Source organism: Nycticebus coucang, chromosome 20, assembly GCF_027406575.1.
Source record: "Nycticebus coucang isolate mNycCou1 chromosome 20, mNycCou1.pri, whole genome shotgun sequence".
Classification (NCBI taxonomy): Eukaryota; Metazoa; Chordata; class Mammalia; order Primates; family Lorisidae; genus Nycticebus; species Nycticebus coucang.
The window spans coordinates 5848493-5992671 of NC_069799.1; the positions used below are offsets into that span (position 1 = coordinate 5848493).

Genomic DNA, 144179 nt, shown 5'->3' on the forward strand with positions numbered 1-144179 from the left:
ATGGCTTTGTAGTACAGACTAAAATCTGGTATGCTGATGCCCCCAGCTTTATTTTTATTACTAAGAACTGCCTTAGCTATACGGGTTTTTTTTATTCCAATTTTTCTAAAATGATATCAGTTTTACAGACCCAGTTATCTAGAGGAAACAACAGTAGAGAATTTTTAAAGAAAAGGCTTCTTAACTTTGTTAATTAAAGAACAACTTTAACATGCTGGATTAAAGTGCTCCTTTTAGGATCTACTAAGTTCCTGTCATAAGGTGTGTGTCTAAAACTGTAGCGTTTAAAAACTACGTCATTCTTAATTATGTAATATTTAATTCATAATTATTCACAAGTAATAATTATTCACAAGTAATTTGAAATTGCGTCTTGAATAATATACAGCTTGAGCCGAAAGGTGGTGGTTTCCTGGAGTACGTGCTCACATCCGTGTTCACTATGTGGCCAGCGCACCAGGATTCATTACAGCCTTCACCCATTTTGCAGCAATCCTGAAATTTCCGTAGACTGATTCCTTAATTCGTTTAATCTGTAAATCTAATTGGCTTAAACTAGTCAGGTTATGGCAATTTCCTGACCATGGCGATTTTTTTTCTCAAGAAAAAAATATCTGACCTAAGTAGATACAATCATATTTTCATTTGTGGTGGGAATCCAGTGGTGAAGGAGACTTTACCCTCTTTCTTGAATTGTTTTATGAAGTTTTCATCTACTTGACAGCCATAAGAAGTCAGGCTTCTGATAACTGGTAATAAAACTGATAACTTGGAGATAAAATAGAACTAGGGAAAGAAAGCAAGTATTTGGTGCCATCATTGAACTGTGCAAACAAAACTCTGATGTTCCCCTTATTTCTGTTTTTTTTCCCCATCAATTTTAGCTAATAGCTCTTGTTTAAGTCAGTTCACTTTTGAAGAGGTGTATAAAGTTAGGGAGCTGTTCACAGACCACCCTCCCTCTCATGCCAAGACTGGAGGTCCCCAAGACTAACCTCACGTTCTATAATTTGGTATAAGAACTCCAAGAACTGCTGTACACACAGCTGCAGTTTATTACAGCGAGAAGATACCTATTAAACGTCAGCCAGGGCACAGGTGCGTGAAGCCGGTCTAGGAGATGTCCACGTGTGGAGCCTCTATATTCTCCTGCTGGAATCATGTGCATCACTGCTTTTCCCCAACAATGACGTGTGCGAATAAACTTGGAAAATTGTCAACCAGGAACACTACAAGCTTTGGCATCCACAAGTTTTATGGGGCCCTCATCATGAGGCAGAGTTGACTCCATGTGGTTGAACTCCATCTTCAGCCCCTCCCTAGGTCCAGCTGATTCCTTGGAGCTGAAACCCGACCCCACCCTGAGACATGCTGTTAAATGATCTGATATGGCTGAAGTCCACCCTAACTCACTCACGTTGTAGACAGTCCGGTGTAACCCGACATATTCGGGCAAACAAAGACACTTTATCAGCACTGGCATTCCAGGGGCGTGGCTATTACCTACCAGGACCCAAGGGCAGGGGGACAATATCTCTTTAGGCAAGGTTACCCTTTTTACTACATAGTGAACAGAGATGGGGTTCTAGTTCTTGAAAGTTAAGAAATTTTACTTATACCCTTACTGCATCTAAGGGAAGAGATGGATGAGATACATTGTTAGATTTGACTTTTTCCATAGGTAGTTCTATCTAGAACTGAAATATTGAGTTCTGAAATAAAAAAGAAGAAACATTCATAGGTGTCAGATTTTGTTTGAATTTAGAGAATTTCCAGACATACTTTTCTTATAGATTTTTAAAATTTCTTCACAACCCTATATAAAATATATGTCTTTATAGTCATGTTTTTGTGCTGTGTCAATTGCTTTTATAGCATCAGATATTTTCTCTATACCCAGAAGAATCTGATCAGAATATTGGTTGTTATCATATAGACATTAAATAATTGATATTATTGTAACTTTCCAAAATAGGTGAAATTAACAAAATATTTTCGAACAGACATAGCAGATACAAGCCAATATAAAGTCGTCAGTTAATCCACTTGCACAGTTTATCTAATTTTTAAAATATCAGTTCCCTTTGTAATAGAGGAATGATTTCACTTCTAGCAATGGAAGCATGTCTGAGAAATGGAACTGTAAATCACACTGATTATGTGTAAGGTCTGTTCTAGAGAACAGTAGTGAATCCTTGGTGTGAAGATACTAACTGAAGTGCGGTAAAATAACACAATTCTAAGCTATAACTTTTTGTTTTTGTCACTCTCTTGGAAAAAGTAATTTTAGTGGGCATTCACAGCCAATGAATTATGCAGAAACTCCAACGTCAAACAGACACCCTTAGTCAAAGTATTGATGAAAAAGTATGCTGTAATGGTCTCCAGGAAATAAATGAAGAGTTCGGGGAAAGAAAATGGAAATGAGTTACTCGGTTCAGTGAAAAGCTTTCTCCAGGGGTGTGGCAGTGAAGCTTTTGGGGGCTTTCAACAACGCAATTGGTAAACTTAAAATTAGACTCAGTTCTCAGTTGTTGGCAAGCAGCTTCCCCTTCACTGCTGTTAGACTTGGGTGCCCCAGGCATCTGCAAAGCCTGCTCTGATGTGCTTGTGGTGAGATCCATACAGGCTCCTGGAAAAATTCAGTGCTTAGGATAATTGGGCATTTTTGTACAACACATACTTGCAATTTTATGTGGAGTGTTTTTTCCACCAAATTGTACATAAATCCTGGTTTCCAACAAGACACCTTCAGACTTTGAATGGGACCTTTTCTGTTTCCCACTCCTACCATCAAAATACACTCAAATTGTAGACTCCACATGGCAATTTTGCTGTTGAAGTTTACTTTTCAGCATCTCTTGTAGTGATTTTCAAAGTGATGTTGAAAAGAACACTTACTGAAAAAAATATGCTGCATTCCTTAGGTAGTGACATATGCCGAGTTTCTGCAGGCAGTCATCACCCTCTTTCCCTGTACAGGTACAATTAATGCCATTTGTTCTTTTAGTACCAAATGTACTGTAACGGCAGAAACCATCTTTTTCAGACAACAGTACTAAAAAATATGGTTAAAACAAGTTAAGAAAAATGTTTCCTTAGGTGGCATAATGCTTGCAAAAATATCTTTCAAGACATAGGAGATATTTGGGGATATATCCTTTGAGGAATTAACCATTATGTATCTCAAATGTATAATCATTGAACTTAATAATATCTAGTATCCAATACTTGATAGGTACTGACACACTTTATGAGTCATAATTATCCTGTTCCTATTGAAATTAAAGTGGTAATACAATGTACTACTTAAAAAAAAGTTAAAAAGTTAAGTTAATATCTAGCCAGTTCACTGGGCAGGCCAAATAGAAAACAAATGGCCCTGTGCTGAGCTTGTTATACTCTGTGCTTGACCTTTCTAACACTATATTTGAAAGAATGATGTGAAACAGTTTCCAGTTTGACCATTAATTTTTATAGCAAAAGTGACAAAGATTCAGATTAATTTAAACACCCTCAGAAAACTAATTCAATCCGCAGCATTTTCAGGAAACGTTTTTCATTCCAAATCATTTATTTATCATGTATTAGTGACCATCTGGCATATACAAAGAATTCTGCTTGATGCCATGAGGATAAACATGCCCAGACACAGGCCTTCCTTCCCTGGTGATTTGTGTCCGTGAAGAAAGACAGGGTACACAGAGCAAGTGTGACTTCCCAGGAAGTTAATTATTGTCATCGGAGAAATGAAAATGAATGAAATGTCAGGGGCGGAAGTCTTTTTGTTTTTTCCCTCTAGTTTTGGAGATAATTTACAAGTCTACTTAGCAAATGCTAGAGAAAAAAGATTTAGGGAACACTTGATGTAGACTCTCTAGATCAGGTTTTCAACCATTTTTTTCTCACAACTTGAACCTATAAACTTAATTATGTTGATTAAAAAAAGAATATGCTTACTGTGATTTGCACATATTTCGAAAGTAATTTAATTAATGACCTTTACATTTTTTTTGGCACACCTAAGATCCTCGCATGGCATACCAGTTGAAAATCATTGCTCTAGAAAGAGGAAATAGAGTGAACTAAAGTTCAGAAATGTAAACACATGGGATGTGTTTGTGTAACATGAAAATTCAGTCATTTCCCCAGATTGTAAAAGACATCAGGAAGGAAAAATGGGAGATAATACTGAAAAGTTGTGTTGATTAGGACAAGATAATTGGCTAACATACTCATGTAAGATGGTGACCTATAGGTCTCTCACCATCTCTGTCCATTTTCTGCTGCTATTTTGAACTATTTTAAATTGTATGCAAACTTTCTGGACACTCTGTATAACAAACTACCACAGACTGGGTAATTTATAAAGAGAAGAATTGTATTTGACTCACGGTTCTGTTGGCACCAAAGTCCAAGAGCACAGTGCCAGTATCTGGAAAGGATCATTCCGTGGGAGAGGCTGTGGTGAGAGTACATGAAAGACCAAGAGAAAAGACAGGTCAAACTTATCCTTGTAGCAGGTGTACACACTCCAGATAGCCAACCTACCCCACGATAATGGCATTAATTCACTTATAGGGATGCAGCTCATAGGACCTAATAACCTCTTACAGCCCCTACCTTTTTATTAATTTCAAAATACTATGGGAGTACGTGTTTTTGGTTACATGGATTGCTTTTATAATTCTTGAGTCATAGCTACAAATCTGACCATTAGCCAAATAGTGTTCATTGTACACATTAAGTAAGTTTTTACCCATCACCTCTTTCCCTTTTTCTGCTGCTTTCCACTGAGCTCACATGTGCTCTTCAGTTAGTTCCTATTTAATAGTGAGTACATGTGGTGTTTGTTGTTCCATTCTTTAGATATATCACCTAGGAGAATGTCTCCAGTTCCATCCAAATTGTTGCAAAAGCATTCATATATCCTTTTTATGGCTGAGTAATACTCCATGATATACATATACCATATTTTGTTATCTCTCATGAGTTGATGGGCACTTGGGTTGATTCCACATCTTTGCAATTGTGAATGTGTTGCAATAAACATTGAAGTGCAGGTGTCTTTTGGATATAAATGACTTTTTTTCATTTTGGTGGATAGCCATTAATGGAAATGCTGGATTGAATGGTAGGTCTACTTTCAGTTCTTTGAGGCGTTTCCACCATGTTTCCATAAAGGCTGTACACTGTTTGCAGTTCAGCCTACGGTGTATAAGAGTTCCTTTCTCTCTACATTCATGCTAACATCTATTATTTTGAGATTTTTTAAATAAAAGCAATTCTAACAGTGGTAAAGTGATATCTCACTGTGGTTTTAATTTGTATTATAATGATTATTAGTGATGTTGAATCTTTTTTCACATTCTTATTAGACATTTGTCTATCTTCTTTTGAGTATATTCTGTGGATATCTTTGGTTCCACTTTTGAGCAGCATTGTTTGTTTTTATCTTGCTGATGTACTTGAGTTCTTTGTAGATTCTGGTTATTAGCCCATGTACAGTTGTGAATATTTTCTGCAATTATGTAGGTCATATATTTGTTCTCTTGAGTATTGCCTTAGCTGTTAAGAAGCTTTTTAATTTACTCAACTCCCACTTATTTATTTTTCTCATTGCTATATTTCCCATTGGGGTCTTCTAAATTCTTTGAGAAGTCTAATATCTAGAAGAGTATTCTACATTTTCTTCCATAATTCCTATGGCTTTATGCCTTAAATTTTTAGTCTTTTATTCATTTTGAGTTATCTTTGTGAATGGTAAGAGATATGGACCATGTTTCATTCTTCTTCATGTGGCTATCCAATTTTCTCAGCACCATTTATTGAATGGGACTTATTTTCCCCAGTGTATATTATTTGCTTTGTCTGAGATCAGTTGGCTGTATGTAGATGGTTTTACATCTGGGTTCTCTATTCTGTTCCATTGGTCTGTGTCTCCATTTTTGTGCCAACCATGCTGCTTGGATTACTATAGCCTTGTAATATAGTCTAAGATGCTTCTGGATTCTTTTTTTTTTTTTTTTTGCTTAAAATTGCTTTGGCTATTCAGGTGCTTTTCTGGTTCCAAATGAAGAGTAGAAATTTTTTTAGACCTATGAAACATGATGCTGGTATTTTGATATGGATTGCCTTCAATCTGTAAATTACTTTGGGTAGAAGGAAATTTTAACAATGCTGATAAGACCAATCCATGAGCATGATATGTTTTTCCATTTGTTTGTGTCATCTTCTATTTCCTTCTTCAGTGTCTTATAGTTCTCCTTGCAAACATCCTTCCTCTCCGTCTTTGGTTAAGTACTATGTTATTAAGTATGAAATGCCCAGTTTCCTTAACTAGCACATACTAAGTTTAACAGTTGCTCTCTCTGACATTTCACTTTGGCATTTCTCGATTTTTTTATTTTTGTTTTTTCTTCTTATTGTGAAAATATATCCTCATACTTTCAAAAACATTTTGGCTTGTGATTATTTTGCAAAAAATATTTTTAGAGTAATTTTTGTAAAACCGGGTAAATAAAAAGTCTGTATTATTTTTGAATGTGAGTTTCATCATGGAATCAATGCAGCACAAATAGCTTAAAATATCAATGAAGTGTTTGGCTAATGAATACACAAGACATTCATAGTTGTAGAAGTTCTGTTCTGGTGATTTTAATCTTGAAATTGAACATGAGTGATATGACACCAAGGTGGATAATGATGAGCTGAACGTAGTGGGAGTGAATCCATCTCAACCTACACATGAATTAGCAACAAAGTTTGACATTACTATTCCAACAATGGAGGATCATTTGAAATAAGTCTGCAAGGTAAAGAAACTGGATAGATGGATTCCAAATGAATTAAATGAAGATCATCTCAAAATTTCCCTTTCTTTGCTGTCATGACATAGAGACAAATCATTTCCACACCATATTTGTTATGTGTGATGAAAAACAGATTCTTTTCAACAATCATGAAAGCTCAGCACAATTATAGTATTTCATTTCTTTCTCTTGCCTGATTGTTCTGGCTAGGACTTCTATCATTATGCTAAATAGAAGTGGTGACAGTGGGCACCCTTGTGTTATTCCAAAGATAATGTGTGGAAACACATTCCAAAACCAAATATTCATCAAAAAAGGCTACTGGTATTCGTGTTGTAGTCCAGGGCTGTTATTTTCCAATATAGCTTCATAAAACCTGGTCAGTAGATTACAGCAGATGTATACTTCAAACAACTGAATGAAATGACAAGGATGCTTTTGATTAAGCAGCTGAGATTGTTCAATGGAGACAGGCCAATCCTCTTGTAAAACAACACTACACCACATGCTACAGAAACAATGCTGCCCAAACTACAGAAGCCAAACTTGAAAACTCTCTGCCATCAACTGTATTCACCAGACCTGGCACCAACTATCACTTCTTCCCGCCCAGCCTTCAACCACTTCTTTGAAGGAAAAGCATTCAATTCTTGACAAGCTGTCGAAAACATTTTTGTGATTTCATTGCCACTCATTCTCTAGCTTTCTTTGTTGCTGATATAAACAAGCTACCCGTAGGATGGCAAACGTGTGTTGACAGTTTAGGCATGCACTTTGATTACTGGTACTGCCTCTTTTGATTTGAAATCAGCCATTTCATATTTAATGAACTTATGTATTCCTAGGTATCTTATTTTCTTTGTAACTATCATGAATGGTATTTATTTGACTCTCATATTGACTATTATGATAGTCAAGCATACTTGACTGATTTGTGTACATTTTTTGTAATCTGATGCTTTGTTGCATGTATACATCAATTCTAGAAGTCTGTTGAAGGAGTTTTGGGGATTTTCTATTTGTAAGATAACATCATCAGTAAAAAGTCATGATTTGACCTCCTTTTTCCTGATTTGGATATATTTCATTTCTTTCTCTTACCTGACTATTCTGGCTAGGACTTCCATCATTACGCTGAATAGAAGTGGTGACAGTGGGCAACCTTGTCTTATTCCAGTTCTTAGGGGGAATGCTTTCAATATTTCTCCATTCAGTATGATATTGACTATGGTTTTGTCATATGTGGCTCTCATAATTTTGAAATATGTTCCATCCATGCCTAATGTGTTGAGGGTTTTTAATAATATTGTGAAAGGATGCTGGATTTTCTTGAATACTTTCTGTAGCTATTGAGATGATCATATGGGCTTTGTTATTGCTTCTGTTTATGTAGTGAATCACATTTATGGATTTATGTGGGTGAAACCATCTTTGCATCCTTGGAATGAAGCACACTTGACCATGGTAGATTATTTTTTTGTAGTTGTTTGATATTTTATTGAAAGTTTTTCATCTGTATTTGTAAGGAGTGTTGGCATTTTGTTGTTGTTGTTGTGTCCTTCCCTGGCTTAGTAGCAAGATGATTTTGGCTTTGTAGAATGAGCTGAGAAAGTTCCCTCCTTCTTGATGTTATAGAATAATTTAGAATAATTTTTGCATTATGGATATCAGCTTTTCTTTGTAGGTTCTCTTGATCTTTCTCCAGAAGCAATGTAAGACATTGATTCCACTATCAAAATCACATCGGGAGCCTCCACTGAGATTCCCAGAGGTGTCCCTTTTCCACTCCCCCTTCTACCCTTCATGTTATTTGAGAGGCTAGAAACTCACGTCTAATGCAGTAATCTGCCATAACGATACATTTGTAATTCTTGGTCTATCATAATAAATTCTATTCAGCAAGTATTTGTTAAACACCCACTGTTTACTCCTTATGAAATTTGACAAAGAACAGGGTTATGATAAGAATGCACACACTAAAATCAGTGTATTTATTGAGTGCCAGTGAGTAACAAATAGGCAGATATTTTTATATGCTATAACATATATCACTGGATTTTTTTTTTCTCAGTATAGTCATTATTGTAATAGGTTCCTTTAAATAATTGATAAATGCCAAATCCTTTAATACTTACTTTCAAGACATTTTAAGCAATGTTATACTTGTAATGTCAGAGGACAGGAGATGCAAAGACTTGGCAGAATGTTTAAGGGTTTTTTCTATAGTCCAAGTTAGAATACCAGAGATAAACAATTTTTATGATTTCCAAGTTGTATTTTAGAATTTCACTTTTAAGGATAAAATTTGTCTTATTAATTTTCTGAATCCAGAAGTATTTCTATCCCTTATATTTGCAATCAGCAGGGTGCTACAGCACTTGTGTGAGAGCAGAAATGAAAGTATCTTTGAAGGCCTTATTTGGGTATAAATAGTATATATTGGATTATGTTAATGCAAATTTAACTTGTTACATAAAAAATACGTTCAGCTTTTGAAAAATGCTAAATTCCAAGTTTGTTTCCAACTGCAGTTGAGGAAGTCAATTGGAATACATTGAGAAAAAGCAGTATTTTCATCAGGCCATTAGCATTTAAGTTCAAAAAAAAAACTCAGGAACTTCTTTTCCATGCATGAGACATGAGATTATAAAATCTCATATGTTTAGAGAAAAAGACTACTGCAGAAAATTGAATTAAATGACAGAGGTGTTCCTTTAGGAAGAGAGTTTCCAAAGCTGTTTTATCAAAGGTAACTGGCTATTTTGAAAATCATGAAAGGATGGTGACAATAAGTATTAAAGATCTGTTGCTTTTTGCAATGAATATATGATTTGCAATGTATGTGACATTTTTTAAATTCAGACCTTTTACTCTCTAAAGTTGCTTACAGGAGGCTCTATGAAAGGGTAAAGAGAGTGTGTGGGATCCTTGGTTTTTAGAGCAACCTTAAAAATCTCTGAACCCTCTTCACTTTCTAGATGAGGAAGTTATCACAAATTATAACTGTTTTTTATTATTCTTTCTAAACTTTCCCTGGTTTTTATTTTTATATTTAATTCAATTACAATTGATCAACATTCTTTTGTATTTTATATGAAATGCATATAGATCCTGGAAAAAGTATGCGAGAGCAGTGGAATTTATTGAATCTTATATTGTGGTGTTGGCTACATAGGTCTGATAAGCAATACTATTTCACTTGGCAAGGGAAAGGCCAGAGAGAGTGTCACAGAAGAACCATGATGAGACTTTGAGGGCACCTCATGCTGAGACACTTTGGTGATGAAAGCATACCACTATGGAAATAAATCCAGAGCACCCAAATAAGAGCAAGCAATAGCTACTTATTCAGAGCTTGCTATAGCTAGGGAGCCATCCACCATCATTTGCATTTGGCAGAGACTGAAGGGCAGGTAGAGGACTGGGATAGTTTTGTAGTGAACAAAAAGGTAAGGTTTTAGATCTGCCCTGATGGGCGGCTGGCGGCCAGAGGAGGCTGGAGGCAGGCAACTGGAAGTGAGGCATCCTGTGTAGGTTTGGGGTACAGACTTGACATTTCTAGTTGATCTTTTATTGAAAATTGGGGTGAAGATTAGAGAAGCTGTCAATTATTGATCAAGACCGGCTGTCTTCAGTTGATTGCCACAAAAGTTTTCGGTTGGCTACTGGGATTGGCTGTTGCAGACTGTGGGTTAGACGTCTGTATTTATACTGAATCTCGCCATTGTCTATTCTTTTTTTTTTTTTTTTTCTTTTTTTTATAAGAGACAGAGTCTCACTTTATGGCCCTCGGTAGAGTGCCGTGGCCTCACACAGCTCACAGCAACCTCCAACTCCTGGGCCTAACCGATTCTCTTGCCTCAGCCTCCCGAGTAGCTGGGACTACAGGCGCCCACCACAACACCCGGCTATTTTTTGGTTGCAGTTTGGCCGGGGCCGGGTTTGAACCCGCCACCCTCGGTATATGGGGCCGGCGCCCTACCGACTGAGCCACAGGCGCCGCCCGCCATTGTCTATTCTTATATTCAGTCTCTCATGATAGACTCGTGACTCTGATGTGCCTTTGCGCTCATGCAGTCAGCATCTGATCTCCCACGTGTACTAACCCAGAAATACCAGGCTTTCCATTGTACCTACACTTGTGGGTGTAGGAGGGAAAACAAAGCACCTGGCTACCTGGCTGTGACTTTACCATGTTAGATGCACCATGCAGAAGAAAACAGCAGCAGAGGCTGGTATCGGTACAGCTATGAAAGTGGCAGTGATACTAATATCATAACTGTTTTGCTTGTAAAAAAGAAAAATGATATTTCCCCAGTCCAATTTTTCTTGTATATAATATCTCCATTTGTATTTTACATTTCCAAAAATGTATTTAGCATGATGGCATTCTTATAATTGAATTATCTTCTCTATTTAGGCAATATTTAATGTCATATTTGTTTTTCTGGTTTTTTTTTTTGCTTTGAATTCCATGTTCTTTGATTTTATTATGTGCTTCTGCTTTTAGAAATTAGATGAATACCACACTAATTTATCTAAATTTAAATTTCCTGTATAATGAACTTTAGCTGCCTTGAGAACTAACATATTCATCTGAATTTACCAGACCCTCCAGTCTCCGATATTTACTTATAGTTTCTTTTGAGGTTCTTTTCCTTGAGAAAATAAATTGTAAATACGTCAAACATGCTAGTTCTAACATTTAATAAGTTAAAAAATGGCCTTATAAAATAGCACTAAGGGAAAGAAACAGAAAGCTAATCTTGTACGACTCAGAGAGGTTTGGAGATCTGGAGACAAATTCTGGTGTTCTCTCTCCGACAAGTCACAAAGCACTAAGGATGCTGTTTTTAAAAATGGCAATCTGTCTATTTATCTTTAAAAGAAATTCTCACTAATGAATCGATATTACGTAGATTCTCTTCAAAGTAGGTTCTCTTAAAAATCTTGATTTTAGGCCTGGTGCGTTGGCTCACACCAATATTCCCAGCACTCTGGGAGGGCAAGGTGGGTGTATTACCTGAGCTCAGGAGTCAAGACCAGGCTGAGCAAGAGTGAGACCCCATCTCTATTAAAAATAGAAAAACTATCCAGGTGTTGTGGCAAGTGCCTGTAGTCCTAGTTACTTCGGAGGCTGAGGCAAGAGGATTCCTTGAACCCAAGTGTTTGAGGTTGCTGTGAGGTATGACACTGATCCTGGAATTTCTTCTTCAGTAGATTCTTGGTCTTAGGGATTCAAAGAATGAATTCTACCAGGTCAGTGGTAAAACAGGATTTATTTTACAGAAAAGAATACAAGAAAGCACCAGAGCTTCTAGTAGAGGGAAAAACTTAAGTCAGAAAAAATTCTCCTTCAGGTCCTTTGTCTAGGGGTATATATAGAGCCCAACACAAACATAGACACAACCCCTTCCACCCCAGGCCTGGGAAATTACCTAAAATTGACTGGGCCTGGGAAATGGGGCATTCCTTGTTCAGCTGCAAGTGCAAGGGGAGGGAGACAGAGGCCAGGGGTAGAGACACGTCATGGCTCCTGAGCTGGAACCTGGTGGTGTCCCCCCACCCCCTCAGCAATAGTCTGGCCCCTCCAGCCACTGGAGCTTCCTGCATTCACCCCAACCCATTGTTTTTTTCTGCAGGCTGCTGCAGCACCCATGTCCCCAGAGTGCAGATAGCAGGTCCTACCCTCAACTCCACCCAGCTTGCTGAGGCGCCACCCGTCTGTTTCAATGCCACTCTTCCCAGGGAGACAAGAGTGAGACTCTGTCTCAAAAAAACAAACAAACAAACAAACAAACAAAAAAACTTGATTTTACTTTTGTTACCAATCCACTCAATCACTCAATTATCTTTTCAGATAATTTACTATGGAAAATTTATCAGGCTTTATGGAAGACAGGAAAAGACCAAAAATAGAATCACTGCCCAAAGTTACAAAGCATTACTTGGACTGAAAGAAAAAGCACCATTATTAAACATTCAGGTATAGGTCATTGTTTTGTGACACAGTCTCACTTTGTGACCCTCAGTGGAGTGCTGTGGTGAAATAGCTCACAGCAACCTCAAACTCTTAGGCTTAAGTGATCCTCTTGGATGATGCGCTTGCCTCAGCCTCCCAAGTAGTTGGAACTACAGCTGCCCATCACAACACACGGCTAGTTTTTCTGTTTTTAGTAGAGATGAGGTCTCGCTCTTGTTCAGGCTGGTCTCCAACTCCTGAGCTCAAGCAAGCCACCAGCCTCAGCTCCCAGAGTGCTAGGATTACAAGTGTAAGCCACGGCACCAGGCCTATAGTTTATTGTTAAGACATGTAATTGAATTTGTTTTCCAGCCCATGCAAGGTCCTGATGCATGTTATCAAAATATTCCAATTTTAGAACCCAAAACTGCTAAGAATAAAGATTTTCTCTGAATGAAACTAAGAAAAGCAACAGCTTTATCTCTGTCTATTTCAAGTACTTAAAATGACCCAAATGTCCTCTACCTGCTGGCTAAACTAATCAAAATTGTCAGCAAAAGAGTGTCTGGAAGAAAATAGTTTGGGTCAGAAGAGTATGTCCTCAGATCATGTATTTAAATCTGAAAATAAATAACACTCAAAGAAAAGAAAAGAAAACCAAATAGAAGTAGAGTGAGATGTTTCTCCTAAGTAGAAGGGCATGGGAATTCCACAAAGGCATTACAGAACATCCTCACTGTGTTTTACCAGCTATTTAAATTATTTTAATTAAATGTAGTCCCAAGGTACATGCTAAATCTACTAAGTGCAGAATATAAACGTCTTAACACAATAACTAAGAAAATGAGGTGAAGACTATGTTAACCAGTTTCATGAAAGTATTTCAAATTATATATAAAAACAGGACATTGTACCCTATAATTTCATTAATGTACACAGTTATGATTTAATAAAAAAAAAAAATGTAGTTCCAGTATTCACATGTCCTCTGAAAGCTTAGAAAAACATTCCCCTGGAGATCTAATCTAGGGTCAGAATAACACTCAATTGAAATGCACAAATACTCACCGCATTTCCCTCGTAAATAACCCTAAATAAAGCATTCTCAAACTCTTATTTTCCCAGAGCGTGAACAAATTTTTCTTTTAAGCTGAGAGAAATTTCTTTTGCAAGTGAATCGTTAAACCTTAGGAACAAGCAGAGTAATTATAAAATACTTCAGGAGGTCCATCAAACTGTCTGGAGATTCCCTGAGGTGCTAGAAATCTGGCAGAGTTGGCATTTTTTACTAGTCTGAGTAGCAACTGGATAGTCCTCAATAAAGGTACTGTAATTAATGTTTTCTTTAAGTGCCTTCTTTTCCTTATTATTTAACCTGAGGGTTATCAACTGTGAGCTAAATAAATCTGCCTGCATACATTTTACTTTTTCATCTCTCTGACATGATGAATATATTTTATTTTTATATTAGTTTTCTTAAAATGTGTCCATTTATATAGATTACTATGACAGGAGTTGATCTAAATACTTAATTGACCCCTGAGTTTCTTTTGGAAGTTCAGGACCAGCAGTGAATGAGATTATGAACTTGTTATCACTGAACATATAGAACTAAATCACTTTGAATTCTTAGCTTAGAGAAAAAATAATTTTCCTCTATGAGGAAAAACTGCCTTTATTCTATTCTTCATTAAAATATCCTCTCTCTAAGACTCTCTAGAGTTCTTCTGGTCTTTTATGTAATACAATTTGAGGATTAAAATAGCGAATATATGTGAAAAGCTCAGTACCTTGCAAATAATACACTAAAGACTACATAAACATTAGCTATTAAAACGAGAAAGTAGGGCTGTGGGAAAAGGAATTCCCTGCCCTCTATTGTTAGATATAAATATTTAAAAGGCCCTAGAAGATGCAATTTGTAAAGTTCGTTTCTATTCTTATGAATTCTTCAAGGCTATATTTATAATAGTACCTCTGACCCGCTTCCTTTTCTTGGGGCTATTTAACTTATTTTTGGACATAAAAATAAACTTATTATAAATTCTTTGACAGACATAAACCCTGTATTTCTTTACCTTGTTCTCTCTCTTCTCTTCCACTAAGTCCTAGGTGTCCTCAAAACTCTCAATAGAGAATCTTTCCTCAAGCAACCACATGCTCTGCGTTGATCTATACTTGGGTCACCCCAAACCTTTAATGTTATGTGTTTTGATGACTGTAATGTTCGCATTTCACCTGTCCTATTTGGATAGCAGTTTGTGCATGAAGACGTTCCTAGGTGTCAAGGTATGAACGCCAAATGAGTGCTAGACTCTGTCCTTGAAGTCTGGGGTCTGGGAGGAGCTCATAATTTCACTTAACTGTGATGAAACATGTGATGTGCTGAAATGATGAGGGAGCAGAGAAAGGAAAGGAAGGGCATCTCTGCCTCAGGAAGGAAGTGCCACAACCACCTTCTGGATGAGGAGCATTTGCCCCCATGTGTGAACATGAATCAGAGCCTTCTGTAGAAAGACATCCCAGATGAGAAGAGTAATATTGTCAGAGACAGGTGATCAGAAAAGACACTGGCTGACCCCAACAGGAGAGAGGCTGGGAAGGAGGAAGGGGTGGGACCGTGACAGCACAGCACATCAAGCCTGCCAGCCCGCAAAGCCGATTTCATCATTTTGCAGAAGAGGAAAATGAGGGCCGTGTAGTATAAAGGACACAGGAAGTAAACTGCAGAGTCCAAATTCAAGGCCAGATCTCCTCCTGGATCCTACCTTGCACACTTTCTGCTGCAGTCTGTGTCTAGATTTTCCTTCATCAAGGGGACAAGTCCCGTATTTTACAGGCCATCACACTGTAGTGCAGCCATACGCTGAAGGGATCTTTCAGTCAGAGTTCTTTTTACAGGTGAGTTAATCTTCTGTTTACTCATAAAGAAATATTTTCCTGACTGTATCCCAGTGCTTTCCCACCCCAAGGCAATTGGAAGTGGGGAGAAAGGAAAAAGCAAGCAAAACCCCTAAGCCTGTTTGCTGATTGGGTGTGTCAACCACAGACTGTGTACTATTCTTCATATATTTATATTTTATACACAGATATTTTGTACTTGTAATGTTATATTATTTGAATGCTCACAACAGTTCTGTCAGTTAGATGGTATTATCCCCTTTTAAGGAGGAGAACTATGAGATTCACATAAGAAAAACTTGCCTGACCACTTGTCCACAGGCGTGTGGCCAGTTAAGTGGCAAGCTGACCATTAGAATTGGGGCTTGCTTGACCCAGACCTACATCATCTCATGACCTTTCCCAACTGTGCTCTTCACAAATGGGCTCAACAGTCACCTCAAAACAAGGCCAATCAGCAGATTACAAATTTAATGGAAGAAAGATTTTAAGATAATGTCTTTAAGAAAAAATATACTTTTAATCATATATAACATTGCATTTTACATAGCTTTTAGGCTCCAAATTTACAGAGAACGATGAGGCAAAAAGCAATGTGATGGGTTAACTCTAGAAGTGAAAAAAAATTGGCCAGTAAAGACACGGTAGGACAGAGTGTTTAAGACATTAAATAAAAACATAGTTGCAGGGATAACGCTAAAGGAATAAGATGATGTGCAAAGACTTGTTAAGAAGTCTAGGCATGATCTTCAGAACAAAGAAAGCCTCTCCAAGAGTTCTGAGCAATGAGGACTTATTATTAGAGCTGCATTTTGAAAGGTCACCCACGTAATATGAAGAAGGGATTACGGAGGGACAGGAGCAGGCAGGGAGGCCACTTCAGAAGCAGATGGTCTGACACAGATGACCACAGTACTGGCTCAGCTTGGAGCAAGAGCAGAAGAAATCAAGGGACATTTTCAGATTAAAGAAATGTTATGTTATTGGATTAATTTTAAAATATTTATTGCGTGTCTACTTGTGCTGTCCACTGTTCTGGGGATATAATAATAAAACAGGGCAAATTCTCTGCCCTTGCGTTGGAATGATGGGCAATGTAAAGGAAAAGATTATTTCCAGGTTTTTGCTGTTTACAGCTGGGTGGATGGTGGTAACGTGAACCAAGATGAAGAAAAACAGCAAGTGAAACATATTTGGTGTATGTTGATTAAAAACTGACTAAAATTCCTTATAGTTCTTCCTTAGCACATTCCAACTAAATAAATTTTAGGCCAGAAACAAAAATAAAAAGCCACAGTAAGTTTATGGCTCTCTAAAACAGCTTTACTATTCTGTTTTCTTCCGCCTTTTTTACCCGGAGAATAAAAAAAAAAAAAAAAAGAAGACACTGAAGCTGCAGATTAAGCGCGAACATCATTGACACAAACAGTTATTAAATTGCACACGTGCCCTGCTCCGCACCACACACCACGCCCACACACCTCGCCCCGCCCCACCCACAGCCCCACACACACACCAAACCCACCCCACCCACACGCCCACACTCTCCGTGATAGACATTTTCTTCAAGGTAGCAGGTGCTCTACGTTAAAATAGCTCATCCAGAGCTTTCACATACTAATTGAGTATATCAGTGTGAGTCAGTTGGTTGGGTTCTCAGGCTGACAATCTTTACTCAAGGTGATTTTATCACGATATCAAGATCTGCACCAGTTCTCCAGGCCAGTATCTTTATCTCTTTTATCGGTACTCTAAGACCCTTTGGAAATGGTTAATACCATTATTTTCCTTAGAAGCATATATTAGCCATCAGTAAAATTCAATTTCAGAACATTTAGCTAATGACTATTCTGCCTTTAATTTAATGTCCAGAGTAGGTATATCACGTTGTATGCGTACATAAATGGACTAACAAATCATATTTTATGCTTTTTATATATAAAAAACTTGCATTCCTAAAGGGCATTTTTAGAATATTTCAGAGCAGGCTGCAAGGTCATTTCAAATTATCTTAGTAAGGTGAATGGAGAAACTTAGCAAATAGAGATCTTCATGTAATAAAAAAGTATGTAGCAAAAAAACAGAGTTGAATTCTTGGCACATTAAGTTGGAAGTGTCTGCAAACCTCCCGGCCCGTGGAAATGTTCAATTGCAGATATTCTTCTGAACCTAAACAAAGAACACTGGGCTGCAGGTAACAGACTTGGCACCACTGTCTGTGTACAACAGGTGAAACCATGGTAGTGGACGCAATCATCCAGTGAAGCTCTCCGGAGAAACATTAGCATTTGAGAGATGAGAAAATAAGGCCTCAGAAAATAAATGGGGAAAGAGCAGCTAAGAAATAAGAGGCAAGTCCAGAGCCTGCAGTAACAGACGTCAAGGACAACCTGTTTCACACAGGGATGTTGTGCCAAAAGGCTCCATAATGGGCTGAGGGGTTCAGCAAAACAGTTAATCATGATCTTGACCAAAATGGTATCAATACTGAGATTGGAAGGCTGATGGATGCAGTGGGTGCAAAAATAAGTGTGATGCAAGGAAAAAAAACAGACTCTAAGAACTCTTTCAAGTATTTAAGCCCACATGGAATAAGGGAAGGGACAAATGAGTGATTACTTAATTTTTTTTTTTTTTTTTTTTTTTTGGTGAGTGAGACCTGATCCTGCTACAGCCAGTAGAGATTTCTCTGTTGGCTGCTTCCTGCAAGAAGTTGCCACATGGAACTTCAGAGTTGCAGGAAGGGAGAACTTCAAGTCAGATATAATTATGCACACATCTTTTATCTGGAAACTTCAGCCCTCAGGATGCCAACATCATGACCTCAGTTTATTTTTTTTTTCTGTAAAGTTAACATTATATTTAGAGACCACGTAATCAGACAAAAATTGAAACTTTTATCTCTGGGGAAAAGCCATTTCGAAAAGTATATTTTGTGAATCTAATATTGAAGTGGAGGAAAGATTTAATGTAAAAAATAACTTTTTCTATTGACATGGAAATGAGAAGACAGTTAATATAAAAAAAACTTCATATTAATTGGGTAGCATCACCATGGTGAGAAATGCTTTATTAAATATAAACCCATTGTGTTGCTTAAAAATAAGAAAATGAAAGAGCCAGTAGGAAGAGATTTTGAAGACTGATGAAGAGAAGGAAAACTGATAGAAATCACTGGTAAAGCAGAAGGGTAACCCATTGACCTTGGGTGATACACACACACACACACACCCCTATTTGATTAGGGAAGAGAATTTATGATTTATTATTTTTGTTTTCCAAGAATGATTATAGCCCAGAATTATTCTTGATGTTATTATGAATTATATATGCCTTCACAAAATTCCATCTTCATGTTGAATTTTAGTGTTTATTTCTAACATATGAAGATATTATTCAAGAGGTTACTTGTATAGGAATTAATTATTTTCAAATTGATCTTCAGTCAATGCTAAAAAGAAAATATTTTCTATGCATGAAAAATAATAGAAAGACTAGAATCTCTACAACCGTAGTTCTCAACCTGCTTAATTGCCATGTTACAAATTGTAAAAAGGGTTCGCAACCCACATGTTGAGAACCGCTGCCCTAGAATAATCACCAAGAGAGAAAGTCACTTAAGATAAAAATGCATTATTTTAATTATAGGTGCTTGAAAATACATATAGCTTTCTTTGAATAATAAGTATCTATAGATGAGGTATGATTAGAAAATGCAATCTCTTTTACATGTTCAATTAAATCAACTTCATTTCAGTAATGGTGAATAATTAGAGAGGTTTTTTTAATCACAATCATACTTTGAGTCATCATTCAAAGAATCTATTTTGTTTTTTAAGAATTCTGCAATGTGGTTTACTGGATAATGACTATAGAGCTTAAAATTAATGGAAGATACTTAACAGTGATTAAATTATATGTCTTAATCAGTCTATGATTTAATATTAATGGTGGATTTAAAGAATTTTCATTTATTCACAAAAGACAGCCATCTCTGCCAGTCAACCTTGTAATCAGTGAGAATGAGCCTCAGAAGTTAGTGTCTATCTCATATGCTGAGAATAACTTAACCCAAATTATCCATAACCCATTGACCTTGATTTTTTCCTTTTTTATAAAATTCATTTTTACTGTAAGGCATTCAATCGCATGGTATTTAAATGAGATTATTGTTGTTCCTATTTTCTGCTCCAGACTAAATCAGGATGCTTAGTTATAAGGAGTTATAAAGCATTATAAGACAAAAATGCTATATATTTATTTGTCATCAAGAACAAAGGGCCTTCAGTTCTTAGAAAATTGAGGTTAGCATTTATTTTAAGTCTATTTCAAATGCAATTCCAATTTGCATTTATGTCTAGGCAGCTAAGATGCAGCATTCAACTTTATCTGAATGTCTTCCATTACAGAGAAATATACAGCCACAAAAGGTTTACTTCCTGAGAAGTTTCACTATATATATGTATTTTTTCAGGAGAAGCATATGATGTGATCTATTTGTCATAATGATAAGGTATATAGGATATTGTATTGCAACATGGTTTTAAATTTGTGGAGAAATGCTGACTTTTTTGCCAGAATAAATATAAAAATACAATATGCCTAGAACCAAAGATGTAGTTAAGAGATAAAACAGCGTTTACTGGATACTATCAAATCATTATATTATAAATATGTAAAAGGTAGTTAGGAAGTTTAATTTAAATTGTTTCCTTCTTTCCCTGATACTTGACAGGCCAACGAGATCAACAAATTACATCTGAGGCTGAGCGCAATGGTTCACTGGTAATCCGAGCACCTTGGGAGGCTGGGGTAGAAGCATTCCTTGAGGCCAAGCGTTTACGACCATCCTGGACAACATAGTGAGACCCATGTCTCTACAATAATCAAGGGAAAATCATCTGGGTGTCCATGCTCGTGGGCCTAGCTACTTGGGAGGCCAAGGCAGGAGAATCACTTGCACCCAGAAGTTTGAGATTACTGTGAGCTCTGGTTGTGCAACTGATCTCCATCCTGGATGACAGAGTGAGACCCGGTCTCAGGAAAAAATAAGTTGCATCTGCGTCCTCAATCTGCGTGGCAATACTAAAACACACTTTCAATCTTTCGTGAGATCTCTGCAAAGGGATGCATAAAATCCTGAACTGTAGTCTCCGTTGCTTCCTGTCTGAGTTGAAGTTGGGATTTGAAAGCAGGAAATCCTAGCATGAGGCAAGGAGGGAAAGTTTAAAAAGAGCTGGTAAGGAAAGGACACCTCTTATACAAGCAGTGTGGGTTTTGAATTGCATGAGAGCCTAGTAACTGTAATAACAACAAGGGCGCCTTGGTCTCTGAGCCCATCAAGAAGAGTTAAGCCAAAGATGGTAATGTCTGGCACAGTTGTAAAGATAGGGGTTCTAGTCCCCAGGCTTCCTTTACATTGTAATGGACATTTGCTTGTCATGTTATGAAGTACAAAGCTTTAAGCTCCATGAGCATGTTGAGCAGTCAGAATGTCAAGTGCTGTTGTGACTACTGAGGAACCTCATGGAAAAGACATGGTCCCATCCCGTTAGGCGTTCCTAGTCTAGGCAGAAACCAGGTGTGCCACTGACTCTCACACAAGCAGAGTTCTTAAGTGTTCTTTCTATCATTTATCTCTGTCTGTCTAATCTATTTTTCTACTTTCAAAAATTTTAAAGAAAAGTATATTGCATTTCCCCCAAATGCTAACATGACACTAGCTACAAAGATAAGATACAGGTAGTCCCCAGGTTACAAACATCTGACTGACATACAACTCGCACTTACAAACAGGGGGATTTTATTATAGCAAACCCGTAATTTATAAACATCTGACAGATGTATATGATTCTCACTTATGAATGGAAGCTATTACAAGTAATAGGGAGATGTACCTGCTCCAACTTAGATACAAATTTAACTTAAGAACAAGCCTACAAAACCCGTCTATTCATACTGTGGAGACTGCCTGTATTGTTGGTATTGTGTCATTCAAATACATTTTTAAAATCACATGCATATTCTAGTTGTCCATAACTATGTTGGAGTTTGAGAGGTTATGAAATTTGTTGAAAATCACCTAACTTTGACATAGCTAATAATGAAGATAATTCAACTCAAACAGAGATCTGTGTGGTGGAAACGCTTACAGCTAATCAGGTATCTGGCTTCTCCTCAACTTTTCACAGGCTTTTTGCAGTTAGTTGGAGAAATGTGGCTAGTTCAAACAGAACTCAGACTTATGCCAGTTCTGAGGCATAGCACTTAGAGCCAGTGAGTCCAGCTCTTTGTCTCACCTGTCATGGAAGCCAACAACACTTCCAGTGGTGGACAGCTGCGGTCTGAATATTTGGGTCTGTCCGGAGTGCATAGGTTGAAACCTAATTACCAATGCGATTCTATAAAGAGAAAGGGCCTTTGGAGGTGAGTAGAATGTGAGGGCAGAACCCTCTGAATGGGATGAATGCCCTTAGAAAGGAGATCTGATGGCAGCAGTTTGCCACTTACAGCATGTGACCGTGCCCTGAGGTGCTATCCGCGCAACTCGGGCCCTCGCCAGACACCAAATCTGTCAGTGTCAGATCCTAGACCTCCCAGCCTCCAGGAGGAACTGTGTGAAAGAGACCTTTGTCCTTTATAAGCCCCCAGTTTTTGGTATTTTTGTGATAAGTCCCAAACAAGCTAAGACTGAACTCCCAAATGGCATGTGGGTTAGAAACTGAATAGGAAATATTGTGTTACATCACTGAGATTTAAGGATTAATTTGTTATTGCATCACATTGGAGTTTATAACTCTAGCTCCCGAGCTAAGAAAGTCTCAAAATCTATGCTCTTATTCTAATATTAATGCTATGACAGTGGCGATGATTTAATAGGAAAAGAAATCCAGACACAACCGTGTTTTTGTTACTCCGACAGCCCTGAGACTGGAAGTCAAACACTGGTTTCATTTTTATATATAAACTTCAAATTAGTGGATTTACCTGCAAGGTGGTAATAACAAGGTTAAGATTCACAGATAACTAATTACAGTGTTACAGTGAATTGATAAAATGCTTAGCAGGCAACAACAATGTAAAGCCAACTGGCTTTGCCAGCTTTAACTTGCCCACCCAACATTTATTTTTCATCAACTATTCTGAATTCAATTCATTTTGCATGTATATATTATTATTTTGTTTAGGAAAAGATAAAATATTCATTTTAGTGTGATGATTCATACATTTTTGTTACTTAGAAATAGCCAACTCCATTAATTCTTCAGAATGCCTTTCCCTGCCTTGAAATGTAAACAGTATGATAAAATTCATGGGGAGTTGATGGCTGAAACATATTTAAAATAATTCTGTGACTTCTGATATGGAGTGTTTGGAGAAAGAGTTTGAAGTTTTGGAATATTAGTACATATGATGTTACTTAAAAATGGAGGAAGGGGTCCCTAAACAACTTTGACATTCTGTTCAAATCAGGATTTAAAAAAATGACCATTTTTCCTTTTTATTTATTTATTTATTTGCAGTTTTTGGCCAGGGCCAGGTTTGTACCCACCACCTCCAGTATATGGGGCCGGTGCCCTACTCCTTTGGGCCACAGGTGCTGCTCCCATTTGTCCTTTTTAAATCAATTATTCACATTTAAAATAAATACACATTTTAAGAAAGATCAGAATTCCCCTGATATTGTCTACCTTATTGTTAACAGCAGTACTGTCTTAAATATATGTGCACCTGCCCCGCACCTCATTTTTCATGGAGGAAAGAATGGAAGTCTCCTGTAGTTTTGGGTCTAAGGCCACATGGATAGTGGCAGAACCAGGTTACATCCAGATTCCCCAGCTGCTAACTGCAGTCTTCATTCTACTCTGTTTTGTCCATCACTTATTGATTCTCTTCAGGTGATATTTAAAATGCTTGAAACAATAGTAATGTCTTCAAAATCTCCTATTTTTTTCTTGAACTATGTCTAATTAATAATTGTATATATAAAGTACTAAAATTATTGATATTCCTTGAATATTTTTTCATAAATTCTGCCAACATTACTGTTAGATGCCTTTACTGTTTTTCTAAAATCTTTATAATCTGATAATTGTTCAAAGAATCTTAGGGGGTCAAAACATTCCACAAATGACTCTAAGCTGAACATTTAAATACTTGAAGATATACAAATGACTAGCTTTGCTATTGTACACATGCCACCTGAAGAACGACTCGGACCCCACTGTTTATCAGATGGCGATTTATTACACCTGTGCAGGGGACCACGGTGATTTATTATACCTGCACAGGCGGGTCACCACCCAATGGGCAAACAGCCCTGAAATGAGGGGCAGGCGGACTTTTATACCATTTTTGTTGCCATGCAAGCAAGCAGAAACAAGAGCAGAAAGTGGTCGGTTAGCTCAGGATTGGGGTTACAGTCCAGGGGGCTTCACCATGGCAGTTGGCATGAGAGGGTGGCAGTTGGCATGGGGACAAAGTTGGCTTTGGGAAATATTGCTTAGGTAAGTTTTCCACCATTATTTAGTCATTGCTAGGGGGTGGGGTAGGTTCTACCATTGTTATCTTTTGCTAGGAGTTCTTGGGAACTCAGGGAACTTCCTTGTTCTATTCTGAAACCTTTTGAGGAATTAACTCAAGGTAGGGATTTGGGATGTGTGTGGACTCAGGCTGAGACAGTTAGGAGCCTTTAGGTGTCCCTTTGCTGGGACAGTTAGGGGCCTTTAGGGGTCCCTTTGCTGGGACAGTTAGGGGCCTTTAGGGGTCCCTTTGCTGGGTACGACATTACAAATCTTTTATTTACTCATTCATTCTGTAAATGTTCACTTAATACCTACTTTGGGGAATGACCTGTGGTTTGGTGCTAGATATATAGCCATAAATAAATAGCAAGATAGCCATACTGATATTTTATAGACAGTATGTATATATATATATATCTATCTTATATATATACCCAAAAGGCTCTATGAAAATAATAAATGAGTTGCTGTAAGAGATAAAAATCTCGAGGAAAGTAGGGAGAAGCTCTCCTCCCATATGACTGATATAGATGCTTAATTAACAAGCTCAAAATTAAGTTGAGGGCTACCAGATAAGCAATTAGCTCTGTAAAGATCAGGACGCAGAGCATTTCTGCCAGTGGGAAAGCACATGTAAATTCATGAAGGCGAGAGAGAGCTTAGAACATTGAGGACATGAAAGTGCCTGAGAAGGAAAGTAGCTCAAAGTTGGGTTGGAGACCAGTTTGTTACAGGCCTTACAATTCTGGCTGGTGTTTGAGTGCAATGGAAGCCAGGTTTTAAGAGCAAAGTTATAAGACCTAATCTATGTTTCAAAAGAAAATAAAGAAGTAAGAAAGAACATAGAAGAAAAATCATCCTGGCTGTTATATAAAGAATATTCTGGGGATGTCTACTTCTGGTAACACGGGAATCTGAGCTAACATAGACTCTGCCTGTAACATAGTCTTGGGATGCTGGATATATTTACAGCTAAAAAGCAGAAAATATAGCTAAAAAGGAAATATATTCCCTGGTATCAGAAATAATGGTATCCTAAATCAGAGATACAATTTATTAATTTGATGCTTTGGCTGTCTAGATTTTTGATTTTTTTTTTTTTTTTTTTTTTTTTTGAGACAGAGTCTCATTCTGTCCCCTGGGCTAGAGGGCTGTGATGTCGTTTTAGCTCACAGCAACCTCAAAATCTTGGGTTCAAGAGATCCTTCTGCCTCAGCCTCCTGAGTAACTGGGACTACAGGCAAGTGCCACAATGCCCAGCTAAGTGTTCTATTTTTGGTAGAGATGAAGTCTTATTCTTGCTGAGGTTGGTGAAGAACTCCTGACCCTCAACCAATCCACCTGCCTCAGCTTCCTGGAGTGCTGGGATTACAGGTGTGAGCTACTGCACCCGGCCTGTCTAGAGTGTTGGAATTGACATTAGACCCCAATGTCTGGGTTCTAGAGGTTTAAGGCCCTCTCACGGATAGAAGACATAACCTTTGAGTTACATGATGAGAATTGCATAGAGACAATTTAGAAAAATTAGAAAAACTGGTATCTTGTTCAATGGGTCACTAGAAATGTACACTACTAGTCCAGTGTCACAAAAAGAAAACTTTCTCTCCACAAGGTATGAGTGTGCACATATTGAAAGTGCCATAAGAAAAGAAAAAAGAAAGTGCCATAAGAAATTGACCCTAAGCCATACTATAGGTTGTATTATTCCCATGATGGGAGAATGTCCAAGTTAAAACATATATTAAAACCTGCTCTAAACTAATGAAATCACTATTCTGGCAGTAACAAGTATGAACTACTTTGTGGCAATATTTCTAAATATTTCTGAAATGATTTATCTCTTTTGTTTTGAAACACATATTAATATTAGTTTACGTCATTTCTCTCTTAAACTCTGGCTTCCTGTTGGACTCACAATCCATTCAGCATCCTAAAGGCGTATGACAATCTCATCTTCAACTTCATTTTAACTGAATTTCTTCTTATCTTATTTGGGCTGCTTTAATACCATACTCTAAACTCTGTAGCTTTTAAACAGCAAAACTGTATTCCTCACAGTTCTGGAGGCTGAGAAGTTAAAAATCAAGGTGCCAGCAGATTCTGTGCCTTACAAGGGCTGTTTCCTGATTCATAAATGGTACCTTCTAATCTGGTTCCACATACAGTAGAAACATAGCTAGCTCTCAGGTCTCTTGTATAAGTTCACTAACCCCAGTCACGAGGGCTCTACCCTCGTGTTCTGTCGCCTCCCAAAGACCATAATCTTGGGAGTTAAGATTTTAATATGGATTTTGGGAGGACACTTTCAGATGAAAGAACACTCTTAGCCTTTCCTCAGCAACACACACAGATATATATACCCACCAATATGTGTGTATATGGAAATTGATTTACCATGACAAATGTACACGACAGTGAATCTTAACACAAAAATCAACTCTGAAATGATACACATACAAGAATTTTTGAAATTATAAAAAAGTAGAAACCATATGGAAGAATTGATGATATGAGAATAATAGAAAAAGAATAAACACTATTTACTCTACAAATCAACAACATCATCAGTGAAATTAAAAATGCAATGGATAGGGCAGCCACAGAGCTCATGCCTGTCATCCCAGCACTCTGGGAGGCTGAGGCAGGAGGATCAAGTGAGCTCAGGAGTTCAAGACCAGTCTGACCAAGAGCAAGACCCCATCTCTATTGAAAAAAGAAAAATTAGCCAGGCATTGTGGTGGGTGCCTGTGAGTCCCAGCTACTCAAGAGGAGGATAATTTGAAGCCAGGAATTTGAGGTTGCTGTGAGCTGAGATAATGCCACAGCACTCTAGCCTTGGCAACAGTGAGATTCTGCTAAAAAGAGAAAAAAAAAAAAAAAGTAATGGATGATTTAAAAGTCCCAGAAAATAGCAAAGATATGAAAATAAAGAGATAAAATTAAAGAAGGTATATTTTTGACCTTCTCATTCTAAGTTCCAAAATAAGAGATTAGGAGTAGGTAGTTAAAGATAAAATGGCTAAGAAATCCAAGATCCATTAAAGACATCAATTTTTATCTTTAAGATTAAGTTATAAGAAGGATTTGTTAAAAATAAATCCACATCTAAACAAATCAGAGTAAAGATGCTTTTAGACAGAAAAGACAGGTTTCCTATGTAAGAAAAACAACTGGACTGTATCCAAGAATTCCTCATTAGCTACAAAATAGAATAGAATGCTGGAAAATGTTAAAGAAAAATAACTCTCCACTCAGGATTCTGTATTCATCTAAAGAAATAAACATAAATAGCTGTTGACTCTAAATAAAACCACACTGATAAGAGTAACTAACTTGAGATAGTTTTTAAAAATATCAGACAACAGGGCGGTGCCTATGGCTCAGAGGAGTAGGGCACCGGCCCCATATGCCAGAGGTGGTGGGTTCAAACCCAGCCCCAGCCAGAAACTGCAAAAAAAAAAAAAGAAAAAGAAAATGTATCAGAAAACATAACGTAAGAGGCAGAGAGCAGGGCTTTGATGCATCCTCAGGACATAGTGAACTGCACCCTTGAGAGATGGAGGGGAGAGAGAGTGATTACTTTGTTAGTAAACTGAGCTTGTCTAAAATCTATTTACTTATTTGTTTTTGAAGATCTCAAGCATGTAATTTTTAGAATTTATATTTCAATAAATTAGGAGGGAAAGTGATGTTTCCTTTTCACACAGGTGAATTGTCTAGTGGTAAGTCTGGGCATGAACCACTGCTACCCAGATAGCACACAGTGCACTGATGGGTAATTTTCTTCCTCACCTCCATCCTCCTATGTCTGCAGTGGAATGGTACCTACGCACCTGTAGCTTAGCTCCCAGTTATAAGTGAGAATATGCGGCATTTGGTTTTCCATTCTTGGGTTACTCCATTTAGAATAATGACAATGAACTTCATTCAAATTGCTACAAAAGTGAACTTGTGTAAAATGTAATGTACCTACCAAAAATCTAAAAAATAAAATTATAATATACAACTCCTCAATCTATAGAGAAAGAAAAGACAGAAGAGGGAAAAATGAGAGCTCAGTCAGGCTAATGGACTTCAAAAAGGAGCAAAGGAAGCAAAGAGAGAGCTCATTGTTCAGAAAACACAAAATAATAGAATAAATGCAAAATATATCAGTAATTATAACAACTATAAATAGCACAAATCAGTTGAAAAAACATTTCCCAGACTGAACTTTTAAGAAATGCAGTTATATATTAATTTCAAGTTATCCAAGATATTATAAAACAGAAAACATTAAAGAGATTAAAAAACGATGTATCAGACAAACGCAACCAAAGAAAGCTGATGGAACAATATCAATATCAGACACAGTAGACTTCAGCCAAAGCACAAACTCAGGCTTATCTAATTAGAGGATTATCTCTCAGACAGAAAAGGAATTCAGGAAGATAATTTTGGATATGTAGGTACCCACTAACCTGTATATGAATAAAAATGGATCAAAGTATAAGACAGAATCAATACATTCACAATCATAATGCATTTCTCTTATAAAGTGATAAATAGAAAATTATCTAGCATTACAGAGAAAGTGAGGTTAAATTGGCTTAAGACAAAAGCTGGCATGGGAGATGGAGTTACGACATAAGAAATATATATATGATCTACCTCTGTATGATTTAATAAAAGAAATAAAAATAAAAACAAAAAGAGAACATCTACCTAGATGAGACGTGTTGTTGTCCTGGAGAGGGACTGCCAGTTACAGAGACGATAACAGGTGTGCCATGGTGTCCTGGAGAGGGACTGCCAGTTACAGAGACGATAACACGTGTGCCATGGTGTCCTGGAGAGGGACTGCCAGTTACAGAGACGATAACACGTGTGCCATGGTGTCCTGGAGAGGGACTGCCAGTTACAGAGACGATAACAGGTGTGCCATGGTGTCCTGGAGAGGGACTGCCAGTTACAGAGACGATAACAGGTGTGCCCTGGTAATGCAAGGGGCAAGTGTGAACTGCCACTCAGTTGGTGTACTTTTGGGTACATGGTGTTTGCCGAATTTTCCATTCTTATTCCACATATTCATCACACACAATCTCTTTGAACTCCACTTCAAGCATTTTATTGTCTATCAAAGCAGTGAGTTGAGAGTTTATGCCTCTCAGTAGCTAAGTGAAGTTTGTTGAAGTTTGGCAAGTCATTTCACTTTTCAGCCCCCATTTCCTTATCTGCAAATTGAGGTGATAAGATCAGACAGGCAAGATTTCTTTTATCATTTAATACTCCATGAATTTATGTAAGATGTTTGACATTTGGGGGAATTACTTGTTAACATGCATTTAAATCATTTATTTCACAAGGGTTTATTGTCCAACAATTAGTTTTTTCATTAAGAAATGAGGACAAATATTTACAACATGAAGGGCATGATGCATATCTGAGGTAATAGAATCCAGGGACCTGTTCGTCTGCCTAAACACACGAGATGGTTCCCTGGAGCCTGACCCTGGTATGTGTCCCCAATCCATTAAATACGTTGAAAAGAGGGGCGCTAAGTTCTCTGACACCTTTAGAAAAAGACATCATTAGCAACTTACCATATTTGAAGGGAAAAATAAAACATGAAAGTTACTAAATATAGCCTTTTTTGTTTTTTTCCAGTAAATAAATTATATTTTAAATAAAATAAGCCATTCCTTGTAACGTATTAGAACTTTGACAGCCTGGCTTCAATTTACATTATTAAAAGGAGTGATTCATGTAAACTTTCAGTTTTGTTGGTAGCATTAAAGGAAATCATGTTTTGCAGTCCCTGTGAACTGCCACATAGTAGATTTTCAGTTCCTACTTGTTTCTTTCCTCTACCCTCCTTTGGAGCATACAAAACCCATGGACGTAACATTTAACCTCTTCGCTGGAATAGTGGACTAGTTTCTTTGCAGAGTGAGTGCACAGCCATATGATAAAATGATGAATAGTGTAATATTCCTAATTTTTCTGAGGATCTAAAACTATAAAGATCACAAGCTTCAGACAGCAAAGGAAAGAGGATTCCTGAGGCGTGGGGACACGTGTCCCCCTGGAGGTAGGCTCTGTGAGCCTCTAGCCTTCAAACACACTCTCCCGGACATAGAACAGTCTATTAGGTGAGAAACACCAAGTTGTCAGGGCCCCGGCTATTGGTTAAAGTCCGTATCAGCTTCTAGAAAATAGTCACATTAGTAAACTAATAGATGGTCCCCAATTTTTCTTATGGATTAAATCCTTCAATACCCTCAGTACCCTTCAATAAACAACCACACGCTAAACATTCAAGATAATATTGTAATTGGGTTGTAGAGAGTAAGGCATTGCAGAGAAGAAAATTGAGGCCCATAGCGGTTCAAGAACTAAATCTATCTATTCAAATTGAAGGTCGTATGTTTTCAACTATGTATATTTAGATATTATAATTTGGGGTGATAATGGAAACATGAATTATCATATGAATTAAAGACATGAAAACATTCTTATCTTCACATTTCAAGACCAGGATCTGTGTTATATGGAATTGCCTAGGCCTTTCCCAGGTTGATTTATTAGTGATCACATAGTGTTGCTTTAGTTTTTTTCTGACTAATGGAGACTTGCCAACATACATGGACTATCTTTACGAGGGTTTTCTTGACCTGGAAAGAGATCCTTTATAATAGTCATGTTTTCCAGCTTCATTTTCCTTTTCTCCTTGGAAAGAATCCTTCTTCCATCAAAATTGACTTACTCGGTCTTAGAATCAGAACTTATACTTACTGGGAGAACTACCCTCAGTTTTCCTCATCTCTCTGAATTGTATCTATTCTTTAATGTCCAGCAAAAGTGAAATGTCTTCTGAGAAGTGTTCCTGGTCAGTTGCTGCCCATACTGACCACTGTTTTCCTACTCACTGACTGTTTGGATGCACTGTCTCCTCCTATGCTCTTTGTGAGTATGTTAGCTTTCAACCTGGAGGCCCCGTTACTGTGGGAACAGCTTCACGTTTTTAACTGGAGACTCTTGAATTGTAGGTCCCTCGTAAACACCTCAAGGTACGTTTCTCTAAGAGAAAGTTCTCTAATAAAAACACAGGGCCATCTCACACTGCCTCACTGGTCAACTGTGATAAGATCTAGAAATTCTTTACTGTTGGTCTGTGCTGCTGTCTGAGATATCCCGTGATGTTTGAGAAACAAGGAGCAATGAGACTCCTGTTCATCTCTGAGCAACATGTTAAGAAAAGAAGGCATCGTGGACATTCTGGGTGGCAGAACTCGACACTGCTCTGTTTGTGCGATTCCTTACTTACATGCATATATTTTGGTTTCCACTGAATAATATATAGTTCAGAGAAAGTTGCTACGAGAAACTTCTTTGCCACGAATATAATCACACATCAAAGAATCTAAAGCCCTTGAGTTTCTTTTACTATTTTTAAAATGCCAAGTCTCACTCTTGGCATTTTAAAAATAGTAAAAGATGCAGGATGCAATCTACCACAGCATTTATTGCATTTATAGGCAGGAAAGAAACTGCATTAACAACAAAATTGCATACATTAAGGGTCAGATACATTTTGGCCATCATTTAAAATCTCTCTTGGTAGAAGTGGCAAGTTTAAAAAAGCAATCTGTTTTTCTCATTCCCTCATCTCCACCCCTCTGTTGCCTTTGTTGCCTCTGTGATATAGAAACAAGATGTCATTGTTTATCAGTGTTGATATTTTTGTGAGAAATAGAATAATATGCCAAGGATATTATTTTTATATTTTAAAAATTTTACTGGTTATCTAAATCTATACTAGAATGGAGGGGTTTTTGTTGGACTTTCAACTAAGATGTATAGAAGGAAAAATTATATTAATTATATTAACTATTTATTTCAAAATATAATACTGCTTTGGAACTAAACAATCGACTCTCTATTCATTTAATCCATTACTACTGAAATATCCTTTGTTTAATGATTAGGTATTGGGAAGAAATGCCATCTTTATCCTGTACTAAAGACTATTTTGTAAAATTCCTAAAGAGCAAACTAAAACCACATTATTTGGCATCTATACATACCGAGAATTATACTCAAAAAATTCAATCCCTAAAAATAAGCTATAAAGAGCCAATGATGTCTTCTCTTTAAAGTTCTTGATGGAAGGCCACTTTTGTCTTGCTCTGTATATATTCTTGATGAATGTTTCTTTAGCATTATTTCAAACTCTGCTAAATCAATTTGCTAATCTTTCTCCCTATGATTAATTGATTTGGATAATTTGCCAAATACGTGGTTTAATAAACATATAATTATCATTTAAAAACATAAAAACCCCTACCGTGTTTGTGACACCACAGCTATGGGAGTTATCTATGGGGAGCAACTATGGGGAACTAGATGCCTGTGGGGGCAGCGGTTGTGGGGGCCGGTGAGGACAGCTAGTTCTAATCACCCAAAGACAACAAATTTTCTTTAGAAGGCGCTCTCGAGAAATACATGTTAGGTAAACAATAAAAATACTCTTTAACTTTAAAATTTTATTGTTGTGTAAAGACACATAAACTTGATTTAAGCAATCTTGTGTAAACGGATGTAAGGGGTTGTTTTTGCACCAAATGTACTTCTGATTTTTTTCTAACTGATATATAGCCTAGGACAGTGTCTTCTTCACAGAAGGGAATTTTTCAAGGATGCCTTTCAAGGAGTTAGAACCCCTGTAAATATCTTCAAAGCACCTTGTAGAATTTAATTATTTTATAATTGAAGTTAATACTTATCATCTCTTGCGAAAGCCTTCAACATCCCCAGAACTTAACATAGTCCTCAATATATAGTTGTTGCCCAATAAATGTTTATTTAATACTAGAAACTTTTCTAACAGTATGAATATGGATGAATGAGTGATTACTGATAACCATTTGGTAAGAGTTTCTGCTAGTTTTGAGAGACATTTTCTGTAAATCTTACAGAGAGAAACTCACAGTCTACCGAGAACGTAAATATGCAGCATTATCTTACCAGCTTACTCTCCTTGTTAGTTATCCTTACCCTTCTGGTATATTTGATATTTATTTCATTGATGCTATGTATTATTAGAAAAATGAGAAAAATATTCGCTTAGGCATCTCAGGGAATTCTCTTACTTCCTAAATCTCTACAAACCCATTTTCCTAGGCTCAGGAAGGCAGGATCTATAAATATGAAAATTAATAATGGCAAGTATCAGAAGTTATAACCCTGTTGGGATCACTTGCTCAAGCTCTTATTTCATTTTATTTTAATATTTTTTTATTTATTCATCCATTTATGTATTTGTCTGAGACAGAGTCTGACTCAGCCGCCCTGAGGTTTAGTGCCATAGCCTTCGTAGCTCACAGCAATCTTAAACTCTTGACCTCAACCAATTCTCTTGTCCAAGCCACCTGAGTAGCTAACATAACAGGTGCCCACTACAAAACCTGGGTAGTTTTTTTCTATTTTTTAACAGAGAGGTGGTCTCCTTTTGCTCAGGCTGGTCTCGAACTGCTGAGCTCAGGCAATCCTCCCGCCTTGGCCTCCCAGAGTGTTAGGATTACAGGTGTGAGTCACTGTGCCTGGCATTTAAGCTCTTATTTAAAATAGGTGTAATCAGCTCTTGATTATTCCTTACAATCATAATTTCACATTTGGTAAATGTTGTCTAGGTGGCTACTGGTATGCCTGATTATTAAAATTAGGAAAGAGATTAGGAAAAAAAATTTAAAGGTGCTAATTAGTATAATAATTAAGAGTCTAGATTCTGCAGTCAAAATGCTTGGGCTCAAATCTCAAAATTACCATGTACTAGCTAAGCAGCTTTGAGAAATTTAATTAACTAAGCAATGCTCCTGTTTTCTTATGCAAAATAGAATAAGGCTATTGTAAGAATTCAATGAAGTAATTCACGCCCAGAATTTAAAATAATTTCTGGCGTGTGGTAAGAGCTCAATAAATGTTAGATGCTATTATTAGTAGTAATAATATCATGTTAAAGTTACTTATTAGTGAAATATGATGAAAATACTTAATTTTTAATGTGTCGATCAGTACATGCAAATTACTACTGAACACAGTGAAAAAGAAAAGTTGGTGTCTTAAAGTTTCTTTTTTCCAGAGCACAAAGGAATACTCACAAACTGTGGTCTCCTTCTAGCAACAATAGACAGAAATACGGTTACAGAGTCAAAACGTGACTCCATCACTAAGAATAGTCACTAAAAATAATACCAGTACATGACTTGATTATTTCTCATTTAATCTGTAAATATATTTGCTTCTCTACAATTTAATAGCATATAGGTGATAAAAATCACCAAAATGAGGAAAGATAGCTCAAAAAATTGAAAAAAAAAAATTGTACCAGTTATCTTTTCAGTGATCTGGGAATAGGAAGTAAGTAATCTATTTTAGTAGTAGATTTTCAAAATCTACTGCCAAATCCTAGTACCTTCTAGAGCCTGTCTTCCTTCTCTTGTCTTTCCTTCCCATTTCAGTGCCCTAAGCTCTCCATGAAGTACTGTGATCAATTGTTGTCTCCAGGTATATTTTCGAGGGAACTCCGACTAAGACTCAAGGTCAACTCCAGGCTGTGCAGTCAGAGTTTAGGCTGAGAATGCAGAGAGGAAATGGAGCTTTCAGCAAGCGCAGAGGCCGGAGGGAAGGATTAGAATTGGGGAGTTTGTATTCCTGGACATTAGTTTCCTGACAACAGGGATGCTGTCTGCTTCCTTAATGCCCTAGCTTTGGCAGGTATTAGAGCATATTTGTAAAAGAACAAACAAACAAACAGACATCAGTTCAGAGGAGAAATGGAGGGGCCATCCCTTTCATAATCCAATTCAATTTTTGTGAAGATAGGCTCTGTTTATGTCCCTTCTCTCTGTTCCACAGCCCAGTGGTTTCCCACTGTGCCCACAGGGCCCAGAGGACCCATGTCTGATCTTTCTGCAGCTCTGCAGTCAAAGTGGGTGCCAGCACCCAAGCCAGGTGCCCAAGGGCTTTTATTCAGCCTTTGACAACTGCTGGAGGTATGGAGGTGAGCAACAGCATTTTCTCAGGTTGCAGGAGAGAGAAGAGGTGACCACAGCTATGACTGTTCAACAGCCAGCGTCGGTGGGTTCCCAGCTTTGCCACTGCTTGCCTGCATGGGTCTTTAAGTTCACATGCACTTGCCTGGTGGGAGGCTCCTGGCCCAGCTGTAAAGGTCACGGGTGTTCCTAACATTATAACCATTAGTTTGGGGAAACAGATACCATATGTATTTTTCTGGTTAAATTCCTGCTTCTCAGAGACCATTGGGATTCTTAATGGTTTTTGTAATCTTTACTACCAGGTATGGGGCCATCTAAAGTAGTTTTCATCTGAGATTACCTCAGTCCATCAAAGGTATCCTGATAAAACCTTGATAAAAAAAGGTAGAGTCTTGAACCATTTCTTTCCTGGAAGATTACAGGCTCCATAACAATTTCCCTATCTCTTTCTCCTCCTACTACTGGCCTTCACCAAGGTAAGCAGTAGAAATAAGGCTTTTTGCAAGGCGGCCTAAGCATCTCATCAACATCTTTCTACAAAAATAAACCCTCAAGTCATCCTTTGGCAAGAACAGGAGCTCTGCTGAGGTGACAGAATGTCTCTCCTCCCACAAGCAGCTGTCACATGTCAGTCCTGGAGGCAGAGGGTCATACGTGAAGCATCCTTTTGGTAGTGATGGGGGTTACATTACCTTTTAAATTTCTAAAACAGTTTCAATTTCAGGTAGTTTTTCCATATAAATACTCGACAGATCATCATCTTGTGAGTTGGGTGTTGGAGGCCAGTGGTTTTCCTGCTGGTTAAGGGAAGTGACTGACAGGAGGTGGGACAGACGGGTCTGTTTGTGGGGTGCACACAAAGCACCTAGAATAAGGAACTGTGTAGCTCCAGCCATCATGTGGAGGACGGGCTGGAGGCAGACAGTTATATCAATTAGGTGGTTTGTGGAGTATTCCAATTGAGAGATAATGAGTCATAATGCTGAATTTTAGCCATATTAGGGGTCCATGAATTTTGTGTGCTAACTTTGTGTAATACCATTTGATTTCTCATATTGCTGAGACAGCGGGTCCTGTCCAGAGGGCACCCACATGCCCTCTGCTCTACTGACAGCCCTTGTGGGAGGCAACCGTGAGGACGGGAGGCTGTGCCTGTTTCGCTCATCTTCAGGCAGCTGCCCCAGACCCCTTGCCTGTAACTGGCTGCCCTAAAGTTTGTCATCCAGAGGGTGTTTGTTTATAAATTGGATTTTTTTTTTTTTTTTGCTATAAGGTGATAAAAATCAGAGTCTGGCCACTTCAAGATGAACATAACAGCCTGAGGGGTACCATGCACCACAAAATCCTGTTCTGAAGACTCACCGGGCCATAATTTATCAGACAGTGCTTGTGCTTGGAAAGTTAAGACAAGTGGAAAGGGCTCCCTGCAGATCCCTGAATTATGGCCAGATGCTTTGATGAAGTTTTAGGGTTTGTCTGACTTCTTGCCCCGCACCCCACACAGACTAACTTCCCACTAACCAGGAACTCTGTCTCAGACACCCCACTTTCTCCACCTTTCCCTATAAAGGTGGTGCTTCTTTCTACCCCAAGATGTTAGCTCATTTTATTCCTCTAATCTGGAATACTTCTCCGTTTTTATACTCTGGGTCTTGAGCCCTACCTATACTGGTGTAATTACATGGTATGTTGAAAGTAGAATAGAAAGTGTTGCTTTTTAAGGAATGAAAGATTTGTGTTTACTAATGTTAGACTGTTACCTCCTTGTCCAATTATTTAAAAGTGTTATGACTTATCTCTCATAGGAAAATTTGTCCAAGGGGGAGAAACTATATTTTACTAAATTTTCTCTCTCTCCTCTTCCCCATAGCACACTGATGGTTGGTCATACAATGAAGGCTCAGTAGTAGTGATTGGTACTGATGGGATGGCTTATGGGTCCCCTCCTACTGACTGTATTATGTTGCAAACATGTCGTCATGATCTCGGCCCTCTCAGTTTCTTTTTCATGCTGACATATAAAACAGACGTTGATGATCTGACAGCATCAGTGTTTACTGTGGGGCTCTACTGCATTTTAAATTTCACAGAGAACACAAATAGAGTTTCACACTGGCTGGGCGTGGTGCCGGCCAGGCGCAGGGGCTCACCTCTGTGACCCCAGCACTCTGGGAGGCCGAAGCGGGTGGATCCCTTGAGCTCAGGAGTTCGAGACCAGCTTAGCAAGAGTGAGACGCCATCTCTACTACCAATAGAAAACCTAGCTGAGTGTTGTGGAGGGCACCTGTAGTTCCAGCTACTCGGGAGGCTGAGGCAGGAAGATTGCTTGAGCCCAGGAGTTTGAAGTTGGCGTGAGCTAGGATGAAGCCTGGGCACTCTACCCAGGGTGATAGAGTGAAAAAAAAAAAAAAAAAAAACAATCCCACAATGGTAGTTTAACTTTCAGCTTAAGTAAAAGGTACGGCCCATGTTACTTCAATGTGGGTTTATAAAAGTGGAACAAACCACACTGTGTTCACCTCTGCCTACAACTGAAGAGAGACAGCATTAGAGCCCCCTGGGCCTGGTGCTGCCTGGATGAGCCCACCTGCATCCTCCTGCATTATCCAGCCCTTCACTAATATGGTCATTCCAAACGTTTATTGCTAATATGGTCACCATACTGGGCAATAGGCACAATATGGAAAGGGAGAAAAATTGCCCTATTCTCTAAATACTCAGAGTTTACTAATCTTTTTTTTTTTTTTTTAAACTGGTCTGGCAAGTAAGAGAAAGATTTGTGGCAAAGTCATAAAATATGAATATCCCCTTATAAAAGTCAACAAGTCAACAGATTATTTACTAAATTTAAGAAAAAAATGTGCATATGTTTCTCTGTACTAAGTTTAAGTTTTCTTAAAATACTTTTTTGAACTTTTAAATACAACTAAAGTTATTTCAGGCTAGAGAAAGAAAAGTTTTTATGGGATAACCATGCTTTGCCTTTATTTGAGGAGGCTGTCTGTGCAGTGTTTAACCTTGGCCGTCGGAACTTGCCTGACAGTGGTGAAACCACTGACTCCAGGAACATCGCTGTTATCCAGAGAGAGGACAGCCTCTGCAATGCGGTTCATTAACTCATTTCCAGTATTACCATCCTTCAATCTTTTATAAGTAATTTTAGATACGTACATACTTTTTTCTTTATATTTCATTCTTCCTTTAGCTTCTGATCAGGGTAGGATGATCAGAGAATAGGAGGAGGAGAAGGTGGGACACAGGGGTCTTCAGGCAGAATATGTGTTTTCAAGTTATTGTAATGGAATTTTATAGAATTCAAAGTAGTTATTTGCTGATACTATGTGCCACAGGTATCCTAATAGCCATCAGGGTTGAGGTAAAATATTACAAGTACTGGCAGATATTAAAAGAAGTAGGGTTTTTTGTTTTGTTTTGTTTTGTTTTGTTTTTTCTTTTTTTTTTTTCCATGCAGGAAACATGGTTGTATATCAGAAAGAACAGTGGACAAAATACAAAGGATTTCTAGTCCAGATTTAGTTCTCTAAAAATAAGCAACTGAGATACTTTTGCTAAATTCTAACACATGTCACATGTTATAGCAAAGGGTAGCACAAGCCTTCCGATCAGTTCTACTCCGGTATGTGACTTGGGTAAGCTCCCAAATCTCTGTGAGCCTAAGTATCTATCTTCATGTACAATATGAACATAACGATGCCTGCTTTGCTGGGCTGTTGTGAAAATTAAGGAGAATGATGTTTGAAGTCTTATGAGCAGCATCTGATACCTACTCGGTGCTTACAAAATTGTGGTAACTGCTATTTTACCTTTGCCATTATTATGAACCATGTCTTCTGAGTGTGGCTGGTCCTCAACATTTTCAACATGGAATATTAATTCCCACCACCTGTCTCCATGGTTGTCAGGACTATGAAATGATACATGTAAGTGGAAAACATTTTGTAATAAAAGAAGGCCTCGTGTAAATGTAAGCAAAAGCTTCTCTGGCCTCCCTGAGGAAGGCAGTTTCAGAGTGGGGAAGAGGAGTGTGCCCAGTGGCCCCTCTGTTCTCACTGTCAGCAAGGGGCGTTCAAATCTCTCTATTGATTGTAAAGCTGCAAACGAAGCCAGATTTAGTCTAAGCATTCTATAATGGCCTTGGTGCCTTGGAAGTCCCCATCTTTATGGCCAGGCTCTTTTTGAAATAAATAGCAAGGTAGTTGGCTTATGTTCCAGTTGTTCAAGCTGCCAAATGACTCTTAAAAATAAACAACAAAACAACAACAAAAAAACCCCACAGAACAAAATAGCTTTCTCCAGCAGTGCACAGAAAAGTCACCTTTCTCCTTCCTCCCCTTTCTTTCATTTTAATCTTTTAAAATGTGTGGTTTTCAGATTCTAAAAGTGTAAACAAAACATGTCTGTTCTGCAGTTTCAATCATCCAGTGCAAATTGGAAGAATAAATCATATTGCTTCTTAATCTTCTTTTAAAATTCCTTTTTACAAATAATTTATTTCCAAATATCAGTGTCCCTGGCATGATTTGGAAGAAGTGGGATGGAATAAAGACGATTCATATCAATTTATTGCAGACAACTCCCTTTCTCTGAAGTACAGCATCATCAGGGCTGGCAGTTTCTCGGGATTTTGCATGATTGCTAAGCTGGTGAAGGAGCAAAGGGAAGGTTTCCCCTCGGCCATCTGAATGTTCCCAGGAAATGAACTGACAAAAGGCAGATCAAGAAAAGGGAAAAGGAGTAAAAATCCATTTTACTGTATATAGCATGAGGGAATCTTGGGAGAATGATTACTCCAAAACTCAGGGGGTTACAGAGAAACTCATATTCCCTTCTTCGTAGGGAAGGAGAGAGATGAAGAATGTAGACTTTTTTTTTTTTTTCATAAATGAAAGATCAGTAAATGAATATTAGGGAGAATGAATGGACCTTGGAGATGAAAGTTAACTCATAAATGCTTCTGTTGGAATTTGAATTAGCCCGAGACAGACACTGTCTGATAAAGTCCACCTAAGTGTGGGTGAGTTCTTCAGTCTTTGTGTGATAGATAATGAGATTTCATGGGGGGTATAGAAGGCAATTTTGTGCCTCTTTGGGGGGTTAGGGTTATTAAGTGCATAATGGAACTTCAGGGAACAGCCTCTTCTATGCTTTGAGAGAGACGAAGGGTTGAAGAAGGCAGGGAAGATCACAGAGGCTTATGGCTGCTGCTTCTGCTCAGTATGTCAAAGCACCTTAATTTGAGGCTTTGTTTCCTGAGCCCCAGCGCTGCGGATAAAACTCTGCAAATATACCTGAGGAGAAGAATTGGTTGCTGGATTTGGAAGAAAAAGATCTCAAAGGAATAAAGGGGTATCGAAGGTGGCTCTTCCTGCTCTTTGTTTCAAGAAATACACTTTCCCAAGAATGTAGAAGAAGATCAAATTGAATTGTATTTTTATCATGATAGGAATTGCTCAAACAATTGAGAAATATGACTTTTAGATAATGAATGAAATTTGGCCTCTTTTGAATAAAAAGATTTGAATAATTAACAACACTGTTTCCTTGTGAGTTACACTGGGTCATGTACGGTGCTAATTTCCCTCCTGTAGTGTCACAAGACATTGTTTTCATTCACTAACCGGGTTTCTATTTATTTATTTTATTTATTTATTTTTTTATTAAATCATAGCTGTGTACATTGATATGATCATGGGGCATCATACACTAGTTTCATGGTGCATCTTACAAAGGTATATGCGAAACTTAGTAAATGTGGAATGTAAATGTCTTAGCACAATAATTAAGAAAATGCCAGGAAGGCTCTGTGAACCATTGTGATAATAATGTGTCAAACGGTCCACTAACTGCGTTTCATAGTGCGTTAATAATATCAACACAGTCACATTTTCCTGGGTGTTGGCTTCAGGGTTATAAGAGAGGTAGGGGCATTTGTTAAACTCAGGTAAATACTAAATATCACTTGTTGGAGAGAGGGACAGATAACAATGGCATTTGCTGGCAGCCCTGAGGCCCTCTGAGAGGTGTGTGAACGCGTGTGACTCGTTCAGCCTGTAAAAAAATTCCAAGTAGAAGCTTTGGAGATTCTATTTAAAATGTTACTGATTTTTAAATTTAAGATATATAGATTATATTATTTTTTATAAATTTTAGAAAAATAATTAGGAATTGAGTAAATTATTCCTAATTGACACTATACTATATACACAATACTATATTCCAAGGAAAATAGTACATAAGATTTTAAACACTTTTTCATATTAAATTATATTTGAAATGAAAATAATTGACCATTAATTTGGTCTGGATTAATTAATTAACCTAATAATCAGATATTGATTTCAGTTCTCGAGTTTGATCACGTGATATCCTGAACTGTAAAGAATTGTTCTAAAGTCTAAATATTACATCTCCTTCAACTAGGAAATACATTTGTAAATATTGAAATATTTAGCTCAAAAAAGGAAGACTATATTATATTTCTTTATACTCTTTTGATATATTAAAAAGATACTGAGACTTTTTTCTTTATAGAAAGAGAAAATGAAAAAGGGTTTCTATAGAAAGAAAAAATATTCTCTAACATTATATTTTTCCCCTATATTTTTAATACTCTGGATGTATAAAAGTGTATGAACTAACAAAAACTCTTAATTACTGAATTCTAGCATTTTTTTCCTTTTTTCTTTCAGCTCTCTGGAGAAGTGATTTTGCGAATTGCCACTGAACCAGTCCTGCCCTTTAATGCTCTTGATATAGCTTTAGAAGTTCAAAACAGCCTGAAAGGTAATTTTTCTTTGAATTATTGTAATTTAAGGAAATGAGTTATTGTGCAACTGATTTTTGAAAAGGAATGGGTGAAGTCATCTTGAAGGGAGGCATGGTGCGGGGAAAGGTAACAAGATAGCAGATGACTTCATCCTACTTTGTTTTATCAAAGGGACTTCTAATTCTACATTTCTGTTTTATTTACAAATTGCATATGGAGCAACATCATTAAAGAATCCCATTTCTTTTTAACTTCGTACCTAACACCCAACCAGTACAAATAAGACTGGCTCGGAAGTTTCTCTTTGGGGGTTGGTTTCTGTGGGGTATTTGAAATCTAAAACCCGAGCCAGAATAACAAGGAGGAAACCCGGCAATCACTACTATAATTTCTCTATTTCAGTTCCTTTGGATTTAAATACATGTCTTTTTGCTAAATTCTGGTCCCAACCCAACAATTACCTTCATCTCTCCTTTACCTATATACCAATCTTCAAATTAGGCTGCTAATTTGTCTTCATTAATGAAATACAAGGGACAGAACTGTGATTAAAGAGGCTGCCCACTTTTTCTCCGAGTCACTCTTTTTTTTTTTTTTTATTATTGTTGGGGATTCATTGAGGGTACAATAAGCCAGGTTACACTGATTGCATTTGTTAGGTAAAGTCCCTCTTGCAATCATGTCTTGCCCCCAGAAGGTGTGGCACACACCAACGCTTTAACAAGTCGTTTGTAGACAACTACTTCTCAATACAAAAGCCGTTATTTTATTTATTTTTTATTTTTATTTATCTTTTTTTTTAATTTGGCCGGGGCTGGGTTTGAACCCGCCACCTCCGGCATATGGGACCGGCGCCCTACCCGCTGAGCCACAGGCGCCGCCCAAAAGCCGTTATTTTAACCATAAAGCTCAACAGTGATCCTTCAGATATGGATCTTCCTTCCTACAAAGCCAAATATTTCCGGTAGCTAAGAGTTTATGGTCCCATTCTCCTTTCACTGCCCAGACTGAGTCTTACTACCTGCATCGGAGACGACGCCACAGTCCTTTTCCTAGTTGTTTCTCAGGATTTTTATTATGTTGGCTGTAAAACCATGACGTTGTGAATAATTGAGCTATTTGTGTGGGGCAATTTGCTCCCATACACAACGGCTTCGCTTTGTTGCTTTGCTTTTTTATATTGAAGTCCATCTCTATATGGTTTTTTTCTTTCCTATTTTCATCACATTTCCATTTCATTATTGTCAATGTAGCTACCTGTAGCAGTTATTCTGAGCAACCAAGCAAATGACATTGTACAAAATAAGAACAGATCAGGTATAAACCAAGGACTAACGAGTTCTGTGACTGACAGCCGTCTTTTCTTCAAAGAGCTTTTTAAATGTCTGTTTGCTCAAGAGATTGATTTGATTGTTGTTTAGTTCTCATTTTTGTACTCTAGAAATTTCATTGGTATTGTGTATAATACTTTAAACTTTCAGAGAACCGAAGGAGGAGGCTATTTTTCACATGTTGTAAATATGTGTCCATCCATACAGGAATACCTCCCAGAGCAGACTGGGAAGTGCTCGTGTTGTGTAATAGAATTACCAGTATGAACAAGTTGCTTTTCTGAGTTCAAACATTCTATAATAAAAGTTTATTTTTGTAATAAAGGCATGAAAGGTTATAATATTAAAGGAATAAAGCCAGCAAAAAGAAGAATGTGTTAGCAGTACTATTGTGGGGTGTTACTGAACTTTGGGCACTCCCCCAAGGCTACATTGGAAGGGAAGGGTAAGTGGTTTGAAGAGAAGGAAAGTGAAGTTTATCCATTTGCTGGCAAAGGAGAAGGTTGTTGAAGTACCAACATCCTAACCAACAAATACACACCCTTAAGCTTTTAAAGGGGGTGGGATCAGCTCCAGGCTCTTGCTGTTTAACTATAGTTGATGGTCCTGCTCAACCCCATCTCCAGCGAAGACTATCTCATGACCTCTGCCTGGATAATTCCATTGAGCTATCTCCAGTGGTACAAAAAAAAAAAAAATACATATATATATATATTCCTCTACGTTTCAAAGAGACAGCTGGTAAAACATTTTTGCTCTTTTTCAGGCCTTTGACTGTGTTCCATGTTCCCAGCAGTCAATTTTACCCTTTCATATCTGTGGGAGGAGGGGTGGCAACGTCACCAGGCATCCTGCTGAATTGGGCAATGTTTTGAATGGGCATTTATACTTGTTAATGCCATTGTAAAGCTTTGGCAGTAGATTTACAAAAATAAAGAATGAGACAGAGTACCAGGTAGAATGACGTGATAAGCAATTGCAGGAATCTCGGGGCTTGACAAGGAGAAATGGAGGGGGATTGCACAGGATGTCCGATCAGCGTGGGGTGACCTCTGAGAACAGAGTTATTAGTCCCATGCTGTAGGGCCTGTGGCCTGTTAGGAACTGGGGTGCACAGGAGGAGGTGAGCGGAGAGTGGGTTCAGCTGCCCTCTCCCGCCTCCCTCCACCCCCTAGTCACTGGCATCACTGTCTGAGCTCCTCCTCCTGTCACAGCAGCAGCCTTACTCTCTAGAGGAGCACAAACCCTGTTTAGACTGTTGATGCAAGGGATCTAGGTTGACCACTTTTTATGAAAATCTACCCTCCCCTGTCCACGCAGGTCCATGGAAAAATTGTCTTCCATGAAACCAGTCCTTGGTGCTAAGATGGTCGGGACCACTGCTGCAGGTGATCTGAGAGAGTGGCTTCTGCAAATTCAAAACTCACATACAGGAATACTGGCACCAAGCCAGGTTTAGGATAGCAAGCCCAGCAGTAAGGCAGATCACAGGAAGAGGTGATAGCCTGGGAACGTCTTACTAAGGAGTTGTCTCTCACTCCTATTGACAGACAAATAATCAAAGAAACGTCTGCAAAAATACTAACATTCTCATGCCTCCTTCCTGTTACATAGATAGTTTAGATCACATAAAGTACCACCCAGTGGGACGGGGGTCCTCGCCTTCCATGACATCTCTTTACTCTGGTATGAGGAGCCCAAAAGTTTTACCCCTGACACTTTAACACTCTCATAGGAATAAGTGGTTAGACGCACTGCATGAAGCCCCTTCCACTTCTCTGCTTTCAGTGGGGGCAGGGACGGGAAAGAGGCTGACTTGAGCACAGTGGCTGACATTTGACATTTGACCCGCTCATGTGACTTACTGCTTTGCCCTGCTCATGTTTATATTACCATACTTAGGGAGCTGGGAAGCATCTCCTATAAAACTACGTCTAGGTCCCTAACATATGGTTGCTTCTAGAAGCTACCCTTACCTAGAGGTGAGTGAGCAGCACCTGATCCCACTTCGGCCGGGTTTCTGCATCTGTTCTAGGACATGTGTGATTTCCATTTCAGACACAGGGCTTTGCTTACTCACTGGGTTACCCCTGATATGAAGGAAGGTTGCTTATCACTCTGCATGGAGGAAGGGAGCCTGTGAACATCTTGATGACCTGTGGTCACTGAGTTCCGGTCCTTGGAGAAACAGCTCACCAGTTTCTGTTTTCTGGCCTCTTCTATTATTGCTATAGGAGTATTGTACAAGGTAATTTTTATCTCTGTTTTATATTAGATATTTGTTCTTCAATTTTATCCAGAGAACTTTTAAGGATAGCCAGACCATGACATGTCTTTTTTTTTTTTTTTTTTTTAGTCTAATTTCTATGTTACTACAAAAAAGGTAATTGCTTCAACTAGGAGATCTCTAAAAATGTATATATATTATTTAAATTTAGAAGCTTTTTAGGCCATGAATCTCAATGATATATTTATTCCCAAAGCAACTCAATACAGTGCCTCTTCATAGAAAATCTAGGTGGTAATTTTCCAGGTTTAGCTTGGACAGGGCACAGAAAAAGCAGTTTCCAAAATTCTAAAAAATTTACTCTCAGAAATAGACAGGATAACAAAGAGGATAGGACATTTTAAGGTGAGGACTTCCCCTTGAGCTTGATACGTTCTGCACAAAGAGTGTGCAGCTTAGAATCTTACAGGTCTTGAACTCTCACCCTTTTCATATTGGCCACTTGATGTGTTCCCCCAAAAACATGTCCCCTGGATGGGAAAGCTGAGGAGAGAATACCACTCAGTCGCAAGTTCAGCTCAGAGACAGGAAACTGGGCAAGGGGGAACCTCATATGGTTTTTGTTTTGGGGGCCTGCAGCAGAGTTTGCCTTAGAAGACACCAGTCTACTCAGGCCATGTAGCTGGCAACCTGCAGGGCTGCTCGAATGTGGGGCTCATGGGGTGGGACGCCCGAGTTCTACCCCATAGTAACCTTCTTTTGATAAAAATGATGCAGAAAGACAACGATAAGAATGAACAACAAAACCAAAAAAGGCTATTGCTGAGAGGATAATCAAACAATATGAATGTTCATATTACAAAACACCAAAAAAACCCCACCAACATAAGAGTTGCTCACAAGACTAGGCACTCCCAAAGACACTTTCTCTCATTTATCTTAAATTTAGAAAGGACAGTGGTCATTTACCATCTACTAAACTGGAACTCACAGAGAGAAGAAAACCAGGAGTCTGACCAGTGAGTAAGGGTTCTTACCACGTGGCCGGCTGGTCGGAGTTCCAATCTTCCTCACTTTGGCTATCAGGAGAGCAAAGTGGCTTTGAGATCCTGCAGCCTAAGCCAAACCATAGGGGTGAGGAGAAACTCGCTCTTTCACCCAAAGTTCACTGAAAGATCAACTCACGATTAAGGCAGAGTAAGAAGGCAGAGGTTTATTTATCATGTACATGGGGAGAATCACAAAGTGATATCTCCACACCCCAGTGAAGTTCAGGTATTTTCATACTTGCCTTTTGGGAAGGGTGTAAGAGAGAGTTCTGTTTAGGGGGGACACATGGTGCTAGGGAGGACAAATGGATGGATGAAACAGATGAATTTATAAATTAACCTGAGAGACAGCTATTACGTTCAAAATAATTTAGGCTAGGTATGGTTTTATTGTTGATCATTTTTTCCTGCAGTATATTGAAATGACAGGGAGAGGAAGGGAAGTCGCTTGCTCTTTTGATCTGTGATCAGTTTATGCAGATAGAGGGAAAGCCCCTTCTAATTTGTCTTGGTCTTGATGGGCATGTAATTCAAAATACTCTATACCAAGGAGTTATATTTTGGAGTGAAATTTCCTATGCTCTTTCATTGTCATTTAAAATGCTAAGTTCTATTTTTCCAAACCATCAAATTTATTCTTAAAAATCCCCAAATATGAAGGTTCTGTGGTTCATAAATATGATTACTGGATTTTCATGCTAATGTATAAGCTGGGTCTCCCCCCAAGTGTGTTAGGATGTTGGCACATTACCTGTCTGATGTGGGGGGAAAAAACTGTAGAATAGGCATAGATGTTAGCATTATAACTAATTTATGAATGTGTGAAGTCATACTGGCTACTACTGAAGCTCAAAAGAGAACCTACTGGGTCATTATTAGAATTATATTATTAATCTTGCATTTGTGGGTGTTAAGTTCTCTTAAAAATATAAAGAAAACTATGGTCTCTCACCCCAGAAAGTAAAATATGTATCAAAAAATTTGCATGTAGTCTCCATGGACTTCAAAGGATCCCCTGAATCTACTTATTCATTCTTTTAACAAATATTTATTAAGCACCTATAATATGCCTGGCAGACTTGTATTACCAAAATAAATAAAACAAAACAAATCAGCATCTAATAAATGAAACAAATTTTAAATATCTTCTTTTAAGACATATATGTAAATAAATATAATACAATAAAAGTGGCATAATTAATACCAAATTCAAAATTAGCATTATGCTCAAAATGTGCCCTAACACCAGTCACTTTGGAGGAACAAATTTTCATTCTCAATATATGTGTTATAGAAGAACTTAGGAGTTGTATCCATCAAATAGACAGAACTGACCTGGGAATATAAATTTGTGACTTGTCAGGGCTGAGATGACTAAGGTATTAAGTGGAGAGGACAGGAAAGGTCTAAACTTTCTGTTTAGACACTGGGCACACCTACATTTAGAAATTGGAAAAAAAGGTGAAATAAGAGAAGGAAACCAAGGAAGAATGCCCAGAGAGTCATAGAAAAACACCTGAATGAGATATCCCAAAGCCGAGCACATAAAACCTTCCAAAGAAGAGAACGTGATCAGCTGTGTCCAGCACTCCAGGGAGGTCAAAAATGCCTCCGTGTGGAGCAGGCCAGAGGCACTGGTGATCTCAACAGGAACTGATGTAGCGGCTTGGTGACAAAACCCCCATGAAAGGACTCAAGAAAGAACGCAAGGTGGCAAATTGGGAAACATGGTTGTAGGTGGTAAGAAGTATGGAGCCAGGAAGCCTGAGCATGCTTTTGTCTTGACGACGCTTACCTAGTGGAGAGGGAAAAATCTCCTAGTGCAGAAAGTAGAGGGGGAATTGTGTATTTCTGTGCTGAGGATGAACAGATTTCTTTCCTCAGTAGTTGCTAGGTTGATGGTTGAGGCCCCCTTAACAAAAGACAGATTTTTAGGGAAAGGCATTCAAATTTATTTAATATACACTTTACATGATCCAAGGAGCCTTCAGAGAAGAAGACCCAAAGAATCAGGGAAAGGAATCTGTATATTTTTATGTGAAGTTTGATGAAGAATGATGAGGTACGTTTGAAGGGGAAAAGATCTGATCTCATGCCAGTAAACTGAGGGTGATTTAGTAAGGCCCGTCTGGTTATTCTCTCTGTGCCTCAGTGTCTCTGAGAATGAGGATGTGCCTCCCCCTAGACATTGAAATTAAGGTGTTACGACTTCCTCAGAGGAAGGTCAGAGAATTCTTTTATAGTGTGCTTCAGGGTGGAAGGCAGGAGAAGGTCAAAGAGGTCTTCCTGTCTCCCTAAAATGCCAGTGTGCCGGGTTTTGGGGTTGGCTGTCCTGAACGTCAGCACAGACACAAGACAGGCAGAACTGGGCTGAAGTGGGGCCTGGGCTGCTGAGAAGAGGCAATGAACTGGGTGAGATAAAGAAAAAGATGTATTTACAAAGGAGCTCTTGTCATGATGGACCGAAATATCTCATGTGGGAAAGGAATAAAGTGAAGACATGAAGGGATGAGGCACGTAAAGAGGAAGCAGGACCACGGGACTCTACCATGTATTGGTGGCACTGAGGGCACACGGAGTGAGTGTGAGACGGGGCCATCGGCCAGGGCAGACACCACAGGGACTGAGGGTACACGGAGTGAGTGTGAGACGGGGCCATGGGCCAGGGCAGACACCACAGGGACTGAGGGCATACGGAGTGAGTGTGAGACGGGGCCATTGGGCAGGGCAGACACCATAGGGACTGAGGGTACACAGAGTGAGTGTGAGACGGGGTCAACAAACAGGGCAGACACCACAGGGACTGAGGGCACACGGAGTGAGTGTGAGACGGGGCCATCGGCCAGGGCAGACACCACAGGGACTGAGGGTACACGGAGTGAGTGTGAGACGGGGTCAACGGCCAGGGCAGACACCACAGGGACTGAGGGCACACGGAGTGAGTGTGAGACGGGGCCATTGGGCAGGGCAGACACCACAGGGACTGAGGGTACACGGAGTGAGTGTGAGACGGGGTCAACGGCCAGGGCAGACACCACAGGGACTGAGGGCACACGAAGTGAGTCTGAGACGGGGTCAACGGCCAGGGCAGACACCACAGGGACTGAGGGCACACGGAGTGAGTCTGAGACGGGGTCAACGGCCAGGGCAGACACCACAGGGACTGAGGGCACACGGAGTGAGTCTGAGACGGGGTCAACGGCCAGGGCAGACACCACAGGGACTGAGGGCACACGGAGTGAGTCTGAGACGGGGCCATCGGCCAGGGCAGACACCACAGGGACTGAGGGCACACGGAGTGAGTGTGAGACGGGGCCATCGGCCAGGGCAAACACCACAGGGACTGAGGGCACACGGAGTGAGTGTGAGACGGGGCCATTGGCCAGGGCAGACACCACAGGGACTGAGGGCACACGGAGTGAGTGTGAGACGGGGCCATCGGCCAGGGCAGACACCACAGGGACTGAGGGCACACGAAGTGAGTGTGAGATGGGGTCACCGGCCAGGGCCGACACCACAGGGACTGAGGGCACACGGAGTGAGTGTGAGATGGGGTCACCGGCCAGGGCCGACACCACACATCTGGTCTGGAAAGGTTCTTGGTTTTAACTCGTATGTGTAAAACTTTGGTTTTGAAGATGGAAGAATAGAACAGGCTTACTGTCACCGTTTTTTGGAATTTCTGGCCTTCTGCTAATAAAGACTGGGGGACCTATCCCATCTCTGCACATTGGCTGACACTGACAGGCAGCCGGACCCTCTTCATCCGGCACAGAATTGAGAGTACATGAGCTGGAAAGGCAGGAGATGGTGTTCAGCAAATGGAACTCCTGGAAGTAGGATCGTGGAAAGAGTGTGGGTGCTGCCACTGACAGTGTCCGACCATGGAGTAGGGGCGGAGGTCACTAGAGCTAAGGAAAGGCCAGAGTATGTCCACATGGACGCTAAACTGTCAAGAATTAAGACAAAAGGAGCATAAGTGGGAGCGACTCTGAGTTAGGAGCTCAAATGTTTAAAGAGTAAGCAGTGCTGGTAGAAGGGTGGGAGAGAAACTTGCTGCGGCCCCGGGCGCCTCCAGGGAAGCCTGGTCATTAGGGGAAAGCCTGGTTTCAGTCAAAAATAAAAGGTGAAGCAAATAGTCTGGGGCCAGCCCAGGTGAATAATCCCTTCTTTAATAGCTGTATCTAAGAGTGTTTAATCACAGGAGGAAAAAATAAAACTGCAATCATTCTACAAACATTTCTCCTTCCAGTCAGACACCGCTGTGTCTGGATGAATCTGTCCCTGAAAGCCGCTGTTCCCAGCGGGGCAGCCGGAGTGTGCCAGCTTCCTGGGGTTCCAGCAGGCAGCTTATGCTTTGAGTGAAGCACTTTTCCTTTGGTTGGTGTGCGTGTGTTTTGTTTTCTTTTGTTTCCTCAGTTTTCCCTGTCACTCCAACTCAGAAAGATGAGGCCAGACTTCAGATCTATCCCTATTAACAGAACATAGCAAAGCAAAAAAAAAAGCAATAGAACATCATCTCCCTAAAAAGTTTATTTTACATGTCCTTGGAATAAACATTTAATCACAGTGATAGAACATGTCACCACTAAACCATATATTTTTCTATTTTAATCATCATGACTTAAAATTATTATGGTCAAAATCATTTAAATGTTTGCTAGATTGTAAGCAACTGTTGTATTTTGACTACTTGGGTTATAACTTTATTTCTAAAACAGAATAAATGGCTAATGTGTGAATAATGGACACCACTTGTCAACACCTGTATAAATATTTCATTTTCAATTTCAGCCACAAAGCTTGATGATTTCATTAGCTAAACAGAGTTCCTGTACTGTTAAATGAAAATATATAATTTTACTACTTAATTTGAGCTTAATTGTTGATCTATATTCTTACTTTTATAATGGTTAGCAGTGATTATTCTTAAATTCTCAATTACAGTAAAAAAAAAAAAAAAGTGACCTTCAAGGCTGAACTATAAAATACTGTTTCTCCTTACTGCAAACAGTATAAGTATGAAGGTCTCTGAAACCCAATTGCATTTTCAATGGTGTAATTTTTACCACTTGACAACCGGCCATCTTGTTTATTTATTACCCTAGTTTACGGTAGCAGCAGACCATTCTCTACTGTTCTCACAACCACCAGAAAGAAGGATAATTTACCAGTGAATAATTTTTTTTTTAGTTGATTTATTGAATAGTTCTTGAAAGCTCATTTTGACTGAGTGACCTTGGCTCTTAATATTTGGCTAATGCCAAACATATAATAGAGAATGAATATTTATTTGCAGTGTATGGAGATTCAGGGTAAATAGTGACTGATAAGATAGCTGATATATTTCAGAAGTACTTGTGACAAAGAAAAGCTCAGGTGTCTGTCAGTGTCCATGGGGGCCTGGGGCAGGATCACTCCTCTCAGGGATACCAAAATCTACAGACGGTCAAGGTCCTTATATAAAATGACCTAGAATCTGTGTATAACCTATACACATCCTCCCATGTACTTTAAAGCATCCTTGTGTTACTTACAATACCTACTGTATTACGTGCTGTGCGCATAGATGTTACACTGTATTGTTTAGGAAATAATGACAAGGAAAAAAGTCTGTACCTTTCTGGTACAGAAGCAACCACCCATTTTAGTTACCTGAATATTTTCCATGGATGCAGAGCCCCCAGATATGGGGGCTGACTCTATGTCCAAACCCTGCATGTAGAATGCAGTTATACTAGCTTGCAGGGGCAGAGGAAGGTATTAAGTAGACTATCACCACACCCTTGGACCTGGAAGCAGACTAAAGGATGAGAACTTAATTTTACTGATTTTACTGTTTCTCACTTTGTCTACTTCTTCAGATATAAAACAACACTTTAAAATAATTGACTATATAATTCTGACACTTTTTTTTAATGTCTGCTATTTTGTTTGTCAGAATTCTGAATGTTAATTATTTAGCATTATTGTAAAGTTCTCAAAGGAGAAGTAGCTGTCACTTGATGCAGCTATGGACATGTATTTAGTGCAAGGAGGACTCAGCAGGAAACATGATTTTTTTTCTTTCTTTCTTTTTTTTTTGAGACAGAGTCTCACTATATCACCCTCAGTAGAGTGCGGTGGCATCACAGCTCACGGCAACCTCAAACTCTTGGGCTCATGTGATTCTGTTGCCTCCGCCTCCCGAGTAGCTGACACTACAGGCGTCCACCACAATGCCCGGCTATTTTTAGAGACAAGATCTCACTCTGGCTTTTGACCGGCATGACTGGCTGGCTGCCACCTTTTGATGGTCTCCCTACACAGACAGTTGCTGCTGGCAACCTTCCCTAATCTTCTTTGAATAACTATAATGTAGATTGTACCCTTTGTCATGAACTCTGATAATACCTTAGTGCCGGGTCCTACCCAGGGCATGTTCCTTTAAGACCTGTGGAGCTGGCAGCCATCAACTGAAGAAAAATAATGTTAGAAACAGTGAGGACAAAGGACAGGAGATACAGAATAGGAAACCAGGGAGCCATCGCCTGTTAGTCAGGTGGCTCCAGTGAATGGCCCGGAGTGTCAGTTCCACTCAGCTTTTATCGAAGGCTATTTGCTCATTAGCCCAGAGGGGAAGCTGAGGAAGGCAACAAAGACAACAGCAGTTTCTCTGAGAAAGCCTGTCAGCTCCTGTTGTTTCTATATCATTAACTTTAAGGGTCTGAGCAGCCTTGAGAAATCTGGAACCTGAGCCTTGTGGGGGGGGCAGCCTCCTGTCCGTTGTCACACAAAAGATTCCTGGGGGTGTTGATCCCCTGTAGTTCACTGTGGAGTAAAACACCACGGGCATTAGTCTCCTCTGAAAACTGGGTGGGACAGAAGAATCTTCCTCTGATCTCCACCCAGAGACGTCTTTCTCTGTTGATTGAGGGATATAAGCTCTCTTACCCATATTTCAGGGCTCAGGCTTTTCTCTTGATCTCTGCCCAAATACAAATCTCCACAATGGGTATTTGTTTGGCTGTTGACTGGGCAGGAGGCGGCCTGGTTAATCTTTCTTCTCAGGCCTTGACCACAGCATCTTCTGTGGCCATTGTTTCTTCAGAGTGTTCACAACCCCAGCAGGGGTGTTTGCAAGCAGTGTTGCCCACAGGCCAGGCTTCTAGGAAAAGCAGGAACTGCTCAGATGAGGAATTTAGCAGCTGGCTTCGCTGACCTGTTTTTATTCTGCCTTGCTCAGCTTATTTCTCTGTTCCCTTTTTTCTTTTTCTAGGGGTGTTTATCCTTGCCAAAATGGGGTCTTTGGTCCCCGTTCTGTCTGCAATCTGTGTCAATCACTTCATTTTACAGGGACGGCTACTATTTTAAGGTGATGGCGATGCTAAGGCACCAGTTCTGTGCCCTGTTAGATTTCCTAGTTTCAATTTTTGATGTTACTTGTTTCTTTTCTACAATCACAAATGATTGGCACTCGTCTAATGTTTTTTTTTTTTTTTTTCTTTCTGCAGGATAGGAAGTGATTTTCCCAATAAGTAAAATTAAGTCATGATTCTAGCTTTCAGCCCGTATGTCTGCAATCTTGGTTCTAATTACCACCAGTTCCATGTCTGGGCTGGCCCACAAGTAGAGACCTACAATGAACATTTAGTCCTGTGCTCGCTGTAAGAAGTCCAAGGCAGTCTGTCCAAAATCCAAGCAATTCCAAGGAAAGATTTTGATCCAGGGGAAATATGTATCATGCTATATTTCTAGAAGTTTGATCTGAATTGGCATTTCTAACACTTACGTTTTTTGTGTGACAAGGGCATTCTTTGAAAATTGTTTTAACTTTGTTAAAATGAATAAGGTACTTTGGTAAGAGATTGGCCAAATTTTCTATTGGGGAAAATTCCTAAAACCATGTTCTGTCTCTGTCTTGATTATATTCTTAAGTGGATTCTGACTACATAACATATTAAAGATTATATTTTGTTTATTGATAATCTGGACCTAGCTGCAGAAAGGATTTGAGGTAGCCAGGTCTGTAAGAAAATCTGATTGTTTCCACGTTGTCAGTGTTTACCTCCCCAAACTAGTCTTTCCCACCATTTCTCTTTGAATTCACATTTTTATCACATAATGTCCCTTGATTATAGTCCATTTTGTACTCTCAGAATTGTAAACTTCCTTCTGTTTGTCTTCTCCCTCACACGTGCTATTGCCCACGCAGCCTGCCTTGGTGATCTTCCTTCCCCACGCTCCAGGCTTCGTTGGAATTCTTGTGAAGTCTTCAGTTGTCTACATTTTATATGTGATGCTACATTGATTGAAGTATTGATCATATGTGACACTTATTTTCCTGCTCTCCCGTCATAGTAACAGACTATTGTATTGTAATTTCTTTTCCTAAGTTGTATTTTTAGGATAAAACCCTGGGCCCATGATAACATAGGGCCACAATTTATTATTTTATGAGTGTTGCTTCACTGGCACACTTTAAAGTTGTTTATTTTAATCACAAAGATAATTTTTAATTTTTGCTTATAATAGAGCATGAAGAACCCTTTTCCCCTCTCTTCGATTAGTTTTAGTTAAGCCCCGTCCCTTTTTGTTAGTTTCCTGGTTTACCTTCAGCCAATATGTAATTAATCTTACATGTATCATTAGCTATACAATAGACGTTTCTGAGTTTCTGCTGTTTTTTTGTTTTTTGGGTTTTTTTTTTTTTTGGCAGGGTGGGGGGAGGAGTCTCACTCTGTCACCTTGGGTTGTGTTCTATGGCATCACATCTCAAAGCAACCTCCAGCAATCCTCTTCCCTCAGCCTCCCAAGTTGCTGGAATTGTAGGTGCCTGTCACAACACCCAGCTAGTTTTTTCTGATTTTAGTAGAGAGGTGGTCTTTCCTTGCTCAGGCTGGGCTTGAACTCCTGAGCTCAGGCAATCTCCTTATCTTTCCTCCCAGAGTTCTAGGATTACAGGGGTAAGTCACAACACGAGGCCCAATTTCTGCTTTGGGTGACTATAAGACTAAACTTCATGTGAATTTATTTCATTCAAGAGTGCTTTTGCTTACTCTTCCAAGCAGCTAGCAGCGAGATCTTGTACTCACACACATAGCACAGTGAGACCATCTGTAGGTCATAAAAAGATCCTCCTTTGGTTCTACTTCTGCACAGGCAGACAGATGTTATGGAAGGGAACCCACTCCATGCAATCTGGTGAAAGACCTTGGCTAATTGGATTATCAGATAATCTTTAGAATGTAGAAAAACATTGCCTATTTTGTAAAAACTGGCCAACTTGTTCCTTCTAAATGTGTCACTTTGACATCTCTGAAATAAGGGTTTCTTCTGTATTCAGTTTAGCCTATATCAATGGATAGTTTAACTATCCATTGTCTTCCTCTGAAGTAAGGGTTTCTTCTGTATTCAGTTTAGCCCTAACGATCCATTATCTTCGGGCATATTTCATCTTAAAGTAACGCCTTTGTATTTATTTATTATAAAGTCAATGCTAGATTATTTGAGTATCAATAATGTACTATCTCCCACATTTCTCTTGCTCCTTGAGTTTTAACATTTTTAAATAACCAGCTGAGATGATTTATTGTGATCCATACTAAAGAAGGCAGCATGAAGAATAGAAAACGTAGGGTAATAAAGGACTATTGTTTCACCTGGCAGAAATCATATTTGCAATTTCTTTTCTTCTCTTTACTGACATCACAAGATATTTTTAAGATGACATTAGGCAACATACATTTTTCCCCCCAAATAATCTTCTATTCTTCTTTTAACCATAGTATTATGTGAAACATAAATCACACTTTTTCTTGTCACTATAAATCAGTGAAGTCTAAGATGTGATTGTACAATTGTTAGCACCTTTAAAACTGTGATAAGCTCATCCATAGAAGAATAGGTTCTGTGAAATGATACCAAAAAAAAGCTCCTTTTGTTTGATATATAAACGTACTTTTAGAATATGACCAGTATATTTCTCTTTTAATTTGAAATAAAATTGAGTGGGTCTTCAAATACAGTCACAATATAAACCCAAAAGATAAAATAAACTTAAATAAACTAACAATATTTAAAACGTTTTGGAGTGTGAAACTCTGCAGAGATCACAATAGTAAGCAGTGAAATCGCTCTTTAAAGTAGGAATTCTACAAATTTGCCTAGCGAGTTATAGAATGGATTAAATGCACAGAAGCTTATGCCAAGTTGAAACTCACTGTCTTATTCTGTTTGTGCTGCTAAAACAGAGTACCTGAGACCAGGTAATTTGTAAACAATGGAAATGTATTCCTCACAGTTCTGGAGGTTGGAAAGTCCAAGCTGAAGGTGCTGGCAGGGTTGCTGTCTGGTGAGGGTCCCATCTGCTTCCAAGACGGCTCTGTCTGGCAGGAGGAACCCTGCTCCTCACAGGGCAGAGGAGCAGAAGAGCAAGGAAGGGAAATGCCAGAGGCCCTTCCTGTAGGGAAGGGCACAGCCCTCATGGTCTAATCACCTGGAAAGGCCTCACCTTCCAATATCTTTACCTTGACAATTGCATTTCAACATGAACTTTGGAGGTTACACTCAAGCCACAGCACTCATGGGGTTATAAAATGCCTCAGGTGAGAGGTAGGCTGTGTGGGTCCCAGGTCCCCACAGGTTGGAACATGCATGGGTTCAGTGGGTGCAGTCAGCACTGTAATTAGTGGTCTTACTCAGAAGTCTTAGAGCCCATAAGTAAATAGGACATTTATAAAGCACTTTTGAGCTTCTAAGCTACCATCGGAAGGTGTTTGGGGATCCCACCTTAATGATCTTCAGGAGGAATAAATGTTCTTGGAAGCACCTTGGCCTGTTAGAATTCACTCCACCCAGCCCTGGTTATTGTGCTAAACACCTCACATTTGTTGTAAAATTTTACCTTACTCTACTTCAGTGACCTGGGCTGGAAATTCAGTCCAATTTAGAGATTAATAAGCTGAACCTCAGAGTAGTTTGTGTCTTACTCAGATGTACACAATAGGACTTGAATCTAGATCTTTCAGATTCCAGAGCCCCTTTCTGGGGCAACACACTGGGGCACTTTCTGGGGCAACACACTGCCTCATGGAGCAAGGTGGCAGTCACCTGGAAGGCAGGAGATTGCCTCAGTGGTAGGGACCTGTTTTCTTCAGTACATCTTAGACTCTTTCCTGATCTGGCTTGCCTAGATTTTAATGTGCCCTTCCATGTCCACCCTGAGGAACAGCCTCTCTCCGTTCCTTCCTCCTCTTCCTTTCATAGGTGCATTCAGACTTCTTAGAAGACCAGTTCCATTCTTCTTGGAACAATTTAGAATAATAGCTTAAAGGTAGATTCATCCTCTAGAATGTGAGGACTAAGGGAAGAGAAGGGGAAGACATCAATGTTGCTGTTTACAAACAGAACACCGTTCCTCAAGTGCTGTGGGTAAATGAGGTGCCAGAATTGTTAAGAGCTCGTTTGCGATGCCCTTGGTATCTGGGCACTTCTGTGATCTGTCTTTCAAGTTTCACTTCTTCCCTCAGAACATTTCTACATACAACAAACTCTTAAATCATCCTCATGAACGTTTATTTCCTGTGACATTTATTGTATATTTAGATGTATTATGTACACTTCTAACTAGATCAGGAGTTAACCAAGATTGAAGATTTAATCTTATATGTCTTTGCTTCTTTCTCAGAACTTTACAGAATAATATACAAAATAGGGCACAATAAGTACTTACCAAATAAATTTATTTAACTTTGAGATAATAAGAATACAAAAAAATTAATGCAAACTGTTTGTTTGAAATTTAGAAGTATGTTTCAATTATCTCTTAAATAATACCAAGATATTTTAGGAAGCAGCTCAATTATTCTGTATAATAATTTGATTTTCAATAGCTATGGTAAAACAATATGTTCAACCATGTTATAAAAATGTATTGGTGTTTGGCTTTTTACAAAGATCAAAGATAAAAGAGTCATTTTTTATTATTATTATTTTTTTTTTTTGTAGAGACAGAGTCTCACTTTATAGCCCTCGGTAGAGTGCTGTGGCATCACACAGCTCACAACAACCTCTAACTCCTGGGCTTCAGCGATTCTCTTGCCTCAGCCTCCCGAGCAGCTGGGACTACAGGCGCCCACCACAACGCCCGACTATTTTTTGGTTGCAGTTCAGCCGGGGCCAGGTTTGAACCCGCCACCTTCGGTATATGGGGCCGGCGCCTTACCGACTGAGCCACATGCGCCGCCCAAAAGAGTCATTTTTTAAAAGTTGGCAGTTTAATAACTTTACCCTTTATATTATTTTTTTTGTTCTTCAGAGGTTTGAGATACCAGCCCATGGAAAGCTGGTACTAAAAAATAGCTTGGGTTCAAGTTGATAGCAACTGCAAAATAAAATGGAAAATCCTTATTAAAGCACGTATGAGGGGGAGTGTGAAACATTTTAGGGGGGCATGGACTGGGAAAATGATATGGAATGGCAGCTCTGAAAATAAACTCATCTGTAAATTTATTATACTATGTTTTCCATCCCTTTAACAATGAGTTGCTGCTAACCTACTCTTAGTTTGTTTACTTTATTAATAGTAACTTGTATTTAAAGTAATTTATGTGTTTACAAAGTGAAGTGATCATTTTCTCCAAAGAAGCTGATGTCGTATTAAGTGACTTATTCCAGCCTGTATTGATAGTAATTAAGCAGACCAGGCCCTTCTTTTATGTATCTTTACATAACTCAAGATATTGTATCGACCATGTGGGAGAATTCTCTAGTTTCCAGGAAATTTTCTTTGGCCAAATAGACTTTTTTTAAACATCTGAATTGTGAGTAGCTTCAAGTAATCCTCTATTTTCTGACATTTACTATACTACCTCAAGGAAAATTTTATATATCCTAATTTTTTATTTGTTATTTATAGGACATATTTTAAATCAATTGAGTTTAATTTAACTTATCATTACCCTAAAATAGCCTCTTTTCTTAATTTTTTTTGTTTGAAACCAAAATTGGTTTTTAGCAGGAATATATTTTTGGTGCTCATAACGCACCAATTATCTCCCTGCAAAGTTTTGTAGACATCGTTCAATATAACAACACATTTCAAAGAAGACGTTATCTTATAATTTAATATTCACTCAACATTTTCTTTTTTTGTTTGTTTCAGTAAATGACTTCCATAGAACAGATAATGTGCTAGAATCTGGAGTTACAAAGAGATGTAAAAACATATTTCTAGTCTTTAGGAGTCCTTTTGAGTCAAGAAGAGAAGAGCTACAAGGCAGGTTCAGATAATAATGCTACAGGTGCCGTGAGATAAACATGCATACTTCAGTCATTTACTGATTAGATGATATGCTTGGCACGCTGAGGTGCTGAGGAAATGGCAGTGAACAGCACAGACAGAAATCTATTCTTTTACGAAGCTGATATTATACAGATCTTAAGTAGCATGGGGATTAATCATCTGGGGTCACAAAACTTAAGCAGAGAAGGTAGCATTTCATCCTGGGTCTTAATTTAAAGGGACAAGCAATCTCTAACTGGCAGGGGAATAGCCAGTAGAAATCTCTGGAGTGTCACTTATATATCAAAATGTTGGCATGAACATTGAAAATAGAGCCACTTTTCAATTTATAACCTCAGACCTTGAAGTAATGCATATGGTTTGTTGTGGATGGTGAGTTTCACGATCAGGGGTCCTTTCTGGAACTAACTAGTTCCTAAAGCTGTCAATTCTCTACATCTGCTCTGCCATGAAAGATAAATTCATTTGAAGTAAATAAGGGAGAATGGTACAATTTGTCTCACTTGATTCGGTAGTAATGTCTTCACTTCAATAGTGTACTTTAGATAAGAACAGGTTTTTCTTTCTTAAGCGGAAGACTCTGAAAGATGTCGAACTTGTTTTTTCTGTTGCTCAGGCTTTCAATTCTAGTGTAATCTAAATGTGCTTTATCTATCTTATTCTTTCTTTGTGTAAAGATGTTCTCTCAAAGTTCTGCACATGTTAACTTTGGTGAACCATTATAATTTAAGATAAACCATATCTTCAGAAAATGGTAGTGATAAGTTATTTAGGGGGATAGATTTTCAACATGAATAAAAACACCTCTTTTTGTAACCTCAAGCTAATAATTTGTTTGATTTTATTATAAAAATCAATTTTATTATAAAATCAAACAAAATAATTAATGACTATGGAATGCACTTTGGAGACTTCAGTGACAAAACCTTTAGAATCTCTTCAGTGGATTTTATTCATATAGTGAAGTTCGGGGCCTGGCACAATGGCTCAGCCTGTGTAATCCTAGCACTTTGGGAAGCAGAGGTGGGAGAATTGCTTGAGGTCATGATTTTGAGGCCATGGTGAGCCTCTAGACTGGGAGACAGAAAAACTGTATCTCTAAAAAAATTGACAAATATTAGAGGTTCAGTGAACAGGGAGATACATATTAGCTTCAAGTATTACTTCTTCTATCATAATTCTAAGTTGATTCATGGGTATGGGAAATTAGCAAAAATTATCATGTTCTCTAAGAACACTCCATGTAAGCCTACCTGTTTTTTTCTTTTGTAGCCCTTATCAAACTACTTACCACTTTATATAATTTTCTTTTGCCATTGGATTTTTTTCTCTAATCGTACTTTATCAAATCTGCTTTACTTATGTAGTAAAAATTATTGAGTGTCAGCACAAAGAATTGATGTAAGACAGTTTTCATCAAATGAAGGTGAGAAGCAATAAGGATCATTGCGTTGGAGCTTGGTAAATTGCTGACAGACGTATTGAATGCATCGGGTACACATCCCAGTCAGCTTTTCTTCACTCAGAATACTGCCATTCCCTAGTGTTTCTTACTCTTTAAAAGGAATGGGATAATGTGAGCAGCATGTTGAAGCGAATGTCCCTGGGCTTTACCCCAGCACGTCTGGGGATCCGCCTTTTCATAATGCCCGGGTGTTCTGGGAACTAGGAACTTGTGGACTTTACTAGAACAGAGTCCTTTTGTAATCTCTCCCCTTTGCCCAAGACTTGCCCTGGTGAAGGCCCTGTAAGGCCTCCTTTCATGCCTCCACCCGCCTGACTCATCACTGTCCTTCAGGACTGTCCACTTATGTCCTAACTACATGTTCATTTATTACTTCGACTTGAAGTGACCCTTGGTAGTGTTATGCTGACCTTGTTGGGGCCAGTTGTACCTGACCCCCTAGAATGTCCGCCTAACTATTGTCTCACTCAAAGACTGAGTCTAGTGGTAAGATATTTCGAAAAAGATAATGAGAGAATTCCACCTTTCATGATATGATGAATGATGTTTAAATAAGGTCTCCAAGGATATCAGCTGGGAACTGCTTGCCCATAAGGAAATACTTAACAAGTATCGATCATTTAATCCTCATAAGAAATCTGTGAAGTAAGTACCATTATTATATTCATGTTACAGATGAGGACTCAGAAGCTTGGTCACTGTACCAAAATCACACAGGCACAAAGTGGCAGGGCAGGGGTCTGCACTCTGGTGGACTGGCCCCAAGGTCCAGGAGACCACTATACCGGTGCTAGCTTTTTCTAAGTCCAAGGAGCATCTGTGGATGTTTTGTGACCACAATTCATATTAGAATGACTTTCAGTAAGTTATACCAAGAAATGGAAAATAAACAAAAAACAAACAAGAATCTAATCAAAAGAAACATAACAAGGCAAACAACATGTGGAATGGTTTTCAGTGTACTGACTCAAAGATGGGTTTCATGACACATGGCAGGACTTTCTGTACAGAACACAGACGTTAAATATGTTTCTGTACATTTAACACATGACGATATACAGTGACAGGCCTTGTGTTCTCAGAAGAAAACATTGTGGAACTGCATCTACATTATTTTTCTTCTGGAAAACAGGCTACTCCATGGTGAGCAGGAATTTTTGAATCAGAAGGACCAGGCTTCCAATCCTAGCCTGCCATTTATTTGTTTTATGACCTATGGCCATTTGTTCACTTATTTCCAGCTTCTTTGAAATGGACATGAGGATACCAGGTGAATGGACATTAAACAGACCGTGCCTGGAACACAGCGCTCTCTCCTCAACACTGTACATACTCGGATTTACTGTTTTTATTTTTTATGACAGTAAACTGAATTTACTAGGATATAAAAAGCAAGTTTTGACAGAATACTTTGAGAAGAATAAATATAGTATCAAAGTTTAAGTGATGTTGAAGCTCTTTTCTGCTAGGATTCAAATACCATCCTCTTGTTTTTTTCAAGTGACAGAAGAGAATTGTCCATGAAAATGTCCTCTGTCTTCAATGGTCTGTCTGGTTTAAAACTTAGAATCATGATTATAAATGCAGGTTTTGCTCCTTTGGAGATGTCTCTTTTGAGAGAGGCTTGTCTGTCTTCCCCAGGTGATCTACCTGGCGCTGACCAGCTGCTGGTCCTGGCCTCGCGGCTGCGGGAGAGCGCTGAGCTCTTCCAGTCGGAGGAGATGCGGCCTGCGAACGACCCCGAGGAGAGAGCGCCCTCCCGCGTCCGGATGCTGAACGACGTGCTCCAGCACATGGAGAGAAGCTTCCTGGTAGGGCAGGTGCCGCCGGGTTTTTATAGGTAGGATGCTTTGTGAAAAATTTATATTTTTGCTCTGAATTAACTTTGCATGTTTAATTTTCAGACTATGAATATGTGCCTTCTGTGAACATAACACTACATAAAAGATAACTGTAAAGAAGTTCTGTATACAATAGTAAATCGGCCCTCTCCCCCAAAGGAAAATTCAACTACGTGAATATAGAATAAAGGAACTTGGTTTAGTAGTAGCAAATAGAAGCTGACTAAGACATTTTTTACATTAATTTCAGTACGACTCAAATGTAATATGGCTAATGGAAGAACAAATGGAATTACAGGTTGCACTGAGAGAAAAGTACTTTTTTGAACAGATCAGGAGACAGGCCCTGGTTCTTTTGTCCTAGTAAGATCCCATCTAGATTGCTGAGTTTAATTTACTGCATTTTATGAAGGACTTAAATATGTTTAATACTTAAGAGAGGGTGTAATTTAGATGCATCTTGAAACAACCAAGGAATTAGGGGTATTTGGTTGAAGAGTCAAAATGGAATGCTTTCTGAAAACATTTTAACAATTATCATATGAAAGGGGGAGTAGATTTAGACTCTTGAAAGACAAGGCAAGTACTACACAGTTTTGTTTTTGAAGTTCCTTATATAACAGAAAATAAACAAAAGGAAAATGGAGTTGGAAAGATGACGCATTCTGACTGACTTTTCTATAAGATACAAAATGTAAATACAAATAACTTTCTTTATACTACATGTAATATAATATGTGCATGTCTTTGACAGTTTAATATGTGTGTGTATGTACACATACACATTCTATTCATATATTTGTGTATGTGTGTTCACATATATGTATAGGTATACATATGTAATTTACTGTACTATAGAAGTCCCTTTATGGGCCTTTTAGGAATGAGAGCTGTGGGAAAGTTGATCCTCTGGCTTCACAGTCTTCCGCAGTGCCCGTCTCTCTCCTACCTTTTCTCAGGATGAACCCTAGACCGGATAGATACACTGTGCTTGACCAAAGGGTACAACTGGGACAAAACACTGATGCCTCAGTATAGAAATCATGACTACGTAGGAAAGGTTTCTAACCAATAGTGCTCCTAGCAGACTAGTGGTGCCCTCAGGTGGTGATGAGAGCCCTGTCACCGCGGGTATTAACACACGGACTGAGTGACACTAAGACCCTGGGCATGATTTAAAAAATGTCTGAATGAAAAAAAAAAAGCATCAGTGTGCTCCCCGAGGACTGGGCTTGGCTGGCATCAGGGAGCAGGTGAAACGGTGCCTGTGGCCAGGGACCATGTCCATGAAAGTATGTAGGAAATTACAAAGCAGCACAAAAACATCACTGCTGTCAGCTCCAGTGATGCAAACCTTGACTCATCGTCCCTCAGTAGAGAGGGATTACATATTTTCCTAAAAATTCAGAATCTTCTGGGCAGCGCCTGTGGGTCAAAGGTGTAGGGTGCTAGCACCATATACCAGAGGTGGCAGGTTCAAATCTTGTAAAAACTAAAAAAAAAAAAAAAAAAAAAAAATTCCAAATCTTCCATCTCACTCCTTCCTACACCGTGATTCCAAGAGGCACAGCCATTCTTGGGGACTAAGTGTGTCTGGAGAAGACATCTCCTGATATTTGTGTTTTGTTGTTGAATTCCTTTTTACTTCTTATAGTTTAACTATTCTGAGAAAGGAGGCTGACCTGGTGAACCACACATTCTCCACTATAATATACTTTTCTTTAAAAAAAAAAAATCGATAGACCTTGTTTCTTAGACAATTTTAGGTTTAGAGAAAAATAGAGCAGAAAGTACACAGAGTTCCCCTGTTACCGCCCCTCACCCCCCGTCCCAGTCCCTCTCCCTTAGACACAGTGGCTCCTATTATTAACACCTTGCAGTAGTGTGGAACATTTGCTAAAATGAGCAATCTTGACAAATCTTGAGCAATATTGATACATTATTATTAAAGTCCATAGCTTATATTAAAGCTCTAAGTTTTACATTCTATGGGCTTTGACAACTGTACAATGTTGTGTATCCACCATCATAGTATCATACAGAATGGTTTGACTTCCCTAAGATTATCTTTACGTTCCACCCAGTCATCAACCTCCCTCTGCACTGAGTCTCCAGCAACCACTGATCTTTTTACTGTCTTCACAGTTTTGCCTTTTCCAGAATGTCATAAAATTGGAAGAGTACTGCACGCAGCTTTTTCAGGTTGTCTTCTTTTACTTGCCAATATGCATTAAATTGCTTGCATGTTCATTTCTTTTTATCACTGAATAATATTTCATTGTACCAGGGATAGTAGTCCCAGGTTGATTATCCGTGCATCTGTTGGAGGACATTTTTGTTGCTTTCAAGTCCTGGTGGTTGTGAAGAAAGTTGCTATTTACATCTGTTTGCAGGATTTTATGTGGACATACATTTCAATTCAACTGGGTAAATACTAAAGAGCACACTTCCTGGATCATATATATGCTGGGCCTGTTTTTAGCTTTGTGGAAAACTGCCGAGTGTCTTCTGAAGTGGCTGTGCCGTCTGCATCCCCACCCACAATGGATGAGAGTTTCTGTTGTTTCACATCCTCACCAGCGTGTATCATTGTCAGTGTCTTGGATTTTAGCTGATTTCTTTCTTTCTTTCTTTCTTTATTGCAGGTTTTGGCCGGGTCTGGGTTTGAACCCACCACCTCCAGCATATGGGGCGGTGCTCTGCTCTTTTGAGCCACAGATGCCGCCTGATTTTAGCTGTTTTAATAGGTGTGTGCTTGTATCTTGTTGTTCGAATTTAGAATTCAAAGACATACTCTGTTGAACATGTTTTCCTATGGTTATTTTTCGTCTGTTTATATATTTTTGGTGAGATAGCTGTTCAGAATTTTTGCCTGTTTTTAAAATTGAGTTGATTTTTTTATCCTTGAGTTTTGAGGGTTGCTTTTACTTTTTGAATACTCGTTCTTTATTAGATAAGTGTTTGCAAAAGCTTTTCTGCCAGTCTATGCCTTTTCATTACCGTAACAGTGTCCTTGGCAGAGCAGATATGTTTAATTTTCATGAAACCTATCTCACCAATGTTTCTTTTCTTGCATTGTGCTTTGTGTGTTACATTTTAAAAGTCATTGTCAGACCCAAGGTCACCTAGATTTTCTTCTATTATCTTCTAGGAGTTACAAAGTTTTGTGTTTTTCATTTAGATTTAAGATCCCTTTTGAGGTAATTTTTGTGAAAAAGGTATATTCTATGTCTAAATTCTTCCCTTTCTATGGATATTAGATGTCCGGGGAAAGACTACCCCTTCTCTATCGAATTGCCTTTTTTAATTTTGTCATACAATATGCTTTTAATAAATTTTTCCCTTTGCTCTCCGCATCTCACTTTTCCATAGTAGAATGGCCTCAGAATTAAAAACACCATGTCTAGCAATGATATTGTAGAAAGAGCACCGGACTTAGGATTTTTAAAAGTGGCACGATGTTTGAGGAGGAAAAGTTGCCTTTTACTCCTTGGATAATCTGAAACAAAATAATTAGCACGTCTGAGCTCCAGTTTCTTTCCTACACAATAGAAAACTTCACAGGACTAGTAATATTAGGGTAAAATAAGAATAAATGAGGGCAAAATGTGATAAGATAATTTACAATAAAGTCCTATTCAATATTGCAAAATAACATTTACATAATATTCTGGTGATTGTACTTCAGATTCTGATGGTGCACTTATTTCCAAAGCCTCCTTCTGTCCCCACATTACTCTTAAGCAAAGCAGAAATGTTTGAAAATTGAGTGCTACAACAAGTTTTCCTTCCTCAGAACCACTGCAGGGATGTACTGATTTCATTTTTGACTTTCCATGTGTAGACCTTTTCCTCGTTAAACATTTGCCAACTGCTTGCCGGTTGAGGGGGTTGCAATATCCCACTGAAGATTGGGAGTTTGGGGTGTGGAATTAAATATGCAGTTTTGTTAAAAAAGAGTAAATACAATACCTAAATTGCACTAGTTTCCAAAATAAATCTAGGCACTCTAAATGAGAAATATTTTCCGGTAGCAAAGGCTTCAGCCGTGTCACTTTCTCTCCAAGTCTGGGGAAGCTGTTGTAAGCATTATGGTCTTTCAGGGAAGATTCCCCCACGTTTTAATATTTGACATTTGCAGCACTTTCTAGATTTCCAACAATTTTAGGGGTGAAATTTATATCTTGTGAAGATGTATTCTTCCTAGCTTATTTTAGCAAATCTCAGCAAGATTCCCAGCCTTGTCACAAATGATTGCAATGGTTGAGGGTGTGAGTTCTTGAAGCTGCTCTTGGGTCTCTGTCATCATCTTTCTTCACTTACCCATATGCCAGGATACGTGGTCTTAAAAGTGGGCAAGCACCAAGGATTGCCAGCTCTTCTATTTGCAATAATTGCACTAAACTGTACAGACGCAGAAGGATCTTTGATTTTAATCTTTCAGTGTGCAAAAAGAAAACCTTGAGATTGCAAAATTGATCTCATCAAAACTATAACTGGCAAAGGATTTCTATTAATGGGCAACTCTAATGTGAGTGAAAAATATATCAACATGACCTCACATTTATATCCTGGGATGGAATACCTGCATAAGATCTCGTGGTTAGTCTCTCTATACACTTAAACAGAGAGCAGTTGCACAGCTAAAGTTGATCAAAGTTTCCCTTCCTCCCCATTTGAATGTGCACACACACATTGCTGCACTACAAACGCTGGGGACGCGGGAATGTAGGGGATTTACCAACGGTAGGACATTTAGGGTGGCTTTGGCACACACTGCATTTTGTATTTTTGAAGAGTATGGAGAGTTGAGAAAGAAGCAAACAGGAGCCCTTGTCTAATGCCGGCTGCTGGAGAGAAATAGGACTCAGTGTGAATATCTGGGTGCACCACCAGGAGAGAGGAATTAAAGGCAAATCATTATCATTCCAAGAAAATCAGTGATGACACTCTGATATCATCCTGTTTTTTTTCTTTTTTTTTTTAATGTGGTATTTCAGCTACCTCTTGATTAAGTAGACTATAGGTGCTATGTAAGCAACTATATTTCTAATTTCAGTTTTCAAGACCCTGGCCATAATCAGGAATTTAGGAGCACAGCCCATTTGTAAGGTGAGGGACAACTGTACACACATGCACTCCAGGCTACGCACGAGTGGGTCTCTGGCTTTGTGTACTTAAGAAAGACACAGCGACAGGTTAATAATGAAGGGAGCTCTTCCAGAGATTTTTGCTATGGCCTTGTGGAAGTTCAGAGGAACATTTCAAGCTAATCCCGGCCAAGATAATTTTTCGTCAGCATCCTTGAAAGCAGGAAAATAGCAAAGTAAATGTCAAGATGCTTGTGCCTCAAACCAAGAATAAGCAAAGCGAGCAATCCATTAAAGAGAACTTTCAAACATATAAGCTCCCACGACTTTGCTTTTGAAAGATGTTAGAAATAGTTTACATTTAGGGAAGCAATGACATGAGACAGAACTATTAAAAAATACACTTTCCAGACACACTGTGATCAGATTCCCAGCTACATATTCAACACATACATTTGATTTTAAGAATTATAAGTGGTATATGTATACCATGGAATACTATGCAGCAGTAAAAAAAAATGGAGACTTTACTTTTATGTTTACATGGATGGAACTGGAAAATATTCTTCTTAGTAAAATATCTCAGGAATGGAAAAAAAAATCCAATGTACTCAGTACTACTGTGAAACCAATTAATAATAACTCACACTTGCATATGAAAAATGGGGAGGGGATGAGAGGGATAGTAGTGGATAGTAGGGGGACCACAACTATGGAGCACATTGCAAGTACAAGTTGGATCAATCATGTGTAGAGCACAAATGTCCCAATGTTATAATTGGGTAAATGAGGTGAAAGCTATGTTGATTAGTATGATGTAAACACTCCAATTTGTACAAATAATCAACACACTAAAATTGGCATAAATGTATTTATGATCTATATGCAAAAGACTTAATAAAAAAATCCTTTTATCATAAGGACACTTGCACTAGATGGTTTACTGAAGCTCAATTTACAATCACAAAATGTGGAAACAGCCTAAATGCCCACCAACCCAGGAATGGATTAACACACTGTGGTATATGTATACCATAGAATACTATTCAGCCATTAAAAAAAATGGAGACTTTACAGCCTTTGTATTAACCTGGATGGAAGTGGAACACATTATTCTTAGTAAAGCATCACAAGAATGGAGAAGCATGAATCCTATGTGCTCAATTTTGATATGAGGACAATTAATGACACAGTGGGGATGGGGGAAAGGGAGAGCAGAAAGAGGAAAGGAGAGGGGTGGGGTCTTGGTGTGTGACACACCTTTTAGGGCAAGACACAATTGTAAGAGGGACTTTACCTAACAAATGCGATCAGTGTAACCTGGCTTCTTGTACCGTCAATGAATCCCCAACAATAATAAAAAAAGAAATAATGTTAGAAAAAAAAAGAATTATAAGTGAGTGAAACTTAAGCCCCCCAAATCATTTTAGAATAGCAATGATCTCATTATACTAACAGAACCTCGTGCTCGGGGTTTGATCAGGATAATGACTACTTTGCCAGGATTGTACATTTATTTATTTATTTATTTATTTGGGGGGATTCATTGAGGGTACAATAAGCCAGGTTACACTGATTGCAATTGTTAGGTAAAGTCCCTCTTGCAATCATGTCTTGCCGCCATAAAGTGTGACACACACCAAGGCCCCACCTCCCTCCCTCCATCCCTCTTTCTGCTTTCCCACCATAACCTTAATTGTCATTAATTGTCCTCATATCAAAATTGAGTACATAGGATTCATGCTTCTCCATTCTTGTGATGCTTTACTAAGAATAATGTCTTCCACTTCCATCCAGGTTAATACGAAGGATGTAAAGTCTCCATTTTTTTAATGGCTGATTAGTATTCCATGGTATACATATACCACAGCTTGTTAATCCATTCCTGGGTTGGTGGGCATTTAGGCTGTTTCCACATTTTGGCGATTGTAAATTGAGCTACAATAAACAGATTAGTACAAGTGTCCTTATGATAAAAGGATTTGTTTCCTTCTGGGTAGATGCCCAGTAATAGGATTGCAGGATCAAATGGGAGGTCTAGCTTGAGTGCTTTGAGGTTTCTCCATACTTCCTTCCAGAAAGGTTGTACTAGTTTGCAGTCCCACCAGCAGTGTAAAAGTGTTCCCTTCTCTCCACATCCACGCCAGCATCTGCAGTTTTGAGATTTTGTGATGAGGGCCATTCTCACTGGGGTTAGATGATATCTCAGGGTGGTTTTGATTTGCATTTCTCTAATATATAGAGATGATGAACATTTTTTCATGTGTTTGTTAACCATTCGTCTGTCATCTTTAGAGAAAGTTCTATTCATGTCTCTTGCCCAATGATATATGGGATTGTTGGCTTTTTTCATGTGGATTAATTTGAGTTCTCTATAGATCCTAGTTATCAAGCTTTTGTCTGATTGAAAATATGCAAATATCCTTTCCCATTGTGTAGGTTGTCTCTTTGCTTTGGTTATTGTCTCCTTAGCTGTACAGAAGCTTTTCAGTTTAATGAAGTCCCATTTGTTTATTTTTGTTGTTGTTGCAATTGCCATGGCAGTCTTCTTCATGAAGTCTTTCCCCAGGCCCATATCTTCCAGTGTTTTTCCTATGCTTTCTTTGAGGAAAATTGTTTCATGCCTTAAATTTAAGTCCTTTATCCATCTTGAATCAATTTTTTTGAGTGGGGAAAGGTATGAGTCCAGTTTCAGTCTTTTACATGTAGACATCCAGTTCTCCCAACACCATTTATTGAATAGGGAGAGTTTCCCCCAGGGTATGTTCTTGTTTGGTTTATCGAAGATTAGGTGGTTGTAAGATGTTAGTTTCATTTCTTGGTTTTCAATTCGATTCCAAGTGTCTATGTCTCTGTTTTTGTGCCAGTACCATGCTGTCTTGACCACTATGGCTTTGTAGTACAGACTAAAATCTGGTATGCTGATGCCCCCAGCTTTATTTTTATTACTAAGAACTGCCTTAGCTATACGGGGTTTTTTCCGGTTCCATACAAAATGCAGAATCATTTTTTCCAAATCTTGAAAGTACGATGTTGGTATTTTGATAGGAATGGCATTGAATAGGTAGATTGCTTTGGGAAGTATAGACATTTTAACAATGTTGATTCTTCCCATCCATGAGCATGGTATGTTCTTCCATTTGTTAATATCCTTTGCTATTTCCTTTCTGAGGATTTCATAGTTTTCTTTATAGAGGTCCTTCACCTCCTTGGTTAGGTATATTCCTAGGTATTTCATTTTCTTTGAAACTATGGTGAAGGGAGTTGTGTCCTTAATTAGCTTCTCATCTTGACTGTTATTGGTGTATACAAAGGCTACTGACTTGTGGACATTGATTTTATATCCTGCAACATTACTGTATTTTTTGATGACTTCTAGGAGTCTTGTGGTAGAGTCTTTGAGTTTCTAAGTATAAGATCATGTCGTCAGCAAAGAGGGAGAGTTTGACCTCCTCTGCTCCCATTTGGATTCCCTTTATTTCCTTGTCTTGCCTAATTGTATTGGCTAGAACTTCCAGCACTATGTTGAATAGTAAAGGTGACAGAGGACAACCTTGTCTGGTTCCAGTTCTAAGAGGAAAAGCTTTCAGTTTTACTCCATTCAGTAAAATATTGGCTGTGGGTTTGTCATAGATAGCTTCAATCAGTTTTAGAAATGTGCCACCTATGCCTATACTTTTCAGTGTTCTAATTAGAAAAGGATGCTGGATTTTATCAAATGCTTTTTCTGCATCTATTGAGAAGATCATTTGATCTTTATTTTTGCCTCTGTTAATATGGTGGATAACGTTTATGGACTTGCGTATGTTAAACCAGCCTTGCATCCCTGGGATGAAGCCTACTTGATCACGATGAATGACTTTTCTGATGATAAGCTATAATCTATTGGCTAGGATTTTGTTGAGAATTTTTGCATCTATATTCATGAGTGAGACTGGTCTGAAAGTCTCCTTTTTGTTTCAGTCTTTTCCTGGTTTTGGTATCAGGTTGATGTTTGCTTCATGGAATGTGTTGGGGAAGATTCCTTCTTCCTCAATTTTTTGGAATAATTTCTGCAGTACAGGAATAAGCTCTTCCTTGAAGATTTGATAGAATTCTGGAGTGAAGCCATCTGGACCAGGGCATTTTTTGGTTGGAAGATTTTTTATTGTTTCTTTGATCTCAGTGCTTGAAATTGGTCTGTTCAGGAGCTCTATTTCTTCCTGGCTGAGTCTAGGGAGAGGGTGTGATTACAAATATTTATTCATTTCCTTCACATTGTCAAATTTCTGGGCATAGAGTTTCTGGTAGTATTCAGAGATGATCTCTTGTATTTCTGTGGGATCAGTTATTATTTCCCCTTTATCATTTCTGATTGAGGTTACTAGAGATTTTACTTTTCTATTTCTCATTAGTCTGGCCAATGGTTTATCTATTTTATTTATTTTTTCAAAAAACCAACTCCTTATTTCATTAATTTTCTGAATGATTCTTTTGTTTTCAATTTCATTGATCTCTGATTTGATTTTGGATATTTCTTTTCTTCTAGGCTTAGATTGTTCTTCTTTTTCCAATTCCATGAGATCTCTTGTGAGATTGTTGATGCGCTCTCTTTCTGTTTTTCGAATGTAGGCATCTAAAGCGATGAATTTTCCTTTCAAAACTGCTTTTGCAGTATCCCACAGGTTTTGGTAGCTTGTGTCTTCATTGTTGTTATGCTCAAGGAAGTTAATGATTTCCTGTTTTATTTCTTCCTGCACCCATCTGTTAGTCAACAGAAGATTGTTTAATTTCCATGCATTAGGGTGGGGTCGAGCGTTTTTGTTAGAGTTGAGTTCCACCTTTAGTGCCTTATGGTCTGAGAAGATACAAGGTAAAATTTCAATTCTTTTGATTCTGTTGATATTTGTTTTGTGTCCCAGGATATGATCAATTTTGGAGAATGTTCCATGGGGTGATGAGAAGAATGTATATTCTTTATCTTTGGGGTGGAGTGTTCTATATGCGTCTTATCAAGCACAGTTGTTCTAGGGTCTCATTTAAATCTTTTATATCTTTGTTTAATTTCTGTTTAGAGGATCTGTTCAGCTCTGTAAGAGGAGTGTTGAAGTCCCCTGTTATTATGGTATTATCAGATATCATATTGCTCAGACTGAGTAAGGTCTGTTTCAAGAATCTGGGAGCATTTAAATTGGGTGCATAAATATTTAGAATTGAAATGTCTTCTTGTTGTATTTTTCCCTTGACCAATATAAAGTGACCATCTTTGTCTTTTTTGACTTTAGTTGCTTTATATCCACATGTATCTGAAAATAAGATTGCAACTCCTCTTTTCTTCTGAATTCCATTTGCCTGAAAAATTGTCTTCCAACCCTTGACTCGGAGCTTTAATTTGTCTTTTGAAGCCAGGTGTGTTTCTTGCAGACAGCAAAGGGATGGCTTGTGTTTTTTAATCCAGTCAGCCAATCTATGTCTCTTCAGTGGGGAATTCAAGCCATTAACATTTATTGAGATAATTGATAAGTGTGGTAGTATTCTATTCGTCTTATTTTGTGAGAGTCCATTGCTTAGTTTTATCTTTTGCATCAGTATGGAGGTTAGGTTCTGTCCTTTAATTTCTGAGTTCTTACTTTGCTGCTGATCCATTGTGGTGGTCAGTGTGCAGAACAGGTTGAAGTATTTCCTGTAGAGCTGGTCTTGTTGTAGCGAATTTCCTCCATGTTTGTATATCCGTAAATGATTTGATTTCTCCGTCAATTTTTAAGCTGAGCTTAGCAGGGTACAGAATTCTGGGCTGGAAATTGTTTTGTTTAAGTAGATTAAAGTAGATGACCATTGTCTTTTTGCTTGGAAAGTTTCATTAGAGAAGTCTGCGGTCACTCTGATGGATTTGCCCCTGTAGGTCAACTGGCGCTTACTCCTGGCAGCTTGCAGAATCTTTTCTTTTGTCTTGACTTTGGACAGGTTCATTACAATGTGTCTTGGAGAAGCTCGGTTAGAGTTGAGGCAACCTGGGGTCCGATAGCCCTCTGAAAGCAGTGTGTCAGAATCTTTGGTGATATTTGGGAAATTTTCTTTTATAATATTCTCTAGTATGGCTTCCATTCCTCTGGGGCATTCTTCTTCCCCTTCTGGAATTCCTATAACTCGTATGTTGGAACGCTTCATAAAGTCCCATAATTCTGACAGTGAACGTTCTGCTTTCTCTCTCTTCTTTTCTGCCTCTTTTACTATCTGAGTTATCTCAAGAGCTTTGTCTTCTACCTCTGAAATTCTTTCTTCTGCATGGTCTAATCTGTTGCTGATACTTTCCATTGCATCTTTAAGTTCCCTAATTGACTGTTTCAGTTCCTTCAGGTCTGCTATATCCTTTTTATATTCTTCATATCGTTCATCTCTTATTTGATTCTGTTTTTGGATTTCCTTTTGGTTATTTTCCACTGTATTAGCAGTTTCCTTCATTTTTCCATCATTTCTTTCATTGTTTTCAACATGTGTATTCTAAATTCCCTTTCTGTCATTCCTAACATTTCTTTATAGGTGGAATCCTCTGCAGTAGCTACCTCATGGTCCCTTGGCGGGGTTGTTCTGGACTGGTTCTTCATGTTGCCTGGAGTTTTCTGCTGGTTCTTCCTCATGAGTGATTTCTTTTATCTGTTTCCTTGCCCTAATTTTCCTTTCACTTCTTCTTGCTCTTTAAGTTCTCGTGCCTGTGGACTAAGGGTTACAGGACCAGAAGGGTGAGAAGGTTGAAGAGCAAAAAATGGATGAAAGAAAGGAGGACCTAGTGATAAGAAAAAAACAAAGAAAAATAGAGAAAGGAGAGGGGGTGGGTAAAAGGACTATTGACAAAAATAAGAGAGGCACAGAAAGAGGGAGACAGAGCAATATAGGTGTACAGTAGGGTACTTTGACACAACCTTAAAAAAACCCCACCTTCTGGGGGTGCCCAGTTGGGTGGTTCCCTTGAGGTCATCCGCTCTTTGCTAACCTGATCAGACACAGTACCCCACCTCCACCAAGTAGACAGGAAAGACAAAAATGCTATAAATCAAACCAAAACAAGCAAATAGAAAACTTTATAGGATAAAATTGGGTGAAAAACCAAATAATAGTGGTAGAAACACTAGCAAAAATGAAGTTCTAGTTATTGAAAAAGGCAGCAATGTGAAATTATAATTAAACTAGAACAATTGAGAAAGAAAAAGGATCTGTATGGAAAAGGTTGAACTTAAAAAACAAAACAACATCAACAACATCAAAATAAACAAAAAAACAACCAAACCAAAAAAAAAAAAAAAAAAAAAACACAACCAAAAACAAAGCAGTATGTATATGTTATTGAATATTGTCTGGGCAACACGTGGTCTTCTGGGGTATGAGATGTTAATCACAGTTCTGATACGACTGGAGGCTGCTGATTTCTCAAACCCCAGCAGGTAGACACCCTAAATCTCTCTTCAGTCCACTTAAAAGGCACTTTGAACTTGTAAACTTGCTGAGCAGAAGCTTTCCCAGCTTTCTCGCTGGAATCACTGCTGAAGTGGCTATCCACTTACCCAGTGTGCCAAAACCGGTCTCACTCTGCCCCTGAGGGTTAGGGCTGCAAGGCGGCTCAGACCCCGCCCTTAGGCTACTTGGTCGCTGGGTTACCATCTCCCACCGGATTCTAGCTCTGTGACCCTGAGGGCGGAGCTTGCCGGGGCAGATCGCTCACAATGGCTCCCTGCGACCCACAGCCAAACACTATTATCTCCATCTGGCTCAGCGGCTCAGACTGGGGCCTTAGACAACGGCCAAAGTTCTCCGCACTCCTGCTCAGGCTCTCCCCAAGGCAGTTCAACTGAGTGCCAAGTCCAAAGACACCAAAACAGTTCATAGGTAAGGCCTTTCTGGTTTGCAGTCTCGCTGCTACTGAACTTACAGTTGCGGGCGGGTTTAGACGGATTGAACACACTCGACCACTTGCCATTTTTCCAATGGTTTAGTCCTCCACTTGGGGTCCAGAAGTCTCTTGCTGACTCCCTGTATCCTCATAGGGGTGATGATAAGCAGATCCCACCAGCCAGAGATGCCTGGAGTCCTATATCCCCAGACTCACTGTGCCCAGATACAAGGAAGCTGTTACTCGGCCGCCATCTTGCTCCGCCTCCTTCCTGGATTGTACTTTTATTTCGGTGAGGTGTGGGTGGTCTAAATGGAACGAAAAGCCATCCATTATTTCTCTTGTCATTAATTCTATAAGAAATGCTTCTTATTTCCCGTAGACTATGAAAAATAACTAGTTGTTAAGAATTAACATAATGCTTTTAAAAAATTTTTAATAATGGGCACTTGTACAAAAGAGTCTATGCATGAATACAGAATTTTATGATCTACACAATGCAATGTTTCCCAGAGAGCTGAAGAGCTGGTTCAGATACAAAATCTTTATAATGTTGATTGTTGTATACATTCCCTATTATGCTTTCATGAATAAATGCATACATTAGCTTTATAATTATGTATGCCTTTCCTATTTTTAATGGTTCCACTTCTCAAATGAGCCAAAAGAGCAGTCAAATTTTAAGAGAAACAAAATGAATATGCCAAAATTCAAGCATTTTTTCACTCATTCTCTTAATATTAAAACAAACAGCATGTCCCACTGCTTCAGATAACACTCACACGCTATTTGATTAGGCATTTAAAAACTTGTTTTTAAAATTTCTATTGACAACAAAAACTTTATAAGCATAATTAGTCTGAGATTCAATCTGCTGGTATCAAAATAGAAATCTATGTGTGCACAACTGTTTGGATTTTATAAAAATACTTCTTGCATGTTTAAATTTCTTTTCATTTAAAGTGAGAAAAAAATTGGCATTGTTGTATTTGCCAAGACAAGACACATTGCCATTCTAAGGATGAGTTGTGATTTCCTGGTGTATTTAATAATTAATAATCATACCAACACTTGTCACAGAGAAGGATTTTCCTTGTACCTGAAACTAGGTTGCACATTTTCCATTTGTTATCTAGTACCCTTCTGACAATCCTGTCAGGGTGGTCTTATTATTCCTTTTATACAGATTAGAAAACTGAGCCTTAGAAGACATTAATATGGGGCAGAATTGGGGTTTGAATTTCTTTTATTTTCTCTGAAACCACTGCTCTTTCTACTAGACAGTGTTGTACACATTTGACCAAGTACCCAAGTTTGCTCAGAAGTCACCAATACATTTAGTTAGATGTTGGCGTTAATCTTATTTGGGTTACTATTGTGTAGATACACTTTCCTGTACTTGCAGTATTATATTTCCTAACTCTGGCTGTTGCCAAAATGCATCTGTGAGGCACCAAATCTATTCCTACTTCTATTAAAAAAGATACTCCCTATTGTCCTGAATTAATAAAATCATCTTGTCTGAAAATATTGCCTACCCCTTCATGTTCCCATAAATCTTAAATGTAACTAAAAGTAGAGATGCATTTGCTAAATCTCATTTCTCATAGTAAAAAATATTTTTACATCAATAATAGGGTATAATAGATGAAAGGCCACTAGCCTGAGAAATTTTTAGAGATGTGGACTTAAAACCCCAAAAAGGCACTGAGTAACTCATCTTAGAACAAGTCACTTAACTTCCATAACATTCATTCTTTCAATCAATTAAGAAAATATTAACTAGTGAATCTGTAAAATAATGGAAATATTAGTTGAGGAAATATTTATAACTAACAGCAATTGATCTGATTTCTTTTAGAAATCCACTCCTGGGAAATAGTAATTTCAAAGGGGGAAGAAAAAAATATAAAATCTAAACTCTCCATGAAACCATGTTAAACAGTTTACCCTTTGTTTCTCACTGCTTTATTATAACTGCTATTTTATCTCTCATCACAATCACATATTTTATCATTTTCATGTATATAAATGTTTCAAATTTGATATGATGCAAAGGAAATTGAAAGAAAGGATCATGATCACTCAGTATTTCCTTGTACTGAAGCTCCTAAACTCTCATTTTGCTACCTGATGAAATTAAAGTACTTATTATTATATAAATCATATGTTTAGTAGATCAAGTGTTCAGGAGTCATTTTATACTTGACAGTGTCTAGATTATTAGTAGCAATACTTTCTTCTTATAATAAGAAGGTAGGTCTTTGTATACTAGACAAAAAAATATAGAGCAGTGATCACATATTAAGATGGTGCCTGTGACAAGGAAAGAGAGCCCGCAGGCAGGAGTTAGCAGGTGTTACCCCTGTGCACCACTCCCAGTACAACCCTGTGCAAACAAAAGCTTACATAAACTGTGCGAGGTGGGGAGGAAAGGGTCACAAAGCCCCCCTTTCCTCATGGTCATCTCAAAGGCCTTCCTGGTCTACTAACCTCTGCCCTGGGTTGTATCGCTCATCCAGTCTTCTCACTAAGAACACAAGACTACAACGTTATCAACTGGTGAAAAAAAATGGCTTATGAATTTATAATCAAGTTGAGATGACATCAACTTGGAACTCACAGGGACAACAGAGGATGGAATAGGAAGTATTCACCTTACACTCTATAATTAGAGCCAAATTTAATCTATAATTGATATAATTCTAATACAAATACAACAAGCCCTCCAATGGTGGAGGTTCTAGATTTTCTTTCAAATCTATCTTTACCAGACAAGGTTCAATGAGAAAACTATTAACAGAAGACAATCTTGGCATTCAAAGTGGGAGTCATTTCAATAGAAAGAATTAGAAGTTAGTCTGTGTGTTGGAAGAGTTGGAGATATAGAAGCTTTGGCCAAGGCTCACAGAATTGAGAACTAGTAGAACTGAAAGGAAACCTTAGTGACGGTGCCAGCTGCCTACAGCTCTAAAAGGAATTTCTAGGAGCTCTGAACAAGTCCCTGCATCTCCTTCTGACACCTGCCTACCTGTCTGCCTGCAACTATTGGCACAGAAGACAGATTCATCCCTCTTCTGCCTTCTATTCATTCATTCATTCATTTGAGACAGAATCTCACTCTGTTGTCCCAAGCTACAGTGCTATGACATCAATAGCTCACAGCACCCTCAAATTCCTCGGATACAGTGATCCTCTTGCTTCAGCCTTTTAAGGAGCTTGGACTAAAGGTGTGATCTATCTGTCTAGACTACTCCCATGTCCAGCTATTTTTTTTTTTTGCAGAGTCGGGTCTCACTCTTCTCAGGCTGGTCTCCAACACCTAAACTCAAGCAATCCACCTTCCTCAGTCTCCCAGAGTACTAGGATTATAGGCATGAGCAACGGTGCCTGGGCTTTTCTGCCTTCTAAATCCTGCATGTTGACAGATGCAAGTTGCATATACTTTTCTGTGCTTTGTAAAACATTAGTTGACTACTTCATCTGGAAACACACTTGCTTGGCCTTTCTGCTCTTCTTCCTGGATCTCAAAAGAACTGACTTCTTCCCAGTGCTGCTGGGGTGGTGGAAGAATAGCCCAGACGGGCAGTTTTTACTGCAGATGTTCAATTTGTGATACATTTTCATAACAAGCAAAGGTTAGAAAATCAGGATATTGCTTACTTTTAAAATGAAATAATAATTATATGCCAGGCATATAATACATGTGATGAATATCTCCAGTCTTCACAACAGCATATGTTATGATTGCCGGACTTGGTAGTTTTTCCCAGGACTTTCTTGCTTCAAACCTAGGTCTCTTCTTTACCATACTCTCCAAGGGTATTTATGAAAGATCTGATTTTCCCCTATCCACTTTTTCTGATCCACAGATCACTGAAAGAGGAAAATACTTTCCCCATTATGTAGGGAAGAACTCTGAAGCTCAGAAAAATTATTTTTTTTCTCCAAACTTACCAGAGATGGTCAACGGCATAAATTGGTTTGATAATAAAAACCCAGACACAGCCATTCTGAGTTTTATTTTTTATTTATTTTTTTTTTTGTAGAGACAGAGTCTCACTGTACCGCCCTCGGGTAGAGTGCCGTGGCGTCACACGGCTCACAGCAACCTCCAACTCCTGGGCTTAGGCTATTCTCCTGCCTCAGCCTCCCGAGCAGCTGGGACTACAGGCGCCCGCCACAACGCCAGGCTATTTTTTGGTTGCAGTTTGGCCGGGGCTGGGTTTGAACCCGCCACCCTCGGCATATGGGGCCGGCGCCCTACTCACTGAGCCACAGGCGCCGCCCAATTTTTATTTTTTATTTTTTGAGTTTTATTTTTGAGTTTTATTTTTTAACCAAACTAATGACTATTGTGTAGTAATGTCACAGACACAAATGGGATTAAAATGAAGATTTTTCTTTAAAAAGGTGAGTGTCAATAAAATGATCATATTTTAAACCAATAAAGAGAAGCAGAACATACTTTACCTCACAAAAACTAGATATGCCATACTTGGTCACCACTCCAAGGGTGGCATTTTGTTTTTTGCATTTCCTATATTTCCCTTTTTAATCTTTTGTTTCTTATCTGTGATTTAGAAACTGGTGACACATTTTCAAAATACTTCTGGAATCACTACTGATTTAGTTTTATCATTAATTTAGCGAGTACCATCCATGTGCAGAACTATCCCAGGCACTGAGATCACAATGCTGAAATTTATAAGATCAAAATATTTATATGTAAATATAGAATCAGTATATATTGGACTTTCTTGTGGACTTTACCCACTGGAGCTGAGATAGTAGAAGTAGGCAAGGACCCAGAGGCCTCAGAAAGGGAGTCAGAAGTTACTGTCAGTGCTTTCAGTGTGTGGTTATCAGCAGATAGTACCAAATTTTGTTGGTCTGTCTACTTTTCTATTAATCAATCTATCTTTCATCATTTAGCCTATGTATTTCTGACTGCTATGTGGAGAAAGGATTTAAGGTAATAGAAGAAATGGGGAAATTAGAAATATGGTCTTTTAATAATCTAGATAGACCAGTTGGGTTTTCCAGATAAATGGAACAATAGATTTTATATAGAGAGAAAACCATATATACGCAAACACATAAAAATATTATTTTAAGGAATGGGCTCATGTGACTGAGAAAGTTAACTAGTCTGAAATTCATAGAGTAGACGGCTGGAAACTCAGAGAAGGTTGATATTACTGTTTTGAGTCTTCAATCTGCAAGGCTCATCTGTTGGCAGGCTGTAAATTCAGGTAGAATTTCTATATTACAGTCCTGAAGCAAAGTTCCTTTATCTGCAGGAAACCTGGGTTTTTCCTCATGAGGCCTTCAACTGACTTGATGAGGTACATTAACATGATCAAGGTAAACCTCTTTTACTTAAAGTGAAGGTAAAGGATAATTACAGCTATAGAATATTTTGATAGCAACGTATAGACTAGTGTTTGACCACATTTAAGGTGACATATAAAATTAACCATCACAGAGATTATGGTGGTGGGAATAGAAATGGAGAGAAGATGAATGTGTAACGTTTTGGAGATACAATCTACAAAACATAGTGTAGATTAGACACGTGGGTAGAGAAGACCAGAGAAATCAAGAGTAAGAGGTGTTTCCTATGGGCAGTGGGTTTTCAGTTATGACGAAGAGCACGTCTTCTGAAAAAGGGACTCTGCTGAGTTCAGTTAAATAATATGATTGACGATGTGACATTACTTTTGTTAAGGCAATTTAAATGGCTAAATAGTCTTGAGAACAAATCCTGTTTGTATCCATCTGGTTATATTTGGCAAATCCCAATACGGATGAAATATTCATCTTGCCTTCTCTTTCTCATCTAGAAATAATTATGTGCAAATAGTAATTGGCTTTTTATGCAATAATGAGAAATCAGAGAGAATATGGAAGAAATAGCCTTCAAATGTTCTAGTTAAAGCATCTCCCATTTTTATATTGCTAATCAGAATAGGTCTCGCTTTCTAATCAAAGCTTACACAGACCACACAAGGGAGTTTAGAAGCCACAATAACTCAATCTGATTTTACACAATATCATTCATTTGAATATCATTTTGAATATCATTCAAAATCCAAGGAAGTACAGCCTTGTCAGACGCAAAGTGTCAGAGGAAAGAAGGCAAGGTCGGCCCTAGTGCCCGCTGTCCTCTCTGCAGGCTGTCACAGCCCCTCGTCCTCCGTCCCTCTCGGCCAGTCCTCACCCTGCCTTCTCCTCCTTATGTACATCTGGGTAATCCCTCTGCATCTCTCCTGGAGAGGAGACTTGTAATTATATTTAGGGCCCATTCAGATAATATGGGACGATCTCCTACATCAAGATCCTTAACTTCAGTCACATCTGCAAAGACACTTTTTCCAAATAAGGTAATATTTACACTGCTCTGGTTAATGTAAGGGATTTGATCGTGGATTAGACAATAGTCTTATTTTCTTAGATATATCTGGTGTTAAAATTTCGTCTCTCAGTTGCCCTCCCATTCTTGCATGCCACATGGTGTGAGCCTGGGACCGAGACTGCCTGGCTCCATTTCTGCTTTGCCAGGTAACTTCCTGTTAGACTCTTAACAGGAACCAACACATGAAAATTGGGAGCCCACAGGGCTGCTTCCTCCTGTTTCCATTTTATTCCAGTTTTTTTGTTTGTTTCCTTTTTCTGTTATTGCCACCCTAGCAATGCTGTTTCACACAAGAATGATGATTTATTCTAGTAATGACAGTTAATTTTGATTGTCACTCTTTCCAACATTTGCTACATCAGACTGAGGATGCTCATCAAAGCCAGCACAGCCCACGCCTGGAGCCTTCCTCACATGCTCTACAGGGCCTGTCTCTAAGTTCAGAGACACTAATCATGCCTAAATGGTGGCTCTGTTGAGAGGCCTGACTTTCAACTTCACACCTTTTTTAACATCTAAGTTGTAAACTTTCTGTCCCCAACCCTAGGGATAGTAGCCCCTTCCTAATGCTGTAACCTCTGTAATATGTTAGTATTTTCTCTGTGCCTTAGGATCTAAAATGAATATAAAATATCCTCAAAAATAACTACCAAACACAGGGAAAGGAACAGAGTCACAGACAAGCTAGGGGCTTTTGTTTTTGTTTTCTTCAGCCGCTAGGATTTAGGCAGGTATCGTGGGGGTGGTGGTACTTAGAGAGGGTCTTGTACGTAATAGACTTTGCTCTTTAAGAAATGGGAATGGAAAAAGGATTGGCATTTCTCAAGAAAAGCTTTCTAAAAAGCATGGCAATTTTCATGTTTCTCAAAATCTAATTAATCTGTGATATTCTCTTGCTGATTGGGGGTCATCAAAGTTCAGTGTTTTCTTGCAGTACAATAAAGTCCTTAGAGACGGGGCAGCTCCCCTGACTAGATCACTTCCGGAAAACAAGGGAAGAGTCTTTGTCGTTTCTCCTGTCTTTTCATTGATAGTGCCTACTTGACGTCATCGGGTCTAGCTGCTAGAATCTGCCCGTGACAGCCTCAGTCGCTCAGGGTTATCCCACCTCTCTCAAGGGACAGTGTGTTGGGCCTGTGACTGTTATTTACCTGTCCTAGTGCTATTGAAGGTCATTGTCGTTTGACCGCTGTGTTCTAGAAGTGCGTCGTCATGGAAGCAGAAACACTACTGTGCATAAATGAACTTTTCTCTCCCTCATCTCCCTTCCTGTGCAATTGTAACTTGCCATGTACTTCAGGGTTACTCGCCTTCGACTGATAACCAGAAGCTGAGAGACATTTGAGAACTAAATATTTAAGAGTTAATAGACCTAGACCTGTTTCTCTCGTATGTACCTACATTATAAGACCATAACTGAGAGAACTAACAATAGACATTGGCTATTCGCCACTTTTTGAAAAGGAATATGCCACCATAGGTAAATTTTGTGAGTCATGTTGAGTGAATTTGAAACTTTGGGGCCAAATATTCATCCCTTTTCCCTCCCTATAGCAATTATGTTTTGTTTGGGTGGCACCTGTGGCTCAGTAAGGAGGGTGCCGGCCCCATATACCGAGAGTGGCAGGTTCGAACCCAGCCCTGGCCAAACTGCAACAAAAAAATAGCTGGGCGTTGTGGTGGGCGCCTGTAGTCCCAGCTACTCGGGAGGCTGAGGCAAGAGAATCGTCTAAGCTCAAGAGCTGAAGGTTGCTGTGAGTCGTGATGCCACGCCAGTCTACCAAGGGTGACAAAGTGAGACTCTGTCTCTAAAAAAAAAAAAAAAAAGCGGTTATGTTTTGTTGTGTCCACATCATCTCTTTTCAGAGATTGTAAATTATATTATTTATGGACTTGTGATGATCGAAACACAGTTGGAGCTTGAAGGTCAAGGCAGCAAGCTGCGTCCTAAGTTCCCATTTACCGATGATGTATGGTACAGTTAGCCGTCCACTCGCTGCTGCTGCTATTAAAGACCCGTCAGCATTTCTAACACAGACTATTATTTCAGGGTTTGACAACATGGTCACTTATCCTTACTCTTTCCTGAATTATCTGCTCAAAGCCTCAGCTATGGAAGAGCATCTACCAGTTTCTTTAACAATATTCTAAGATATTTATTTGACATCTATGCTATTTAAATGCTAAACAATAAGATTTAGGGTAAGCTATCTTTTCACAGTCTCATAAACAGCCCCTCTATCTAGGTAACCTATATTACTGCTTAAAATTCTTGGCTTACATGAATGTTGAGAAATAAATTTATTTCAAATTTTAGTTTTGATACTTGCATTCATTTTTTGGGAAAAAATTTAATAACATGTATTTGTTAAATGTCTGGCTTCTTGCTACTCCCCTACCATATGTCTCCATGGGGTTTAACGATATAGTAAAGTAGGTATAAGCTTGACTCATTGGTTTGTGGTTCACAGGAAAACAAAAATAACCTGAACGAAGTTTTTTTAAGGGATTCAAACAATTAGCTTTTTAATTTAAAATAGCTCATGCTTGTGTGATCTGAACATAAGGTTGATAGTGTTCAACCTCTATGTTATTTATTTAATATGGTAGCCACTAGCACTATATAGGTACTGATATTGTGAAATGCAGTTTGTCCAAATTAGGAAATTAAAAGTACAAAATACACACTGGATTCTAAGACTTAACCTCAAAAAAAGAGGATGAAATGAAAATTATAACATTAATAATGTTTATATTGATTCATATTGAATTTATAATATTAACTGAATACAATAACATTACTTCTCCTGTTTTCTTTTTTATTTAGTTTCATATAGTTACTAGAAAATTTAAACTTACATATACAATCCACGTTGTAGCTCCAATGTACAGGGTTACTGTAGATTTTCCCAAGAATACCATATTGTTTCTTTTTTATAAATTTATCTATTTGTAGGGATGGGGTCTCACTGTGTTGCCCAGACTGGTCTTGGGCTCCTGGCCTCCAGCAGTCTTCTGGCCTTAGCTTCCAAGAGTGCTGGGATTACAGCCACTGTGCCCAGCCTCACATCTTTGCTTGTAGATAAAACACTCAGTTGACTTGAATTGACTCTAAGCAGCATCTATTATCTGTGACATTTCCAAGATAGTGACATGGAGTAGAAAACAAAGCCTCTTTGTTTTCTTGTTTTAGAACCACCCCCCTGCAACTATGGTAGATGGTGCTATTTATGAGTGTCTGTAATAGTGGATGGCAAAGAAGGAAGGAGAGACATCTAAAAAGAAAATCTAAATATCAAAGTTCATAGCAGTGAGCACGTGAGGCATTAAGTGAAACAAAATAAAACTCAGATGCGAAGTATTTGTTGAATGTATAGGGAAGTGAGACATCACCCCCAACCCCTGTTAACTCTTAAATGGGCTCTTTGGATCAAACAAGATTAGCTCTAGACAGACTAACTAGAGAACAGCAAACAAAACATTGTACTGTTTTACTTTGGGATCTTCCCAAGAGAGTGAGGTTCAACAAGAGAGTGAGGTTCAAAGTGATAAAAGCAAGATAAGTGTGTGTGTGTGTGTGTGTGTGTGTGTGTATACATCAATGATAAATTGAGAAGACATGGTAGGTTAAGACAATCTGGCTGGCAGTAGTAAATTTTAGGGAAGTCACTGGGAGACATGTGATGTAGGATATAAGCTAGCAGAAAGTAAGAGTTACTTTGTTAAGTGGGTTTATTGAGGCCCAATATCCAGTGTCTGGTTCTAAGGGCTCTGTTCTGCTTTGGTATAGTGAGGGTTCCCCTCCCAGAGAAACCTTTATGGCTTCCAGCATTCAGAAAGAGAGGGGTCAGGTAGCCCTTTCTGAAACTATAATTTCTGTAATGTTTTCAACCAAAATCAAGATACCAGTCTAGCATATTTTGGGATGTGACATCCTTTACTCTTTCAAATGTAAATTTGTTAATCTATGAAAGAATACGTTGTTTATCTTTTAATAAGATAAATATATTTTCAGGTGAAATGACTTATAGTCATGTTATCAGTTAGGAAATTACTCAAAATTCACCTTAGATCTGCTTAACTTCTGCAGCTATAGTCTGATTTCTCCAGAACCTCACTAAAACAGGCTATTTGCTTCATTTGTGAATTCATTAATTAAGCAAGCATTTGTGTGTTTATTCTGTTCTTGGCATTATGCTTAGAACTATAACGATCCACAGATAAAATGCTTTCAACTCTCTTTAGAAGTTTCTTTCCCATTCTGCTAAATTGCGACATCTGTTGGTCTGAATTCATCTCTGTCTGCTTTGGGCCTCCATCAGAAGGCATCACAGAACCCTAACCCATGTGCTCCCACACACAGATACCACAAGAGTCAGCGGAGAATGAGCCCACCTCTGGGGCCTGTGCTCTAGGAGAGCTGTGCCGTGGTTGAGCAGGACATTACACACTGGAGGTGGCGAGTAAGGGCCTGCAGAGCTACGAGCGCCGTGACTGGGTTGGCGCCGGAGCTGTCGACCTTATTGTCCTTCCCTTAGTTACTCTTTGCTGTGAGTTTCCTCTTCTCCCGCCCTCTGTCTAAGAGAAAACGGTGACCTTTGTGCAGCTGAGATGGTCACCTCTATTCACACCCCTTCCTGTCCTGCCTCTTAGCCTTACTGCACCCGTTCTCACAAACGTTCCCACCTCCATGTCTACAGACTTAGAATCAGTTTTGGTTGCTGCAGTGATTTCTGCCTTCTGCTTTGTAAACAGACTCCCAAGGCCTATCTTAAAACACAGCCAACTTTCTCCCCTCAACCTTTCTGCAGGCTGTGGCCTCTGTACAGACTGTCCCCGAGGCCTGCTCCTGCCTGTGCTTTGTTCTCAGACCCGTTCACCTGTGACCCCGGCCACACTCTGATTCTGCTATTGTCCCCATATTACCAATGACTGCCCCTCAGGACAGTTAGGGTGTCCAATCTGTGGTCCCGGGGCTGCAGATATGGGTTATATGAGGACTGTTTTGCTTATCTCTGGTGTCACATGTCACTAAAATTATGCACGGAACTTTTGCTTTTGCTCCGCTCAGCTTTCATTAGTGTTTGTGTATTTGATGTGTGGCCCAAGGCAACTCTTCTTCTTCCAATGTGGCTCCTAGGAGCCAAAAAAGGTTGGGCACCCTGACAAGGTTGGTCAGTACTCCAATTTGGTCAGTACTCCAATTTTGCTTAAGGTAAAATCTCGACTAGTTATTTTTTTCTTCTGTCAAAAGAGGCTTTTAACCAAGATACAAGGAGGAAGAAGGAACAGAGCCAGAAATTATGAAGCACATGCCTGGGGGTTATATGCTTTTTATTTTTCAGAACAATGTCTTTATGATCCTAAAAACATACCTGCTGGTTCAATCCTATGCTGTTCATTTAAGGAGGGGGTGGACAGGTGTATAACACCTGATAAACTAAACATCCTCAGGCAAGTATCTCGGACTGACTGGGTTTGAAAGGGAACCACTGCCATGGAGTAAGGAGGAAAATCAATTTACTGTCTTATTGATAAAGTTGTGAATTATCATAAACTTAGGATTTCCTATATTCTGGCTGTTGGGAAAAGGTCTGTTATTGTTGTTTCCTTTGGAAGCTTTGTCTGTCTGTGAGCCATGAGTCTCAAGTTCAGTGTTTGTTGGAATAATGTTTTAATATAAGCCCAAAAGCAGACATAATATTGAAATTAATACTCTTTTAACTGTGTGCTTTTCTAAATCTTGACTCTGCCACTCAAGAGCTGTGTGACATTGGACAATCTGCTCTCTGTGCCTGACTTCTTTATCTATAAAATGGATATAATAAAAGTACCTATAGCACTAAGTTATGTTTAAAGTTATACAAGTTAAAATATGCAAAATGGTTGGAGTATTGACAAGCATATACTAAACTCAACAAGTATTAACATTATTACTACTACCATTTTTAAATTTATGCAAATGTATTCTGTATCTACTTCTTAGAAACCCAAGGAGATAAACAATATATAAAAACTCTTGCTGCTCAAAGGAGTAGGGCGCTGGCCCCATATACCAGAGATGGTGGGTTCAAACCTGGCCCCTGCCAAAAACCGCAAAGAAAAACCTCTTTCTGGTTTTGAGGAGTTCTGCAAGGCTAAACAAGCACCCATCAAACAGTCGCACTGGTGCGTGATCAGTGCTATGATGAGACTAAGAGGAAATTTGCAAACTTTGCCTAAAGCTGTTGGCAAAACTTGAGTAGCTGGACTCAGAACTACATCAAGTGCCTGTTCTAGATTACCTAGACCACAGAAGCCTTGCCCTTCATTAAACCTCAGAAAGTCAGTAGTTGGAGCTCTTCCCATATACTAGTCAGGAAATAAAGAAAATTTTTAATCATTAATTTACCATTATCTTTTAAAACTTAAAAATAAAAGAGCCTGCTTCTGTCAATCTGCCAATGAACTTCAGGGTACACTTTCCCTCAGAGTTTAAAGTTAGCAGGATTTTCCCCTGTGTGAGTGTGCGTATTGCTATAATTGGGAGATTATTCCCGACTGGCATATGCCTTTTAAAATACTCTTTCCTCTTCGTGACAAACATATTTTTGACAAAAATACCAAGAGCTTCCTATCTGCAGCTTTTTAAAACCTAAAGTTATTTATTGGGACGGATTTATTCTGAATGTGAGGAAAGGTATCATTCCCTCTGAAGCACAATCCAGAATGCTGGATAGACTTTTTCTAATTTTGCCCAAAGAATTTATACAGAGAAAAAGCACTGGGAAATTAGAATATTTACAGGAACTGGTCAGCATTTCAATTAGCTAATGACATGGTCAAACCCAAAAGGGAAGATGGTTTTATTTGTGCAGACTTGCAGGACATTAAACATATCTTGGCATTCCTATCGAGGTGATAGCTCCCTTGTTCCCAGAAAGTTTCTTTTAAATAACAACTTCCTCCTAGGCAAGAAAAGTTGTCTGATGATCTCACAGCTCATTGACACTAAGGGAAAAGTCTACTGAGAATTAAGGCAGAGGGATGTTAGAGTTTGTGCTAAAGAAAGAAAAACCCAGAATTACTGAATAATAACAAGTCATTAAGTCATATTTAAAAGCACTGCTCTGCATAGGCTGAGCACTTTGCATGTTCCAGTTCATTGCAATATTAGAAAAACTCTAGAGTGTACGTGTAAATAGTTCCTGTTCTGCTGGCAAAGAAAACTTTCAGAGAGGTTAAATAATTTCTTTATTTTTTATTTTTTTTGGAGATTCTTTGAGGGTACAAGATGTGTCACCCACTGAGACCCCACCCGCCTCTGTCCTTCCCTCCCTCAGCTCTTCCTTTCCCCCACCCCTCCCTCCTTCCCTCTCTCTGCTCTTCCTTTCCCCACCCCCTTCCTCCTTCCCTCTCTCTGCTCTTCCTTTCCCTCACCCCCTCCCTCCTTCCCTCTCTCTGCTCTTCCTTTCCCCCACCCCTCCCTCCTTCCCTCTCTCTGCTCTTCCTTTCCCCCACCCCCTTCCTCCTTCCCTCTCTCTGCTCTTCCTTTCCCTCACCCCCTTCCTCCTTCCCTCCCTCAGCTCTTCCTTTCCCCCACCCCCTTCCTCCTTCCCTCTCTCTGCTCTTCCTTTCCCTCACCCCCTTCCTCCTTCCCTCCCTCAGCTCTTCCTTTCCCCCACCCCCTTCCTCCTTCCCTCTCTCTGCTCTTCCTTTCCCCACCCCCTTCCTCCTTCCCTCCCTCAGCTCTTCCTTTCCCCCACCCCCTTCCTCCTTCCCTCTCTCTGCTCTTCCTTTCCCTCACCCCCTTCCTCCTTCCCTCCCTCAGCTCTTCCTTTCCCCCACCCCCTTCCTCCTTCCCTCTCTCTGCTCTTCCTTTCCCCCACCCCCTTCCTCCTTCCCTCCCTCAGCTCTTCCTTTCCCCCACCCCCTTCCTCCTTCCCTCTCTCTGCTCTTCCTTTCCCCACCCCCTTCCTCCTTCCCTCTCTCTGCTCTTCCTTTCCCTCACCCCCTTCCTCCTTCCCTCTCTCTGCTCTTCCTTTCCCCCACCCCTCCCTCCTTCCCTCTCTCTGCTCTTCCTTTCCCCCACCCTCTTCCTCCTTCCCTCTCTCTGCTCTTCCTTTCCCTCACCCCCTTCCTCCTTCCCTCTCTCTGCTCTTCCTTTCCCCCACCCCCTTCCTCCTTCCCTCTCTCTGCTCTTCCTTTCCCCCACCCCCTTCCTCCTTCCCTCTCTCTGCTCTTCCTTTCCCCCACCCCCTTCCTCCTTCCCTCCCTCAGCTCTTCCTTTCCCCACCCCCTTCCTCCTTCCCTCTCTCTGCTCTTCCTTTCCCCCACCCCCTTCCTCCTTCCCTCCCTCAGCTCTTCCTTTCCCTCACCCCCTTCCTCCTTCCCTCTCTCTGCTCTTCCTTTCCCCCACCCCCTTCCTCCTTCCCTCTCTCTGCTCTTCCTTTCCCCCACCCCCTTCCTCCTTCCCTCTCTCTGCTCTTCCTTTCCCCCACCCCCTTCCTCCTTCCCTCTCTCTGCTCTTCCTTTCCCCCACCCCCTTCCTCCTTCCCTCTCTCTGCTCTTCCTTTCCCCCACCCCCTTCCTCCTTCCCTCTCTCTGCTCTCCCCTATCCCCACCCCCCACCGTGTCATTAAGTGTCATTTATTGTCTTCAAATGAAGATTAAATGCGTAGGATTCATGCTTCTCCATTCCTGTGCTGCTTCACTAAGAATAATGTGTTCCACTTCCATCTAGGTTAATACAAATGCTGTGAAGTCTCCATTATTTTAATGGTTGAGTAATATTCCATGGTATACATGTACCACAGCTCGTAAATCAATTCCTGGGTTGGGGGGGCATTTAGGCTGTTTACACATTTTGGCGATTGTAAATTAAGCTGTAATAAACAGTCTAGAAACAAACCTATTTCAGTCAGGTTAATAAGGAAAGTGTACACATTTTACTTACTAACTTTTTCATGTACATAAAACGTCTTCCCACGGAAAATGAAGACATAAAGCAATAGCAGGACACTTGCATGCAGGCTGAACAAAGAATAGTGAACAGTGAAATGTGACAGACTAAGGAAGATGAGCTCCAGCGGTCCACTGGGGAAAGGTACCAGGAAGATAAGGAGAGTTGTTCATGCAGACTTTTTCTGGCCTCCACTTCCCAAACTTGGTGATCAGAATGTCTTCTTTCTCCTGAGGACGCCATTCACACAGTCTTTATTGTGCTCTCAGGAAGAGTAGGAGCTGAAAGTGCCCTTCTCCTATGGGCTATACTCAAAATAACCACTATGCCAAAGAAGCGTGTTTCAAGGTGTCACATGCTGGTCTCTGACATGGGACCCAGCGTGCGCTCAGTCTGAGATGGGCTTGCCATGGAGCCAGCCGGCCTGTGTTTCCTTCCTATTCCCCCTTCTATGTTGACATGACTTTTTAGATGTAATTCATATTTTCTTTTTGAATGTTTTTCCTTCTATAAATTGTTCTTCCTGCCTCAATAGGGAAAAGATCATAATGGTTCCTTTACAGCATTAAGTGTATAAATTTGTGTATCCAGGTGAACTTCACTTATGCAATCAAATAGCATTATTATTGGCAAAATTGGCATTTCTGTAAATAAAGTTCTGTTTTGATAAAGCAAGTACAACAAAAATCAAAGTTTGAAGATTGCTCTTGCAATGGAAGGAAGAATGTGTTGATTTAAGAATAAATACCAAGATAGGAAATGTATTTCTATCTTCACATATGTACTTTGGTGCCTGTAAACAATGTAATCAGCCCCTTGTCTCTTGAAACATATGGCATTTGTTTGGTTTGGAATGCCTTTTATTCATAATGATTTGTATTACTACAAAATACAGCAATTTAAAATATAATAAACTGCTTACTGTTTAGTTATATGACTTAGGAAGTGGGGCATAAAATTTAGAATTTTTTCTGATAGTCCAATGTGGGACTGATCACACACACACACACACACACACACACACACACACTATGTATATGTATTTTATGTATACATATATATCTATCCATATACACATGTACATATATCACGTATATACCTTTACATACATGTGTACTTATACAAACACACATACATATATACATATGCATATATCTTAAAAATGTGTAGGCCAGTGACAAATACTAAAATATCAAGAATGAAAAAGAAATAATTCCAAAATACTATCAGACATAAAATTTTTCTCTGAGCTGATGCTTTATGTGTTAATAAAACCACAGGAGGGCAAAGCTGATAGGGTTTATCCTCAAAGCCTTTATTTATTCACAACTATTCAGTAGTAACAATGAAGATCATTATCACTGTATCTCATCTCCATTTGGAAAGCAAAAAACAATTTTCAAATTCCATTTAAAAAGGTAAAGCAAAGTTTACCTAGCTGTATAGGGATGGGTGCAGAGATTCAGTGAAATCTTTTTTAAAAAATGTAATCTGTCAATATTTTGTCTGATTAAGACTAGACATCATTAAATAGGTACTGCATGGATATCATTAAATATATTTATGCCACTTAAAATATCATTATTTTAAGTCAAATAATATCATTACTAAATATCATTGTGTTTAAGCCTTACTTGCCATGTATTTACCTTGTTCTGGTGAGTAATTTTTTTTTTTTACTTTGATATATGTAATGTGAATTTGTAGTCAACACTGATTTTTAAGGGATTAAGTATCTGTCAATTCAATTAAAAATGAAAACCTAAGTGACACTGAATATTCACTTGTTTGAAATTTTCATCCTCCTACTTTTAAGTTATTTCTCATATTGGCAGATAATTTATTTATTTTATTTATTTTATTTATTTTTTACAGTTTTTGTCCAGGGCTGGGTTTGAACCCGCCACTTCTGGCATGTGGGGCCGGAGCCCTACTCCTTGAGCCACAGGAGCCAGATTATTTATTTTTAAGAAATGATTCCCCACTTGGATTTAGTTGGATTTTTATGAGTGTTTCTAAAGAAATACAAAAAAGGAAATATATACTCTACAATCACATCCTGCGTGGTGACATTTCAGTCAACTGCGAACTGCATGAACAACGGTGGTCCCCTAAGATTACCATCAAGCTGAAAATGCCCCATTGCCACATGACTCTGTGGCCACGGTAACGTGGTAGCACAATGCATTACTCATGTATTAGTAGTGACACTAGTATCGACAAACTTACTGCATGACCGTTCATATAAAAGTCTAGGACAAACAATCATGTACAGTATCTAATATTTAATGATGATAAATTACATTGGTACATATATATATATATATATATATATATACTACATTTTAATCATTTTTTAGAAGATACTCTTTCTACTTAAAAAAAAAAAATAATTAACGGTAAAACAGCTTTACACATCAGGCGGGTCCTTCAGGAGGTGCTCCAGAAGGCTGTGTTGTTATCATAGGAGATGCCAGCTCCACACATGCCATTGCCCCCTGAAGACTTTCCAGTGAGATACAATGTTGTGGTGAACCACAAAGACGTTCTGATCTTGTATAGGCCTAAGATAATATTTGTTTTTGTGTCTTTAAAATTTAAAAATTTTAAAAAGTAAAAAAAGATAAAAAAATTTAAAAATAGAAAAATATTATAGAATTAGGCTATAAAGAAGAAAATACTTTTTACAGCTGTATAATATATGCTTCAAGCTAAGTGTTCTGTTACAAAAGACAAAAAGTTAAAAATATTAAAATTAAAAATATATAAAGTAAAAATCTTACAGCAAAAACAAATTTTAAAAAATGAATAAAAGCTCAAGAACATTTATTATTGAAAAAAGAAAATTATGGGCGGCGCCTGTGGCTCAGTGAGTAGGGCGCCAGCCCCATATGCGGAGGATGGCGGGTTCAAACCCAGCCCCGGCCAAACTGCAACCAAAAAATAGCCGGGCGTTGTGGCGGGCGCCTGTAGTCCCAGCTGCTCGGGAGGCTGAGGCAAGAGAATCGCGTAAGCCCAAGAGTTAGAGGTTGCTGTGAGCCGTGTGACGCCACGGCACTCTACCCCAGGGCGGTACAGCGAGACTCTGTCTCTACAAAAAAAAAAAAAAAAAAAAAAGAAAATTATTTTGTAAATAAATTCAGTGCTCCTACAGGTACAGTGTTTACAGAGGTAGGATACAGTAGTGCCCTGCACTTGTCGGGGCCTTCACACTCACTCACCACTCACTGGCTCACCCAGAGCAACTTCCAGTCCTGAGAGATCCCTTCATGGTAAATGCCCTATAGAAGAGAACCACTTTTTACCTTTTCATTGTGTTTTTACTGTACATTTTCTGTGTTTAGATACGTTGAGATACACAGATACTTCCCATTGTGCTACAATTGCCTACCGTATACAGCCCAGCAACAGGGTTGTGGGCTACACGCAGTAGATTAAACCTTACAGCCTAAGTGCCTGACTATTTAGGTTGGTGTAATTCTACTTTATGTTTACACTGTGGCAAAATTGCCTAACAATCCATTTCTCAGAACATATCCCTGTCGTTAAGTGACAAATAACTATAGTTTAATATTAAGCTATTAGCCATTAGAACTAGTAGTCACGAATAGTTGTTCTTAGAAATATATTCCTTGAAAAAAAATATTGACATCTTAAATAACGATGTGGGGGCAAAGAATCATCAAATGCAATTCATTATGAAAACAGAACAATATAAAAATATATAATAGACTATCATGTCTATTCAAATCTTTATCAGCTGATTACTTTTCAATCTTTACATTGCAGACAAATTAGGAAGGATAAAACAGACAATATTATTCAAAATTTAATTTCCATTTTGAGTTCCTTGTGAGCAAGAAAAACTGATAGAATTCTTCAACTTCATGACTTATTTTATTTTATTGTAAGTATATTAGCCAATATACAGAAGATAGTCTCTCTGAAGCTATCTAGTCTCTCCCACTTACAATAATTTAAAACTCAAAAGTTCTCTCGGAACTGAGATCACTTTTTAAATTCTTTTGTATTCCATGTAGTAGATGTTTGATGAATGAGCTCTCAAGGCAATCGCTTTTCCTTAATTCTATCAATTTCTACTTTAAAATTCTTTCTAAATTTTCTTACATATTAGAAAATAGTAGGTTACTAACACTTTCTTCCATTTCTATAAAAATGTAGACTTTTTGAATATTTCTTTGTTAAGCATTAATAATATCAAAATTCTATCATCTTACCATCACATATAATCAAATCATCTTAATGTATTTTATCAAATTGAAGAGTCATTTCACAGACTACCTAAAATTTGCATAATTTTCCCTGAGAAGATACTCTGCTACCAGAGGTCTTGGCTTTTGCATGGCTTAGAATTCACTGAGTGATGTTTTTGAGATATTGGATTAACATGTCTGCCAGAACATTCATTAATCATGAAACAAAATGTCAAGGTGACTGGTATCAGGATATCTAGTGCAAAGAACCCATTACTTTTCTTCTCTATTTAGAGTCACAGTCCCAATGTTTTTCCAATAAAAACCGTGTATTTTATTTTTTACATATATTCCTTATTACATGTCGAGAAAAAAAGAAAACATAAATAAATAGAACTGAGCCCACAGAAAAAAGTTAATTACTTTAAAAATTAGCTTACATTTCAGAGAGTGATACATATCTTGCAGAAAAGCTAAACATTCATGAAACAGTTATTAATTAAAATGCACATACATTTTTATTATTTTAAGTTTAATTTAATTGATTAATAATACATTGGCCAATTATTTAAACAGTGACTACAGGGTCTACAGCACCTAGTAATAAAGAGGAAATTTAGCAATTATTCATTTAATTCAGATTTCATAAACAGGAAAATCAGAGGATTTCAAATATAATATTTTAAAATAATTACTGGTATTGACATTTTAATTATCAAAATCAATATAATTATGACTTTCTCCCTTCATTCTGATAAGGTTGCATATACATCTATTGATAATTTTAGGAAACCTATACATAATTACCATGAAAATTGGCTAGATCATCTTAAGTGAAACAAGGATCTGTAAATAGTACCCTAAGTAATACAGAACTCTTTTGGGGGACCGTAACAACCCCAGGTCTATTGCCCACCTAATACTTCAAGCGACCACCTCTAGTGCTTGAGAATATGGAATTGAAGATGACACCTACTTGCCTTCTCGGTTTTTAGGAGCAAAGCTTTGACTAAATATTGTCTGAAAGATAAATATCCTTTTATATGACACGTGCAGAATGAGTTCAGATAGTTGAAAAGCAGTTTATTTTAACTGAAATATTCATTACCAATCTTTTGATGTAGGACAAAGGAATTTTCTTTGAATATTGTTAAGGACAGTGGAATTCTAGGTTTACTTTCTTGTTTAAACCACACATATGATGAATCATCTAAGATTTCCAGTTTTAATTTCTCCTCCTTGGAGCATGCCAAAGACATTTTTAGAACAATCTGAATACAGATTTTTTTTCTACCCTGTCACTATACTCCTCCCTCCCCTTGATAATAATCTTTTCAGTTATCTCTCCACATATAATTCAACCACCCTTTCATGTTCTCAGTTAATCTTTATAAGTCTTCCCAAAGCATTCAGATTCATTTTCACAGTAATAACATTTTCTTCTACACTTAATATGTTCTTATTTATGTAATGTTAATTAAATCATGTAATTCTTCTGTTTAATTACACATATTACTAGAAGAAATGAGTTTGGGAACAAGACAAGCCTGCTTGGTGACTGTAAACCTCACTGGAGGAAGTGCACGTGCAAGTCACCCAGGAGCTTTGAGTCAGGATCCGTTGCATCGGACTCTTAAACCGCTTTAAAAGTTTCTCAATTTATTCTTACACATGTCAAATCATTCCTAGAGTATTATAGAGAACTTACTGATAGTTAATATGAAGGTAAAAAAAGGCTATGCAATAGGAGAGCAACCTAGAGAATAATTTAAAAGGAGGCTGTTGAAATACTCTGTCCCTCCCATTTCCAGTGAAGTGAATATTGCTGTTTTAAGATTAATTTTCAGTGCCTGATAGCAGAATCTCTTTTCTTATGGTAGAGTCAAGGGGTCCAGATATTTCATACTTGAGCTAGAGGTCCAGGCACGTGCCCTAAGCTTAGCCAATAGGATGACTCCCTTCCAAGACATTAAATCTGAAAAAGGTGAAGGCAAGATGTCAGGACAGTTCAAGACAGTGAATCAAGTCTCTGTAGAGTCAGAGCGAATGTTGAGAGATGGCAAAACCGTCATGGTGGAGGTAGGTTCCCAGTGCAGTGCTGACAGTGGTGGGGTCTCCTACAACAATGTCCTATTCTTCTTAGCAAAGTATCTCAAGAATAGAAAAAAAAAAATACTCAATGTACTCAATACTATTATGAATCAATATATAAGGATGCACACTTTCACATGAAAGATAAAACACAGAAAGAAGGAGAGAAGAGGAGGGCAGGGGGGTGGAAGGAGGGTAATCCGTGGGATCTCACCTAATGTGTGTATTGCAAGTATACATGTCAAATATATTAACAGTAGAGTATTAATGTCTAAACACAACAATTGATAAGTGAGGTGAATGATAGGCTGACCAGTTTGATGTGAACATTCTAGATTGTATATAGAGTCAGCACATTGTACCCCATACTTGCAGTAATGTACACAGTTATGATCTAATAAAAAAAAAAATCCTAGATGGGCTAATCCCACAAAGGTGTCCTTCCAGCACTCTGATACCCAGCTTCACTTGCTTACTGCCTGATTTCCAGTGTCTTCTATAACTTCTATAAACTACAGCATAGTTGACAGAAGCTGTGAATACTTTGAATACAGTGTATGTTTGAATACATATGTGGGTATATATACACACTTACATATATTTATATGTATATAATGTATAAATATTATATATAATGTATTTTATATGTATGTATATATATATATTATTCTTAAGTTAGACATAATTCGTTCCTGACTGGTATAGCCAACTACACACCTACTTTGCATGGGGTACCTGAGGACCCTCTTCAATCATCTGAGGACTCATGGCTAAGCATGTGAATGAATGAATGAATCTCCTTTTAAATTTCCAAAAGCAAAAAACCTGACATTTCTATTTTTTTTCTGTTTTTTCTTTTTTTTTTTTTACCATTAACTTCGACATGGTCAATACAAATTTGCCTATTACTTACACTTTGAGAAAATTAATAGTCCTTCAAAATCAGATGAGTTTACTTCTTTAAAAAAAAACTTTATATAGGAAGGGTGGCGCCTGTGGCTCAAAGGAATAGGGCACTGGCCCCGTATACCAGAGGTGGTGGGTACAAACCTGGCTCTGGCCAAAAAAAAAAAAAAAAAAAAAAAAAAAGTTATATAGTAAATTGTTTATGCATTTGTTTACAGATTAAAACCATGGCATTTTTATTCTTTTATGCTAGCAAAAACAGTTACAGATGGGGATGTACCAATGAATTGTGGGCCAATTTACTCACCTAAGGAAAACTAACAGAGAGCTCCTTTAAAATATTAATTTTTGCCACATTTTCAAAATGAGTATTTATTGTGTTAACTTCTGTAACAATTATTTACAATTTGAAATGTCATCTTTCTCATTTTTTTATAATTTTACATTAAAACAACAGTTCTTCATTGAATACCTTAAACCTTTGTGATCAAAATTCATATGTTTGGTCAATTGCTCTACTTTGCACTTACTTTTAGCTAAAATTTAGCAAATATTACAATGTTCTGTTGATTATGAAATGTTCCTATCATCTTTAATATACTTGCTATTCAATAGAAATTATGAATTTATGATGCCAAGAAAGTCATTTTTACATGTCCACTAAATGAATTATCTAAGTTCTTTATGCCCAAAATAAAATCATATCTATCATTATTAAAAATGTTTGGGTTGTTAATGGCTATAGTAATTAATGTTTCATATCTGGATACATGTGATTGAAAGTAATATAAAACCCTACTCAAATTGGCGTAATGGATGAAGTAGCTTGACTCACAACTGAAAATCAAAAGGAAAAGCAGGCTCTAGGTTGGTTTGATGCAGCACTGTAATCATATTATCAGAGTCTCTTTCCATCTTTCAGCTCTGCCTTCCATGGTATCAGGTTCATCTCAAGGCTGATTTTCCTCCAGGTGGGAAGAAAAGATACTGATTTTACAGATTTCGTATTCATAACTCATACTGTTCAAAAGGAGAAACAGGATTAACTTTTTCTGATTCTTTCAGAAATTGAAGGAAGTACTATTCTTAGAAGTCAGCACAAAATCTCCCTTCAGATGTAACTGCCAAGATATTGTCTTATGCATATTTCTGAAATAATCCATTGATTGATAAATAGTCTTATGTTTAATTAGGATTGTGTTATCTGAATCAATATTACGACATCTGGAATCAGATGACCCAAGTTAAATTGTTACCATCAGAAACTGTCCTCAGAGCTTTCATCTCAAATGATAAGGGCTACAGTGAACACGGCAAAGAATATTTATAGACTTTGTACTACATGCGTATAAAGAGTACATGATAGAGAGGTAAGATGTACAAAAACATTTGTAACAAAGCAGTATTTTCTAGCAGTCTAATATATATACATAGAATAAAATTAAAAATGCATAAAATATAAAATTAAATATTTTATATATTTAATTTGTAACAAAGCGGTATTTTCTAGCACTCTAATATATATACATAGAATAAAATTAAAAATGCATAAAATATAAAATTAAATAACTTCATACCTTATCATATTTTAAATGTATTAAAACTAATTTATTCATTATAGGCTTGGCTTCCAATAGAGACGTTTTCCTATCCCTGACATCCTACCACAGTAACTTACTCATATTAGATGTTTATTAAGAGCTCTCACTCTCTTTGCTTAAATACCCTGTTTCCCCCAAAATAAGACATCCTCCGAAAATAAGACCTACTTACAGGAAAGATAAGATGTCCCCTGAAAACAAGACAAAGCGCATCTTTGGGAGCACACCTTAAAATAAGACACTGTCTTATTTTCTGGGGAAACAGGGTAGATACAGTTTAAATTACAAATTTTTCCTTTAGAGTGAACTTTCAAAAGAAATAGTTGCCATCCTTCTCATTATTGGAATTAGAAAACAAATGAAATTAAAAAAAAAAAAAAAAAGCTGAATCACCTTTTTTGTTTGGTGGAATAGCCTGAGCAGGACTGTTTACCAAAGGTAATGGAGCTAACAAATGATAATGGAGAAAGGGCAAATGCAAATATTTGGAGTGTAGATTAAAGGAAATGCATTCTTACGTTAATTGTCAAGAGCCTGTAGGATATTCAAATAAAATTGTCCTTGTAGGGTGACAGGCCCTACCTAATGAGTGGAGGCTGAAATACTAAGAGATAATGAATACCTAGTAAGTAAAGAAAGAAAAGTAGACTTATCTAAGTATTGAATTTTAGTTCATACATGCAGTTAGAGGTAAGACGGAAAGAAAATTGCAGTGATGAAATACAAATAAAAACAAGAAGCCAATTAAACGAGTGTGGAAAAAAAGTAGTCAACTGTATCTCCATCTTCCCCAAATTCTCGAAGGCACTGAGGACAATTTTAACCTTTATCTGATTACTGGCTCTCTTTGGAGTAGTAAAATGATTTTAAATGCAGAAATATAAGTTTTTGTGGGTTAACAATAAAGCACTGTGTAGTGGAAAGGGAGTTGTTTCCTTGAATATTTAAAAAAATATCTTCTTACTCCAGAAAAGTCCCTTGACAAAAAATGCAGTTAAGTGGACTGAGAATTCTCTACAATAACTGCAGAAAACACAATTGTTTACTCTCCCTATGGTTATCTGCCCTATTGTGTATTTGATCATAATGAAAAAACAAAACAAAACAGAATTATTGTGCACCATTTCTTGGGCTATACCTTAGCAAGGTATCCATGTTGTGATGATTTTTGTAGGTCAAGCCACCTAAAATAATACCATAAACAGGGCAAAATTAAACAACAAATATCTACTTCTAACAGTTCTCAGGACTGAGAAGTCCAAGATCAGGGTGCCAACCCGAGTTGGGTTCTGGTGAGGACAATTCCTGGCTTGCAAATGGCTACTGTCTTGCAGAGTCTCCATATGTTGGAGAGGGGAAGCTGTGGCATTTCATCCTTTTCTTATAATGCACTAATTCCATCCTGGAGACATGAGTACATCTAAATTTAATTATCCCCCCAAATCCCCACTTTTAAATACTGTCATTTGAGGGTTAGGGGTTTAACATAAGGATTTGGAGGAGCACAAACATTCAGTCCATAAAAGTGTTCAACTGTGTTTTATGTGTAATGCAAAAAAAAATCCCACCTTCCACTCTGTAAACAGATTTAAAAACTTTTAATAAATCAATACAGCTATGCTAACTTTGTAATATATACCTCACGAGGAATGTTTGGTACATTTTACTAGCAGTGTCTTCCAGATTTAGCTAGTCATTTAATAAACTATCAAATCCAAACCATACATTGTGCTCTGTCAGTGCAGATATAAATACCATAACCCACTGTTAACTATAGAATGCAGAGAGTATAATCCTTAAAAGAATTAGTAACAATTGTAAGAAATTGAGCTGGATTCTCAATTTCTCTCGGCATTCAGCATTTGTACCCAGTCAGTTTTGAAAGACATGAGTTATTATTTAGTATGATTTCATTTAGGAGTTTTTCAATAGGCAGTATAATGAATATTCATTCAGCTTTATAATGGGTAGCGTCCTGTGCTCATTTATGACTATAAGAAGGAACATTTGAAACAGAGTCATCATTTCCATCATTAATTTGCTAATTCACATACATGGAAATGACTCATGAAGATTTTAGATGCCTTTGTTTCAAAAAAAAAATTTTTTTTTTTTCAGTTTTCTTTTGCTTTAGTTGAGTGTAGAAGATTTATCAGTTGAGCAAAGAAACTTCATCTCCTTCACTGATACTGCCAGGAATTATTAATTAGGTTTCTGAATTTGGCACTGCTCTTTCCTGGTCACTGTGATGTGTCATTGAAACAGACCCATTAAAGTGAATGATGTGTGTTGTAATTTCATTAGTGTCATCAATAATATATTACACTTTCCTTTCAGTGGTCTCTTTGTGTTGTGTGTGGGTCAGAAAAACGTATGAATTACATTTATAAGATCCAAATTGTTACAGATGGAGGAAGATAGGCATAAGAGTGGAATTAATATTATTTTAAACATGATAACCACTAAAATGATTTCAATTAAATAATATTTTAATTAGGCCTGATGTCTTTACATGCCGTACTAAGATACATGTTGTGTGTATGCAAATAGGATGGTGATTTATTGAATTAGAGCTATGCTAACAGTCCGCTCTTTCTGCAGGGAATCTTTTCTAAATTGGATAAAGCAGTGTATGTAAGAACAGAAATGGCTCCCTAAGGAATATAAGACCGTCCTGTTGTAAAGGACAGACTCCTGGCATGGAAACCAGTCAAATGAATTTTCTCACATTCCTTCTTGCCAAACATAGCCTTTTGACTATTGATCAATTTTCCATCTTCCCTAATCTGAAAGATATAGGTCCACAATTGAGAATGATAGTCACATTTGAGCTCTCTGATACAGAATATGTTGTTGAAATCATTTAGCTCCCTTTGACTAAGATTCAATTTTGGTGACACTTCATGAGAATTCAAAGAGCTGTTCACTTAGAAGCTTCCATCCAAAGCATCGATCTAATTGAAATATTTGAAAGGGAAGAAAGATTTGCATATTAAAAATGATACAATTATAGTTTTTGCTCTCCAGAGATGATCCTGGGATACTCAGAGTTAATGGCTAAATACGTAATTTCCTAAAAATAACCACCATATGAAAACATGTGTGATGAAATGTAAAAACATGACTGGGTTTTTGTTTTAGTCTTCTATTTAAATATTATAAGTAAAATAATGTAATGCTACTTTTTCAGAAAATGTTCCAAATACAGAAATTTATTTTATGTGAGCAGGACGCTAAGTGGTTTTCAGTATACAAGAGAGAAATTGAAAAAGATGACCTACTTCTAAAATTCAGTAGGAGACATGATCTTTCACATGAAAATTTAAAGATATGTTTGTTATCCTCAATTTGTTTTTAAGTTAATGCATTTACAAGGTGAAAAATGGATCTCTACCATTATAATGAAGATCAGCTAGCTTCAGTTACATTAGCAGCTACCCAAAATGAAGATTTTCTCTTACATTGTGATAAAAGAATCCTAGTCACTTGCATTCAACTAGAATCTCAATATCTGTAGTTTTATCTGATTTGTATCCAATTTTAGAAGAAATGGATATGAGCATTTGTCTTCTATAATAGCTTGCCATAAGCCTACTATTTAAATCATGTAGCATATGGAAAATGCGTTTAGCTCCTTGTAGAACTTCACAAACCAAAAAAAGATCCATTTCTGTGCACATGACTTGTTTACAGTCATTATAAAAGCTTGTTACTGTGTTGCTTACTGGTTGGGAGATGCAAGTGTGTTGACACACTGCAGACTCCACTGTGCCTGTCTGTAAGAAATAGATGCATGGCTTTTCAGTTTAAAGAAATATTAATCATTGTATTTCTTGTGCTTTAGACCTGAGTATTCTTTTTAGGATGTATTTTGATTCTTTCACATTACCTCTCTAGATATTTTATAGTACTTATGGTAAAAATTTTACATAAATGTGTTGGAGACTGCTCATGCTTAAATGAATTGCCACCCAGAGATTAATCTGTAACCTTTATGAGGCATGTTTTATTAATATCATCTTATCATTAAATTGAATATTAATATTTAACATCTAATAAGCATAGAATGTATATGTTGGAATGTACTTCATGCCAGTGGTTTTTGAAAATATAAAAAGTCACTGTAATAGCCTGAGGGTGATTAAACTAGCTCTCTGCAGTATACTAATTACACTGCTATTGCTTGCGTAAAAGGTAGTTTTTGGTAACGACGGTCATAATGTTTTTGTTTGTCAGCATGCTGAGCTTTATAACCTGAAGGAATGGAAATATTTGGTATAGCTCTGGAGAATATCTATTTCACCCTTAAATTCTGAAAATATATTTGCCATGTAAAAAATTCATAATTATGAAACTGATAAAGGGAAGATAATTCAAAACTATAAATACACATATCGTAAAAAATGTTCTTTTATTGTCCTATGTAATTGTTCTTATTGGTGAAACAGTATAACTTGTCTAGAGAGAAGTATCTTTTAAATAAATAAATAATTAAAACATATTTAATGTTCTAACTTCAAAATACCTTTATTTTTAACACATTTTTCTTCATTGTATATATACATGTATATATATTTGTATCAATGCATATGTATTTTTTGTTTAGTTATTTATGAATATAAATGTATTTGATAGATATCCTGGTACTAAAATTCACTCTGCCCTGAATGGCAATTGAGAAAACTTACGTTACCATGAAAAAACAAACTTTTGTACAGGCTCTGGCTCATCAGAGACTGTACGAGAGTATGAGAATCTATTCTCTGGCAGTTCTGTTTCCAGTGTGGAGAATTCTGGAGTCAGGTCAAGTTTTCCCTGTATTCCTTGGTTTCTTTTCTTTTCCCTGCCATTAATGATATCTTATTTTTGTGAAATAAAACTAATATTTAGGGAAATTTTCATGATATTTTATTAATTCTCTCTATTTTGTTTGTTATTTTGATTTCAAAACTTCTTTAATACTTTTATACAGAGAAACACTTGTATGCGTTTGTATATGTACATACATAAATAATTGCTTATGTGATTACTTTTGCAAGGTTGAAAGGCTTCTTCTGAAAAATACAATCTTGTGAATTCTGTGGGAATTGCAAAAGGAAAATCTCTAGAGACTGTTCTACTGTAGAGCTAAGATTCTCTGAGTAAAGTAGCCTGACATTTTTGGTACTTGATAATGAATTAATTTTGTACTTATTGAACATGTATTTATTACAAGATTGACATGTTTTTCATGTGGAACTGAAGCCTGGAGCACTTGTGTGTCGTTCTGTGTCTGGTGACCAGGTGCATTACTCAGGCCAGGTGACCAAAACAGGGGTCCGGCCAGCAGGTGTGGTTATGAGGCAGGTGGAGTGGTCCCCAACACTTGTGGTGATTTCATCCTATTCTTTTTGTGCTTCTATGGGCTACAGATTTCCTAGGCACAAAGAGGCTCATGCCAGGGCATCGCTCACAACCCACTTGCTGCTCCATTTGGGAGGTGGTATTGTTTTCTCCTCCCATGCTAAAGAATATATTTTTCATCGTACAAAGTTTACACCTGAATACAATAATATTTAGAATCTAGAGCAGTGATTTTTCAACTGGTTTGCGGTGGCACACTAGTGTGCCATGAGAGGATCTTAGGTATGCCACAAACATTTTTAAAGATCATTAATAAAATTATTTTCAAAAGAAGTTCAAAGCATAGTAAGTATTTTTTTTTTTTTTACTTCAACATAATTTAAGTAGGTCACAGAAGCTTAACTTTAGGTTCAAGTGTGCTATGAGATAAACAAGGTAGAAGAACACTGATCTAGAAAGTATGTTTCTTTTACTGCTCTGTCTACTTAATACAATGCCAAGTTTACTTGCCTGCACAAAGGTCAAGGATGTCAAATTAGGGCCTGTTCTCATTCAAATGACCTGTTTTGCAAAAAATTATTGAAATAATCTCTCCATTCAAGGGTCTTCTTTCCTCACTGCCGCTTACAATGTATTCAATTGAAATTTCTCTCTAAAGACAGAAAATATACTGTTCTGAAATAAGAGCTTAAAGTTTGATGCAATAATAAATTGATGCAAAATGAATTCATGTAACTTATTCCAATAATACTGAGGATCTACTAAGTTCAGAGCAGTGATCTAAGTCTGACAAAAATTTAAGTAAATTAAATCACCATAACTGAAGACCCTCTATGCTGAAAGCAGTGAATTAGACTTGATGAAGAAGTAACATATTCTCAACCATGAAATGCAAAGCAGCAAGATCAGGGACCACAACAGAAAAGACACAGGTGAGGTGGAGACGTGGGTCTCAGAGACCAGTTGGGTTCATAAGGAAAAGAGGTGACTTGCAGGCTTATGGGCTGAGCCATCAGGCAGATGTCACCACATATTACCCCCTACAGAGCAGTCACGGTGACATGTTTCATAGGAAACAGTGATCTAGAAGTCTACAGAGTCAAGGTTAGTGCTAGGAACATTATAAATTAATCACATTTTGGGCTGTGGCCCTAACTTCATATTCTCAAACCCTGCCATCTCCGTGTAACATAAGACTCCATCAATTTTCATCTCGACTAAATGGTCTTCTGTTCTCCAGGCTTTATATTACAACCAAAGTTATTATTTCAAAACAAAATCGAATTGCTTCTCTTTCTTGCTTAGAACGTTTCACTGGTTTCATATACCCGTAATGGGAAGCCTAATCTCCTTACCCTGGTCCACCAGGCCCTGTATGATACCGTCCTGACTTGTTTTCCCATCTCTTCTGGAGCTCCCAACCCTGGCCCTATGCTCTGGTCATACAGAAATGCAGATATTAATTTCACTGAGAACATCATCTGTTTCATAGTTTCCACTGTGTAGGACATTGTCTTCACCTCTTCTGGATCCTTTCCTGTCCTAGTAGCTAGTAGGAAACTAGAAACTAGTAACTCCCATCATCCTTTTAAAGTACAGTTCAAATATATCCCCTTATGGGCCTTTTATGACTTTTCCTAGTAGCTGCCTATCATTTGTTATCACCGCATCTTACATCTCTGCTATGACAGATAGGTAAACGTATTCCAACTATTTACATATATGCTTCATTTGTCACAGCACAGAATTTCAGCTATTTGGGGTTGGGATTTGCAATAATACACAACTTTCTGCCAAAATGCATCTTTTTGTATAAATGAGTAAAGGTGGTCTTAGACTTTCCCAGACTAACTTTCTCATTCTCAGCAATTAGGCTTAGTTACAGGGCATCACCGTGTTACATGCCCCAAACTTGTAAGAAGATTGTCTTCTACACGTCAACATACACCAGAGAAGGAGAGCATAGTGTAACAAATCAATAATTACTAGCGGATGGCCAGTTGTGTCCAGCTTCATCATCTCTAACTCCACTCATTCATCTTCCTTCCAAATATTTTGAAGCAAAATCTAGATAATAACATTTTACTTGCAGCTATCATCGTATGTATTTCTGGAAGGTAAGAACTTTTTGAAAACATATTGATGATACCATTATCACACCTAAAACATTAACAAATTCTTAATGTGAACCAATGATCAGTATTCAATTTTCTACTAGTTTTCATATTTTAAATGGTTTGTATGAATAAAGGCCCAGTAAAGTCCATACTGGTTGATAATTTTAGGTTTAATACAGTGATTCTTAATTTTGCCCTGTTAGGTTACTTGGGGTTTTACAACTGCTGCCTGGTGCGTGGAGGCCAGGGATGTGCAGGAATCTCACAGTGTGTAGGACGGACCGTAAGAGAACATTATCTGCCCTAACTATCAGGACGGCGAGACTGGGAAACTACATCTACAGGGTTTTTTTGTTTTTAAATATTTTATTATTGTAATTTTTTGTTGAATAAACTAAATCATTGGTCGTATAAAGTTTTCCACAGTTGGTATGTTTCTGATGACACACCATGGTATCATTTACCATATTTATCTGTATTTTGTATATATTAACAACTGGATCTAGAAACTACACATGATCCAGATTCAATTTATTTTACCAAAACTACTTTATTCTATTTCATGGATGCTGTTATCTATTCCTATCAGGAGGCACATCATGTATGATTCACTCTCTCTCTTTTCCTCATCAAGATGGGAAACTACTGGTAATCAATATCTAAATCCATTAAAACTTTAGGGATTGAAAAATAGTGATATTGCATTTTTATAATTTCTTCTTCATGTCTGCAAACATCACTGATTCTTGGAAATATTCATATGGTGTATTGCACAAAGATGGCATTGTGCATACAATGTTTATACATTCTGTATTTATTTTCAGAAACATCCTGTACCACCTTGATGAGAAGAAAAGCCAATTTTCAACACTTGTGGAGGCTTGGGAGCACTGCAAGCCACTTGCATCAAATAAGACCCTTCAAGAAGCTCTATCAGAGGTGTTGAACAGCATTAATTCTGCTCAGGTTTACTTCAAAGCAGGACTTGATGTGTTCAAGAGTGTCTTGGTTGGAAAGAACTGAGAAAACGCTCAGAATTTTGAAATGTGTGTTTACTATTCCACCAGCAAAAGCTCTCATCTGACCAGATTTTCTGACATGAAAGTCTTGTTTCCCCCAATGGTTTTTTGACAAGTGTAAACCTATTATTACATTGTATTTTTTAAATGTAAATATGAAAAGAGCATTTTGCACATTTAATATTTTTCTGATATCTACATTTCTGAATATATAAGAGCAAGTTACTGAAATAATACTTAAGATTTATGTATTGAAAAAAAATTTGCTGTATTTTTACACATATATATATATATGAACTATTCTGGGACGGGGGTGGGGGTAAGTTGTAAGTTCTGGACGATCTTGCTCCTATGGGCAGAATACATGGGAGCACAAGTTATTTCCTCTGATAGAGCTATTAATAACCTAATTTCTGTAATAGAAATGGAGAGTTGATTTGGTGTCAGATTAACTTCACTATTAAGTATTCAAAATGAAGAATTCAAGTATTCTGAGTGATTCATTGACTGAAACCACTTTGAATGTTTCTGTTTTATGAAATGAAGTTCCTCTTCTTAACAACTAGATGTAGTAATATACTGCTTATGAAATTATATTTTTTAAGTATTAGTGAAAGAAAGAGCCATAAACATTCCAGGGAAAAATCTCAAGGTAGCTGCACAGAGTAATTTAAATGCAAATTTTTTTCTAACAACTTGTAAAGTAACTAGCTTTGAAACCTCTAATTTGCCTCAGTTGATTTTGTAAGAATTTTAGGAGTGATGTACATCTTATGAGAAAGAAAAATATTTCATATTTCTTTTCTGTTGGAACCACTGAAACAGAAGCTATTCTAAAATGAAAGCATCTCATATCGTGTTTCTTCCTTGTGCCTTTCCTGAAACTCCTTGCGGGAAGGCAGTTCCCACAGAATACGTATGATACCCACAAAGGAAGGTAGCAAAGTTTTTCTTTGAAAACCAAAAATACCTTATAAAGCATCAAATTGCTGCTTCTGCCTCTGGCAAAAATGAATTACTGTAAAAGAAGTAGTTTATTTTTATTAATAAAATTCCTTAATTCTATAAAGAAACATTGGGAATTTATTTCTTCCTTAACCTTAATTGTGACTAAGATGGAAACGTGGAACATGCCCATGCTTTTAATTTTACACAGTGCTGTGGCAAGAGAGAGTCTCTCCCATACCTGGGTTAAGCTTTTCTTGTTGACATTGTCACTGAACAGCATTAGTGTCATTATTCCTTGAAACCCTAAAATTCTGCTTCTTAGAAGGCAGGTTAAACTTTTAGTCTAAACTTTATCTTTAGAAATTGATTTGAAAGCATTCTTGCAATTCCCCTTAAAAAAATGCATCCTCAAAATAGTTGATAAGAATTTTCTCGACCTAACTCAATACTCAAACATACCTTCGCCTTACACACCACCAGAACAGCACTGCCCAAGTCGCTTTGTGTCTGAATCTTCCCTTTTTGTGGATAACCATACACCTAGCCTTAGTGTAAAGGAAAACTAAAATTGAGGGGAGGGAATTAGTCAGTATGGATTCTTCCTACTACAAACGACATCTACATGCTCAAGGCAAAGTCGAGAACTGAGGCAATTGACTAGGTGATTCAAACAGAAATCCATTTTCATTTAAGTTTCCCATGTGTGCATTTTTTTGCATAAGAGATGGAACCACCTTACAATTTTATTTTTTTTTTTTAGCTAATGTATTCTTTAAGAATATTTTCCATGTATTCTTGGTATTTAGGAGGGGTCTAAAAGGATCAGGCTTCTGCCTATCTTGACATGAGTTCTCTCTTGCTCATTTGGCTTTGGATTGAAAACAAAATGGTGAACTATTGTTGGTGTGATAGTTTATCATTTTACAAGAAAATCCTAAAATGCATTCGTGCTTATAACCCAAAATTGCACTGAGAGGAGGAAAAGCTTTTCTCCTTCGTCTTTGTTTAAAGGCTGTGCACCATAGCCGGGCATTGTGTCCCAGCTACTTGGGAGGCTGAGGCAAGAGAATCGCTTAAGCCCAGGAGTTGGAGGTTGCTGTGAGCTGTGTGAGGCCACAGCACTCTACTGAGGGCCATAAAGTGAGACTCTGTCTCTACCAAAAAAAAAAGCCTGTGCACCTAAGTCACATTGCCTACATAGAAATCTTATTTTGTATCCTTCACTTATAAATCATATGGTATTTGCTATTAGACTATGGACTAATACATTTGTATTAATCTATGTTAGAGATTATGTGAAGCTACATGGTCATGAAAGCACATGTCCAAGTTCTCTGTAGATGCTGCTCTAGATCTTTGACTGCAACAAACCTTTAGCAACATTACTGCTGTGGTCTGATTACCTCAGGATTCCTCCAAATTTATATTATTTTATTTCCCTTCCAATTGATCCAAGTAAAGAAAATCTTGAGCAAGTTAATAGCGAGTGTTACATGAATTGATAGTGGGTTTACAATGTTGCTGAGACATCTGCGTACCTGGTATTTCTCACAATTCTTTATATGTAGAATTGTCTCGAGAAATAATAAATCATTAATAATTATCCTCCCAAGAAAATGTGGCCAATGTGTACCCACGATCTATGTTTAGACAGGAACACCGCAGTTCACACTTGGAGGAAAAGTATAGATCTTAGGGTCAGGAGAAGCCTCAGAGACATTCTGGTCTACACTTTGTCTTTCCATCAGCTAGAAAAGGATCATCACCTCCATGAGATGCAGTGACTGAACCCACGGTGACTGGGAAACCTGGACATAGTGTGTTTAGTTAACGATGGAAGGAATGCTGGCGCTGAATCTTCTAGCTTTCTAATCAGTGCATCCTGCTCCCACCCCGAGGAGACAGGGTGAGAGAGGATCTTTCCAGGGCATTCCATGGAACCAGCCATTCTATCAGATATTGGGTGGACTGGGGTGGGTGGCTCCTAATTCAAAGCTAGTTCATTCTTTGACGATCCCTTATAAACAAAACTGCCGGTGAATCCAGGCCAAGGACAAAAAGATTGGATCCTTGGGAGGAAATGGGGAGAGTCTCCACATGATGCCCCAAGTCAGGAAGAAGACATTAAGCAAAATATTTTATAAGAGGACAAGTGAGCCCATGCTTAAGCCAACAGTCTAAATCAGTGTTTCTCAAAATATGGAATTTGGGTAGAGAGACCTTCCTCCAGATTTCCACATGATCCTTATGTATGCTTAAGTGGAAGAATTTCCAATCTACATTAATCATAGGTGCCAAGAAAACATTAGTTGAAAGCATATCTAAACTGAAGAATCACAATTAAAAGAAAGAATGGAAGCCTTGCTGCTAATGTTACCATTAAAAGGAAAAAAATAGGACCTATTTTATCCCTCAAAAAAGGACTCAGCTTCGCTAATATCTGGGCAGGCAATGATCTAGGCCCTGTTCTAGACTTTTTCCATGTGGTTTTTTTTATCCTAATTCAATCCCCATGACAACTCATTATTTTAAAAATGAGAAAACTAGGTTGAGATACTTGAGAAAAAGAGAGGTATAGTTTTTGGTGGTGGATCCAGGCCCATATTCTTCACAGTGAATTCTGCAAAAAGCATCAGAACAATCTGATCAGACCGTGCGGTCTATCACTTCTTTGTTATAATGAAGGAATTTAAGGAAACAAATTATGTCATTGTTGGTGATAGCAGCTCACTCCAACAATGGTTTAAAAATGGAGGTAAGATTAAAGATACTTATAGAGCCTTAAAAGTAAGTGCACCGTTGTAGAACATGGTGACAACCAGATTTACAAATAGTACCAAGAAACCAGAAGCCACAAGTGTTAAAATGTATTTCTCCACATGCCTGTATAATTTCCCTAGAATGGGGAAGAAAAAAAGAGCAAGTGCTGTGACTTAAAACCAAGGCTTTATATTCTTAAAAATTCAGAATAACTGACTTTTTATATCAAAAATATATAGCATATAGTATTTTTCCCAACTTGAAAGTGTTAAAAAAAATAATAAATGATGATTTGTTACCATGTTCCTAATAATGAACCAGCATCTTTACCTCAAATGAAAAACTATAATTATTTGCACAATAAATTGGTAGACCTAGCCAAAAATGTTCTCATGGGACATTTCTGTGATATGTGTAATTAATTACTACAAAAATTAAGCTTTCTCTGAGGGGAACACATTGTCGTCTCATTGGTTTAATAGGCTATTTAAATAAATGTGCCTTAGCCGCACATTTGCTTAACAGAAATTATTTTAAACTGCCAATCCATATGTTGAGTGGAAAGGAAGTGGGCCCATATAGTGCAATAAACACATCAGCAATATAATAGCTTCGTTACAGGGCCATGGATGCGATGTAGGGAAAAACAAACAAGCAACATGATATTTGAGAAAGGAAACACTCTGTTCAGCCACAGCAGAGAATTAGTATTTCTTTTATGAGTTTAAGTTACTAACTTAAAAAAGCCTCCTTAGAAGAACCTGCTGTTCTGAATGGCCTTGGAAAGCTTCAGAGTCCTGAGTGCCCTGAAGATGCCTTTCAGTTAAGGGGTTTGTTTTATGTAATTCAGAATTTTAATGTTTTCTGTAATTTGCAATTTTGAGGGACATAAATTTGAAGAAGAGCAACAAACAAAATTTGTAAAATGTAACCTTTTCCGGTCATTGCCACATCTACTCAATTTTCAGCTTACTATTTCTGTACATATCCTGACATTAGACATTTTTTCCTGAGGAGTAATTTTAAACTCTGTCTCTGTATGAATATATCCGTTAATCAGCCAGAGTTTTAGCTCCATAATACCTCTCCATTATCTTTCAAAGATGTACACGAAAGTGCCTTTAGCATATATGAATCTTGATACCTTACTTAGTGCAAGAAGACAGACTTCTTACAGATGTTAATAATCTCATGTTTGGACTGGAACTGAATTTACAAAGCAAAGGGTAAAACTGAGGCAGTTTCAGGCAGCATTTATGAAAAAGAAGCTGCTTCAAATGTGACTCTTTTGGTTAGGTTATTTTGTGTTTGAATTATGTAATGTATAGTTTTCTGTAACCAAAATGGTAATTTTGATATTTTCAGCAAAAGTTCAATCATCAAGACCAAAGAAATATATGGTTACTCTAATTTCTTAGGCAGGATTCCAGTCAAGAATTAACTCAGGGCCGGGCACTGTGGCTCACGCCTGTAATCCTAGCACTCTGAGAGGCGGACATAGGTGGGTCTTCTGATGTCAGGAGTGTGAGACCACCCTGAGCAAGAGTGAGACTCCATCTCTAAAAATAGCCAGGTGTTGTGGCGGGTGCCTGTAGTCCCAGCTAGTTGGGAGGTCGAGGCAAAGGATCACTTAAGCCCAAGAGTTTGAGGTTGCTGTAAGCTTTGAAGCCACAGCACTCTACTCAGGGTGACATAGTGAGATTCTTTCTCAGAAATATAAAAAAATTAAAAATAAAAGAATTAACTCAGAAGCAATTGTGTCAGTGCTTACATCTAGACAAAGCTTTAATGAGCGTGGACACAGCCTAACAGTATTTCATCTAATTTCCGTGATGTCTTAAGCCAATGAGCACTGAGGTGGTGTTTCTCAGAGGGAAACAGATTTTCTTTTCCAGGGGCTAATTAATATGCACCATCTCAATCCCCAGAGGACCGCACAGGTGCCTGTACTCTGCCATATGTCATGTGCTGTATTTCTGCAAGCTCAAGAGATTAATATACAATCATTAATATGAATTATTACATTGCAATGAAGTTAATGTCGGTCTTTTGTTCTAATTAAAGTACAAACTTGGCATCTGGATAGAAGCTTAGCTAGAGAAGTGGAGTTAGAGTCCCTATTTTAATGAACTGCATGTATTTTTCAATCAAAATGTGTAATTTTTTAATTATCTGGCCTGCTCAGTAATTATAATTCCTTCAATTTCTTCAAAGAAACGTTATTCATTATGTTACCATGCAGATGGTCACTGTTTGGTCTGTGTTTTATCTTTAAATCTCTTGGATGCTTTCAGTATATGCTGTAGTTTTAATAATATTAATAACTTTTATTTACTTTATATCAAGCTGCTGCAAATATTACTTTTCCTTTGAAAAGTTAGAAAAAATGCTATTACACTATAAAGACAATTTAAGAATATCTGTTTCAAATGAGGAACAAACACAGGCAAAAAATGTTTTTACTATGTTATTGCAAGTTGTCTGCAGAAAGCAAAATGCCCAGATGGCTGAGTATAGTTCACATAATTATATCCTGAAGATGTTATAAATAATTCTCTTTAGTGGCTGAGATAGTACTCTATTAGATGATTTCATGTTTACATTTCAAACAGAAAGGTTTAGTGGTAAATATATCCCATACATTCTAACTTGCTGCTTGGAGAATATAAATAAAAAGGTATTCATAAAAGAAAAAAAAGAATTTCTAAACACTGTGAAGGGCTAATTTGTTTTAATGGACAACTACAAAATCAAGAGGTCATTTTGACAATAGTTTTATATGTGCTTGGAATGTTAATATACAACTGCATTTAATATTTTAATCATGTCTGCAATATAGCAAGTTTTTAAACTTTTGTGAGTGAAATTTCTCAGCAGTATAATAATAATAATAATAATGCCTCCAAAATAGAGAATGGTTATGAGCAGGAAAATATCTAGAAATCAATTTGGGCTAAAATTTGAAGGATAATTTCTCCAGATAAATTAGCTTTGATTAAAAACAAATATCTCCCATAAAGTGTCTCAATTACTCAATTGCACTGTTCTGTTTACGTTGTTTTGTTCAAAATATTTGATGATTATCTGTGATTCAGAAATCTTTCCACTGTACAGAGATCTTCCTTGTCCTTGTCTTTGCTGTGGGATTGATTGATAACGGTATGGATTTAGGGGCCTGTGCCTGCAGTTTTCTAAGTACTGTGTTTGGTTGAATGTCCAGTTTCTCTAATGTGTGGAGCTCATCAGAAACTCAGCACTTTCTGTACTTAATTCAAGTGTGATCTCAGCTTATTTTATAACTTCGTATGTATTACTTAATGACTTAATACACAGCTTACTTATGAACGCATGTTGTGATTTTGAGTGACAAAATGGATTAGGATACTACATCCATTAATAATATCAGTGCACATTTTATACTTCAATTCCTTAAAAATTTGCACATAACTGAAAGCAATAGTACTATGAAATGAAGGCATCTTTTAAAAAAATATGTTCTGATCATAAATGTAATGAGTATGTACAGTGAAATGGGAATCTTTAAAATGCCATTCCAAAAGTATTAAATGCAAGTAAAAGTCATTGACATACTGTGTTTTTTATGACCAAATGTACAATATTTTACATATGCAGAATGAACTGGTTATTAGTATGTTTAGGCTGCACTGTTTTCACTTCTAAGGTGAAGTTCACGTTGTAGCTGAGCTCTTCCCGGGGGGATGGCTGAGCACCTCAATGACGTGCATTAGGTGAGGTCCCTCCAGTCACCCTGCTCTCCTCCCCTCTCCTCCTCTAGACTTGGGGTTTTCTTTCCTGCCGGTGTGTCGCAAGTTCTAACATCAAGTGACAGCAGCTGTGTCAACTCCACTTTTTCAGGAGTGTGTTTAGCTGCCAGCCGCATGGACCTCCCCTCCAGGCTCTCCCTTCGCCTCACCTCCCTCAATCCCTTTGTGACCGTTTTCACTCTTTCAGTGGAAGAACCCTTCATTACATACCAAACACAACCCATTTTTTTCAAAGTAAGTCTTATTAATAAAGACATTTCAGATTTTCGTTCTGTGGAACATTATTCAAACCTACATAATAGCACAGAAGTTTGCTGCATGGGGCTCCATATTTCCTAGCCTCTGAAGATTTCATGCTTTGTAGATTCTGGGAGACATCATAAATCATGTTTTTAAGTTTGGCTTTGATTAAACTACTATGGTTTGTTTCTATTTCTCTCAAAAACAAAAAGAAATAAGAAGAAAAAGTAAAATCTCAACAGATTTCTTGGCAAAATAGGCATGCTGAGAAAAAAAAAGCAAGGGACATCAGTACTGGGCTATCTGGGGTTTCCCCCCCAAATCCTTTCTCATTTAAACATCCTGGCTAGACTCTGAGGAAATATTCTTCATTTCACATTGTTTGATCTGAATGACGTGGGTAACTGAAATTTTTCTCTATTTAACACTAACCCCCAAATTCACGGACTCTTTGAGTCTTTCCCATACGTGGTCATCACTTCCCTCTCTCTCTTCTGCCCTCAGGGGCTCATCTTACTCCCTGCTTCAAACACAAAAACGGAACTGTATCCACAACACTAATAGCAAAATCAATGGCCTTCCTACATCCTGCATCTCTGCTTAGGCACTTAACTTTTGCCTCCTCTCATAATTAAACATTTTTCAGATTTGCTCAATATTACTATGTTCTTCTTTTATCTCCAACTAAAGCCTCGTTCTTGGAAAATCTGGCTTGTGCTCCTCAGATTCCGTCCAATTCAGTTTTAAATAGTTGCAATATAACCTCCCGAAGCAACACAAACTATAATTTATTATACAAATTAGGACAAGTTTTAAAAGAAAAAGGAAGCATTATTAATAATTATAGTTGGAAATCAGAAGTCGATAATATCCTGCTTCAGGAAGTGCAGCCATTGTAAGTCACTAAGACTAATGACTATATTTCAATTCTCACCTTACATTACTTCAATGTCATTCAAGTCTTTTGACATTTCTCCTTCCTTAAAATAATATTTTGCCCTGGATTCCATTAAATAGCATTAATTAGCCTAGTTTTTCTCACTTGAAGTGGTGATGGAACTGGCATAATTCAGATGCCTAGAGGCAGCTGAGAAAAAGAGCAGCCCAGCTTACTGCCACTTGCACGGTTCAGTGACAATGGGAAGAAACACTCCATCCAAACCTTCTCCCGGAGCGGGTGGAGACAGCAGAGTACAGCTCAAAGGTCATGGCTCATGGAATAGCAGTGAGACAAACGAAGGAACAAGAGCCTGCAGGTTCCTGAGAAAAATAATAGAATCGTCCCACTTACCAATTGATGGGTCCGACATTTTAAGAAGACACACACAAAGAAAAAGTGGGAGAAGCTCCCAGAATCTCTAGCTGGGAAGACCGGGGAAGGTCTTTTCCCACCTAATCCAGTCCATAAAAAGTGGAAAGGGAAGATACGTCTTCAAAGTGATGCAAAACTACAAGAAAAATCAGGGAAATAGAACCCTTTCAGAGGAATAAAACAAATCTCGATTCCTGAAATAAAACAAGTAATCGGTTCCTGAAAAATGTAGATCTAGGAATTACCTAGTAATGAATTAAATATTTCTTTTGAAGAAGCTCAGTGAGAACACGCAATCAACTAGACAAATCAAGAAGATGAATAGGAACAAAGCAAAATATACACACACAAGGTACAGAACATACAGGAAAGGACAAAACAGAAATTCTATAGCTGAAGACTATAGTAATGGGAGTGGGAAATCCCCCGGAGGGGCACAGGGCGGGCACCCTGACTGGCACCATCACCAGCAGCATCCTCAAGGCTGCTGTGTTGGCTCAAGCTTCATCCTTCTCTCTTCCTCCTATGGGAGAAAACACAGGTGCTGCACCTCCTCCCATCCCACAGAGATGTTCTGGCGGCAACAGATTTCTCGGCCCTTCCCTTTGTAGGTGGCTGCTCGGAGGCATCCAAACTTTGCTGGTGCCGTGCACCTTCCTGAGAGGATGAGCATGTTGAAGAAACACCCACCTTCTCCCTTGCCCCAAGGATAAAACCCTATTCTCGGGTTATAACTGGGTTATAGCTTTCATGTGAAAGCCATAAATTAGTTTCATAGTAGGGCTGAGTACACTGGATACTTTTTCTTCCATTCTTGAGATACTTTACTAAGAAGAATATGTTTCAGCTCCATCCATGTAAACATGAAAGAGGTAAAGTCTCCATCCTTCTTTAAGGCTGCATAGTATTCCATGGTGTACATATACCACAATTTATTAATCTATTTGTGGATTGATGGGCACTTGGGCTTCTTCCATGACTTAGCAATTATGAATATGGCTGCAATAAACATTCTGGTACAAATATCTTTGTTATGATGTGATTTTTGGTCTTCTATGCCTACTATGCCTAGTAGAGGAATTATAGGATTGAATGGCAGGTCTATTTTTAGATCTGTAAGTGTTCTCCAAACATCTTTCCAAAAGTAATGTATTAATTTTCATTCCCACCAGCAGTGACCAACCTCTGCTAAGCTTCAAACTTTTCTCCTGTAGTTTCCTCACTTCACTCAGCCTTCACTGAGTTGAAAAGGGTTAGGGATTTTCTCTAAACTAGTCCTTGGCTTAAGGGAATGTTGTGGCTTCTGTGATCTTCTATTCAGAATGCTCAAACTTTCCCCATATGAACAATAAATCTATTTCACTCTTTTTACTCCCCATGATTCACTGGAGTATCACTTCTAATTTTCTTCAAGATCACTTCATTTGCATTCACAGTTTTGCTAAATGGCAGGCACAAGAGGACCAGCTTTCAGCCTATTTTGACTTTTGACATGCCTAAGCTTAATCATTTCTAGCTTTTCATTTAAGATGAGAGATGTGGGACTCTGTCCCTCTCTCGAGCACTTAAAGGCATTGTTGGGATATTTATTGGCCTAATTTTAATACCGGGTCTCAGAGAATAGGGTGAGAGGTAGGGAATGGCCAGTTGGGGGAGCAGTCAGACCCCAGACCACATTTATTAAGTTGCCATCTTGCATGGACACAGTTTGCGACACTCCAAAACAATTTCTATGGTAGCATTAAAGATCATGAACACAGATCATGATAACAAGTATAATAATCACGAAAATTTTTGAAACATTGCAAGAATTACCAAAATGTGACACAAAACACAAAGTGACTACCTGCAGCCTTGTTTGATGCAGTGACTATAAAGCTTCAGTTTGTAAAAAGGAAAAAAAAAATCACATATCTGAGCACAATAAAGAGAAGAGCAATAAAGCAAGTGTGCTTGTACGACTCAGGAATGAAAAGGATGAGATTGCTGATATGTGTGTCAGCTGTGAATCTCAACGTCTTTATGCTGAGAGCAGCAAACCGCATGCAAAGGTCCATTGGTGGGTAACAGTTCATGAGAGCATTTCTACACAATGTGACAGCCTTTGTTGAAGACTCTTTTCAAGGATGTTTGTTATTCAAAGCTCTCAAAAGGTAGAGCTAGTGTCTTCTATCTGAGGAAGAGATTTGTTTAGTCACCACTATGCTAGATTGTCGCACACACAGGGCAAAGGGTGGGCAGGTTTATTAACAGCCTGTTTAAAATATCATGGGTAAGCTGAGCTCAGGGTTCCTCCACTTCGCACAGACACCCTGGCCTGCAGCTGCTTCTCCGGCCACATTTGCACAAGCCCCCTGAGACCTTAGGGGACGAGGTAAAAGGACCACAGCATGAACCTTATCCTGCTCACTGTAGTAAGTGTGACAAACTTCCACAGCCCAGCTGGGCACTGTGTGCTAATTGACGAAACTTAGGAGCATATAGCAAGCCCTACTAACAGCTTTGACCACTGTGCTGACTGGCCTGGGAACTGCCTGGAGATTTTGTCAGGTAGCAGTGCCTTTATAGGAAGCTCTGGAAAAGGAAAAAACTATAGTGACAGAACATGATCAGATTTGCTAGGAGCTGAATGTAGGGCTGAGGGAAAAATGCAGACTCCCTACCACCTCGCAGACACAAGGGACTGGCCTGGAGTGCTCAGCAAAATCATTACAAAGTAGACAGGCAGGGAGGGAGGTAACCTCTGGGCCCCTAAAAAGCACCCAGTACTTTCTGGGGTGCCTCAGTGAGTTCTCGCCCTGAAATAGCCAACTCAATCAGTCCTGACTGCTTTGGGGCTATTCTGCTGGCCCCATGGTGCCTTTAGCTAACTGTACTTCTAAAATCCCCACCTCCTGGGAGACACAATGTCATTAATGTAATGTGGGTTGCATGATGATGTGTGACTGTGGGTTTGCATGAGCTTCATTTGTCTCACTGTGAGCAAGCGATGATACCACGTGAAAGCCCTGTGCCCGGCTGGGAGCAGTGGCTCACGCCTGTAATCCCGGGAGCCTGAGGCAGGAGGGTTGCCTGAGGTCAGGAGTTCAAGACCAGCCTGAGCAAGAATGTGACCCCATCTCTATTAAAAATAGAAAAATTAACCATGCATTGTGACAGGGGGTCTGTAGTCCTAGTCCCAGCTACTCAGGAGGCTGAGGCAAGAGGATCACTTGAGTCCAAGAGTCTGAGGTTGCTATGAGCTATGATGCCTTGACACTCCACGGGGGGCTGGGGAGCGAGACTCTGTCTCAAAAAAAAAAAGAACACCAAAAACCTAACAGCTCTGTGTCATTCATTGTGAAGGGACTTAAGGCAACACCACAGGGCGGGCAGACAAGAACACTACTGCTGGAAGAAATGCCTGTGTCACCCGAGCAGAAGCCCTTGTGTGTTACCTCTGATAAACTCATCTAACTTGCCACGCTGGACTTACCTGAGTCATTCCTTAGTCTCTAGGATCTGACCCAGTTTGGGAGGCTGTTTTTCTAGATTTTTCTCTGAAGAAGGGGTGGGAGATTTTTTTTCACAAAGATGAAGGGAAACTTTTGAGATGACGCCCAGGTTGTACATCCGCGTTGTGTGAGGCTGCGTGATTGCCCACGTGCTACAGACCTCACTCAACTGCATATTTAAGACTGGCAAATTTGACTACATGGAAAACATTTAATTCAGTGCAGCTAATTAGGAATATGAACCAAGAGTTCGAAACAAAGAGCAGAAAAGTAAAGGGAAAAATAAAATGACCCAGGCTGTAATTTACTGTAGTGAAAGGAAAGTCACTTTGCGGTCTCACTGATTTCCCAGAACAAACTAATGAACAGTTTATCATCACAGGCAAACTGTAAAATTCTAAAGCAGTAGGTTTATATAATCCTAAAAATTCCAGAAAGTGAAGCAAAATAAAACAGAACTTTAAAAGTCAAATTCCACAGGTTTTCTACAAACAAAGGGGCACTAAAGTGGCACCAAACTTCCTAGTGACATCTTCCCGGTTTTAAAGAAAATGATCTGATCCTACAATTCTAGGGCCCATTAACTTTTAACAGGTCCCCTATGCTGCCCACTAGATTTTGGCCTGGCCTACATTTCTGTTTTACTGTGTTCTGGCTTTACTGGGCGTCTCTCATAATCTTGAACTCTCCCAGCATCTTCCTAGTTCAGTGATTTAAACACCCTGTTCCCGATGCTGCTGATGCACCTGCTCCCCAGCAAATAGACAGACGTCACGGTGAAACTCCCGCCCTTCATGAAACCATGCCAGGTCGTAGTACATATCCCCATTGTTTATTCTCATGGCAACTTGTACTTTTCTGTGAGAAATTACTTCTGTCGTAGCGATAATTTTATCCTTTTTGTGTGACTAATTCCCCCGCGACAATGTAGTGGAATGAATGTGGCGTCCACTTCTTATTTTCTCACCATTGTATGCTAATTCTTCATGTATCTAGCACTAAGGAAGGACTCAATATATATTTGTTCAATTAATAATTAAAAGAAACAAAAACACTTAAAAACAATTCTTGGAGCAGTCTGGGTCATCCTACCTCCCCTGAGTAGTAGGGAAGAGAAAGTGGGCAACACACCTCTGTGTGCTCCGACGCTGGAGGCTGGGCACAGCTCTGTCCTCTGTGTGCCCAAATGCTGGAGGCCAGGGACAGCTCTGTCCTCTGTGGCCGGTAAACTGTCAGGCAGGGTGAGAGTCCCAGTGGTGTTCTTCTTCAAGAGGGAGGAGGAGCGAGGTAAGACGCATCACTTCCATCCTCAGAGTTAGCTGCCTCTGCACCATTTCCTTGGAAACCACTTCATTTTCTACTTTAAAAACGCTGAAAGCTCTTGTCCAGAAATGTACTATTCTTACTGTTTATGCTATGAATTTTTACTTCTTCTACCCGGTTTTCATCATTTTAATGGGGTCTTAAAATGTTAAGGAGGAAAATGTTATGTTTAATCTTCCATCCTAAAATGGAAGATCTCTGTGAATTCTAAATTACAATAGTTACTTTTGAATTTCTTTACAAAGAAAATACCAATTTTTCTGCAAGTAAAAGTGAATAAAAATGTTTTATTTTTTTCTCCTACTTGACAAGGTATAAAAATTACAGAAGGGAAGAGATTTTACAGGGATACTAAAATGCACGAAAGTATTAGATTAGAAGAAGAATATTACAAATAAGGGATCCGAAAGAAAAGATCGTCTGTGTATAATTTTTGGGTAACCAAATATGAAACAACATTAGAACATAAGGCAAATGGGAAGGAAATAGCTTTGAAACTACAAACTCTCTTCAAATTTTGTTAAGGCAAGTGATTATTTGCGGGAGAGACAACTAAATCAATGTATCTATTTGTCTGTCTATATCTATCTATCTTTCTATACCATTACCTCAATTTCTCTAATATAAAAATATTTTGATTATCCAAGGTGAAATATTCAGGCAGTGTTTTGATCAGAATCAAAGTTAGCACAAAACGTGTTGGCTCTATGTGCTTAGTTGGTGCAACTAAATTTATGATGCGCATAACACCATTAGCTTACTTTCAAAGTTCTCACTTCATTAGGTTACCTAGGGATTCTCCTGCTAGAGATCTTTGAAAGAATTTTTATCTTTGGTTATACTGGTCATAATTTGTATTAAAAAGGGAGTGATAAGTAATAATTTGGATAAGAAACCAAACCTGAAATGACTGCAATAAAAGAGGGAAATGAGTCAAAAATTCAACTGTAGAGTCAATCATACAGAATACACAGCTTGGTATCACTGTATCTACAAAAAAAATAAAATAAAATAATAAAATAAAACCTAGTGATATTAGTTGATTTCATTTCTATAAGAGCAAATGTGTTGCACTGTCAAAATGTGTTAATTCAATCTCTTGCTGTACCCACAGAAGTATAATGGGAGCAAGGGAACTGATGGACAACCTGTTGTTCATGACAGAGCAAAAAGAATCAAGTACTATGCACCAATTTAAATAAGACCAAGGATAAACCAGACTTCATCCAGAGGAACATGACCAGAATATTGAGAAGTGAAGGCTAAAGGTGCACTCTAGCCTTTCAGATTCATTTTGTGCTTTCAGATATGAAAGAAAAGAAATTAATAACAAAGCAAGTAGAAGGGAGAATCACTTAGGCTAGAAGATGATCCCTGAGTGCACCAGAAACTCTAAGAAATTTGAGAAATTCCAGAGTGCATAGGGAAGAGCAGTATCAAAGAAAATGACCCCACTAAGAGCAACCAGAGCTGAGGAGAGCTGGGAACAAGTCTGGGATGAGAGCAGGGAGTCAGCGACAGAGGCCTCGGGGCAGATCAGTATCCACACACAACACCAGTTTTCATGTAGTCCACCTGGGAAAGGCGCCTCCATATTTAATCAGTGGAAGAAGTATATTCTGCCAGAGAGATGAATGATTTCTCCAAAGGACTGGCCACATGAGGGGCACGTGGGGAGTACTCAGAACACCAAGGCAGCCCACACCCCCATGCCTTAACATTCTTGCAAACTCATCTTCTTATTCACTCTTGCCACCCAGGTCTATGTGTATTAGAGGCAGCAGGGGCTAAAAGAAAATATCAGTGACCAAAGTATTGGGGTGATATATTAAATCTATTTTCAAATTTGAGACATGAATGAGGATATTGCAGTCATAAAATTCAGATATGTGTCTCTGGTAGGAGCATGTTAGCATCTTAGATTTTAATACTTCCACATTTTCAGCTGAATTAAAGGATAAGAAAAATAGAAAGTGTGCACAAATTATAGATTAGTTAAGCTTTAAGAAAGTTTTCTAATTACATGTAGGTGACAAAGTCAGAGGCGGCGGGAAGCCTCTACAACAGGTTGGAATGATATTGCGAGGAAAGGCCTCTTCAAAGGGTGTAATTGATGAAAGATCTCAGAAATTTCTGAAGAATATCCATACTCAAAAGATAAGGAGGAGCCATTCTAATAGGTAAGCTCTGTGAGGTGAACCAAGATGGGACAATTTCAGCACAAGGGAGGAAAGAGTGGGCATGGAGAAGGCAGATCTCAGAAAACATCCAAATAAGGTGGCAAAATGTGAGTCACTTACTGATAGCATTCTGTGAGAAAGCAGGGAAAGAAAAGAACTGAAAGGATAAGGCCTTCTGAACCAAGATAGCTTCTGAGAACCAGGGTGGATGTACACATCAGTGCTTTAATAATAGAAAGAAATAGCGCATTGTATAAATGGTTAGCAGGGAGCCTTTGAGCTTACAGTCTGAAAAACTATTCTTGTTCTTTGCTTCTTTCCAGAAGGCATCTGGTAAGAGTCCAAGAAAGCCCAACTGATGTATTTATGAGAACAAAAAGGAATATGCATGTGCTGTAATAAAAAAGAAAAAAGAAAGAAAGAAAATAACTCTCCACTTTCCAACAGACAATGAAAAGTTGGATGAAACCATCCATGTTCTCCATCTCTGATCCATTGATCAATCTGTCTTCCTTGTCTCAGGACCAACACCATGAGAGGAAAAAGAGGGGCAGACCAGAGGCAGGAGACCAGGAGGTTCACAAAACCACCTTCCCTGCCTCTCCCCTCCATGCTGTTGGAGCCAAATGCTTATGTGCTGGGAGAGGAGAAAAGCTCTGAATCAAATATAATATTGAAATTTTTGAAAGTTGGAAACAAAGTCTTGACTGAAATGAAATGGTTTCAATAAAAGTACAGGAAATGAAATAATGCAGAGATGTTCTCTGGGAAGCACCTAACCCAACAGTTGATTAGAATACAACAGAGCTCAGTGACAAGAAGTAATTGGAAAAGTAAAATTTCAGTTTAACCAAACCAGTCACATAATCTCATCTGATTTTCACAGTGTGAAGATTGAGATATCGTGGACTCAGAAAAATTAAGATTGTTTATAAGGAAAATAGGTGATACACAAACAGATCTTCCAAGTTCACATGCCAGGCTATTTTGCTGTTCCTGTGCCTTGACGAGTCCTTAGAATCAACATGGCCCATTTGTACTTTTTCTGCTAATATAATAAATTTCTACCATATGCCCACATTTCCAAGTCCTCTCTACACTTCAATGTTGATTTTAAATATCATCCTTTTTCTGAAACCTATAATCACCTAGTTAAAGCCAATCTCCCCCTGTAGAATTGAGTCCCTCCCCTCCTATTATGCCACAGACCTTTATAAGACCTTTGTTCTAGCTTTCACGGTTTTTATTTGGTTTGCTCTGTTCTCATTAGATAGAAAGCTTCTTAGGAATAAAATCTTAGTGTAGATATTCTTTATATTTCTCAGAGCACATAGTGCATTATTTTGCACCTAGTAAACAGAGATCTGTTAAACGTATACACGCAGTGTTTTAAGTACCTTGAAGAACGGGCCTATTGTCCAATCCTAGTTTGACCAACAGTGTCTTATTGGAGATAGTTGCTCAATAATTCACTTATCTGAAACAATGAATGAGCACTAAGTGTTAAGGAATATTAATGTTATGGAAAGCATATAAATATTAATATAAAAACATAGAGTAAGCTATGTAGACTTGTAGACAAACTGGGACTTGCTCACTCATCGTCTAGCAAGGATTGGATGTTGCTTAAAGCAGATCCACAGGATATACACGAAGTCCTCCTGTTTGTTTTTTGTGGAAGGGAGAATTTTATACATCAACTAGATTGTACCACGGGTCCAGATATTTGTTTAAACATTATTCTATGTATCTGTGTGTTTGTGGATGAGATTAGCATTTGAGCCAGAAGACTGATAAAGCAGACAACCCTCCCCAGAGGGTGGGACTCATCCAGTCTCATGGAGGCCTGAATAGACCTGCAGAAGCTGAGAGAGAATTGTCTCTGCTGGACTGTCTTTGAGCTGGGACAGTGTTCTTCTGTCTTAGGACTTGGACTCAGATAAGAACTGATACTACTTGTTGTCTTTGGTCTCTAGTCTGCTGACTGCTGGTTTGAGGACTTACTAAAGCAAGTACCTGAAGTTAAATCCCTCTGCCTCTGTTATTATATACAGGATGTCCATAAAGTTCATGTGCAATTTAAAATAGTCAATTAGGGAGAAGCATGAATCCTATGTATTCAATTTTGATATGAGGACAATTAATGACAATTAAGGTTATGGGGGGGGAGGAAAAGCAGAGAGAGGGAAGGAGGGAGGGGTTGGGGCCTTGGTGTGTGCCACACCTTCTAGGGGCAAGACATGATTGCAAGAGGGACTTTACCTAACAAATGTAATCAGTGTAACCTGGCTTATTGTACCCTCAATGAATCCCCAACAATAAAAAATAAATAAATAAATAAAATAAAATAGTCAATTATTTTAAATGATAATAGATAATTTAATAAAATAATATATATAAAAATATATTTTATATACCATATATAATAACATAAAGTAATATATAAAATATATTTTCTAGAGTAACAGAACCAATAAGAGAGAGAGATATATCTAAGCCTCTGTGTGTGTTCATATGTGTCTATATATATTTTCACATACTGTATATAATACTCACACACTGGGGTGGATTGCCTGAGCTCACAGGCTCGAGACCAGCCTGCGCTGGAGCCAGATCTGTGATGGGCGCCTGTAGTCTTAACTACTTGGGAGGCTGAGGCAAGAGAATCGCTTGAGTCCAAGAGTTGGAGGTTGCTGTGAGCTATGACGCCGTGACACTCTACCATGGGTGATAAAGTGAGACTCTGTCTCAAAAATAAAATAAAATAAAATAAATATAAAACCCACATACTGATTCTTACTGCTTGGGGTCTCAAAAGGCTGCAATAAATATTAGCCAGGCCTGCAGTTTCCTTTGAGCTTGGAATCTTCCTCCAAGCCCATGTGGTTGTTGGCAGAATTTACTTTCTTATAGTTGAATGACTCATAGTGGCCTTGTTTCTTCAAGGACAGTAAGAAAATGTCTCTGATGTCAAGGGAAAGCTAACTTACATTTTTAAAAGGCTCATCTGAGGAGAATCTTCCTTTGATTAAATACAAATAAAGGTGATTAGGGGCCCTGATAATATATGCAAAAATCCCTTCACTTTTGTGTATCATGCAAGCAAATTGTTGGAGTGACTTGTGTCTTGTTTACAGGTAGTCCTACATTCAAGGAGATATGTATATGCATAGATGGTAACATTAGGGTGATCGTGGACTTTTTCTGACTTAACCTGCTTCAGGTTGTCTCTGATACGTCTTTTGCATCTTCTTTGCTTTAAGTGCATGAAGACTCACTGGTACTAAAATTTTAGAACACCTAAGAGCTTCAAAAATAAAATGGCTTTCAAAAGTTGAAGATCCTTAGAAATTCCCAGAAGAAAACTCAAAATATAAGAACATTAGAAATAAAATTAAACTCTAGAAAAGGCTAAAACAAAACAAAACAAAGAAAGCACTTTACTTCTTGCTATCCATTAGTCCAAAGGATCTATGTAAAGTGGGTTCAAGATGTTAAGATGTTCCCCTTTGAACTGGGCTACATTGAGATGACAGTCTCATGGTTCTGTGACTCTATCTTTTCCTGTCTTTTTTATTTTTTCATCCCCTTAGGATATACAGTGCAGAATACATTTAAATATTCTGTCAAATTAAATCTTCTCTTTTAAAATGTAATGTGGTGGTTAATACATTAAGTATTTATTCCTTTGTTCTTTATAATATTGTATGAAAAATTGTGTAGTGTATAGGTTTTTATCTCACAATGAACAGTGTTCACAATTATTCTTTTTTTTTTTTTTAGAGACAGAGTTTTACTTTGTCACCTTTGGTAGAGTGCTGTGGCATCACAGCTCACAGCAACTCCAGCTCTTAGGCTTAGGCAATTCTCTTGCCTGAGCCTCCCAAGTAGCTGGGACTACAGGCATCTGCCACAACACCTGGCTATTTTTTGTTGTTGTTGTTGCAGTTTTGGCCAGGGATTAGTTTGACCCTGCCACCTTCAGCATATGGGGCCAGCACCCTACTCACTGAGCCACAGGCGCTGCCCATTTACAATTCTTAAGCCAGAGAGAGAGAGCAGGGGTCCTCAAACTGCAGCCTGTGGGCCACACGAGGCAGTGTGATTGTATTTATTCCCATTTTGCTTTGTTACTTCAAAATAAGATATGTGCAGTGTGCATAGGAATTTGTTCATAGTTTTTTTCTTTTTTTAACTATAGTCTGGCCCTCCAAAGGGCTGAGGGACAGTGAACTGGCCCCCTGTTTAAAAAGTTTGAGGACCCCTGCTTTATAGGGTACTCAGATTGCCAAGGAGATAATCCAAGACATGGCCAAGCTCTCCACTTTGCTGATGACAGTAACTTCCATGGCACGTACTATAGTCTATCAAGTAATAATGTTTATCAGAACCCACAGTTGTTTCAGTTCTTAGGGAAAGCAAAACATTTCCCATCCTGAGCCTCTGCTTCCAGTACATTCTATGTGACATGCATTGTCAATTCCCAAGTGAAATAATCATTTTGGTGATTGACTTAAGGCAGTTAGGGATACCGCAGGAAAGGAAGGTTCAGAGAGCCTGAGTGCAGCTGTTTGGACACACATCAGCTCCTAAAGCACCTCCACAAAGAAGTCACCTGCAAGTCGCACCACCTGCAACCCCAGAAAGATGAATGAGTTACTAAACTGATGCCTTACAAATCGGTTCACTTATCTTTCTGTGACTTTTATGATTATTAACCTTTATGGCCTGACCACAAGTGGTCACGTGCAACTGTTTTCCAATGAAGTTTAAGAACATTTGAAAACATTTCCATAGCCCTAGAAGTGGTCCCCTTCTTCCAGCACTGTGTGTGGGGGGTAGGATCTGTTGTCTGTCTGCCTCAAAAAACATTCTGTCACTAGTTGGGTCCCATTTCAATTCTTCCCTATGAAGCCACCACTAGGAGGTGGGGTTTCCCATCCCTTCCTGGGAGACCTCTTGCTTCATTCTCTGTATTTACCCTTTAAATACAAATGTTGAAAACTACGCAAAATAGGTTGAGACATAAGTAGGACCATCTCCAGAGGAGTTTAAGCTGAGAAGTTGAATTGCATTTGCTTTCTTGCCTGGCCTCTCCTTTCCATCTGCCCCTGCTCTCTCCCCGCTATAAAATAGACCACAATGGCATGTGAGGTTTCATCCAGAGGAAACTCATTCATCTCATTGGACTCTCAGTTTAACTCTGTTGGCCTTTGTGACTACAATAAATTTTCCTTACTTCACTACTGGTCAGGGACCCTAGAGAACTTTTCAGAAATTAGAATGAGCAATTGTTAACTAAATTGATTTGAATTTTTGGTTATGTATAGGATTTTGTTGTGACTCCTAAAGAAAAACAGAAAAAAGAAAAATAAATTGACAGAAAAGGAAAGCAATAGAAGAATAAAGAAGAACACGTTAACTACCTGGAAAATAATCCCACGGAGTCCATCATATTCAGTCACTCTTCTCTTCTAGACTGGCTCACTAGGAGCAATGTTTGTAAACATGGAGAAAACCCTCAGTTCTTTCTCTGGTTCACAGTCACTTGTATACTATATAAATCTTTATATACAGTAATAGTCAGGAGTCCAAGCAATCTATCATATTTGATCAAGACAAGCATAAATCATTTATTCATAGTTTACCATTCCTAGCTTGATTCATTGATTCATTTCCAGACAAGACAAGGTCAATACCAAAAAATAAAAAAAATAAAAAATTACTACACTTCTTGCCCTTAGGAGAGAACAGCTTAGCCAACAAATTCATCTTCGCCTCTGACCTCATGAATCTTGACACTAGGGGTACTGTAAGAACAAAAATAGCCCTTATGGGCAGCCCTTCAAATGGGAGGATCTGTGTAAAATGAAAATAGAGAGTGGAGGAATTAATGATGGGAAGTATGATGGCTGTGTCACAGCTATTCTGACCCTCACCATGGGACCATCTTATTCACTCAACATGAAATTACCTATTCATATCAGTATTTATGTCCAGTATTTTTTCCAGAAGCTATGAATTCACTCCCCTACCCTGGCATCTCATTCATGTAATGATGTTTCTATGAATTAGGCAAAGTGAGGGGTGAGAAAATGGCAGCATCTTTTAAATTTCCTAATCTGATGCCTCCATAGACTTGAATCAGATAGGCAGTAACTACAGGCTTCCAATCCTGACTAGCAGGGTCAGGGCACTCCAGGGCTTTCTTAATTTTTTGCCCTGGTTCTCTACCTAACTCTTGCACTTAATTCAAATGCAGAGTAAACCTGACACTCCTTAGTCAGCTAGGGCTGCTGTAGCAAAATACCAGAGATTGCAGGTGACTTAGACAGCAACAACTTATATTTTCTAGTTCTGGAGGCTGGGAAGTTCAAAGTCAAGATACTGGCCAGTGGTTCCTGGTGAGGCCTCTGTCCGGTTTGCAGATCACAGTCTCCTCAGCATGTCTTCACAGGGTGGAGAGAGAGGGAACTCTGTTCTTTCTTCTTTTAATGAGAACACTCAAAGCGTGACCTCATCTAAACCTAATTACTTCCCAAAGGCCTCACCTCTAAATGCCATCTCATCAGGGGTTATGGCCCCAGTATATACATTTTGACTCTGTAGCACACACCCACAAGTCATGTGGCACAAGTATCATATTAAATGTAGAAAAAATTCCCACAAATACATCTGACAATTTCTTTTCTTTTAAAAGTGTTTGGATGACTGAATTGACTTTTCGTGGATTCTAGATAATTCTCAAATTTCTTAACATAAGAACACAAGATCATTTTCCTACTTGACCCTAATTTACTTGATTATATACTCCCTGCCCCTCTATCACTCTATTCTCTAGCTATAGTCTGTGTGTGTGTGTTTTACCCTTCATTCAAAATGCCTAATCTTTTCTACATTTTAGCATATACGGTTCCTTCTGCCTAAGATGCCCTTCCATCCCTCTGCATTGAGATAAACTCTTATTCATCCTTCATGATCTAGTCCCACTGAAATTATTGTTGACCTTTTCTTTCTCCCAATGGAGTTCATTACTCCCTTCTCTAATTCCACCCCATTTTGTTCATACTTCCATTATAACACTGAAGCCATGAGTTTTCTATCACTTGGTTATATGTCTATCATTCCTATTAGACTATTGCTCCCTCAGGGCTGGGGTAATACTAAAAAGAAACTTCTGAGTTTGGAAATTCATATCTGTGCCTGGTGTACAATAACACTCAATGTAGGAAGAAGGAAGAAAGGAAGGGAGAAAGGAAGAGAGGAAAGGAGGAAGAAAAGAAAGAAGAAAAAGGGGGTGGTGCCTGTGGCTCAAAGGAGTAGGGTGCCCCCATATACTGGAGGTGGCGGGTTCAAACCCAGCCCTGGCCAAAAACTGCAAAAGAAAAAAAAAAAAGAAAGAAAGAAGAAGAAGAAAACCATTAACTCAGGCCACAGAGTGAAACATGAGACGGGTGTTTCCCGGTGCTCCTTGGCAGTGGAAATCCTTGCTGTCTCTCGCACATAACCCCCCTGCCTAGCTTGTTCTGCTTTGCCTGGGTTTGTGCTACTTCAGCCATGCAAACCTGCTGGTTGGTTACAGCACCCTTTCTGCTATTGCAAGAGATTGTGATGCTGTAGTGTTTCTGAAACTTCCCATAAAGCTCAATTAGGACACTTGTTAAAATACAAATTCTTGAGCACGAGCTCAAGCCTATGAACATGAAACTATAGGAAATGAGGGCTTTAATCTGCATTTTAAATATGTTCCCCAGAAGATTTTGAAGAAGGTAAATGGAAAGTAGGGCTGTTCTACCTATTTTGGGACAATTGCTTCACACAGTGGGCACTTGTCTTAGCTTGGGACCTTATTAAGTAATAGTTCAACTTCCTCAGACTTAGGAAGAAGGGTCTCACTTGAATGTCTTTCCTGAAGCTGGTTCCTTGGGCCTTTAGGAAAATTAGGAATCCTCCAATGCACTCTCTGACTCTCCATACTGCTTCCAGGGTACAAATCACTGCACCAGCTGCCTCCTGCTGACTCTGCTCCTAGACGCTCTGCCTCCCAGGGCCGAAGCTGCTGCTGCTGCATCCAGAACAGACCAGGTATTGGCAGTCTGCACACCAGCTCTGATGAGGGCTGACAGCTCTGGCTCTGTGGGTTTGCCCTAATCAAACTAGACCCTGAGGATGTATGGATTCCCTGTAGAAAGTGCAGATTGAGTGTCATTCAGCATTTAAGGTGATAATGAAGACTTCGTGCCTGTCATCAGTTCTGACACAGAGAAAGCGCTCAATGAATATTACCAATAAGTTGTATTTATGTTGTTTGATGGTCAGCATATGCTATCCTTTTTCCTTTAATCCCAACCGAAGGAAACCTAGAGTATGTAGGTTTTTAAACTTAATTTTTGGAGATATGGAAATAAACTAGTTAAGTTACTTAAGCTGATTAATTGCAATATTATAGATGCATAGATATTTAATATAGAATGCTAAAACTCAATGGGTATAACTGACAAGATTAAAATTAAACTTGCTTTAATGATTCAATAGGCACATTAATGCTTTAATAGCACTTCTATGAATACTAAATATTGCTGCTTGTATTAGTTACTATTACTGGGTAACAAACCATTTCATAACTGAGTGGCTTAAAATAACCACTGTGTATTTGTAGTCGGGGATCTGTGAGCTGGTTTGATGATCGTCACTAGGATGAACTTGGCTAACTTTGGCAGGGCTCATTCAGACGTTTGTGCCAGCTGGGTGGTTGCTGTGGATGGGTTCGCCCTTCTTCTATGTTCTTCCCCCGGGTAGCTCATCCCACTCTGTAGGAGCCTATCCCAGGTTTGTTAAAAAGAAGTCAAAGGACTCCAAGGGGAAAAGACCCATGCAAGGGCTCTTGACCTCAGTTTATAACTGACAGGATGTCATTTTTGCCACATTCTATGCATCAAAACAAGTTACAAGTTTAGCCTAAACCTAACGGATAGAAACTGGATTTCATCTTTTAATGGCAGTTGCTAAAAAGCTGTATTGCAAAGAACACTGGGGGACTGTTACTTGAGTTTTTCAATGCATTCAATCGGTCACGTTAATCATTGCAGCAAAAATAGCTCACTTTTTGAATTTTCTGAAATGTATACTAAAAAATGTTAGATTCTGTGCTAAGGTCAAAAAATATGTAGCTTGACTATATCGTCACTCAGATGGTTATAAGAAAGCCAGGAAAACTTCCAAATAATCATGTCTTCATGTTTAAGGCAGAGTAGCATAAATCTCGTATGGTCATCAATACTATGATAACTCAGTAAGCGCCTGCCACTGTGTTTCTTCAAGACGGGCACACTGAGTTCCTTGTCTGAAAGGACACCGTCTCCACCACTCTGGGATGGGTCACTGGGACCATATTCCTTTATTTGGTGAGCTCATGTTTTCCTGAATGTTCTTGATGCTTGTGGATGTTTGTTGGTGTCCAGGTGTTGGAGAGTTAGGTATTTATTTTAACTCTACAGTCTGGGCTTGTTTGAAGTCCTTCTTTTGAGAAGGCTTTCCAGATATTCAAAGGGAATTGAGTGTTGTGATCTAAGCTTTTGTTCACTGCAGCTGTACCAGTGCTGTGGTGTCCCAAGCCCAGTGATGATGTGACTATTGCAGACTCCTGGTGGTACTGCCTTGGTGAGCTTGGGAAAGATACAGTAGAACTTTCCGGATTCCCGGGCATATTCCCCCACTCTCTTCCCTCACTCTCTGAGCTGGGGTGCAGGAGTCAGGGAGGAGGGACCTGGGTGCTTCTTCATGGTCCCTGCAGCTAGGACTGTGCCAGTCTGAGCCAGCCTAGCTTCACCTAAAGCCCACAGTGACTGTGCCTGGCTGCCTTTGATGTTTATTCAAAGCCTGAGGGCCCATTGGTCAGCAGGTGGCATGGTGCGCCAGGACTAGGTCCTGCCCTTCAGGGCAGCACATTTCCTCCCGGCCCTAGTGGGTCCAGAAATGCCTCTAGGACTTGGGGGCTTTACTAGTCTGTTTTACTTTACTGTGGTTGCTGGTACCTAAGTTGCAAAACCAAGTCCTCTGAACTCTTCCCTTTCCTTTCTTCAAGAGGAAGAAGACCTTTCCCGGAGACTCTCTGGTGGTAGGGCTAGCCAGAATTTGGATTTCAGGCCAGAAGGAAGGAAGATAGGATTTCCCTCTGGCCAGGCCAATTTCAATTCTCCCTCAGGGCGCTGGCAGAGTTCTGCCCTCTGTGTGTTCCTGCGGCAGGGTGGGCTTGAATCCCGTACAAAGTCCCAGAGTCACTTCACTTTCCCCGCCCAGGGTGCACAAATTCTCTCACCACTGGGAGCCTTGGTGTAGCCCTGCAGGGGCAGTGCAGACAGCCTTCTCTGCTCTCTTCCAGGCCTCTTTTCTTTTTCCACCTCCCGTAGCACCTACCACGTGACTGCGGGTGTGGTTTGATCTGAGTAAAAATAATGGATTGCTGTTTCCCTTAGATTCTTTATAACACTGATTAACTAGACTCTAACATTTTGTCTTTTGTTTCCTCCACATATTATCATTACACACCTTCTTCCAGGTTAACAAAAGGTATTTGGTACTCTTCTTCAATAACGTTCATTCTTCTAAAACTTATATTTTCCGACCAAGACTGTGTCCTGACTGATGAGTAAGCATCTTTGTTGTTTTTACCAATAAGACTTTGTGTTTATAAAAAGTACAAACTATTTCTGACCAATATAAATAGAAAAGAAATTCATTCAAAGAATATTGAAATACTCACAGAACTAACTAGGAAAAAAAAGTTGCAGAAGCAAGCAGAAAATAAAGGCAGAAATAGACAGGAAGTTCACATCAGAAACAATCTCTGATAACACTGATTGAACTCAAAAGGCTCTTGACTCACTGTGGCCATTTATGAATAATTTTTAACTCTCCTCTGAGGCTCAGGTCAAATGCTCAAGACTCAAGCCCTGTGCAAAAATATCTGATGATGTGGCCTCTGTCCAAAAGCCCCATCACGGCTACCGGAGACCTGGAAGGGGGCACTCTGTCCCCTTCTGACTCCCACAAATCCTGGACCTGCTTCAAATATTCTTGAAATCTCAATCAAATTAGAAGGATGTTTGGATACCGGGCAGAGTGAAACAAATGCTACCGTGATTTGCGGCTCCTGTGGCTCCATATCCAATGTGCCTTTCATCTCACACTGCGATTCCCCACCATTCTCTGTCCCAGCACACTGTGACCATTTCTTATTTATATTTATGCTCTTCCCAATGGGGACCACCTAGTGTTTCATTTTGTTTAATCTCTTTTCCTTCCCTTACACCTGTTGTGATTCCACTTCACACTTCAATATTCAGAAACTTGGAAGGGTATGTGGGTGGAGAATTCACATGCATCTTAGCTGAGTCCTCTGACACAGTGTCCCACAAGGCCAGGTTGGGGTCTCATCTGAAGCTTCTAGTGGGAAGACCCCTTTCAAGTTTACTTATGTGGTTGATGGCAGAATTCAGTCATGTATGGGCTGCTGGACTGAGACTCTCAGTTCATTTTTATGTGGGCCTCTCAATAGAGCAGCTCAAAATGACATCTGCCTTCCATCAGAAGTAAGTGAGAGTGCAAGAAAGGTGAGCAAGGCTGGCATGGTGGCTCACACCTGTAATCCCAGCACTCTGGGAGGCCAAGGAGGGTGAATCATCTGAGCTCACAGGTTCAAGACCAGCCTGAGCCAGAATAAGACTCTGCCTCTAAAAATAGCTGAATGTTCTGGTGGGCTCCTGTAATCCCAGCTACTCAGGAGGCTGAGGCAAGAGAATCACTTGAGCACAGGAAATGTGCACACAGCACTGTACTGGGGCAACAAAGGGAAACTATGTCACACACACAAAAAAAAGGTAAGCAAGATGAAAGCCATAGTCACTTTTTAACCTAAGCTAGTAAATGGTCTGTTATTACTTTTGTTATACTTTATTTATTAAAATCTGGTCAATGGGTAATCTTAGCACTCTGGGAGGCCAAGGAAGGTGGATTGCTTGATCTCAGAAGTTCAAGACCAGCCTGTGCAAGACAGACACCCTATCTCTACTAAAAACATAAAAACTAGTTGGGCATTGTGGTGGGTGCCCGTAGTCCTAGCTACTTGGGAGGCTGAGGGAGGTGGATCACTTCAGCCCAAGATTCTGAGTTTTCTGTGAGCTATCATGATGCCATAGCACTCTACCCAGGTGAGACAGTGAGACTCTGTCTCAAAAAAAAGAAAAAGAAAAAAAAAGTCATTGGTTCCATTATACATTCAAGGGAAAGGGATTGTGTGAGGGTATTGAATAGCACACCGATTATAATTATGGCGAGCAACACTCCTACTTACATCCTTTGGTTCCAGACACGGGTATTATGGCTTTGAAAGAAACAACATCTATTATTTCCTGATTGAGGAAATATATCTTATTTGTCATGACAGTAATTCAACCAAGAGCCTCAAAGCCAGTATAGAACTGCGACAAGCTATTCTGTTGTTCTGTAAGCCTAGAAGATATGATGTAAGAGAAATCTAGGAAGTACAATATAAGAAAAGACAAGTGGCTTCCAAGAGCACCAAAACAAGGATTTATTTCACGGTTAAAATTTATTTCTTAGAAGAAATGTTTTTCTTCCAATTGGATGACATATAAAGATGTTTCGTCAGTCCACATACAGCAAGGCTGGCAGAGCCTGATGGGCAGGGAAAGTAAATCTAAACTCGGCGCCTGTTTCAGTAAAGAAAAAATGTTTTACTGAACCATGGTCTAGTAGGATAAAATTATCATGTTACCCTCACCCGGGCTGGTCCTGTGGGGAATGACACTGCCCACAAGACTCAGAGCTGTTCCCTGCTGCTGCTTTCACAGAACACTTGGTGGTGGGAACAGGCCCAGCCCGACCCCACTGCCTTTGTCTATGGCCATCTGTTTGTGTGCCTATGAAGTGAAGAGAGGGGGTATGGTAGAGACTTAAGAAGGGAAACTACTGAAATCCAGAAACAATTTATAATTTCAGTTGGATATGAAAAAAGATTTTCTGAAGTTTAGATAATTTTTATAGAAATTTTCATAAGACCCAAATAATCTTACACTCTGGGCTTGTCTTGAAGGTTAAAGCCATGTGTCTATCTCCACATGTTTTTGTAAATAATTCATCTGTCTTCATTCTTCCCAGTCCCTTGACTTTGGCCAAACCTCTGTCATTGCTTGTGAACTGTTAAGAATCTCCAATTCAGGCCACAGGTCCTTCTAGAAAAAAGTGGACAAAAACCCAAACCCAAAACTTAATAAAAAATTCTGTAATGATCCACTTTATCCCTTATCTTTCAGAATCACAGCAAAGTGTTGTAGCACTTTTCTTGGGAAGATGGATGCTCAGGTGATTAAGAACGAAACAAAAAAATTGAGCTTCACTTGCAGATGGTTTTGCAAGATACAGCCACACAAGTGGGGTGTGGATTTCCATACTTCTAAACCTGGAGCCTCATATTTGAAGTATTTCAATACCATTTCTTCTAAAGAAAGTAGTGAAAGGTAACCCCTGGCATTGGGCAAAGAGGCACCTCATTGGTGGTGTTACTCTTACATCAGTCAGGGGCAGAGTAGACTGACAGCCCTTTGTTCATCCTAGCTTGATGCCTGGGTTGGTGGCCAGAGCTGTTTCATGCCTAGGGCACAGGATAAAAAAAAAAAAAAAAAAAAAAAAAAAGAAAGTAGTGAAAGGTGCAAAGTGTATGAATTGGTCCTTCTGATTTGAGGGGATACTGATAGTCTTCATGTCTCTCTCACCGTAATGCCAGGACCATTGTATACAACTGTGAAATTATTAGATGATGGAATTTTCTTCACAGTTCAGGATGTGAAATAACTCTGAGGCAGGGTGGTGGAGAGATAAAGAAGCTTTTTCCAGGCAAAGGCATACTTTCTGGGGGCAAGACATGATTGTAAGAGGGACTTTACCTAACAATTGCAATCAGTGTAACCTGGCTTATTGTACCCTCAGTGAATCCCCAACAATAAAGAAAAAAAATGTGATAATAGTACTTTTTACTTCATGGGATTAAACATGAATTTAAAATTAATAACTGGGCACAATTTATCTGTAGTTGTGTTAACTGGGAAACAAAACCCTGGAACAACAGCTATGCTCAGCTTCACATTCTGAATAAATAACTAGAACCAAGTTTGTTTTTCATGATACTTTTGTACTCAGCCCAAAGTCTAAGTAAAATGTAATTGTGATAGGTATCAGTGTTTTGTACAAAGTCATTAATTACTAACGTAATTAATGTCATGTAATTCATTACATTGTGGGAATGTAAGATTGCTTTCGATTTACTCTTTCTTTTGTAGGAAGAGGGTCTCCACTTCATATTTTCCACAAAAGTACTCCCATGCCAACTTTTCTACCAAATTAAGCCACTTATCCCATATAGCTCAGGGAACCAAAGTGGGGATCCTTTTTATTCCCAAAATTATCTTCTAAAGATATCTATTTTGACCAACTACTAGGGGGAAATGTTTTTATAAAGTGTTCAAATTTTCACTGAGTCACATTCCCTTCCTTACTCCACTTTCTGAGCCCAAGCTCTGCTGGGCGATTGCAGTGGAAATCTCTATCTCTAGGAAAATTCTGTTAGTTCACAGCTGGTGATCAATAATCTCCAAAAGGTTTGGATATTTTCTGTTTCCTAGCACAGAGTTTCCCTTGTAAATGATTACAGATCTTTAAGGAAGAATAGGGGAAAGATTAACCAAGTATATATTTGATGTGATGTCACAATATTTCCTGAAGCGCTCCAGCTTTCTTATACAATAAAGGAGTTTGGTTTGAGTCCTCATCCTGATATGGGAAGGGGATGAATGTCTTCAATGATCTGACATTATGATTCCAGTCAGGTTTCTCCCATTAAATCTCTCTCTTTTTTTAAGTCACTAGCTGCTCACCAGAATAGAATTACTTTTCTCCCTTGGATGCAGCAAGGTTACAGTTCCAACCTTCCTTGCAATTTCATGCAGCCACAGGACTGAACACTGGCCAGCTGGCCACAGGACTGAATGCTGGCCAGCCAGCCACAGGACTGAATGCTGGCCTACCAGCCGCAGGACTGAATGCTGGCCAACTGGCCAAAGGACTAGCCAACTGAATTCTAGCCAACTGAATGATGTCTTCAGTGATTTTTGCCACTTCCAGGTCTGGCTTATACCAACCTCTACCCTGAGCTCCTTAATATTCCTTTCCCTTCTAGAGCAACTCCTGTGGATGCTACATGTTGAGGTTGATGGAGATGCCACCAGCCTGGATTGCTCGGTGGCTTTCTGACACCCTGAATCCCTTTCCTTCAACTTCCAGCAGGGCCCCCAAAGATCTCACAAATCTTTCAGTCATCAAAGTCCCAATTGCCTTCTTCAGCCCATGATAAATGTGACCACTTTTCTCTGATTACTTATCAGGAAGCTTATTTCAACTGCATCCCCCCACTAGTATATACTACTTTTTGTGTGTTTATTGGTTTGTTTTTTAAGCAGAAATAAAAGAAAAACAAGCTGTTGAAACACTTTTCAAAAATTCTGGTACACACTTCATTATCTTTTCTTTCTGGGCAATCTTGAGGAATACGGTGGAAAAGTAGTTCACAAATGTCCCCATCCTTTCTAACTACATAATTCCAAGAACAATATCTTATTTCAGCTTCATTTAGTGCATATTACCACTGAGTTCAGGTTTGGTAGGCAAGCTGTATAAAGTATGTGCAGATATTAGAATGAGCACAATCGTTCTAGAATATTGTTTGTCCTATCACATTCAAAATTAAGTTGATAACAATTTTAAAATCTGGAAAATGAAAGGTAAGAAGTAGGAAATAAGGACAACTTTCTTTCTTTTTTTATAAAAAAGTAATTTCTTCAGCTTAAGGAGAAATGGTCACGTCAGGCAAGAGAGGAAAGAAGAACTGCTTCAAACAGCCAGGGAGGTTGCAGGCGGGTTAAGGGTTAGGAGTTGGCGCGTGCTCTGAATCTTTTCCTACAGGTCTGATACCAGTTATTAGATTCATCCTTTATTCTAATCAAAGCTTGAACTTTTCCAGAGAGATCTGGTAATTAAGTAAACTCAGCATTTTGTACAATTGGGCAGACAATACATTCAAGTATCAAGTTTGATTCTTGGCTTCTATAGGCCTCCGAATGTACCATGATGTAGATAATTGGAGGATTTGAGGCTGTGCCTTGAGAATTTTTGAGCTCACCATGCTCATCTTCAATCTGTCTATTGTCCAAAAATAAGTCAACCTCTTTTCATTCTTATTGTTCTAAAACAGAGACAACTCAGTTTCATAAAACCTTGCTTTCAAAAAATACTTTATTCCAGGATACCACAGTTGATAATTCAATTAGAAAATCTATTGTTGTAAGTCCTGGTGTACTAGAATCACATTCCTGAGCCCCACCAGGACTTTGCCTAGCTTCAGGCCCAAACAGGCAAGACAGTTGTCTTAATCTGTTTGTGTTGCTGTAAAATAATATATGAGGCCAGGAAATTTATAAAGAAAAGAGATTAGGTTTGTAGTCTGCAGGCTGTACAAGAAGCAGGGTGCCAACACCTGCTCTGAAGAGGACTCTGCTGCTTCCATTCGCCGTGGGAGCCGAGGGGAGCTGGCTCGTACCGGTCACAGGGCAAGAGAGGAGGCAGGGGAGAAAAAAGGGGTGTCAGGCTCCTTTCAACAGTTCTAGAGGGAAATAAGAGTGAGAACTCTCTCATTCAGGCCAAGAATGGCATTGAGACACTCATGAGGGACCTGCCTCTGTGATCCAAACACTTCTCACCAGGCCCCCTCTCCAACACGGAGGATCAATTTCAACATGAGACTTGGTGGGGAGGAGCAACCACATTAAACCAAGCCAATAACCAATTCCAGATTTTTTGAGAGTTCATTTCCCATTATGTACTTGTCAGTGTCCTTGGATACCAATGACCGAAAATATCTCTGATTAACCTAAGCAAAAAAGGAAATACATTTAAAGACTGTGAGATAGTGAAGCTATCAGTGAGAGGTCTGGAGAACCAGCTTTCAGAAATGACAGAACAGAAGGAGACAAGCACAGCCAGGACTGGCCTCAGGCACGGCTCTTTAGGACCCCACTTGCCCTGGCACTACTGTCACTGGACATCTGAGTTCCTGACCTCTCCACCTCAGAGTCCCCATCACTGCACTCTTGTGTCTGCTCAGCAGGGCAGACCCTTTCTGTAAACCACCTGACCCTTGCATGCTATATGACAAGATGTGTGGATGAGGAGAAACCTAGAATTACCAGTATGAGCTATAGTGGATGAGAAATGCACGAGTCATTAGGCTTTACATGTTTATTCTTCCATTACCATTTGTCTAATTGATGCAAAATGCTCTGAATACAAGTAAAAATTCCAGCCAAGTCACTTCAGATATAATTGTTGGAAACCAAGCAACTGTACAGGCACCCCCACCTACCTAACTTCTAGCTTCTTCCTTATGGAAATGGTTATACACATAATAGAGCCACAGGTCAGCCATGTTTACTGGACCCAGGATTGGTGTTCGTGTAAAAATGGCATAGACCTGGTGCTCACTCCCTCCCTCCTTCAGGGTTTCATGCATCCTCAGCTGTGCTCATCATTGCTGCAGGGATTACCAAAGTGATCGAACTTCAAAATTTGATTTTAGGATTAGAGGAGAGAGGTCCCACTTAGGAGTTGGGCTAATCCAAATCTTCCTTTCCAGATACACCTGAGCTCTGAATCTGGAGATTATCAAGAGCTTTGGATGTAGGTAAAATAGCGACTTTCGTTGAACTCATCCACTGAGGTTTTACTTTATGTCATTTTGAGATAGTATCTCCCTCACTAGGCTGGAGGGCAGTGGCAGAATCATAGCTCACCACAGCCTCAAGTCCTAGGCTCAAGTGATCCTTTTGTCTCAGCCTCCTGGGTATCTGGGACTACAGTCACATGCCACCATGCCCAGCTAATTTAAAAAAAAAATTATAAAGATTGGATCTCACTAGGTTTCCTAGACTGGTCCCAAGCTCCTGGGATCAAGCAGTCCTCCTTTGTCAACCACTTAAATTTCTAAGATTATAGATATGAGCCACTGTATCTGGTCCATTATTGAATTTTAATTTTAGTTTTTGTATTTAATGGTTCTAAAATTTCCCTTTCATTCTTTAAATATTCTATTCATTTGGCTGCAACTTTCCATTTCTTTCCTGAGACTTTTTTTATTCTCACTTATTTGTATTAATGTTCACCATTGCTCATTGAAGCATTTCTATAATGGTTGCCATAAGGTCCTTACAATTCTAACATTTTTGTCATCTCACTGTTGATATCTATGGATTATCTTTTTGATTTTTTGGAAGTCTTCCTGATGTTTGGTAAGTGATGACATTTTTACTAAAATATGGGCATTTTATATTATATTCTGAGTTCAACTGAAGTCTTCTAATGTCAGAGGATAAATATCCTGTGACATTTTTCAGAATAGGAGACAGTGGAATAGGGATTTGTCCTGGCCACTTGGTCTCCATCTACACCTGTTGGGGAATCATCACAACTGAGAAGCTGAGTCTGGGAGGCGGTCCTCCCCTATTTAATAGTATCCATTTATCTGGCTGGGAGGTCTGGTTTGTTACTCTTCCTCGTGTGGCTTCTGCTCGTATTTCTGTGCTGTGGGGATAGGTGATCAAGTTATCAACGCATTTCCTTATCAACCACCTCAGTAAAACTATGTTTGAAGTTGAAAGTCGTATTTAGACTTTTGCTTACATAAGAATGATGAGAAAACTTACAGGACTGAGTTTATATGTAGGTACAGAGAAATGGTTGTTTCCACCAAGCAGTGACAAAAAACTGGGACACAAAATGAAGAGCTTTTACAATTTGCTTTCCTCAAACCCTGCTTGTATTCAGAGCATGAGAAAATAAGGAAGAGCAGGGAACAGTCTCAAATTCACTGAAATTCGATTGACCTGAAGGAAACCCAGCAGCTTATCTCCAGGCCCCGAGGGGTCATAATCACACACGCATCAGTGTGCTGTTTGCTGTACAAGCAGTTAGTCAGCTTCTCTCAGACTCCCCCAAACCCACTGCCCATAGGACCTCTGGGGTGAACACCTCTCACTCTAGCTCATTTCATGGATTTTTCTTTAGCTCAGAGGTTCTCAATCTGTTTGGTTTCAAGACCTTTTGACATTCTTAATTACTACTGAGGTTCTCAAAGATATTTGGTTCTGGCGGCGCCTGTGGCTCAGTGAGTAGGGCGCCGGCCCCATAT

The 144179-nt window shown here is 38.6% G+C and overlaps 1 protein-coding gene, 1 non-coding gene and 1 pseudogene across 2 annotated transcripts; all 3 read left to right on the plus strand.

The window, feature by feature from the left end:
* The first annotated feature begins 23910 nt into the window (after positions 1 to 23910).
* Positions 23911 to 109098, plus strand: LOC128573098 (inactive N-acetylated-alpha-linked acidic dipeptidase-like protein 2). Its single transcript, XM_053573294.1, has 5 exons — positions 23911 to 24182; positions 38169 to 38343; positions 41947 to 42040; positions 63022 to 63220; positions 108631 to 109098. Exons 1-5 carry the CDS (start codon positions 23911 to 23913, stop codon positions 108827 to 108829), a joined length of 939 nt encoding a protein of 312 aa, XP_053429269.1. The 3' UTR covers positions 108830 to 109098.
* Positions 47288 to 47391, plus strand: LOC128573247 (small nucleolar RNA U13). The gene has a single exon (XR_008376399.1). It is a non-coding gene; the product is annotated as a small nucleolar RNA U13 (small nucleolar RNA).
* Positions 109099 to 138407: 29309 nt separating the features above from the next.
* Positions 138408 to 138552, plus strand: LOC128573230 (uncharacterized; annotated as a pseudogene).
* Positions 138553 to 144179: the final 5627 nt, after the last annotated feature.

Coding starts and splice junctions, on each gene's coding strand:
- LOC128573098 (XM_053573294.1), top strand. CDS start 23,911: ATGGCGATTTATTACACCTGTGCAGGGGACCACGGTGATTTATTATAC. Junction 24,183..38,168: donor CTTTGGGAAATATTGCTTAG/GTAAGTTTTCCA, acceptor ATACAACTAAAG/TTATTTCAGGCTAGAGAAAG. Junction 42,041..63,021: donor AGTTCAAAACAGCCTGAAAG/GTAATTTTTCTT, acceptor TGTCTTCCCCAG/GTGATCTACCTGGCGCTGAC.